Source organism: Buteo buteo, chromosome 19 (genome assembly GCF_964188355.1).
Source record: "Buteo buteo chromosome 19, bButBut1.hap1.1, whole genome shotgun sequence".
NCBI classification, from domain to species: domain Eukaryota; kingdom Metazoa; phylum Chordata; class Aves; order Accipitriformes; family Accipitridae; genus Buteo; species Buteo buteo.
This window is the reverse complement of record NC_134189.1, coordinates 1,166,529-1,288,424: the sequence shown is the minus strand read 5'-3', so window position 1 is coordinate 1,288,424 and position 121,896 is coordinate 1,166,529. Positions and strand designations below refer to the sequence as shown.

Here is a 121,896-nt window from a genome sequence, read left to right as displayed (position 1 = left end):
CAGCTGTGAGGCATTGGACCTGTTTTCCTGGAAAGTTTAAAAAGAGTAACAGCGGCATGGGGAAAACATCACCCTCCTAGAAAACTGTGGCACGGTACGCAAATCCTTCCGGAGACTTCTCTTTGGAAGAGCTTGATTTGGGACCTCGTACTCTTTCCTCCAGTGGAGTTGGCGGAGGCACCAGCCAGAGATGTAGTTCCCCCATCTCCTTGGCGGTTGGGAGCAGGTCGCCAAGACGCTCTTCGGAAGTGGCTCTTGACTAACTGGCGAGGCCGGATCGCTCTTCCGGTACGCATCCCTGCGACGGATGCCACCAGTAAAAGCGGCGGTGGGTCAGCGCCCCGCTCGGAGGAGAAATTCACCTAGACCTTGAACGACGGAAAAGAACCGGGCGGCTTCTCAGCGTCTCGCCGAGCAGAACAGGTTCGTTTCCCGGCCGCTGGCGCTTCACCCGCCGCAACGGCGAGGGTGGCGGACGGGACCGCCGCTGCCTCCTGCCAGGCCGGTGCAGAAGCTATCCCCGCCGCCCTTCTCGCAGCCTCCTGCCCCCTCTTCTGCGTCTGGGGGCTCAGCGCCCGCCACCGCGGCCGAGAAGCCCCTTCGCGCCGTGCGTCCCCCCCGGCCCCGCCGCGGCCTACAACCCCCGGCGGGCTCCGCGCCGCCGCCCGGATGCCGCGCGTGCGCAGCCGCTCCGCCCTCCGGAGCGGCGTGTGGGGGCCGCCGGGTCGGGGTCGGGCGCCCGCCCGCCCTGTGGGGAACGGGGACGGCGCCGAGGAGAGCAGGTGAGGGCGCCGCGGCGGGATGGAGGGGGCTGCCGCGGGGGGTCCTGCCCGCCGGCAGGAGGGCTCGGCGGGGCCGCCCCTCGCCCTCCGGGGCTGTCAGCCCTTCGCCCCCCCCCCCCCGCGCCGCGCCGGTGGGGCTCCTCAGGAACGGTCGCGCCGGCTGTGAGGGGACACGCGCACACACCACACGCACACGCACCTCGCCCAGCGCTCCGCTGCGGTGCCCCTCGGGCGAGGAGGAGGAGGAGGAGGGGGGGGAACTGAGGTACTAAAGCCGCTGGGGTGTCGGGCTGTGGGGGGGGCCGGCGGGGTGCGCGGCCCCCTCTCGGCTCCCCGGCCCCTTCCCGGGCAGGGTTGGAGGGCGGGAAGGAAGAGGACCCCCCCCCCAGACAGACAGACAGACAGACACCCTGCCCAGCCCCCGGGCAGGCTCCCGCTCACCTGCTGCGCTGACGCAGGGTCTGGGCTCCGGCGAGTGACTCACGTCGTGCAGAGCTTCCTCACCGGGCTGGGTCGGGTCGGTTGGGGCACCTTCAGCGTACCGGCTCCCCCCCCCCCCCCCCCCCCCCAGGTTTTGCTCCCTCTTCCCCTTACCCGCCGCTGCTCCCTCCCGCTCCCCGGGATATCCCTCTCCCCTCACCTGCCGCTTCTCCGTGGCTCTGACTCTCGGGGGGGGGGGGTCTCGTCCACCGCGGGGTCTCCCGTCCTCGTTTGCTCTCCGCGCCTGCATCTTTTCGGAGGAGCCCCGGGGGAGAGACGGTCTGTCTCCTGTCTGGCTGGGAGGGGAAGGAACAGTCACGAAACAGAGGTGGAAATATGGCAGTATCCTGTCATAAATAGGCGCGCTGCAGGCCCTGTGATTGTCAGCTGTAGTAAACCTTGGAAGGAAGGCAGTAGACAAATAAAATTCCTCATACCTGGCGTTGCGAGCTCAAGGGAGTGAAGAACCGCCGTGACACGGATTTAAATCCCTTCGCAGGCCGCGGCTGTGGGATCCGGGACAGCTGGTGTCTCTTCACAGAGCTGGTAAGGGTGGGACACAAAATTTCTTCTCAGTGTCTGCTTTGCTGCCCTCCTAATCTTTTGAGGGATGTCTGAATTTAGGCAGGTACTTTCCTTCTAAACAAGTCGATTTCAGTGTTGGTGTGGGGTGGGTTTTTTTATGTGATGTCATAGCTTCCTACTTCATGATGTCTCAGCCTTACTTGCTGTGGTGTTTGGAGGGGGGGAGCAGTGGGAATAGAGTAGTAAAAGTGCCTTGAGGAAATGGAGGATCCTTTAGCACTAATAGAGAAGCAGTCTTGCTGGAATTAAGGACAGTAGGTGTTCAGCAGTGAGAAGCTGGATCTTAAAATCACTCAAGAAGGAACTGCCAGCCTAGCAGGAGTGGGGCACTGCTGTGCTTTTGCCGAGATGTTGATCGGAGTGCAGTTAGTTGCTGAATAATCCGAATTCTAGAGTAGTTTTTCAGCTGCTACAGAGTCTGGAGTGGTGTCCTGGAAAGAAACAGTCACTAGGAAAAAGGTCTGTTTTGTTATGTATTTCCGGATCCACACGCTGTGTGTGTGGCTTTCCCTCTGCAGAAACAAAGGTTGGATTCCTACCCTGGAGAATTCACAAAGTAAAAGGGAAGGAAGGGTGTGAGAAGAGGCATGACGTGTAATTAAAGAGGTCAGGGTGGAGACTGGTTGTGTCATATTAATATAAAGTTATGTTAATTCTGTATTTAACAGGTTAAAATGACAGTTGCTACCTTTCTTAATTCCCGTTTAGGATAATGTTTTGATAGTGTGTGATAGGTAATCTCAGGGAGATGTCACTAGTGTGTCTAGTGACACTTCCTCAGAAGAAGGACAAAGGGAATCCATGAGGGGCAGCAGAGAGGAGGGGCATATTTCTGGAGGAAGTGCACTGGTCAGGAGATGATAGAGTTAACATCAGCTGATGAGATGAGGGAAGTACTGCACACCTGCTCAGGACTGAAATGATTCTCTAATTGTGGGGTCTCTGCTAATGTCCTTCAGGTTTTTCTTCTTTGCTGTGCTTTTAACCTGTTACTTGCTTTCCTGCAAGATGCTATCTTTTGCAAATATCAGTGTTCCTGATGATCTTAAAAGATAGGTAATAATCAAAATATTTAGCTTTTAAAAATCAACCTCTCTTACCTGAGGTGGCATGGTAACAGTAGAGATTATTGGTTAAGGGATCTGTATGAAATGAGCTGCCAGTCTCAGCCCCATTCTTAGTGAATTGGTTTGTGTGTTGCAAAATTGCTTACCATGTTTGGTATTCGGGATGCTTTAATAAAGGAATCAGTGAGTTCACCCCTCCCAAGCAATACCGCATTTGAGGTTGTAACTGTTTTGGAAGTGAGTGGGATGATGTCTGTCTTCCTGGCTGTTAATTGCAAACTTCTCACCAAAACATAAGAAGGAAAGAAAACTTTAAAAAAATAAATCCTAAGGAGTATTGTAACTTGTATCTTCGGTGATAAAGGTAAGTCACCTTATATTTTGGTGTATGTGGTCCTACAGCTCTTCTAGCTAAATCAGTGGTGATCCTAGTTGGTAATCTGTATCACACTGGTTATCCTAGATCCTGTCCTGTCTCAAATGGATAGGATATAGAGATTTTGCAGTTGTCAAGCAGGATGAGGTAGACAAATAGCTTCATTATATGTCAGGAGTGCAATGTCCCAAATGTCTCTCAAGAGATAGAGAGGTGTTGATTGGCACTTCAGGTTTGTATCCTCAGAAACACTAAGACTTGTTTAAACGTCTTTCTGTGCCAACTTCCGTTGCACGGTCAAGATTTTAGGTACGTAAAGCTTCCACAGGGTAAGTATCTGGGAGCATTGGGGAAAATCTCACTTGTCAGCTGCATTACTGTTGACACCAGGTAGCAGGAGGGGGATGTTTTCCTGCCACATTTGTTTTGTCTGAGGAAATCTCAGCTGTTTTTTAAACTGGAGTGCAACAAGTTATATTGGTAACAGAGCAATTCTGTTTCTGGCTTAAGGAAAAAAAACAAACCCCAGGAGAAATGAAAACACACTTGTTTTATGAGATAGGAGAAAAGAAGATAGCATATTGGTATGACTATGAGAACTGTTGTCACTGCCCAGTCAGTGCAGTATTTCTTGGCTGGGAAGTACGCGATGATTCAGAGATGAGAGAAAATGTCCATAACTGACAGCCCTTTTGTTCTGGAGAAGAAATCTTCCTGATCCCCAGAAACAGAAAATATTGGGAGTTTTGTCTTGTTTTGTTACAAATGTTAATGATCATTGTATGTTTTGCTTTTTTTTCTTCCGAGTTATCTGTGCCTGTGAATTTCTGCAGGAGCAAGATCCAAGTAGTCTAACATGACATGCTAGATAAGAGCTTTGCAAACAGTCCTGAGAGGTGTTTTGGGTGTTACTAGCCTCTTCAGAAAGTTGAGTTCTGGAAAGACAGAGCCCTGAAGGAGAAAAATCTTGAGTGCTGTGGGATATATTTTCCCTAAAAAGCCATTTTCTGGAGCCAAGTGAAGGGAGACCTGCTTAGAGTCCTGCTAGATGAATCTGACAGTTTTTTTGCTAATACTAGAGCAAATGGTAATACAGCAGAGCTACAGGAGTGTGACCTGAATCTAGCCTTCCTTGGGCCTCACCAAGAGAATGGCAAACTGTGACAGTTAAAGCTTTGCAGATCCGTCAGAGGCCGTATCAAGGAAAAGCCATTCTTCAGGCTGTTGTTCCTTTGTCAGTGGGAACAGCAGGCTGAGACCAGCTTGAGAATCAAACGTTCACCTGGGGTTGCCTGCAGGGCTGGCCCTGGAGGTGATGGACGGCACCGCTGTCACTGCTCAGGGTAGGAGTGTCATATAAAAGACATCATAATACCTGTCTTTAAATAACTGTCGGTAGTGTCTTTCAACCTTTCTTTGATTGGTATAACACTGCATCTCTAACAGAAATATTTTCTTTCAAACTTCTGTACAGCAAATTAAACTGGTCAGCTGCCATTATCTTCCAAAGTTATTGTATAAATAGTTTGCAGACTTGCAGAAGTTCATGGACCAGAAGGTAGAAATCACTTCCTGAGAGTTTTGGGGATAATGAGTTTCTGCACCTGTACCATGCTTATTTGGGTGAAAGTGTCCCTTTATTGTGCACAAACTGACTCTTATGGAAGAGACGTTTGGAGCCCCCTTAGATGCTAATCAGAAACCTTTGGGTTATATTTGCGTAGCAGCATTTAATGTGGAATTGTCTTACCCTAAGCCTTGAAGACTAGGACGATTGCGGACCTGGCTTTTGGCGCGCATAGGTTTTCTTCCCTGTGTGTTGGAAGCAAGAAGAATTTTGCTGTACAGTGAGAGTGGACACCTTGCTAGTTTGTATCCTGGCCTTTTTTTCCCATCCTCATTCAATGCAGATTAAAAAAAACCAACAACTGCTGTTCCAGTGCTCGATCTATTGTAATCCTCCTGTGTGAGATGGGAGGAGCACTCTATATTCCCATCACATAACCTCTCACCACTCAAGTAATGGGAGCACAGAGAAAGGGGAAACTCCTCCTTGTCTGATCCCAAGAGTCTTGGCAAACAAGAGGTTCTCCACAGCAGTGCAGTTCATGCTTAGCAGGCACCAAGTGTCTGCTGTGTAAGGATAGACACCCTCTGCTTTCCAGGGCTAAAAGTGTGGTAGCTTGTGTTAGCAACACAGGGCACCAGCAGAGCTGTACGTAAGTTTGGTTCTGGGTTGTTGTTCTTTTTTCTCATGAGCCACATGGGGGAAGCCTTTTGTTATCTCCAGATTTTAGAAGTAAGAGCTTCAGACTTTTCAAGTTGTATCCTGCATAAAGGATCAGCTGTCTGCTTTGGAGCCAGATAAATAAAAGGCAGTTCTGCTCTGAAAAGAAAATACATGCTGATATGTAGGATATCTGCATTCTAGATAAGTAGGTGTTGTGTAGGGGATTTTTAGAGGTAAGCTTGACATGTTGAGCTACGATCAGGAAGTCCATCTGTGGTCTGTCCAATGTGTAAGCGGTAGGAAACAGGATTTTGCTTTTTCACATCCTCATTTTCAAAATGGAGATGAAGCAGATAGGAAACTGGAATTTACCTGTTCTGTTCCTGTTGTATAAACTGAAAATTGTTCAGCACCTTCAGCTCTATGGGCGCTCTCTGCCATGACAGCAGGCAGACTTGCTGAACACTGATCAGTGCACGGAGCAGATCTGTTGCATGGAAATAGCTTTTAGTTACATTTCTGCACGGAATTACATTTCCAGCGTGGCCAGAGGCCTACAAGGTGCTTTGTGGTAGGAGACACAGATTTCCATTTTGCTTTTTGTTGTCTCTGTTATGTGTCACTCCAGTAGTGCCCCAGGGCAGTTGGGAGGAGGCACTTTGCCCAGTTATGCTCCTGCAGTCAGTATGTGATCCCAGTCGGTGACTGGGCAGAACTGGAGTCCTGAGCGATGCCTCTGCAGTCAGTGACATAACGCTGTCAGCAGCCTGCCATCCCTCCTGTCTCTGCAAGGCCGTCACCTTCGATGCTTTCCCGATCTCATGTCCCCCTTTCTAGGCCTGCCGTAGGCTTTTATCTCTGGTGCACTTTCTCTGCTATGAGCAAGTGGGCTGAGGGCAGTTAAAGTCCCCAGCTTTTCATTCCAGGTCATGCGGTAGAAAGCAAGCACGAAGGCTACCGCCTCAGCACCTCCCTCCTGCGTCTGCAGCATGTTGCTCAACGCCCAAAGCGTTGTGAGGCTGGTCGTGGTTTGTAAGCCTGAGCGGATAGTTCCTGGAAAGACCCAGGTTCACCAACACCATCTTGGCTCCTTAACCAGGAGTTGGCGCGTGTCGGTGTCCGCATGGGATTCTGCATCGCTTAAAAAGCCAGGGTGTCAGTGTACGAGGGGCAGAAATGGTCTGCATCTTGTCCGCTCCTTGGTCAGGCGTGTGGCTGTGCGTTGTTCGCTTACCTACTTGTTTGTGGAGCTGGAGTTTTCTTCTGACTGTATACGTGCAAAGCAAATATTGACTCATGGGACTAATGGCATTTGCAGCTCCAGGATATGCCTTTCCCTGACCCGAAGGAGAAACCGATGGGGGAAGGGAAGGCAAAGGACTTCTTGCTGAGATCTCCCCTTGTGCATCTCATTGGGCAAGTCAGGATTGTAATTAGGAAAACAATGCTTTCCAGGTGTGAGGGGACAGAAAGGAACTACCTGATTCAGTGCAGGGTCTGACTGGTGTCTGGTTTCTGAGAGAGGAAGAGTTGGTCCAAATGTTAAATTGGATGCAATCTACGTGGGATTTGAAAAGCTGAGCTGGAAGAGGCTTCTAGAACTACACCTGAGTGCGTGGCCTCCAGATGAGTACTGTGGCTTTGCAATCATTTTTCTCTCTTCCAAAATGTTTGGTTGTGTTTTTTGGTTGTTTTTTTTCAAATAAAGGAAGAGAATAGAGAGCAGTGGAAACCAGCTGACAGCCCAGAGGCGGCAGTGGGATTTACTGCGTGCAATGCTGCTTCATGTTCAAATTAAGCATAATGGAAAGCAGAGTTTTTCCCCACGCTAGCTTACTGTCAGAGGAAGTGTTGTATATGCTGTTCCTATGACAGTGGATGAAAATCATTCTAGAAAGAATTGTTACGCTGCTTCTGGTCCTTCTGATGATGTTCACTGACAGCTCCTGCATGGTTACTAGTTGTAATGTTTTCAGCATACAAAAAAATTGGTTTGCACAGTGTTTGTCTTCTGCACAGTCTGTCTGCTAGAGGTGTGTTGCTTTTTTGGTGGCTTTTTGGTGGATTCTTACTTTTTTTGTTGCTAAAATCAGCAGGGGAAGAACACTTCTAGGAAGGAGTTTCTGTCCCAAAATAAAGATCCTACTGAAAGGCTCCGGACAGCGTCATTTCATGCCTAGCACATCCAGGCACTACCACGCTGGGCTTAAAGGGAGATCACATGGCAAAAGAGGCCAAGCAAGTAAAACATAGGCAGCAGGAGATTGTTATCTGGTGTTTGCAAGAAGCCAGGTAATTGAAATCTCTCCTGTCACAGCTGTGTGGAAGAGCAAGTGTGTCCAGAGGAGGCTTGATATTGCCAAGTGGAAGTAAATTTGCGGGCCTCCTTCGTGAGCATCAATTTCTAAAGGACACCTACACTGGAAAAGAAACTAATTGGATATAATCCTGCACGGTGTGTATTTGCAACTCCAGCAAAGGTGTTGCAGCTGGAGTGCTTCAAGTAGCTGTACCTGATGCTGACTGCATCCTTTGCAGCCTTCTTTTTCAGGTACACACACTGTCATTATAGCTGTCTTCTAGCAGGCTGGAATTGGTGGTGGTGTGATTTGGTTTAGAGTCTGAACTCAAAAAGTAAAGCTGCAAATAGCAGGTACCATTTGCATTTTAACAAAAAATACATTTCTTTCAAAGTGTGAAGACTTTTGCCTGTTGTGTGACCAAAATTGCTTTGTATAGGAAACTTATATTGCCTTTAAACACTGGACATGCTTCTTAACGCATTGGTGAAAACAGGTTTTAATTTTAGAGTTCTAAGGGTTTGGGAGTTGCCATTAATATTTGTTGGATCGGGTGGTTTTTTTCCTTTGTATCCCTTACTGTTGCTAGTTTTCAGAAGTGTGTACTGTGCAAATAACACAGCTAAGTTAGCTGTAGCAATTTCACACTTGCAATTTCACAGGCTTCATGGGAGCCCCTTTTGTTACTTGCCGTCCCCTGGCTAGGAGAGTTTGAGAGTTGCTTTAGGTTTATATCCTTCAGTCCAAGGAAAGAACTTACTATATCAATCCCATATGCCAGACATCCTCCTCCTGGCTTGCACTGGCGTGTGCCTGGCTGTGTCAGGGAACCTTCCTCCCAGTTCCTGTGATGCTCTACTGGAGGCAGAGCTGGAGGGGGCACAAAGCAGGGTGATGAAGACCTACCAGGCTGGCGTGGTGGCCTCAGCACCTTCTCTTGGAGACACTTGGCTCCCTGGGCAGTCCCCAGCACACCAGGACCTTGTGCCACAGCAGGAACCTTCTCTCCCCACCCTGCCCTTCCGCACAGCCCAGAGCCAGCAGCAGGGTGAGCCTCTCCTGTCCCAGATGGGTGCTTGCAGGAAGGTTTCTATAGGAACCAGGGGCAGGAAAAACCTGCCCACCGAGTTCAGTGCTCTCCTGGCAGGGACCGGAGGGCAGGCAGCAGAGGCCAGCGTGTGATGACGTGGGCAAGGGAAGGTGTTCCCCTCTGGTACACCTCTCCTGGGACAAGGAGGGACCTTCAGCCTCAGCACTCCCCTGCCCTGCTTCCCGAGCACCATGGTTAACTCTCTTGTTTTGGGGTCTTTTCTCATCTATGTGCCTAACACACTGGCCCGGCTCCTCCGTAGCAGGTTGGTTCAGCCGTGATTGTGCAAGTGATGAAGATTAATAACGACACTCACGTGCTTGAGGCACTGAGCAGGGATTCAGAGCACAGGTAACGAGAAGCATGGCAGAAGTACCACGTGGCTGAAACAGTGACTGCATTCCTAATAAAAGTTACTGGAAACAGGGTTAACTGGGCTGAAAGAGGGCAGGGGAGAAGGACATATTGCAGGCTCAGGAACAGAGCAGTTGTGGTACCAGGGCAATGATAAGCCTGGAAAAAAAAGCATCAAAACACATTCACAGTGATGTTGAAAGGGGAATAAGTATTGTCAGCAGATTTACCTGCTTGGTGTGCATGCTGTGCATGTTCCCATCTAAAATGAGTGCTCAGGTGCTCATTTTGTAATTCTTCTTATATCTTCAGCTACTGAGGGAAAAGTTGGTGCTAAGAGAACAAGTGGGGCAAGAGTGATGAGAAGGGTAGAAAAGTGTTTACAGAACTCAAGGGTAAGCGACTAGCCATTGTGTGGACAACGTTACTTCTCAGAAACAAAAGCTCAACTTTTTCTTGTTTGGTTTTTTGGTTTGTTTTGTTTTTGCCCTGAGAGTTGGTGTCAGAAGATCAGAGTGTCTGTTCATCCATGCTGGCCTTTCTCATGCAGAGAGCTGTTTAAATCTGGAAGGATGAAGCCTTATCATTTGCGTTCTCAGACCCAGATGCTTCGTATGCTTTTGCAGTGTTTTACAGCTGTTTATCTTGGAGTGCTGTAGCAAGCCAATTCCAGGCTGTAAGTGCTCAGTGGAAAGCTTGCTGAGATGCAAAGAGGATATAACCTTGTACCATTGAGCACTATGAACAACTTGGACAGGGCCTGCTCATTGAATCCCTGGGGTTCCTTTTTTAGTGGTTTGCAGTCATAAGTAGCTTTACTGAAAAGGGGAAGCTGGAAAACCCATCCCAAATGTGCAAATGTTAGTTTCTCCCAGGTTCTTTCCCAAGTAAGTGCGAGTGACTGATATATCCCAGCACTAGCTTTATCTGCTTGATGGAGGTGGCTCTTGCTGTCTCCCACACACAGTTATAAGGTTGATCTTAAAGTCCGAAATATCTCTGATTACTGAACTATTCCATTGTTGTCCTGGAAAACCCCTATAAAAATCTGCTGTGAGCTGATATCGGGAAAGTGAGGAGGGGAGCTGTGCGAGCTGTTTCATCATCTGAGCTCAATCACCAGATTTAGTTTAGAGGAGCCTGACTCATTGCAGAGGTACTCGATTGCATATTGATCATATCCTAGTCCCGTTCATCACAGAAGACCCTTGTCAGAAGCTTTCCCAGCTCCCTTCAGGGAGCTGTATTCCACAGCCCAATACACTTTGCTCTTCTGATGCTACCCCTAAAATCTCTTTCAGGCTTATTGCATCTAATGATACCACCTTATACCATTTTCACCATTCCAGTCCCTTCTCCATGGGAAGTCTGGCCAGAGAATGATGATGTATGGTGTGATTTTTTTAGTATTCATAATTAAATATGGGACTCACAATATGTGATGGAAAAGGTGATGAAATTTGACTTGATTTTTGACATTTTTCCGGTCAGCAATGATGTTACCGTCACAAGGAATTTGGTAAATGACAGTGTGCTCTTTCTAGCTCATGGGTAGGTATGAAACCAAGAGGAAATTCCAGTTTCTGGAATTTAATTTTCCTGCAGGGAACTTAAATACCAAGGGACTTGATTTTCCTGTGGGGAAGTTGTGTGAGGGGTCTGTCTGTCCCCCACCATGTTCTTAGATGCTAACTGAATTCTCACCAATTTTTTTGTTTGTTTGGGTTTTGTTTTTATAACAGGATAGTGACCTCTCACCTCTGAGAAGAGCATTTCTGGACCTTCTGACAGCCTCTGCTACTCAGCCTTACCTAGCGCAATGTCAGGTGAGCAGACAAAAATGGACATGGTACCTTCTCGTTGGTTGCTTGTTCTTTCTTCAGCTGCAATGTAGTAAAAGAAAGCTACTAGTTCCAAGAGCTATTCTTTACATTAATGTGCTGTCTGGTCAAATTAGGGGAGAAAAGATCACCCCACCCTTTGTGACCCAGCTGCCTTTTCACTTTCAGTGAACTCAGTTCCTTTTACCCTGTGCTGAAGCCTGCAGAACCGCTTCAGCCATTGAACACAGAAGGAGGAGGTTGAAATGTAGTCTGCTTTCCCCATTTTTCATAAGATTTGCTCAGTTCTGTCCTCCTCCCAAGACTTGCCCCAAAGTAGGTGGCTTGCTTATGATCTGAGAGATATTTGTTGTAAAATGGTAGCTCTAGGGCAGGCAGAAGGCTAAAGACTTACTGGAGTTCAACTGTGAGCTACTGATATACAAGCTTTACTAAAACTAGGGCTCCTCCAGCATGTCCACTCTTACAGTGGCCCACTCTCCCACCCCATATTTTTGTGTACACCTTCCTTCCCAGTCTAGCTGGTTATTTCAGGGTATATAACCCTGAGGGAGACGGTACTTCGAAGCCAAGTAAACCTTTTTGCAGCGGAAGGGCTGGGACATGCTTATCTGCTTCAATTGCAAAACTTGACATCTGCCATTATTACAGAGGAAGCTGTTCAAGGGAGCACTACCTGAGACTGGGAAGGTGCTTACCTTGAACACAAAAGACCATGCTGACAGGCATACTTTCATTGCTGCAGCTCTTTATGCATGGTCTGACAATCTTGCAGGGAGGGGCAGAAATGTCCCGGTCCTTCTGCAGCAAAGGGAGGATCCTGCTGAGGGTTCTGATTTCCCATTTTGGTGCCTGGGTGAGAAAGTTTCAGGGAACTCTGGAGTGCTGCCGGTGCTGGAGTCAGTGCCTCTGTAGGAGGGGGTTTACTTCTCCGTACTAATTTTTTTTTTTTAATGGTTCCCCTGGTGTGGCACTGACCACACAGCTTTTCCAAGCAGAAGAAAGATCACATGTTGCCATGGAACTATTTCTCTTCCCTAAAAGTCTCTTTCTTAAAGAGAACTCCAATTGCCCTTTCTGCTTCTTTTGCTTGATGATAAGGGAGAAAACCATCTGAAATGACTTGCCTCCTTGGTGAAGTGGGAGCTGTCTCAATGTCTAGAGTGGCAGTAGTGACAAACTGCTGATATAGTCCTTCTCTTGCTGGAACAGTCTGTATGGAGTGTGCATCTTCCAAGGGAGTCCTTCCAGGTTGTCACTGCTGTATGTTGATCTCTTTCTGTTTAGGCCATCACACTCCCTCTGCTGGGGGTCCCTTCTCAGCACTCACTCCCAGCATTTGGCCTCAGGAGATCCTGGCAAAATACACACAGGTATGTGTGGGGCAGGGAGGGGGTGTTCTCTGGCTCTGCACAGAAGTAAAGGGACCCTGGTGACTTCTGGTGGTCTCTGAAAGCCACAGGGAAAAGGAGGGAGAGACGCACTCTTCCTCTGGTGGTTTGGTTGTGGATGCTTGTTTGCTACTTAAACTTCATGTGTTTTGTGGCTGCATCCTGGCTCTTGCAAGAGGATCTTGCAGAGCACGAAGAAACTTCTGTGAATTATTGCCCTGCTGTTTTGCAACTATTGCTCCACTGTAAAAATGTTGACATCCTGAGGGAGTCTCTGTCACCATCAAGCTACTCTGGATGGCTTGTGCACGGCAGGAAATGCTAGCCTCAAGACTTGTCACCAGGTGGGCAGAGCAGGAAGGAAGGAAGCAGCCATGGAATTTCATAAGTTACCCGCAGTGTTTGTTGCTGAAGGCAGCTGAGCCCAGTGAAGGTTAAAGCTTATTGTGGGGCTATGCTAGAAGCATGCTCCTTGGGTGCTGCCTGGGTGCGATGCTTGCAAGAGACCCCACGGGAAGGGCAGGTGGGCTTGCAGGAAAGGGGAGGTGTCTGTAGGTTTTCACTCCTTAAAAAAGCCTGGTTGTAACCTGCAGTGCCTACACCCCAATGCCAACCATGAGCACAGATGAGGCAAGTTGAGATTTGGGTTGTGGACCTTAATTTCCTTTGCCGTATAATTCAGGCTTGCTTGACAGGTGCAAATTCCAGTTTGGCCTGCTGTCTTGCAGAGAAAATCTGGAAGCAACAGGCAGGAGATGAAGCAATGCAGGGAGCTGAATTTGCAGTGTGTGTGGAGAGGTAACAGAGGACTGCTGTGTATTAGAGATGCAGACAGCAGAGACCACTTCAGCTGGCGTGTGTGGATTCCTCAGTCCATAAGGAGGGCTCCGTGCCCTTCCAAGTGGGAAGTTCTGATCTTGATATGATGCTGTGCTCAAGCCCTGCTGGAAAATGGATTGCTGGGAAAATCTGTACAGGTGTGAAGGCAGGGCTTCACAACTTCCATGGAGAAGTCAAAATGGGAATGGCATGCCACACCTCCCCACCTGGGAACTGTGGTGGGAGGCATTGAAAATAAAAGGGCAAGGAGTCTAGTTGCTCAGAGGGCACAGTGTGGGCAGTGGTGGGATAGGGCAATATCCACATGTGTCTGTTCAGTTGTTCAGTGCTAAACTGGTGAAAGTGTCTGTTCTCCTTCCTCACATCTCCCAGAAAGAAGAATCCATCGAGCAGCCAGAGTTCCACTATGACGAATTTGGTTTCCGAGTTGATAAGGAAGGTAAAGCCAGTCCCATCCTTACCCCTTCCATTGTGTCTTGTGTCCAGCCCTTCCCATGCTTCTAAGTATGGCAGGGTGATTTTGCAACTGTTCTGTGCTAGGTCTCGTCTGCCCAACTGTCATCATCTTTCTGTATCCTACCATTGTAATCAAGTGCATTAGATGTGCTGGCCTTATGGGATTCTGGAGCACAGACTATGCAGCAGAGTAATTTCCATCCCCTTATGCTTGTGCCATGGGTAAGGGAGAGAAAAGTTAAGAGGAAGTTACATTTCCTTCAGCAACTGCATGCTGGGGAAGGGCACCTTTCCCGGTTCACAGTGGGGTCTCTGTCGTGTTCAGTAGCACTGTAAGCACTGATAGCAAGCACAGGGACACGTTCTGTCTGTTGAAAAACTTGTAGCCAAGGTGAGTGCCAGCAGTATGTGTTCTACCCATCCCAGCAGCTTGTCAAAGTGTAGGGCAAATTTTAGGGGCAAAACCCACATCCTAGTTTTTTCTGCAAGATATAGAGGCAGATGACCAAATAGAAGGAGGTGTGGAGAGCTATTGCAGCTGGGCATTGAACTACAACAACTGTCTGCCGTTGCAAAGAGGAAGAGAAGGGAGTGGGGGATGCAGGAATTGCTTTGTGTGCTCTGAGAGAATGTTTCCAGGGCGCAGGCCATACAGTGCAAGAGCAGAAGTTGTTTGCATGTGTGCCCTGAGACACCTTGAGTCACAGAGGATCCTCTTTGAAGCAATGACCCGGAGATGAGGACAGGACACAGTGATTTTCTTCAGCCAGGACATTTGATAGACTTGTGCATTATAAAAATCAGCAGAAAGATTTGGATTGCATTGTTGGGATGCATGATATGATGAAAGACAGAGTGTCTTACGTCAAACCTGTACTTGTGCTAAAGTATCTATTTTAGAAAGCCAGCCTCAGGTTAAGGTGCTCTTTCATTATGAATTTGGAAGTGTCCTTACTAAAGCTTTTTTGGTGATTAAATATCCCCAAAGTTAACATTTTGCACCTCATTACTTGCATGAGCATATAGCTTCTGCTTGCCACCTCTGAGGCTTGCTACGCTTTTGTCAGCCTGATTTACAGATCCTTACAAAACCCAGCAGGATGACTGCTGCCAGGGTCTTGTTTAATTCCAGCCACACTCTGCTCTAAATCATGACTAAGTAGAGACTAGAAGCCTGTCGACAGCTTCTTAGTTCTCAAGGCCCCAGTGCCTTTTGCTTATGACCATAAAATTTGCTGTATGGAGAAGACAGTTAGAAACAAAGCTTTGCCTTTCCGTGCTCTGGCTGGAAGACGTGTATGTTTTTAATGTGCTTTCTTCAGATGGCCTTCCTACTCCCCACTCTGCCCTATATTTGTTCCCTCTCTCACTTGTCTTCATGTCGTTCTCCTCCCTTTGCTGAGGCAGATGGTGCTGAGCCAAACTCCAGCAAGCTTCTGGGGGTCCCACTGGCGGAGGAGCCACAGCAGAGGCTCAAGTGGCAGGCTCATCTGGAATTCACACACAACCATGACGTGGGCGACCTCACCTGGGACAAAATTGAGGTCACCCTACCGCATTCGGACAAGCTGCGCTCCCTGGTGCTAGCTGGCATCCCACACAGCATGAGGCCACAGGTGAGAGTGCTACCTGTTGTGGGCAGGCTCTCCTGCCTGGACTAAGAAACAGTGGAGTGAGACTCCTTTCTCTTGGTTGAGAGGGTGCCAGATTATGGTTTTCTGTGGCTGTTTTAGTGACTCTTCCTATCTCTGTTCACCCTGTCCCCTCAGCTGTGGATGCGTCTGTCAGGGGCCTTGCAGAAGAAGAGGAATTCAGAGATGTCGTATCGTGATATCGTGAAAAACAGCTCTAACGATGAAACCATTGCTGCCAAACAGGTAGGAGATGCTGCCTGGTGCTGACTGGGCACAAGGGAGTGGGGAGAAGGGCAAGATTTGCTGCATGATGAGGAAGGGGTGTCTGCCTAACACCTGCAGCAGGGACAGTTGAGAGGACATGTGTGGCTGAATCCTGCTAAAGCTTAATCCTGTTGGGCGTATTTCTCCTTTGTTTTGTTGGAATAGCAACTGTGCAGCTGCCTGCCTTCCTAGGACAGCAGGGAAGGGTTGGACCTGTGCTGCCTGCAGGCTAGAAAACAGTGCTGCAGCTGCATCTCAGCAAACATCCTGATAGTCGTTGAGGGAAGTGAAGGGTGAAAGGCTGACAGATGCACCTCTGTTGAGGCAGCGGCAGCTGCTTCCAGGGACTGTCTTTGTTCCCTCAAACACAAAGTCTCTGAACACCAGCAAGACTGTTACAGGGTGTTTTCCCTTTTCCTCTGACCTCTGCTTTTGTGGGAGGAGGCAAAGGCCATGGCAAAAGAAACTGAGCTCTGCACAGGTTCACCTCTCACTAAGAAGCTAGATTCAAGTGGTTGGAAGGAGGAACACCACCACCCAAGGGAGATCTGTGGGCTGTTCACCTCCAAGTTCCCTGTCACAGATGTGGCCAGGTTGTTGGTTTCTTTCTGGGGGAGGTTTGTTGAGAAGCCTTGCTTGAAATCCAAGCAGATGAAATTCCCAAGCAGTATGCCTACTATTCTCAGTGGTGAAGCTAGAGGCTGAGTGTAGGCAAGTATTTCTTGGGAGGCATTAAATCACCGTCTGCACTGACATTTTCCCACATGTCAGTGAAGGCTGTTAAAGGGACCCCAGGTGCTTGGACAGGGACATCTTCTTTGGTGCCTAAGGACTTACGCATGAGTGTGGGGAAGCAGAGTTCCCTGAGGCAGCAGGCCATGGGGAAGTGCAGAGAGCAGAAGGCAATTGTTCAGATGCTGCTAGCTGACCCTGTCCTTGCTTATGGCTGTCTCGCAGATTGAAAAGGACTTGCTCCGCACGATGCCCAGCAACGCCTGCTTCTCCAACATGAACAGTATCGGGGTGCCGCGGCTACGCAGGATACTACGGGGACTTGCCTGGCTCTACCCAGAGATTGGATATTGCCAAGGCACTGGCATGGTAACCTGCTTTCAGAGTGTCTTTATGATAGGGATCGTTTTGTCTGTGGTGGCTGTGCTGGGGCAAGTGATTTGAGGCAGCGCTACCAGACGCTGTGGCCTCCAGATGAGCTGAAGGGAAGTCCCTTCTACCTGGAACATTTTTTCTAGGGGAGAGCAGAGTAGCACCACGTGTCCAAAGATGTGGAAGAATTCAGTCCGTCTGTTGGGGAGGGACAGGCATTACACTGAGGAGAAATCATTTCAGTGGGAGACTGCAGGAGGGCTGCTGCAGGGGAAGGAAGATGTTGGTCACCTAGATACTGGTCCATCTCTCCATGTGAGGAAGTGATGAAAGAGATCTGCTCCTCTTAGGACACACAGTTCTTCTTCCTTCAAAATCCTAGGTGGCTGCCTCTCTGCTGCTCTTCTTGGAGGAGGAAGATGCCTTCTGGATGATGTGCGCTATCATCGAGGAACTGGTTCCTGCCTCCTACTTCAGCACCACCCTGATGGGCGTGCAGACTGACCAGCGTGTCCTGCGACAGCTCATTGTGCAGTACTTGCCCCGCCTGGATAAGCTGCTCCAGGAGCATGACATAGGTAAAAGCGTGCCCTAGAAACCATAGCTTTTCTTGCCAGGGTGACCTGCAGATGAAAATTATTGTTCTTGTTACACAAAGGGAGAGCAGCAGGGCTAGGTGCAAACCTCCTGGCCCTGGAGGCAGTGCATGCGTGGTCATCTTTGAGCTGGGAGGAGAACATTTAGGAGAGTCCATCTTCACTGATTGGTTGACTTCCCTTGTCATGTTTCTTTTCTGTGTCTTTGTTCACAGAGCTCTCCTTGATCACCTTGCACTGGTTCCTCACCTCTTTCGCTAGTGTTGTCCACATCAAGCTGCTGCTACGTATTTGGGACCTCTTCTTCTACCAGGGCTCCCTGGTGCTGTTCCAGCTCACTTTGGGCATGCTCAGTATGAAGGTAATTCCTGCTTTATAGTACTTTGATGTTTAACTTTGAGTTTTAGGGGCAAGAAGCTTTTGTATCCACTTCCTGTATGTGGTTTGGCAATGTGCTCAGGAAGACGACTTCCTGTCTTCCTCAGAACTGGGGGCTGTGAAGAACTTCCAAGGCGCTTCACGGGATTCGGGGATTGCTGTTTCCCCTGCCTGCCTCATTTGTTCCCTCATAATTAAACCCCATCAGCTGCCCACCTCTATTCAGTCTAGATCCCAGCCTGGGAGTCCGTCTTACCTAAACCAAGATAATTCTTGATTCTGCACCATCTCTGAGCAGAGACATTGTCGTGGTTTAACCCCAGCCAGCAACTAAGCATCACGCAGCCGCTCACTCACTCCCCTCCCACCCAGTGGGATGGAGGAGAAAATCGAGAAAAGAAGTAAAACTCGTGGGTTGAGATAAGAACGGTTTAAGAGAATAGAAAAGAAGAAACTAATGATGATAATGATAACACTAATAAAATGACAACAGTAATAATAAAAGGATTGGAATATACAAATGATGCACAGTGCATTTGCTCACCACCCACCGATTGATGCCCAGTTAGTCGCTGAGCAGCGATCCCCCTGCCCCCACTCCCCCCAGTTTATATACTAGATGTGACATCACATGTTATGGAATACCCCCTTGACCACTTTGGGTCAGCTGCTGTGGCTGTGTCCCATGCCAACTTCTTGTGCCCCTCCAGCTTTCTCGCTGGCTGGGCATGAGAAGCTGAAAATCCTTGACTTTAGACTAAACATTACTTAGCAACAACTGAAAACATCAGTGCATTATCAACATTCTTCTCATACTGAATCCAAAACATAGCACTGTACCAGCTGCTAGGAAGACAATTAACTCTATCCCAGCTGAAACCATGACAAGGTTGTGGTCATCTGGGTAGCTTTTGATGGCACTGTTGAATGTTCCAAGAGATTAGGCATTGTCCTGACAACATTTGATTTGGCTGGCTTACATTTAACCACCTGATCTTTTCCTTTTCATGCAAAATATAATTTTGTGGTTCAGCTTGCTGTGTGAAGGGCAAGGGTGAGTCTGCTGGGAGTAAGGTGAAGGTGGAGCATGGTTTGACATGGTAGGCACTCTGTAGTGTGTGAGACTGATCAGTTTCCATTCCCTTGTTCCCAGCAAGATCCCTGCTGTGCCCAGGCCTGGCAGTGGGTGCAGAAGAGCTTCTGTTTTGTCCTTCCTTGCTGATTTGACTTCATTTCAGTGATGGATGCTGTGATTCAAAAACACACCAGCTAGAATTTTGGGGGCAGATCTCAGTGCAGTAGAGTAGTAAAAGATGCTGGTCCCCTCCCATAAGTAGCTTGCGCTCTTCATACTGAAGTTTTTATGGAATTATGTAGTTGTACCTGCATTGTTTCTGGCCCAGGCTGTACGCCAAATGTATAATTGCATCTAGTAGCCCTAAGAGCATAGCTCTCGTCTTTACTGTTCTGAGTGGCAAAATGACTGCATCGTTGCAGGAGGATGAGCTAATCCAGTCCGAGAACTCTGCCTCAATCTTCAACACGCTCTCGGACATCCCAAGTCAGATTGAAGATGCAGATGTGTTGCTGCGGGAGGCCATGCGCGTGGCTGGCTCGCTGACAGATGTGGCGGTGGAGACCCAGCGTCGCAAACACTTGGCCTACCTCATTGCTGATCAAGGGCAGCTGCTCAACTCCAGCACCACTGTCAACAATTTATCCAAAGTGAGTGCACAGAGTCCCATCTGCCTCTGCTGCTCCATTTTTACCATTCCCTTATGTGTTCCCTCCAAATTGCTCTTTGTGAGCAAGAGGTCCTCTTGTCTGAGAGGGTTTTGGCTCCAGGATGACTGTGTCATCCAGTGGAGAGAAGGTATTGGGAAGTGAAGGGAAGGTCTGTACTAATGAAATGCTGCCAGATCTGTCCTGGTTGATAAATCCCAGGTGAAAGGGATATTGACATTGATTGTAATTATCGTTAATGAGAGTTATGTTGGAGAGTGATGCATTTTATTAATGGAAGCGAAAAGAAACAACATATGCTTCTGGCAGAATTTGCTTGGAGCATGCAGAGTAGGAACTGGAGTTAATCCATTAGTGAGAAACTGATACACTAAAATAACTCTGGAAGGTAGAGTTAGGAAACAGCGTCAGCCTTTGAGAAGCTGAATAAAAAATGCACCTGTGTTTAATCTTGGACTACAGTCTGCAGTTGTGGATGTAGTAGCTACTGTTTGTTGAGCCTGCGTGGAAGGTATATTCTTGATGCTCGTCTAATCACAAGACAGTCCTGCAATTCTAGAATGTAATAGGCATCCATTTAGAAATTTATATATAATTACGTGTACAACTGGTTTTGGCAACAAGTAGATTAGAACTAAAATTATTCACTTGAATCATGGTTGATTCTTGAACTTCAGTTATGCTTTCGTAATAATTGAGCTATAAATAACCCGTTGCACATGGAGCAGATCAAGCAGTAGAGCTGATTCATTGTGTTAGAACTAGAACAATTCCTGTCTAAAAATTGCTGGTTCACTTGCCTGCCCTTTCCAGTGGTAGCTGTCAGGACCCTTTGCCCAGAGCTGACCTGTGTGGAGGGTTGCTTTGCTTTATTTCTGAAATCTGTCCTGATATGTGCACTTTGCTCTCTCTCTTCCCTCTCCCTCAGATTGTGCGGCGCAGGACTCAGCGCAGGAAATCTGGCATCACCTCTTTGCTTTTCGGTAAGGACAATCCTGTACCTTTCATGTGGTGCTGATGGATATACCAGCCTACGAGAGAGGGGAGTGAGCAAAGCAGGGAAGCACTGGGACAGAGAAAGAGTAGAGAAGGGAGGCAGAACTGAAGGATGAGGGGGAAGAAGTGCAGTCTTCTACTTGCTTGCTTTGGTCTAAGCTCAGAAAGTGAATTTTAGGTTGGATGGTTAGTCCTTAAATGGTGACTAACAGCAGGCTGCAGCTCAGCCCAGCTGTAATGTCCTTCTTGCACTGACCAACAGGTCAAACACGTTTTCGGGCAGACCACATGCAGTCCACGAGCTGGATGTTGTACTCTCCTGATCTTACCCTGCTCAGTTCAGGAGCATCTCTGAAGATCTGCGACAGGGCAGGATGGTCCAGTGTGTCACTCATCAAAATTTATAAATGCAAACATCACTGCTCTTCCCCCTCACTCTGAGAGTTTGATGCTGTGAACTCTTTTGAGTCTTAATTTTCTTTGCTTATGAGCTAAGCCTGTGTATGTTCAGAAAGTACAGGGCCAGAATGGGTTTTGCATGGGTTTGGCCGTAACTTGCTTCTGTGACTCCATAATAAACCTTTCTATTGTAAGTCTCACTGTCATCACCTTCCTTGTGACTGGTTAGCTTTCTTGAAATTGCCACATCTCACCACAGAAATTGTTTTTCTGGCAGAAGACAACATACTGAATTTACAGGGTTCAAATAGTGTTCCTGTTGTGGTTGAAATGGCCTGAATAAATCTAAAACTGGGTTTTACTGGTCTTTTCAGAGAAGAGCTTTTCTGGTGTTCTCCAGGAAGCGGATATATTGTCACAGGCTTGCTACAAGCGCATACAGCATTACATATAGAAGTTATGGTAGAAGACCAATGAAGCTGTAAAGTCAAGCATGCAGAAGTGAAGAAATGCAGGAAAGTTGCTTGTGCAACCTAAACTCAGACCTCTTGTATGTAATGTTACCATGCACTCAGTACAAACCAAACTGGCAGGGAACTTAGCTGCCAAATGCATCTTTCTTGTGTCTCAGTCTCCTTGACCAAGTTTGAGTAGCTTTATGAAAGTGATAGCAAGTTATACCCACGCACAAAGACAAATTTAAAGTTCAAGCTTCAAAATGTATCAATGGTAGAACTGAGATGATAGTGTTTTCTCATTTTAGTGGGATTTCTTTGCAGTGACTGTCATGGGTTTTACCTAGTATCTTAAAACATTGGTTAAAATAGAGAAGTTATCATCCCGCAGCAGATGACCAGAATGGAAAACTTCAGCCCAAGTGAGGGGAAGGAAAGTTTGGATGTGATAAATTCACCTTATACTGGGAACTGTCAAACAACCTTAACTGTAAAGTCTGCTTCCTGTGATAGTTACTGTGTAGAGCTGGTACATAACCCTTGTCTGGGTGGGAGTAAGAACTTATCCAGGACTTAATTCTTTTTCCTTAGAGTGAATGCAGATTTAGTAGTGACTTGGACAGGAGTCACAGGCGCACTGTTTGGAAGGGACCTCTAGATGTCTGTAGCGCAACCTCACCTGCTCAAAGCCAGGCTCTTGCTGGATCAAGTCGGCCAAGGCTTTCTCTAGCTGAGATTTGAGGAGTTGGACCAGATTTCTAATGAAGGAAGAAACAGCAAAAGGTAGTTTGGCAGAGAATGAGATACGCGTGTTGCCTTTTTCCTGTTGGATGGGCACTGCAACAAGGAGAGGCAGGAGAGCTAGTCCTCCTCTGCGCAACCGTGCAGCTAGTCAGTCTTGGCAGACCCAAAACAGAGCCTCCTCACGTGTGGCCGATCCTGCACCGGTTCCCTGTTTTGGAATGTCCATGCAGGCATGTTGGGTGCAGTGAGGTGAATCTGGTGGGAACCCCAGTTGCTTTCTGCTGTATGGTGTATATTCTAAGGTGGGAGGGTGTGGAACTTGCTTCCCATACCTCCTGCTTGTGTTTGGGTGGGATTGATCTGAGTACAGAGGGAGGAGCATGGTATTTTGGCCAGAAGGGACTGAATTGATGACAGAGGGAATCAGTGATCTATGTAAATGAGGGCAGCCCATGGAGCTAGCATGGCTGTGGTTGAGTAGTTTCTTCTTTAGTCACGTTCTGTTTTAGCAACGTGAATTTTCTGGGAATCCCCGCCATCTGCGTGACCACCTATCTATTTACAATCTTTGTATCTCTGAATCTGTAGTGAGACTTCTTACATGCTCTATTTCCTACCCCTGGCCAGTGAGGAGGAGGTTTTGTTAATTTTCATTGCTTGGACTGGGAATAAGTATGCCCTACCATTTTTTCTAGTCCAGAAGCAAAGTTCAGTTTTCTCTTAAGCTCTGTGTGTCTGATTCTCTAATTGTTTAATTTAGCAAATAGAAAACAATTATAAAAATAATTTTAAATCTAATTTTGTGCTTCTATTATGTTCTTAAAGTGTTGGTCTTTTTAATTAGGGTCACTTATGATTAAAAGATACTGTTAATCACTTCAATAAGTGGAAACTTCATATGTATATAGCTGTTGCAGCAGCTGTATAGCTCAGGCCACACTTTATTCATATTGGTTTCTGTAATGCTGTTAGAAGATAAGCAGAGTACTATTTGCTAGCGAATGATTTACTTGGGTCGTGCATAAAAGCTGTGTCTGTATAAAAATTGGAGTTGAGTGAAAAATACGTTGTTTTAAATGTTGATTTTGCTAATCAAGCTACCACATCTTCAGTATATTACAGAGAGAGCAAAAACAGATGTATGAAAATACACTTTGAATTTAAAACAAACTGAATTTTTTTAGAAAAAGCAGCAAATGGTTCATTGTTCCCAAACATCATGTACCCAATTTTTAAGGCATTCAGATACATTAACTGCCTAAAGAATCCATCCCACTAGGTATCTTTCTGCATAAATTAATAGAGATAGGCTGTCAAAACTCCTGGGGGAATTGGTGACAGTTGAAAGATGCTTTGGTAACTTTTACTTTGTACTTATGACCATATCTACACACCCAAAACCTTTGAAATCTGGCTCTTAGGGAGGTCGAGGTCTTAAGTAGAAGGCAGCTTTTGTCTCATGGCTCTGACTTCTAGACTGACAGAGGAAAGTGGGCTGTCTTGCTTTTTCAAGTCTTTTATAAGACTCAGTGAAGAAGATGCTCTCAGCCTGTGAGGTATGCAAAAATCAGAAGTAGTTCAACCAAAAGCTGTTTCAGTTTCAAGAGAATTTCAGTTGAAGAGAATTTTTGAAAGTTCCCTAGTTTTGTGTCCCACCATTCAGCCATCTATATGCTGCGTAGACACTTCTCTAAAGCAGTATGCAGTATTTTGGTATACTGAGTTGTCCAGACAGATCAAAGATGGCATCTTCCAGTTCCATATGTGGTAAGAAATACCAGCTCCTTAAAATTTGAGACAGTCAAATTGATATTGGTTATTTACATTATTGAATAGATTAGCAGTAAGTACCTGCTTTAGTGTAGGCACTTCTAATGTCAGGCTTTTCTGATTTCTGCAGAATCAATGATTTCTAATGTTAACAAAAATTAATACCTTATACTTGTTTTCCTTTCCTCACCTTCCTTCTGGCTGTGTGGGCTCCCCCAGGGGATGACGATCTCGAGGCGCTGAAGGCCAAGAATATCAAGCAGACGGAGCTGGTGGCTGACCTGCGTGAGGCCATTCTCCAGGTGGCACGGCACTTCCAGTGTGTGGATCCCAAGAACTGCAGCATTGTGAGTGGGAACAGCTGGATCTGCACTGCTGTGTGCTCCAGGCATGAGTGTTGAGTGTCCACCGCAGGACAGGGCTGTTCAAATGCTCCTGGAGTGTGGACTTGAGAAAGAACACACCAGATGTAATGGGTGGAGGATGAAGGTTGCTCAACCCATCCCTGGTGGAGGAGGCTGGGAGGTTGTCCGCCTGCTAGGTGCAGGAATAGGGTTGGGAACAGGGGCATGCAAGCTTTGGCAGGTCAGCTGGGAGTCATCTGTTGCTTGTCATTGCTCTCTGCTCTTCATCCACATGCATGCTAGGATCTGACTCCAGACTACAGCATGGAGAGCCACCAGCGGGACCACGAGAACTATGTGGCCTGTTCCCGCAACCGACGACGACGAGCAAAGGCACTACTGGACTTTGAGCGCCACGATGACGATGAGCTGGGCTTCCGCAAGAATGACATCATTACGGTGCGTCAGCCCATGAGATGGGGACCGGGGCAACCCACACACAGGGCACACCCAACTTGTTTGGGACGCTGCACTGCCTCTTCTCCAGGGAAAGAAGGGAGATCAGCTCAGAGCCCAGTTAGGAGTCTAAGGGAAGCAGTTGGTGTTTCTCAGGGCTGCCTGGGGATGAGGCAGTGTGTTCCTGTGAGTGTTGTCTTGTGGGTCATTCTCAGTGCAACCACCAAGTCCCTTTCCTGGCTGCCATACAGCTGAGCAAAAGGTTGATTTGGTCCAGCCTGGGTCCCGTGTTTTAGCTGTGGGGATTCCATCTGAAGTTGGGGGGAAAACAGGGGTAACATTGTGTTTGCAGTAGCTTTTTGCCCTTGAAGGCCCTGGGCTGTGTGAGAAGAGAACGTTGGCAAAACAGCTGAGGAGAAAGCAGTTCCTCATTGTGTACACACAGCTGGGCAGCTGTAGCCCTCCTGGTGCTGCACTCTTTTCAACCAGTGTTTTCCAATCCCTGTTTTACAGATCATTTCCCAGAAGGACGAGCACTGTTGGGTGGGAGAGCTGAATGGACTGAGAGGTGAGAGCAGGATGGGTTGCACTGGGGAGAGTGGGGCCAGATGCAGAGCATCTATTCATCCACAGCAACTGCTCTCCCACATTTGCAGCAAAGGCTCTGCCGATTTCCCACAGCATCTGCCAGGGAAATGTTAAAGCAGGGTATGAGAGCAGTGATGTAGCTACCTGGTTACTTCTTGCAAACAGCAAGTTCAGGCTCCATCCTCCTGGCACACGGTGGTTGGGTGCATGTCATCTCTGCTGCTTGTGGGCAGTGTCCTGTAATTGGCTTCCTCTTGCAGTTGCCCTAATTCTTGTGATTTTGAGGCTGCTCACTTCCTTCTTTGGGGTTGGACCCTATGAATGCTGATTTATTCTCAGCTTCCACTGGGTGCTGGTCTTGTCTGTGTTGTTTCTCAGTATCTACATCAGGCTCACCTCTTTGTCCACTCTTTGTAGGTTGGTTTCCTGCAAAATTTGTGGAGATCTTGGATGAGCGGAGTAAAGAGGTAATTAAAAAAACCCCACCACAACAACAACAACAACAACAAAAAACAAGATTAAAAAAAGTCGTGTCATAACTGAAAAAACATAGTTGAAGAGAGCCATGTATTTCCCCCTCTGAGTCTGTTTGCTCTCTCTGGCTATTGAGCGCTTAGTGATGTGATCAGGCAGCTTATCTTCCTAAGCCTGTTTACTCTGCTTCCTCATGGTGACCGAGTGGAGAATGAGGGTCCCAGAGGGCTGCAGGGGGTAGCTGAGTGTGATGCCTGGGCTCGCAAGGACCCTAGAGATGAACCTAGGGAAAACTGAGAAAGCAGCAGGCAGGTACATGGCAGGATCCTGTGGGCAGTGTTTCTGCCGGCTCCCTGCCCTGCTCTTCCTCCTTTGAGGTTGTGTTGCCTGTGGATCCCGCTCATGCTTTGTGGTCACCACAGTGGATTCTCCCTGAGCAGCTGTGCTCAAGGGAGCACTCTCTCAGTTCCTCTCACAACCGGCAGTGGCGAGATGCCATCTCGCAGATACCTCGATATGGCCCCAAGGCTGGGGTAGCGGGTAGGAGACAAACATCAGCAGCTGTTGGCCTAGGCAGTTTGCAGAGGAAGTGGAGAAGGCCCTGTTTTTCCTCTCCACCTCAGCATTTGGAGAGTAAGGAAGGGCTCAAAGGCTGATCTGAGACCCCCCAAGAGAAGCCCCTAGAGAGATGTCACTATTGACATCTCGCTTGCTTCCTCACCCTCTTCTCAGGGCTGTGCCTTAGATGCAGATCACCTCTCTGAGTGTAAACGCACCCTGTACTGCTGAGCAGTTCTCCTCCCAACTGTGGGAGTAGAGAGGATCCCACTCATCCTGATTTTGGACCATCCTTCATGCTAACAGTGTGTCAGGGTGATACCTTGAAGTGGTGTACCAGCTGACCTGGGAATTCCTATCTATCCCCCTTTGTTTTGACTTTTAGCAGCTTACAGAGTCCCAGAGACCCTCAGTGCAAGTCCCTCTCCTTAGCTCAGTCAGCATCACACCAAACTGCAACAGTTCCTACGTGCCGAGCTCAGCCAGGATGGTGCTGGGGTCACCCGTGTTGTCTCCTGGGCACCACCTAGGCGCAAAGGTCCTGGTGTCCCACCAAATCCCTGGAGAGTAGCACTGAACATGGTGCCTTATGCAAGAGCCAGCAAGAGTGTAAGGGGTTTAGGGAGGGGGGACTGGTGGGCACCTGGGAGTAGAAGAGGTCTGTGCAGAGAAGCTGTAGGTGAGTGGAACACCTCCATGCTCTGCCACCTCGGCAGTATGCTGAGAGCTGGCTCTTCATGTTCCTCAGTACTCTATCGCTGGAGATGACTCAGTCACAGAAGGGGTGACGGACTTGGTGCGAGGGACACTCTGTCCAGCCTTGAAGTCCATATTTGAACATGGACTGAAGAAGCCATCTCTGCTGGGGGGGCCCTGCCATCCCTGGCTGTTCATTGAAGAGGTGAGATGTCTCGGTTCCCTTTGTGGGGCAGCGTTACCGGAGGGCTGGGCTGAGGGGGCTGTAGGGCAGAGTATGCTGACTGTCCCTCTGCCCTACTAGGCTGCAAGCCGGGAGGTGGAACGGGACTTTGACTCTGTGTATTCTCGCCTTGTGCTCTGCAAGACTTACAGGTAAGGCCGCTTTAGTCACACCAAGCGGCTGGGTCTGTGCCCTGCTCCTGCGTGCTCATCAAACTGCTGCTGCTGCTGCTCTCCACCTTGGGAAGGGACACAGTCTGCCCCATCCTCCTGTGGGTGTGCTGTCAGCATGCTGCTGTGCCCATGCTGACTTGGGGCTGGCAGTGGCTCTTGTCCCCTTCCCCAGGCTCCCGTGTTTGCTTCTGGGTCTGTGTCTTCCTCTCTCACGGCTGCAGGATGACCTGTGGGCTCAGCAGTAGCGAGAGAGCTGTTGGGGTATGGAGGGGGAGAGGCCTGCATGTGCCCGTGGTGGCCTCAGAGCTAGCTATGTCTCTGCTGTGATCTTTGCAGGCTTGATGAAGATGGCAAAGTCCTCACTCCGGAGGAGCTGCTTTACCGGGTGAGTGCTGCCCCCAGCCCAGCCAGAGCCCAGCTCCTAATGTCGGGAAGTTTCCCATGGAGGCTGCTGGAGAGTGAGATCTCTAGGGAGATGCTTGAGAGTCTCCCAGACCTTCCCTGATGGGAAGGACTACAGACACCAGGTGCCTGGGGAAAGGCAGAAAGTGAAGCCATCAGGAAGGCTTGGCCCCCCTGATGCTAGCAGGTGGCACTGGGTGAGGGTGGGGAGCTCCACTCCGGGGAGGGCAGGATTTGGCTGTGTTGCCGAAACAGCTGCCCAGCCGTGCCTAAGGCTAAGCTGAGAAGGCGGTAACCCCATCTTCCCTCCCTGCAGGCGGTTCAGGCTGTGAACATGACACACAACGCTGCACATGCGCAGATGGACGTGAAGCTTCGTTCCCTCATCTGCGTTGGACTCAAGTGAGTCATCTGGTCCTGATACCCCTGGCATTGCGGGTGCGAGGAGCTTGGGAGGGAGCAGAGCAGGCTCAAGGACAGCAGTTGTTTCAGTCTGCCTTAGGCCACAGGGTCTTTTTGCCCTCCCACTGCAGCCACTGAGTGCGACCTGCTCCTTTCTTGTTCATCATGCTGGCCTGGCTCCCAGCTGGAAGAAGTAGCTCTTATTGCATGGAGTGGGTCACACAAGTTTACTGAGTTATCCTGTTCCTATGGGGGACAGGACTGGGGGTTGGGGTCAAGGCTTGGGCTGAAAATAGACTATCCCAAAGGGACGGGGTTTCTTTCCCTGGCTTCAGCCAAATAACATGCCTCTACCCCATCGCTGCAGCGAGCAGGTGCTGCATTTGTGGCTGGAGGTGCTGTGCTCAAGCCTGCAGACCGTGGAGAAGTGGTTCCACCCCTGGTCGTTCCTGCGCAGTCCTGGCTGGGTACAGATCAAATGTGAGCTGAGGTGAGTGTCCCCATGGGCCTCGCAAGGGTCTGGAATGGATTTCCTCCTCCTCTGCAGGAGGTGGCCCTCCCTAAGGCTGGCCTTGGGCCCTCTCCAGTGAGGAGCAGTGTGGGCTGCCCAGACATCCCCGCTGCAGAGACTTCTGTGTGCTGAGGCAGCAGCAGCAACTGTCTAGACTGCTTAATGTGATGCACTGCGCCTGCCTGATCCAAGAGCAGAGCTTGGCTCCTGGGGAGCTGTTGTGACAAGCAGGCAACCTCTGCCTGCCAGCAACCTCCTGCTGTGCCCTGCACCTACTCTGATGGAGAGGCTGCCTTTTCCACCCCCATGTTCTCCAGGTCCTCTGCCAGCCACCATGAGGCCAAGCAGGGAACAGGGAATGTGCTAGAGAGACAGTCTGACTGTCCCTGGCTGGGAAGGAGTCGGTCGCTGGCTGACTCCAGGTTAAGTGAGGGAGCGATGTCAGAGGCTGAACGCGGCTTTAGTGCCTGAGCTCGCACAAAGCACATCGCTTGGAGCCCAGGGCACACATCCACGCTGCGTGCTCCTGGCCCTCCTGCACTCCGCAAAGCCACATCCAGTCCCAGGGAGCTGTAGAGCAAACCTCCCGCCACCACCACCACCACTCCAGCCCTGTTGCTGCTGCCGTTCTGCGGGAACTGGTTTTTCTCCATGCCACCAGGTTGCCTCTGGCCCCAGTGCGGAGTCTGGGAGTATCCCTAGCCAGGAGCAGGCCTGTGTGTACACACCTCGGGGTGCCCTGTTCTCCTTGTGCTGCTGCGGAAAGGGAGGAAGGGAGTCCCTTCCACCTCTCTGCTGCCGTGTCCTGTGGGGCAGCGCTAGTTCAGCACAGCCGAAGGACCAAGCGGGACTGGTTCATGGCTGGGGCCAGGTTTATGTGGAGCAGGAGTGGAGGCTTATGCCGTATTTCTCCTAGCCAGCTTCCTGTGGAGGGCCTCAGCTCCCTCACTGCAGCAGGAGTCAGAGGAGATACCCACACAGGAGTTTCCCCTGAGCCTGAAAGGTTGACGAGCTTGTCGCCAGGAGGTCTGAGCTGTGTGTCTCTGTCCTAGGGACAGGATTGAGGCTGTGCCTGCAGCCCCAGCTTAGAGCCGGGTCTGACGAGGGAGCTCCAAGTGCCATCCCCATGTGGCACTTGTCCATGGGGGTCAGGACCCTTCTCTTACTCCAGGGAGAGAGAGAGGGGAATGCAGAAACTCTGAGGTGCTACTGGCAGGGGTCTGCTTTCTGGAGGGGAACCTGCAACTCCCCCCATTGCCGCTGCTTGCAGTCCTCAGCCATGTGTGTCTGCCGTCTGGCCGTGCCTCCCTGCGCTGCTGTGTCAGGCTCTGTAGGGGTTGCACTTGAGTCACATCTTCAGGCTTCTCTTTCCAGCCTGAGCCTGGCAGGGTGTGAAGCCCAAAGAGGAGGGGGAAACGGGATGAGTGGCTGGTGCTGCCCTTTCAACACCAACAAACAAGGAATTTCATCCTTGTAAGCTTTGTGGCGTGCCGGGCCAAGCTGAGGAGCCGCTGCAATTGTGTGCCTGGGGTGCAGCAGTTGTGGGCACAGGCTGGGAGTTGTGATCTGGGGGGGTGTGCTACCATCGCTCTCTTCCATTGCAGAGTCCTCTGCAAATTTGCCTTCAGCCTCTCTCAGGACTGGGAGCTGCCAATAAAGAGGGAGGTGAGTAGGTGGCATCTCTCGTTCCCTCCCTCAGCCGGGGGCTTCCCTCTCCCATCTTTGTGCTCCAGCCCATCCTCTGCCTCCTCTTAAGCCGGCACCGGAGGCTGTGGATGGGGCTGCTTTCCCTGCCAGGGCAGGCCGTGCCCAGGAGCTGCGTGCCAGTGCTGGCAGGGGCTGCTGCCTGCCCCTGCCCAGCTGGGGCAGAGGGAAATGGCGGGCCCATCCCTTCCCCGGTGCTCTCCAAACCACAGGGCTTTCAGCTGCGCGGAGGTGGGAAGCGCAGAGGGCTGCTCTGTCCGGGCGCCGGAGACCTCGGTGCGCTTTGGGGCTCTGCCCGCAGACGCGACCTCCCCTTTTCTGGGTGCGGTGCACTGACCCGGCTCTCTGTGTCGTCCTGCAGGAGAAGGAGAAGAAGCCGCTGAAGGAAGGGGTGCAGGACATGCTGGTGAAGCACCATCTCTTCAGCTGGGACATAGATGGGTGACCCCCACCCCGCCCCATCCTTGGGGAACCTTCTCAGTGGCGCACACTCCTCTCCCCCACCCCTGTCATGTCTCACCCCCTGCCCTTCCCCCCCTTCCCCACGCGTATCTGTGACAAAATCCCCCTCGGGGGGGGCTGCCAGGCCACCCGGGACAGACGGCGGCAGGTCCGAGAGGCCGAGCTGCAGACCTGCGAGGGAGGTGATGGTGGAGGGTGATGCTGCAAAAGGGACAAGCGTGTTCTGGCCACAAAAACAAGTTGCCCCCTCCCAGCCTTCCCCAGCTCTGCCACCCCCATCTCCTGCCTGCCTCTACCCTGTCTCCCCCCTCCCTGTGCCTGGGGGAGCTGCCTGGCCCGCAGCCCCTCGCACACAGCCCCACGGGCCAGCGGATGCGTGGGCACGTGAGCGTGTCTGCTGCCGTCGCTGTGCGGAAGAAGCAGCCCGTGTGGGGTGGCTTCGATCCGCAAAAGCTGGTGCCATTGGCGGGTGGCACCGCGGGTGCGAGTGGAATCGGGCTGGTGAGAGGCTTGTAGGGATCTCCCCGCCCCGGGCCAGCCAAGGGCTCGCCTCTGCCTGGGAGAGGGATGGCAAAACCTGAAGCACTTGGGCAAGTTCCTCTGACCTGGAGCGGGGACTGAGAAGAGGGAACTGGCATCGGCCTCATCCCCCCTCCCTGGCACTGGTGTGTGGGGTGTTGACAAGAGGTGCCCGACCGCACGGCCCGTTACCACTGTAACGGCCCTAGGGGATGGGCCTTGTCTCCTCTGGGAGCAGACAAAAAGCCCTTCTCCCCTAAACAAGAGCGTTTCATGCTGTCATTTTAGTCTCTAGATGATTTTTACTGTTAACCAAAAAGCTGTAAATTAACTCCAGGAACGTGTATATTTTGGCACTGTTGTAGCTCAGGACGGGGTTCAGGTTGGAGCTGGCTCAGGGAGACTAACTCGTCCTCCTCACCCTGCGGCGGCGGCAGGGACGCAGGTCAGGAGTGGAGAATTGCTGCTTTGTGGTGGTGGCTCTGGATATGGAGTCTGTGACTTTCTACTGAAAGCGCTTGTCTGTGAGCACAAACTACTCATGAAATGACACTAGATTCTTACTTTCCTTTATTCGGTGGGTTTGTAAATAAACTGGATCTTGGGAGAGTGCCGGGCTTTGGCTTTGGTTTTTTGACAGGGCCAGGTCTAGATTTAATTCTTAATTTCTGCTGGTTGATTATTACGATCCCATTTCTCCGCTGGCATCAAGCTGAGGTCTCCTCACCGGGGCAGGAGCAGTTGCACCGCCAGCACTGGCAGCCCTGCCTTGCCTCTCTGCTGCCAGCCCTCCCCCAAGTGCAGCTCCGCAGCAGAGCCCCAGAAAAGCAAGAAATACTCAAAAACGAGGGGGTGTGGGGACACTGCAGGAGGAGGGCCCTTAGCAAAGGGAGCAGGGCTGGCAGAAAGCAGGGCTGGGCGGTGGTGGATAGCGGCGTTGTCCGTACAACAAGCAGCTTTTCCAGAAAAAAGCAGGTGGAGTCTTGGCTGCAAAGTGGGACAGGAACAGGGCACAGGCCTGGGAAGAACCCTGTTCAGAAGCCCAAGGTCATGGGAGGGTGGGAGTTACAGCGTGTTTACTGATGTGAAAAATGAGTGGTTTCAGTCAAAGTAATTCCAGTTTGGCATCTGGCTGGGGAAGGCTGCAGTGGCACCTCACCACCATAACGGCTGCGGTCCAGAGCAGCCTGCGGGGCTGGGGGAGGCTGTAAAAGCTGCCTGTGCTTCTCCCACTGTAAGACCTACTTCTGGTTGCAGGGTAGGTAATTTCCATACACAGAGGGAATCTCCCTGCAGCTGAGAAGAGATGAGGCACCACCACTCAAGCTTCTTTTTTTTCTGGTTTGAGAAAGACCCAGAGGGATCACCCACCCTTAGCTGGAAAAGGCAGAGTGGCCCCAAGCCCTCCCACCAGCATAGCAGAGAAGTTTTTGAGCACGTAGCTGTTTGTTTGGAATTTTTTTAATAAAATGGATTTTTTTTTTTTCAAATATTTGTAACTGAAAAAATAATTCAATTTAAAGATCCATTCTCTCCCCCGTTAACTTGTCACTTTTATCCTTTTCCAGTTGAATACTCACTCTGGATCCGATGCCCCAACACCATCTGTCTCCGATGGTGCTGATCACCCCTCACTGTTTGCTGCATAGTGGAAGGGAGAGTGCGTACTAGTCAAATACACATTACAAACAAGTAGTGGTTACAGCAGAAAGATTCAGGATTACATTCAAGGTAGAGGCAGAACATCAGACTTCGTTTTTCCCAGTGGGTGCAAAAATGTACGTCCAGGGGAATACCTCTTCCGACAAAGAACTATTGAACTATTATTCAAACAAATAATAGTAAGAAAGCAGAGAACTGGGCTAGCCTGCTCTGGGCACTGCTTGGGGAAAAGACTTCCTACTATTTCCTGGGATGAGGCACCATCTTCCCCTCTGCCCACGGGCGCCGGGTTATCGCTCGCTCTCCTGGCAGAGGGGCTCTGGCAGGTTAGCTGCTTTCCTCAGGAGGTGAGGCTCGTGGTTCTGTATCGTCTGGACTCCTTGAGGGCTCTTGAGCCCATCAGCCAATCTCAAGTATGTTGTTGGGCAAATATAACATACTTAAATTAATTCCTACAAAGTTTCACAAATGAAGGTGGGTGGGTAAAGGTGAAAGGGAGCAGCTGTGAGCTCAGCCTTTCACCCTCAACCCTGGGGAAGGGCTATATTGGTAATGGGCATTGGCAGCTCTCTGCCAGCAAAGACGGGGGTGCCTGGCCCAGCGTGAGGAACCGTGGCTGGGTCAGGCCGGGAGTGCTCCCACCTTCCTCGAGGAGCTCATTGCACTTCGGTAATTTCATTCTTTATTTACTGTTTGCAGCTTTGTAATTATTTGTATAAAAGATATCACACAGCTGGTTTTCGTGGGGGCTACTGCTCACTGTGGGCTAAAAGCAGCTGATTTTGCTTCAGTTTGACAAATAGGTACCCTCACTTTTTCCCCTTAGCAGTTGAAAGATCCTCCCCTTACCCCCCCGTCCTTTCCTTCTAAGAAAGCACTTGCCTCCTGCACCCACCTGGTCCCATGGCTGGGCAGCTGCCCCGGGGGAGCTCTGTAAGGCAATTAATTACTAATGCACTCTCTGCTCCCAGTGAGCACCAGGGCTGCACCAGGAGAGAACTAGGGAGGGGCAGGGGGTCAAAGAGGGTGTCCATCAGTCCCAGTTATTCTGATTTTTAGGACATGACACTGTAGTTTGGGCAACAGAAAGTGGGTGCCAGGGGGGAAGGGGGTATCCCTCTCCAACCCAGACACTGAAGGAAGCAGATAAGAGGCTCTGACTTGCTTACAACTGGGGGGGAAGAAGGGGGCAGAAAGGAAGGAAGCTGCCAGCAGGCTTCACCTCCAAATGATTAAGAAAGTGGCTCCCCATGCAGTTAACAAGCAAATAGGGCTCAGGAAAGCAGGATTTTCTCCCAGCTGCAAAACAGGCATAACCCCCCCCCCAGCTGCCAGTTCGGTGGCTGACGGCAAGCACAGTGTGCAGGGCTGGCAGTCACCTGCCCCGGAGCAGGGGTACCTGCCCCCCCCGCAGCAAGGCCCCCCCCAAGAAGAGCGCCGGGTACCAAAGGGGAAGGGGAGCAGCGTGTGCCCCTCCCCAGCAGGCAGCACTGCAGCCCGGCGTGGGGCAAAGGTGAGGACAGCATCCTCGAGGAGATACTAAAAAGGATGGCAGGTTTTTTCCTTCCAGTGCCTGAGCAGGGTCAGCACCTCAGCCCGTACGATTTCAAAAGCCGCTGCCTCCAGCCCTGCCCTTGGGAACTGCTGCCCCGCAGCCTGGACCCAGCTCAAGGCCAAAGCAGGGACAGCTGTGCGGCCAGGCGGTTGCGTGGAGCACAGCAAGGCTACGGCTCACCAGGTAAATAATATGGCGGTGAGTTACTACTAACAAATACAGGAATTTAAAAGTGACGGGAGTAACAGCACAGGAGAGACCCACAGGCCTGGGTTTCCAACGCAAAACCCTGCCTACGGAATAGCATCATCATGGCTCGGGGGGGCTTGGGGTACTCATCCGCCCGCTCATCAGCCAGCAGCCCCAGGCCCTACGTGGCCACAGCTGGCTGGACATGGGGCGGCAGCTCCCAGTAAGCAGCCATTTGCTTTTACCTTTTACCCCGTGGGCCTGGAGGGAAGGAAGAGTGGAGGTCAGCTGCCCGTTACTTGCTTTCAGGCTCCCACTTTTCCCAGAAAGCAGCCCTCACAGTCGCACTCCTGAGCTAGGACCTGCGTTGAGCCTCACAACACCCTTTTTGCAGTGCCACTTCCACTTCCTTGCTTTCCGCTGGGACACCTGCTACAGGGAGGCAATAGCACAGCTGAAGGCAAGAGACAGATTGCACATGGCCCCTAATGATATGTTGCTCATCGCTAGCTGTGCCCCCCCCACGCTCCCCAGGACACATGGACCATTTCTTGTCCCTAACCCCCACCACAGACTGACTGCCCTGCTCACCTGGGGATGTCACCAGCGCTGTGGCAGCTGGGGGGGACAGGGGTGTGCCTGAAGGCTAGCTTCCAGGCACAGCCAGAGGTCTGGGGCAGCGAAGGACAGATTTTAACATATAAGGACCTGGATTTTAGCACCTTAAAAATCTGTTTTGCAGCCCAAAGCAAGTGAAGCAAGCAGGCAGGCCTCTGCCAAGCTCAGCAATATTTGGGAAACCAGCTGAGACATTACCAGGTTGGGGTGGGGGGAACCCTGGTTCCCTTTGGCTACCTTTGGAAAAGGTGCCTGTTCTGCCCAGCTCCTCGCAGCCCTGCAGCAGAACAGGCCCTCCCCTGACAGACGGGAGGGGGTACAGAGGGCAGCTGTGCCCCCAGCCGGCACTCCCGCCTTTTGTGTCCTGCTCCGGAGGTAGAATCCCCTTCTGCAACCGTTAAACCTCCTTTATTTGCCAATCCCAGCGAGGCACGGGGTGCCGCTTCTGGAAACGGCTCGGGCCCGGTCACGCTATGCCCCTCTGTGAGGCGTGAGGGAACTCGTGCCTGCCTCCCATGCGCCGCCATCGCTGTTCCCGCCTGGAGGAAGAAGAGGGGCATCCGGCTCCGCTCACACCCGAGCTGGGTCAGGCTGCACTGAGGGGGCAGAAGACCACCAGCCCCGGAGCTCCTGCAGCCGCTTCTTCCCCCAGCAGCCGTTCTCCCTGCCCTGGCCCGGCCCAGGCAGCAGCGACTCGAGCTGCGGGTCTGCCTTTGCTACCACTGCCGGCTTCGTGCAGGAAGGACACTGTTGGGGGAGGAGTACAAATACCAGGAGCTCGTCTCTTTTTTTTCTTTTCCTTTTTTTTTTTTTTTTTTTTTTTTGGTTGACTGGCCTCTCCCCCCTGCATGCCTGTGCCCTCCCACTCCCATTCCCTTCAGTCTCTGCTCACAGAGTTACAAGCAAGAATCCCAGTGCAGCTGCAGATCGTGTCCATCAAGGAAGTCTGTGGAAAAGAGGCTGGGAGCCGCAGTGCTGAGGGGAGCCAGGCTCATGACGGGCCCCCCCGGCAGCTCCAGCCAGTCCATGCTGTCCAAGTTAGCCTCAGCCAGATCCAGGGCTATGCCCCCAGACGGCTCATGAGCAAAGTGCAATTCCGAGGTGTCCATAGGTGAAGGCGGGTGGTCCAGGATGGCCGAGCTGCTCAGCATCTCACTGTGGAGGTCATCAATCAGGGACAGGGGCTCCGGCCCGTCGTGGCCTGCCGTCAGCAGCGGGAGGCCGGTGCTGCTCTCCAGGAAGTCCTCCAGCCGGCCCACGGGCACCGGCTGCCCCAAGGACACCGGCACCGCCAGCTCTGAGGAATGGTGGCTGCTGGGCGGTGGGGAGCAGGCTGGGGCCACGGGTGGTTCTTTCCCAGCTGGGGACGACTGATCCTTGAAGTCAGCAGAAATCTCTGTACAGGGAACAAACAGGCAGGCCAGGGTGAGGAAAAGCTTGGCCGAACACCAGAAGGACCCACCACTGACCAGCCAGACCGAGCCACCACCAACCACCAACTGGGATAAGGAAACTCATCTGCTGCCTGCACTTGGCTTGCTATGGGGAGTTTTCAGCCCACCTCCGGGGAATTCCAGCTCTGTCCAGTATCACAGAAGAGATGTGCCCAGGTTTGATGCAGCAGAGCCACCGAGAAGCTTTCTGTCATACTAATGCCTGACTGACATCTCCCTCGGTGCCTTAATGACTCCTGCCAATGCTAAAGGCACTGGCAGGGCCGCAGGAGCAAAGACCTGAGCCATGACACTCTCCACTCAGTGCCCTATAAATCCCCAGGCTCAAACGTAGAATGGGAAATGCTTTGTCTCCTTACCTCCACTTTCGATGAGAATGTCAAACAGGTCGTCCATCTGCTGGCTGGAACAGCCATTCTCCTGGGGAGAGCGAGCACAGGATTAGCTTCCTATTTACCAGGGGAGCTTCCACCTCCAGCAACACCCTTGGCCGCTGGCTCTCCTCCCTCGCCCCAGGGATGGGGCTGTCATCTAAGCAAGAATGAGCACACGGAGGCATGGCACCAGAATCCTCCATAACCCTCGGCTGTTACTGAAGGGGAAGGTATAGTCAGCAACTGCTGTACCAACAGTCACCAGGCAGCGACTGGCTTGGGATCTCTACCTGTGGTTTGGGGTCTGCCCCAAACCCCCAGAAGGAATTCAACTAGGAAAGCACAGTTGTGTCTCCATTCTCTATTAGGGGCCCAGATCAGGAATGTAAGCAATTTTACAATGGCAACATTTCACCTGCTCTCCAAGGAAACCTGGGAGAAGAACTGCTCTCACCTGGGCCTTTGGCTGTTGCTTCATGGCCTCTTCATAGCCTGGTGGCTCTTTCATTGGGACCGAGGGAACAGGGAGAGGAGGTGGAGGAGTTCCAAAAAGCGACGTGTGCTGTTGCTGCTCCAGGTCCATCTGGGATGGGGAAGGGGCAGCAGGAGAGCCGGGCTGCGATGAGGGCTGTTTAGAATGAAGGCAGAAGGTGTGACTGGGGAGTCCACATCAACTCTTGTCTGACAACTGCTTTGAGACACCATCACCCCTCCCTTGGTGAGCACTGCACAGAGGTCTGCACTGCTCTGCTCCCAGCAGCCTGGCTTCTTCCGTGTACTCTGTGCACTATGCCCGGGATGCAGGGGAGGAAGACAGATTTCCCCTCCAACTCAGAGCTGGAAATCTTTTGCTGATTTTTCTAACGCTAAAGCAACCATGCCACAAACCGCCACCGGGCTGCTCGTGGATGGGGAGAGCCTCATCTGTCCAAGTGGGGGATTCCTCTAGTGCTTTGGAGAGAGAGGGCACTTCCCTTGTTGCATTCAGCCTACTCTGCGCAATATATCCAGGATCTCTCTTTTACCCACCTCCCTCTGCAGTGCCTGCTTTGGGGACACAATCAAGCTTCACTAGCAGCAAGTTTCACAGCCTGATGGTGGGCGGAGAGCACCAGAGCATTCAGCAGCACCAGAGACCTCCAAAGGAAACCCCAAGTGTTGCAGGAAGTAGTGCTCGTGACTCAGCTTTACCAGATGAATCAGCACTGAAACTGCCCATAAGAAAAGTTAAAACATGGATCAGGTCTTCGCCTCTACAGCAGTTATGCATGATCCACACTGAAGCTTGCTGCCCTGGAGCAGTGATCCCCGGGAAGTAGCTGAATGCCAGTTCCAACACTTGTACGTGTTGATGCTCTTCCCCATCCTGTTTTCCCTGGAAAGCTGTTTGTCTGTTCTGTGACCTGCAGGTAGAGGAGCGACCCCGGGCCCCGGCCAGCAGAGCCGCTCTGGGGTCCACTCTCTTCCTGAGAGGGGCTGGAAACTGGCGTTGTGGCACAGGCCACTGGGATGTGCTGGGAGGGTACCTTTTTTGATAAACTGGGTGAGCCAGCTTTGCCAGGAGCACCAATATTCAGGGACCTGTTGTGGAAACCGTTGGGGAAGAAGGGCTGCAGGTTTGGAGGTGCTGAGAGAGACAATATGATGTGAGGCAGCTGCCCCTTGACCACCTGCAGACCTGGCTTCTGACCCTACAGGGAGGCAAAAGGATTAGGAGAGTCACTACAGTTGCCTCCACAGCACATGAGCTAAGGGAGTCTGAGGGAAAATGTGCCTTCGTTTAACTTCCGCATTTCCTCAGAGGTCTCCAAGCAAACTAAGGCACTGACCCTTTGCAAAGTGGATATCCCACTGCGACTACACTAGAAATGACTCCTGTCTTCACATCCTTTCCAGGATCTGACTTGGAAGTGATCCTCCAAGCTCTAAAAACTCTTCATAATCTTTCTGTATCTTAATTACAAGTTAGAGAGAGAGCTAAGTGGGCTAGAAAGGGAGGAGATGCACAGCAGAGCCTCTTTACAGCCATCACCTGGAGAACGGGTAAAGCCAGAGGTGCTCTCTTTCCTGAACAGGCATTGCACTTCACAAAGAGATGATTAACAGGTATGCTCAAAGGCATGGGAATGGAAATCACAGCATGTTCATCGGTACCAGAGAGTAAAAGGTTACATCCTTTTGCCCCTCTCAGAGCTTATATGCCACCTTCAGTAGCAGACATACTGCCTACACCACCCTCTCTCCATGCAGTAGCCACCTTTTCAGTTCAGCAGCACTCCTTCAAGAATCAGGGACACCACTGTGAACCAAGGCTGCCCACTCTGGCCTCTCATCTTTTTTAACTGATAGACAATGCTTTTTCAAAACACCAGCTGGTATTCTGCCCAGAAGCTAGTAGGCAGAAGGGCAGAAGAAACAGAAGGGCAGAAGCTAGCAAATTGTCAGGGTTTAGCCCGAGCTCTTTGCTGTAAAGCTTCCACATTACTTCCAAGCGTGCCCATAGGGGAAGACCTCATGAACACTTAGCACTCCTGAAACCTCATGCCTGATGGGCTCTCCATCACAGCTAGTTCATCAGGAGGCAGGGGAATGGAGAGGCTATGCCAGGCACCCCTTCTGCTGCCACATTCAAGCTGAAAACCAAACACTCCGTGCAGCTGCAAGCTGTGGCAGAAGCTGCTGTGAGATCTCACTTGCTGCGATGATGGTCCCTGACCAGAATTGTGCGTGTGTCCCCCTCCCATCGCTGCTACAAACCCCCGCAGCAGGCAAAGACAAACAAGGAAGAAAAGTGAGCAGGCAGTAAGCTACCTTTCTGACAGATTGGTTTAGTCCTCTGGGCTGCTGCTGCTGCAGGGGCTGCTGCTGCTGCTGCTTCTGCGTGGGCTGCTGCTTCTGCTGTTGCGTGGGCTGCTGAGGGGTACTTGCAGGTAGCTGACACGGTGGTTGGCTGGAAGTTTTAGCGGGCGATGATTGTACTCTCTGGAAAGAAAAGGCTATCCATGAGAAGTTATTCCCCAGACACAACATGGAGAAATGCTTGTGTTTCTTAAAGGATTTATGAAGTTTGTTCTTCCCCACTCTTTATTCTTTAGGAAATTGAGTCAATCATTCTGTTTCACCAAGCAGAGAAACCAGACTGGGGTGGGATTCAGAGTCCTAAAAGAGGAGGTAGTACCAATCTAAATCCCTGGGCTACCCATGACATCCTTTGAGGGCTGGCAGACCTGACACAGGATTTATCCCCTTCTGGAGCAGCGGCTGGAGCTCAGGTAAGGTACCCTGCAGTATCAAGGGTGACACTGGATGCTGATACTTAGACAGCTGCCTAGCATCTCACCTGCTACACAGCAAATGCAGCCTGCTCGGTGCCTGTCCCTGATGGTAGGCACTGCCACTTGCTCTGCAGAAGGTGCAAGAAATGTAGCAGCAGAGAATGAAAATCTTCTCTGATACCATGGAAGATGCTGGGGTTTGACTTATGCTATAAAACCTGGGGATTATTTATCCCTTCCTGGAAGAAACACTCAGAACACTTCGGTTAAGTGCTGAGCTCATGCCAACAGGGGAATAGTAGATCATCTCCGATGAAAGACTCTGTTAACACTGAAATAGTGACATGCATTAAAACAAAGAGCAGTCAAAAAGCAAAAAGCCTCCTCCCAGAGTCTGATTTCAGCTCTTGGTAGATAAGGTGACCTATCTATCACTCTGACTATGCTTTCTCCAGTAAAGTACAAGAGGTGAAATATACTCTGCTTTTTTACTACCACAGGCATAGTTGTTCTTTCAAAAACTAGTGAAATGTGGCAGCAAACCCTCGTTCTCCAAGCCCGAGATCCTGCCTGACAAAAGGCAGAACCATGGGTTTGGAAGAATGCTGAACAGCCTGTGATGCACACAGTCAATCATGCATTGCTGTACGCAGTTCATCATTGTCAAATTCCAGTCTTTTTGCTGAAGATCTGCTTACACTGCTCTGTTTTACAAAGCCATGATCTACCAGCCATCATAGCAAGCAACTCAGCCATTTTAGTATTTACTGCGCTGAATTTCCACCGTGTTAAGTCATCCTACGGTAACCTGAACCACAGGAGCGGGAAGAGGGAGAGAGGAACCCAACTGCCTGCAGCAGGGATGTGATCTAACCCTTGCCTACCTGCAAGGCCGGGCAGCTACTCCCTGCCTTCCCGTGGGGCGAGAGGCCCTGCCTCTCGGCACTCTGCTTGGTCACGGTGAGGACGATGTGGGTCCCTGTGGAGTCGGTGATGAGGGTGGGGGGAGGGCTGCCCTTGATGAGGTCGCTCAGGGCGCTCCCTTGCTGGCCAAGGAAAAGCCGCGGGCTGTGGGACTGGCACGGTGGCTCTGCTTCCGCGGCTGGCACCTCCTGCTTCACCATCACGGCTTTCTTTGGCACTGGGCTTGGATTCGAAGTGTCCATTTGGCTAGCGGTTGGTGCAGGGCTGAATTGGTCTGTTTGGCCACTGGATTGCTTTGCAGACTGGCAGCTCAGGAAACCTTTTTCACTCTTGACCTGGGTGCCAAATGCTACTGGGTTAGAGGCAAGGGCTGTTCCTTCTCCTGCAGCCGCTGGGGCCGGTAGTGACTGCTGAGAGCGCTTCTCCTGCTCTAGCTGTAGCCTAAGCATCTCAACCAGCTGCTGCTTCTGCTTCAGCATGCGGGTGAGTTCCTCGATCTGCTTGTCCTTCTCCTGCAGCATCTGGTCTTTGTCCCTAACTTCTGCATCTCTGCTGTTACCAGTGCTACACCGCTCTGACCTGGGTGCTGCATTTACGCTGCAGGAGGCAGACTTGGAGTTTTCTTCCTTCACCAGGAACTGCACTGGAGATGCCTGCAAGGTGAGCTGGGTCAGGGGTGAAGTCACCATCTCTCCAAAGGTGTCTCCGGTGGCCGAGTTCTCGTCCCCTGTGCTCATTTGTGAGCGCTCAGAAGGAGTTGGAGAAACAGGAGGAGTCGAGCCTGTGCTGCCAAACTTCATCACGCCGCCACCAGTGACTGTGGCCACAACTACTTCTGCTGGTGCAATGCCAGTGGTGACCAGGGCTGGCCCTGTGCTCAGCCTGGCAGCTGGGAAGGCTACCACCACTTCGGCAGCTTTTGGAAGGATGGCTGCTGTGCTGGGCTTGGGAGTGGGGGTTGTTTGGCCAGCTGCACCGTTCTGCTCTTGGTAAACTCGGAGACGCTCAATCAGGTCGGTCTTTGTGCCCGAGACAGGCAAGGCCCTCAACTTCAGCTCTTGCTTCAGCTCGGCTACCTGGTATGTGGAAAAACAGAGGGCAGCATTAAGAGAACATACACTATAACCACAACAACTATTAACAGCTACCAGAGCCACGGGGCAAAGGACTAAACTGACGCCCCTGCAGGCCAACAAACCTGCACCTCAGGTACGGACTGCAGGGTAGCAATACCAGCTGCTATCACTAACTCCTGTCGGTCCACCTCAGCCCTGCTCTGGGGCAGCAACATTGTTCAGTAGTGCCCTCTGAGAATGGCAAAAAAGGGGCTGTGCAGCTTCACAGGACATTTACCTTCATCTCATCTAGGTTGGCAGGGAGAGGGCCAGGCTTGCCCACTGCAGCATTACTGTTTTGTCGCATCAGCCCACTGGAACCAGAGGATACCGAAGATGTACTGCTGACTGTGGCGGAGAGATTGCGTACAGCAGGGGCACTGGCACCACTCTGCTGCTCTCCTGGAGGCCTGCAGGGAATGAAAAAACACAGGCATCAAAACCAAGGTGGAAAGGCACCGGAGGCCCTCAGTGTCAACAATCATATACGTTCAGAAACGTCTGGGTCACTAGCGTCACCGTAGACATTGAAGCACACCAATGCCTTTGACTATATCCATGCCCCTTACTCTGCCAACCAACTCACTTCAGCTGCTTTTGTCTGATCCATCTGACACCGGCCCTTTCTGAGGCCCGCTGTAATCTAACAAGATTGAGTGTGTTACACCCAGTCACCACACCTCACAACCAGAACACAATCTCTCTGATAACAGTAGTGGGGAAGCAAATGCTTCCTAAGAGAGAGCTGCCATTTAGGACCCATACTTTGGTGGGGCTGGCAGGATGGTCTGATAGTTGTAGTGCTGCTGCTGCTGGTTGAGGATCTGAAGCTGGAGAAAGAGCTGCTGCTGCTGCAGTATTTTGGCATAGGATGAATCCATGGGAGGAGCTCCCTTGTCCTGCTTTTGGTCCGGGGGAATATACTGATGATATTTAAGCTTCTTGACTTTCGGCTTCAACTCCTTGGCTTTTTTACTGCGCTGAGACTTCTCACTAGCAGACTTGGGCTGGCTTTGCTATTTAGAAGAAAAGGAGGAAGCGAGTGAGAATGGAAACACTGAAATAACGTAACACCTCATGTAAACCAGAACACACACTGGGATTTTCATTTCAAAATTCTCCAGATTTGACCTCAGGGTCTTTCCATGCTTCTCTAACTCAGGCAACAGTATAGTCACAGCACCCGCAGCAGCTTACACTGCACCATAATGCAGGTCACCTTTCCCAGCACACCAGATCACTTGCTCATCCAGTGCAGACTCACTGAGTCTAATTATGGATAACGCTGATTGTTTCAAAACATTTTGCATTCAGGATCCATTTTACAGAAGATGAATACATCATGGGACAGAAAAACCTATTAAATATGTTACAGCTAGTGTCAGAGGAAGACACTAGTGAGAAATAAGCTTTCCTTCCTTTGCATCTGTTAACACAATACTTCCAACTCGAAACCTTCTTCAGGGTAACCATCTTATCTTCCTTCAGACTACAACGACAAAGAAATTACCCAAAAAAGTACCTTAATGAGTGTTGGTGGGGGCTTGGCAGCAGTAAGAGCCGCTCCATTGGTAAGACTAGGGGGCAGAAGAGGAGGAGGTGGCAGAGGCGGGGGTGGCTGTTCAGGTAGGAAAAGTGTTTCACTGGAGTCTGCACTAATCTGCAGTTGGGATGTACCCTGCAGGGACAGAAAACGGCATAATGAATACACATAGGAGGAGGGAACAGTTTAACAGAGTGCAGGAAGTGTCCACTTAGAGGGAAGCAGCACAGGTTTCGAGTCATTAATTAGACTCATTTAACCCACTGCTTCAGTTGTCCCTGAGAAGCAGCACTTCTCAGGGCAGAAAAAGAATCAAAATCCCACACCTGTATCACCCAGCTTTGCCTGCCAGAATCAGTCACACACAGGCTGTATCACCAAGTAATGACTGCCCCCTTCCCCACATGGCACCACTATGGGGGCTTCTGAATAACCAGAGGACTTCACCAACACCACACAGAGCTAAGACCCCTTGTGAAATCTCACAGACTATACCTTTTAAGGATCCCTCGGTCTCACTTTTTAGGATCCTTTGCCACAAATCAGCAGTAGCTGTGAAGCTCCAAGGCACTGCAGGAGGCCACCACATCCTCACCTGAGCTAGTGATGTGCCAGTGGTGCTAGGGAGAGGCTCACAAATCCGGGAGTCCATCGGTGATGGGACAGACCCCTGGGACTCATGGCTGGCTGGCTGTTCTGGGGAGAGGGCATCACTGCTGTCCTCATCAAAGGAGGAATTGTCTGCAACCTTTGGGTAGTTCACCTGTCCAACTGAAAACACAAAACATCAACTGTGGTCTTTAAAGTGGAATAAGAAATTATTTCACTTGACACTAGATGTTTCACAAAGATAATGAAGGCATGGAGATAGCTGTGTCTGAGTTGTGCTTAAAACACCAACTAAAAATGAGAGAACAGAGCCCAAACTGGATCAGTTTTAAGTGTTTACATTCATCTCTGCTGTCAGTAGAATAAAATGATGCAGACTGGGGTGAGCCATTTCCCTTGCTTCTTAGCCAGACAGGATCAGGAAGTATAACAATTGCTACTTAACTCTCCCCAAACCCAGATCTGTGGCATGGCTTATTTGATTATCATCTGGCACCGAGGAAGAAGGTGGTTAGACAGTGTAAGGTTGAGTCATGGTTCCTTTGGTGTTCATCCTGTGTGGTGGAAGGTAGATCCCTCTTCAAGACAGAATCCCAGATTGTCCTCTGGTCTTACAAGCAACGAGGGCTATGAATTAAGTGGTGGTCCTGACTGCTATTAGCATTTCTGTCTGTCTACATGTCCAGTAGATGAATTCACGTGAGTGTATATTTGTAATGTACTAATGTTTTTTAGATTACATTATCTCAAATTAATCCTGGTAAGCAGGAAAATACTATCATTTGCACCTAACATAAAAGCCACAGAAGTCCAGAGAGATGTACTTCGCTCAGTCAGAAGGCAGCCACATCTCTAATGCTCCAGTTCACAAGTTCACTCTTTCTCTTCCTCAACCACTTCTTGTGCAATAGTGAAGCCAGGCTCTCCCACAACACTGTCCTTTTCCTTTTTCTTGAAAGTATTCTGTCTTGCTCACAGTTGTGTCCCATTTGTCTTTAAAGTAGCTGTGTGTGTTTCAGGGGATGAATAACCACAGACGCACACAGACAGCTCAGTCTGGGGAGATGGGAAAAGAGCACTGCTGAGGCAGTGGGAAGGCTATTCCTCAGCATTCCTTTCAGCCCTTGGAATGGCACTGGCATGATTTACATCTGTTCTGGTTTATTTTTAAAGGGGTTGAATCCTCTGGAGTTTTTAAGTTCACAGACAGCTTTTGTTTCATCACACCTGTTTATATTCTGTCTCCTCTCCCTGATCTGAGTAAGTCAGTGGGTTCTCCCTGACCAAGGCTGCTGACATGTTATACCGAGAGAGGGATTTTTAAGGAGAGAATCTAGGGAATGCAATCTTCAACAGTCTTTCAAGTCTTTAGGGTATGCAATTGCTTTCACATTATTCTGGGATGTCCATACTCCCTAGAATTTAATGTCTCCGTAGCAATATCTGGGCCAGAGGGAGTTCTGCTTTTCAGAATCCTTGGGGCTGAAAGCTTGTGATTCTGAGACAGGAAAACAAGACCGGCCGGGGGATTGCACTCTCTTAGACAGGCAGGTGAATTGATATGAAATCACAGCCACCTGTGGGAATGCCCTCAACATTAGATCCTCCTCTGGCCTTACCAATAATGGCTTCCTTCAGGCTCGATTCCACAGGCAAGATGTTCTTCTCCACCAGCTCCATGGGACCTGGCCTCTGTGCTATCTTCTCATTGAGGTCATCTGCCAGTCTGGCTCTCTTTAGCTTCAGCTGCTTAGCCTGCAAGGAGGGTTCAGCTGAGGTCTCTGTTTGGGGGGAAGTAAATAATATGGCATCAATCCAGCAGTGGTCAACCTATGCACTTCAGCAGTATTTTACTTCTATTCAGAAAGGTAACTGTACATAACAGTAGGTAACTGTACAGAAAAATAGTTGCGGATAACAATAGGTAACTATGCACTATAAAGATATTATTTATATTTAAGTTATAAAGATAACTACAGTAGCCCTTGTGACTCTAGAATAGGACAAATTCACTGTTCTCAAACTGATGTCACCCAATTCTCCTTCACCTTTTCCCTTTCAGTTGTGTCCAAAGATGCGGTGCTCAGCAGCAGCGCAGTATTCCCTCTCTGAAACTGAGGTGCTTACTAATTAGATCAAATCTGCCTCACTCCCTCCTGGATATTTTACAGTGTCTTCCCTTAGTAGAAGAGCAATCCATGGTCACCCTGTTTCATTGTTGCTCAGCTACACAAAACTGTACAATTTGAGTTCACGTAACAGATTCTTCTGAGAATCTCCATGCATGCAGTTGAATCCCTCCCACAAAATCATGCAACAGGCATGATCTTCTGCCCACTCCAACTGAAAGAAAGACTTAGGGTTCAGAGGCAAAATAGAAAGCTGTTAAGTAAGTAATTACGATAAAGTTTATTATTGATGTTTTCCTGTTTAGCATGTGCCATACCTTCCAGAATGTGCATCCTAACCAGCTCTGATCTCTCTGGCCGGGACCGGATTTTCCGTTTCAGATAGTCCTCTGTCTGCAGCAAAAATAGACAAGCAAGAACCAATTTCAGTTGATCAGACACAGGAGCAAGGTAATCTTGCACAGCACAAATAAGAGAAACAACCATCTTTGGTTGTTACTGAGATCTAAATAAACACAGAGCAGAGAAGGGGCATATCTTCTGTCCCAGAGCACCCAGAGAATGAGCTTATGCTAAAGATGACCTTCTACTGTAATTGCCTCAGTCTAACTGTGCACTGCTGCCCCACAGAACAGAAACTGGAAAGGACTTCCTCAAGAGCTGAAGCCCTCTCTTCTCCTTTTATGCAACACCACTAACTTGTGTCATGGTGAAATTCAAGACATTTCTTTTTACATTGAAGATAAATGCACTGGTTCCATTGTTAACAGCAAATACTTTCATATACTGCTGGCATTCAGGGCTGACTTGTGGTCTGGGCATATTTTATTTGTTTAAAGTTATGTTATTTGTTAAGCTAAAGACCCCATGTAGTCCCTTGGCAGGCAGAATCTAAATGCTATGACAAGACTCATTTCATTTCCAGAGCTGCTTTTAGCTCTGTCTTTGAAGAATGCACTACAGACCAATGTAGAGAGATGACCCTGTCGGGGCTGAGCACATTACCCTTTACACAGCCCAGGAATGGGAATGTGGGAACAGTGGCTAACAGACTGGTAAGTATTGGTCATCAGGATGGGCCTTCAGAGAAAATAAAGTCAATCAGAAAACTGCACCTTACTTGCTCAATTGCCCACACTAGAATATTAACTTAATAATAAGGTTTAAAAAAAAAAAAGAGGAGGAAAAAGCAAAAGCCTTTAGGACATCGGTCTTAATGCAAAGTCCACTGTTCCAATCCTTCCACAGTTTAAAATGCTAACACTCCCTTACAGGTTTTAATCACAGCTGTTATTTTTTTACTTATGTTGCTTTCACTTTTAAAACAAAACTTAGCCCAGCAGTCATAACAGATTTTATTCCCCTGTAGGCTAATCAGAAAAAAAAAATATCCCCAGAGACCTTTTGAGGAACAGAAATCATCAAGAAACCCCCCAGTTAGCAAAGGTGCTGCAAGAATTGTGATGCTTGGCTTCCTCTTTCTATAGAGCCAGAAGTCTGTGTGATTTCAGTGTTACAAGATTTGGGGGAGGATCCTCTATTAAATTTTCAATTTCTAATGTACTGGATAATCGAGTGCACGTGCAGGTAACAGAGAAACCATACACTTTCCTCAAAGGTGGCATGAGCTCCACATGTGTCCTGGTTTCAGCTGGGACAGAGTTAATTTTCTTTCTAGTAGCTGGTATAGTGTTGCGTTTTGGATTCAGTATGAGAAGAATGTTGAGAACACACTGATGTTTTCAGTTGTTGCTAAGTAGTGTTTAGACTAAGTCAAGGATTTTTCAGCTTCTCATGCCCAGCCAGCAAGAAGGCTGGAGGGGCACAAGAAGCTGGGAGGGAGCATGGCCAGGACAGCTGACCCCAACTGGCCAAAGGGATATTCCATACCATGTGACGTCATGCCCAGTATATAAACTGGGGGGAGTTGGCCTGGGAGGGGATTGCTGCTCGGGAACTAACTGGGCATCGGTCGGCGAGTGGTGAGCAACTGCATTGTGCATCACTTGTTTTGTATATTCCAATCCTATTATTATTATTGTCATTTTATTATTGTTATTATTATCATTATTAGTTTCTTCCTTACTGTTCTATTAAACTGTTCATATCTCAACACACGAGTTTTGTTGGGGTTTTTTTCCCGATTCTCTCCCCCATCCCACTGGGTGGGGGGGAAGTCAGCGAGCGGCTGCATGGTGCTTAGTTGCTGGCTGGGGTTAAACCACAACAACATGATAGGAGCATTTAAGGGCAAAACAGACACCACAAAAAATAAAAATGTAAAGTATATGGACAGTGGGGAAGAAGAATATCAGTGACTTTAAGAAATAAGTTTCCAGGGGAAATCCAGGCACCGTATTCAATAGTTTTTAGGTACAACTACTTCACTCAGGGTTAACTACCACCACATACAAGCTAAACAACACCCCATCCAGTATATCTCTGACTACACAGCGCTGTATGACATCCAGAATCTGAACTATTCCCTTCTGCATCTCATTAACAGCTACAGGATGCCCAGAACATAAGACATACTACTCCTGACTTCCCCAAAACATTAAAGACAATATTGCATCTTACCCTGGCCCGCTCCAAACTCCTTCTTTGTTCATGAAATGCAGCTGGACTTTTCAGAGCTGTTGAGAGGAAAACATGTAGAGAATGAATTAGAATGATGAAGTTCTCTCGCTGCACGTCCCTTCAGGCCAACTAAGTTAACAGCAACTGCCTCCTGCATCTTTCAGCACACTGGACCAGATCTCCAGCTGGTGTAAAGCCATGTGAATTGCCATACTCCATTTGACAGCACAGGAGCTACAGGAACTGACCTGGACTTTTTGTGGGCCACTGGGAAGACTAATATGGGTACAATTCTAGTGGAACTTACCACTATTCACAAAGTTGGGTCCAAGAACTTGAGTCAAAAACAGCCCCCCAACAAATGTCTTTTACAAGCTTCAACATAGAGTAAGATATCCAGGACCCTTAATTAAGGGAATGGCACTGAAACATTGAAGAGATACATTAAATGGTTGGAAGGATGGGGGAGGATCCTAATGAACTGTAAATCCTCTTTACTACCTTTTAATGTCAAAGGAAGCTGCAAGTCTTTCCTTAATCTGCACCTGTGTTTTGTGTATATGCAAGGGCTGGTTGCAAATTCTGCAGGTCCACAGGATGTATATATTGCTCCATGTAAGAGAAACTATCATAAGAACAGGAAAGTACATCTGTCTGTTGACAGAAAACCAAGACTTGCGGAATTAACAGCAGTTCTCCATATAACAGACCTCCTCGCCCCCTCGGGCCCAGTCTAAAACCAGAGCCAAAACGGATCGTGTTTTAAGAAACTGATCCTCTGCTGTCCAGGACCGTACTAACCCTGGAGGAATCTCTCACTCTGCCTGGCTCCTCTGGAGCACACAAAGCTCACGTCCCACAGTAAAACTGGAGAAAGAGGGTGACAACGGTAAGTGTCACTAGCTCCTCACAGTTTTCCCGAATCCACAAGTAGCTTGTTTTTTAAAACAATCACATTGTGGCTTGTATTCAGAAGGGAAGGGAACATGATAATTTCTGTTCGTATTTCTGAAATACTCATATTTAAAACTGCCTGGTAAGTTTCTGAATTACCATCAAGCTAAACGGCAAAGTTAAAAAACTTCAGCTTTAAAGATAAGTTGCAAGTCTTTTGAAGACAGAAAGCTAAACTTGTACAGTTAGTAACTGCAACGTATTGCATCTAGGTCCTATGAAATATAGTCTCCTCATATTATTTTTCACTTAAGGCCAATGATTAAATATTTCTCAAATGTAACTTCACAATGAAATCTCAAAAGACCGTTAAAAAATAAAAGCCCTTGCGTAAATGCAATGTGAGAAACCACTTCTAATGCATGTGTAGACTTCTAAACTCTTTCCTACAGAATAAAACGGAGTAGCCAAAGACAAAGTGTCAAGGCAGATACATGTTCCACAAAATATAGATGGAGTCCCTCTAGGTTCACATCAATGAGGTAAAAAGTAGAATTTAGTCTGTATGCCAGGAATTCTGAACGCACCAGGGCATCATAGATGGGATTCAGACTATGGAAGTGAATGAAGAATGATTGTAGAATAAATTAACAATAATTGAAAACTAACCATAGAGAGTGAGTATACAGACCCCTGCAACGATGGGGCAAATAGTTCCCATTGAGATTAAAAATAGTTTTATACAATCTGGTTATGGAGAGAAATCACCAGAGAAAGTTACGTAAGCTGTGAAATGGGAGTGCACTGATTGCACTTTGGAATATGCCAAAGTAAGGGTAGAGAGATATGGTTTTGCAGTAACTGCAAAAACAATACAAAAAACTTCACTGGCTAGCTGAGACATCAACTCCTGGTCAGTCTGACCATCACACATTGATGAAGAGCAAGCAACAAATAATACTGGGAAATACTCTTTTCAAGCCACATGAACTGCTTGTGAAATATGCACATGTCTGAACTTAAACATGCATTTCTTTCATTGTAGGCATATCACAGAAAAGTAAAATAAAAGTTCAGGTACACTTGGGCAAAGCTACCGTGCAATATATAAGTCAGTATAAAAATCTACCCTGGAGACAAGCGAAGCAGGCCTCACTTGAGTGTTCAAAAGCTCTCTTCCACTGGAATGTGCAGGCACAGCAGTAATTCTTTACTCTCCCCTTCCTGCCTACCTCTGCTGTCAGTAAGAGGCAGCACATGAACTTTAAGTGACATTTCCCTGACCATAGCAAATGGTCAGGAAAGTCAACTGCAGGAGTTCAGTTGATGTCACAGGTAGTCCAGGAAAATTCTTGCATACAGAAGAACAAAGCAAGAAAAGAATCCCTGAGCAAAAAAAAAATAAAAACCCTCCCCTCAAACACATAGACATTAAATAGTAAGTAATGCAAAACTGCTACAGGAAGAATCTTATAAAGAACAATTTCAGACTCTCATGACTAGTCCTCTGGAAACAAGCACCGGGTTGTAGCTCTCTGGGCTGGCAACATGACAGAGAACTTCATATTCGACCTCTGAAAATGTCAAGAGGGCACAAATCCTTCACTGCTTCCCTCAGCAATCTAGGATGGGGCTGACATGTCAGAGGAGAGTATCCATTGTAAAATCATACTGCATTCAAAGCTAACTAAGCCTTGCACATTTTTCTGGCTTTGAAATGACTACATAGCCCAGAGCTGTGGAGAAACTCTGTTAACCTACTATAGCAAATGAAAAAAAAAAAAAAATCCTGTGAAGAACTCTGAAGCAGTAAGGCTCTGGGCGAGCTCTATAGGAGACCCACAGTGCAGATATGCTTTTTCCAGCTCCTACCATTGCCCTTCCCAGCCACTTGGCACTGACCCCTGCAAAACTATTCCTGCCCCCATACCCTTCTGGCTTGCTCACCCAAGTGCTGCTTTATCCATTCCACTCAAAATTACCCCTATTGACAAAGCTCTACTGTTCTCAGCCATATCAGCTATTCTGGCTCATTCTGACGATGCACACAAATGAACAGCTTGGCTGGTGGAGCAGAAGCAGTGGTAACCAGGTAGGCATGGGGCAGCACTTCTATCACTGACACAGGATTCATGTCCGCAGCCCTTTGTACCTGAAGTAGCAGATATAACCACAGAAAACAGGGATGAAGGAACTCCAATCACCTAATGCTTTCTGACTGCTCCGGCTGGATAAAATATACTAAACTATTCCTTACAGTAGTTTGTCTAACCTGTTCTTGAAGACCTCTCATGAAAAAATGCAGTATTATTGCAGAGAAATTATCCCAGTGCATAGAAGTCCTTACTGTTTAAAAAACTTTCTGAATGTCTAACTTACATTTCCCTTCCTATAATTTATACTCATTATTCCCTGCCTTACCTGCAGTCACGACAGAGAACAAATTATTCTCTTCCTCTTTGCATCTATCCCCATATATTTGAAAACTTCGGTTTTCCTCCAGTCTTCTGTTATATAAAATGACCAAAGCCAGTTGGTTCAACCTTCCTTTATAGATAACATTTTCCAGACCTTTGCTTTTTTACTCTCTTTTGGACTCCTTCCATTTGATCTGCATTTTTCTTTAAGTATAGTGTCTGAAATTGGGTATATATTCCAGCCTAGGCTTTATCAGCTTTTAAAGAGCTAAATGATTATTAAATAACACTTCTCAGTTTTATGTCCCAGCCGCTTCGCCTTTTTTGTGTACATAAAATGCATAACATGTTCACTTGTGCTTGGCTCACAAACCATGAAAGGCCTCCAGTTCTCTTCTGCAGAGCTGCTATATAGCCAGCCATTCTCCATCCCCAATTCATGCCACTGACTAGACATACCAAAATGTAGAAACTCTGCATTTTCCTTTGGTTTTGTCCTGTACTTCTCAGGTTCTCCAAATACTGTCAGTTCCAATCCTGTCCTTCTCCCAGCCTACTAACCTGCAAGCTTAATAAATATGCACAGTTCCCTTGTTTACATCAAATTACTGAAAATACTGAATAGTATCAGACACTGACATTCTCCGTCCCCACCCCACCCAAAAGCCCTGCTCAACACAGCCTCCCAATCTGACACCAAGCCTTTATTCCAATACTGTTCTCTCACCAGTTGCATATGCAGCTTCAAGTAGTCCCAGCTTGCTTACAAAAATGTCAGGCGAGCACATGACAAGCACCTTACTAAACCCAGTAAGTGCAAAAAGGCATTTAACATCCTGACTTCCTGGGGAGGCAGTTCAACAATTATTTAGTCTGGTGGTAGGTCCAGCTTAAGTAATGACCTCTTTCTCCCCCTTCCCCACGTCCCACACATTTCTGCCTTGCCATTGATGCTCCAATTGTATTTGTACTGCACAGGGAGCTGTACTAGGGAACTGTCACCATAAAGTAACTCCAGCACCTCCCCATGGCACTTGACCCTCCCCAAAAAGAGGTACTAGTTAACTCAGTTCAAATCCTTGATCTAGCTAACTGTGTGGCCAGCTTCGCTAGCTTTGCCAGCAAAACTTTGGGTAAGCTCCATGATGAGAATAGAGTGTTGCCAGAGGAAAAAAAAAAAAAAACAAAAAAAACTTGCCAAATACAACAGTAGTATTAGCTGTTGAGAGTTTTTGTTTTCCACTGTATGCAGAAAAAAAAATCCTTTATATTTCTGTTCTACTGAGATATTTGAGAATGCAGCAGTAACTTCTGCAATGCCCAATTTCAGTTAGGTACACCTTTTGCCTACCTTTCTGATTTTGTTTCTACATGATATGTGCATGTATTTTCATCATCAATAAAGTGCAGTTACACTTTCTGCCCTCATTCTTGTACCTAGGCCTGGGACAAAGCACGTTAGCCCTCAGTTATGCTGACAAAACTGTTTGTGGATTCAGATCACAGTTGTTTTGAAAGAGTTATTTTAACCTGGATTGGTATGCTGGTTTACAGCACGGCCTCACAAATAATAGTGTCAGCAAAACTGAGCAAAAACTGCCCTGCCAGACAAAGTCAGAAACGAGAGGCTGGGTTTAAGGCCAGCACTGCAGCAGGAGCCCCCACGCTGCTGAACCACTGCCCCTGTGTCTTCAGATTGCCCCATCCACCTTGGGAAAACAGCCTGATGTTACAAATGGCCAAACGAGCACTAAAAATGGCTTAGTGATAGAAGGGACAACGGCATCACCAGCAAGGTTTGGGACAGCACAGTCCAGCAGGTGCCCTTCACTGGGCTGTACGTCCTCTTGTCCCACTCGGACAACCACCTCAACCATCTGGCAATTTGCAACATCTACCCTTAGGAGGATGAGCTTTACCCCTCACCTTTAGATGACTGACAGCAGGATGTGATTTTCCTACCACAGATGGGCTGGCTAGCAAGGATCTCATGAAATTCCTACCACATACATCCTAGTTTTTTAGTCTCTCTGCTACTTGTTGTGGAGAATTTTGATGTTTCATCACCAGAATTCCTGAAGCATTAGTATCTTTGTGGCCACACCCTTAGCTACCACAAGAAATCTCTCTGGAGATCAATGATGCAACCACTTTGTGCCTCCACCCTGCTTCAAAAATGTTTGCAGCTATACATTGCAACTACTGTCCTTCCATCTGACCCACCAAAGCTAAGCAGCAGCACACAGGCCCATCTACAATGATGCACACCTTTCCATACAAAGCACAGACATGGAAGTTACTAATCTTCGCTTCAAAGCAATGTATTAATTCCTATGAAACAGGGTCCAAAACTGCAATGCACGAGTTCAGTGTTCCCTCAGTCCAAGCCACATTTTGAAGACAGCAATGTGTGAAGGAAGGGAGATATTGCTGCAAAGCATCAAACTGGTGCTGCTATAAACAGACTGAATCAAGGCCCAAAAACCAAGCCCAAATCTCCAATACAACAGCAGAGACAAAAAGCTGGGCAAAATGGTTCAAACATTTCTGTTCAGGTTTTACCCTGCAGTGTACAAAAGCAAATTTTAGCCTTCCAAAGCTTTCAAAGATAGTCATATGCAGATCTTCAAGTTCCTGTTACCTAATGTGAGAAGTAAGTGGAATCAGAACCAAATTCAGTCACTCTAAGAATGAAACATAGCAGGGGAAGGGGACTGACCCAACTGCTGAGAAAAAGAGATCAAAATATCTGTACACCCTGCTTTTGCTTATGCAGCTGACAGAAGACACCAAGGTTTGCAAGGAACCAAATAAAGGGAAGAAAGAAAGGCAAAAGAGTCTTCACAGGTCCTCACAGCTCAAGTGTCTAGGGGGGAGGAGAGGCTGCAAAACCTTCTGCAGTTGGTAAGATTGGAGGCTATCAGACACGTAGGCTGACAGAGGAGAGATGGCACATGAGCTTTCCTTGGCCCTAGTATCTAGCTCATCGTAGACACAAGGTGACATTTGAACTGCACATCAGCTGGTCAGACAACATGCAACGTTTGTAGGAAGGCTACAGCTAAATTAAAAAAACTGAGTCAAGTATTCTGCTCTTCAGTTAGATCGGTTCCTGAGGGAAAGGTAAAATCTTCCTTTGCTATGACAGAGAGAAGCTCATGTCATGTCCAAACCTGACCTCAGACATGCTGACTTAATGCAGAACGGCAGAAGGCCTTCTGCTGCAGCTATTCACCCCTGCTCGCTACCAAATTCTAGTTTCTCTCTCTTGTTTACTATGCTTTCGTAAAAAGATGAGATAAAGTGCTGCAAATAGGCTCGATGACTTCCTCTGTCAGTTCAGGGTGGGGCTGCCACCCCATAGCATTTGGTGTGTAGCATCTGGTAAGAAACATAAAACTTGAACCACAGAGCAAGGCAGCTGGCAATTTCTTCCTCCCTTCATCTTCACCCCACTTCCAAAAAATATTTCTCACAGCATGGAAGAAAAAAGTATTCCAAAACTGGGTTCCTCCCCACGTTGTTACTGTTGTCAGCACTGCCAAAGCATGGCATTACAGTTACAGTGCTGCAGCTTTACCGCGTCTTCCGTATTACCGAGCTATTCCAATCAATAGAGAAACGGCATGGAAGGTGGCAGCCGAATAAAGGCCATGTTAGCTAGACTATTTGGTGAGACTCAAGCTGTTATGGAAGCCAGAGCTGAAGAAGTCCTGCCTCCCTGACACCCTACCTCACAGAGCCACCCCTTCTCCTGCATCAACACTCAGGAGCCTGCACAGCTCACGGAGCTGCTGCTCCCCCAAAAAGCCACTTTCCATCTCCCTGAACTGGGCGTCTCTACAGGCGGGACTGCGGTACCCTGCCTCAGATCAGCTCAGCTCACCCCAGAGCCACGCACCAGCCGAGCTGCTTCCAACGCCTGAACCAAGCAAGCACCTCTCCAGAGCCCAAATCCACAACTCAGCAAAACCGTCAGTAACTTTATTACAGCAGTACCTCCCTTACAAAACAGCTAAAGTTTAAGATTTTCGCTAGTTTTAACTGTGCAAAAACCTGAAGAATAGGTTTGTCACAGCAAACAGGCAAAATTATTGACAGAAAGGGCTAAGATTTTTCAACTGAGTTAATTTAAACTCTAACAGATATGTGTAATTTCTCAGAAAGTTCATCCTCTTGAGGAGTAAAATGGAAATTGTCACCCATGGTAACAGTTATCAGATCTATGGGTGACTATGGCTACAGCTTTGTGTCAAAGAACATCTATAGCAAATACAGATAATGTATAACCAACTCCGTCCATTGCCATTAACTCCTGGCATTCAAAAGACATTGCCTAAATCCTGAAATGAAAAATAAAGAAGACAAAGCTTCATTACAAGTAGGATTATGCCACCTCCAAACTGAAGAGGAAAAGGGAGACAAGGAACTTCTACTGGGAACCCTTCGATCTGTGCATTCCTACACCAGACTTCATGCCTGCTTCTTGGATGGATAATCGCCCTTTGCAAAGTCTTCTGACAACTTTATGGAGTGCCCAGGCTGGGGGAGGCGTGGGGCCATGAGAAGAAAAAGGAGAGACCATTCCCAGCCAACAAGTAAGAATGAACCCAAGACGAACATGTTTTACGCTCCTGAATTATCACATTTCTCTTGCAACTGGCAGAGTTAGATCTTTTATCATTGCAGGGATCAAGGACTAAACGCAACCTATAAAACCCCTGAGCAGGGCCTTTTCTTTCTACAACCTCAGAAAGGGCAAACAGCACATTTCCATTACGAACACAATGAACTTTCCTACTCCAACCATGTCTTATTAATCACGGATGATATAAACACATGGAAAACAAACACAGACAGCTATCTAAAAATATAAACAAACCAGGTGCAGCTATTAGGCCCCTGACAATGAGGCTCTCAGCTTAAATGTACAGACTCCTTCTCCACACAAAGCCTCAAGGCTTTGAAATTGTGCTGCAAGAGAAGAGATCAAAGTCACAAGAACCAGCAAATAATTCCTGGGAGACAAGTTACAGGTAGATGATCAAATTAAAATAAAACCAGTTACAGATTTCTATGTTACATGCCACAAACAGAAACACAGCTGCAAGTGTCCTCTAAAGTTTTATTTGTTTTATGATACCTGCTTAGTGCTCCAGCCTTACTCTCAGAGCATGACATCGAGTCTATCAAAAGTCTCACTGCAGCCTCTGTATTTGAGGTCCTATTCTGTACACAATGAACCAGGAAATAGCAAGGTTTCAGAGGTTAAATCGAGTGTTAAAAAACATTGTTATTATTTTCAGATCTTAAAGACTTTACAGGTTTGAACATTTTATTAAACAAGTCTGGGAGTAACAATATTTACAGTCCATATGTTTGTTTTTAACTCCTTATCCTAAATGAAAGTACAGTTTCAGCTTGTTTTGTGGAAAAAAGCTATGAAAGTAAAGCAGTCACCAAAGGGCAGAACAGCAGACACTAGATGGCAGGGAAGTAAAAATTTGTATTTTTGTTTTGTTACTATAAATATATTCCAAAAACTATAGGGAACGTCACTACAAAGACCTGATGTGTAAAGCAGTGAGAGAATGACAGGAACACATTACGCAGCAGAGATAGGTAAAGCAGGAAGAGCTCTTTTGGGGTGTTAAAGCAATTGGTTTAATCTGCAGTTCAAACATAACACACAACAATCCTGAAATGTCGACTGTGCAGCTACACTGCAACACTTCCAAATCAGTAAAACTCCACATAGGCACAGCAGTTCATCTTCTACCCTAGCCTTAAAATACTGTTGAGGCATTAAGAATTGCACCTGAAGTCATCAGCATGATTGCAGAACAGTTCCTGCCATGAAAAATACTACACATGTAGATAACTGTGTATGTTCCAACAGCTTACTGTCTCTCCTTTCTTTGACATACATCAAAAGATGCTCCTATTTCACAATCAACAGTTAAACAATTCATAAAGCTAGGGTTTTTGTTTTCTTTTGTTTCTGACAACACTTAATATATTTTGCTGTAGCTATTGCTTCTAACAGGAACCCGAAGTTGACTATATCCTCAAAGGACAGGTCTCCTTCAACTACTGCCCCATATACTATATTGGCAAGTTTCAGATTTAAAACTGGCAGCTTCATAAGAAAATATGAACATGAATAAAATATTAAACATACAGCTATGCAATAAAGTTGGAAGTGCATAATTTTCATCAACCAAATTACATTTTTTAAAATTGAGAAGTGGTTAGACTATCAGGTAAAGACTAAAGCAGCAGTATCATTTTTAGCTACCCTACACAAACACAAGTGTGGATGTATGGCCAAATTTGGGGGTTGAGATGTTAAAGTCTAGAGAGATGGTTTAACTTTAGAATTTCACAGGTGGCAAGCATTTTGCCTCCTGAAATCAATACCTCAAAGATCCTTGTTTTCTTGTGATGGTAGCTGTGCTGGATACGGAAGACCAGTTACAAGCTTTGCCTCAATGATGATCAACACTGATATGCCAAAGCATAACCTGTGCTCTGTATCCTCAAATCACTAAGTGTCCCCAGTAAATGGCAATTCCTTTAGAATTAATTCTAAGCAATGCCTCACAGCTCCCTAAAAAGCAAATACTCTATTTTAGTTTTACAACAAATATTAAATTTTCTCCATTAACCTTATGGGTACAAAAAAAATGCAGCTAGTGATATGAGAGGCCTAATGAGATTATAATCATTAGACCGCCTGCTGTATTACAATCATTCCTAATCACGTGACATGTTGCGACTGAACTATGGCACGCTCTCCATGTGTAGTCTGGAGATAAAATACACTCTCCTCAGGAGAGTTTGAAACCCAGCAGCACAAGATTCACAAATCTTGCATCCTAAAATATGCTCAAGCAACTAACAGGCTGTAAGTCCAAGCAGAAAACTGCATCAGAGCATTGGTAATGCAGACTTACAGCATGGAAACACCTCAGCACCTGTAAAAACAGTCCCATTAGAAAAACAGCACAAATTCCATCATTTTTGGATTCTACATACATTCATGCGTTCTGCATATACTGCATCCTGGAATACAGTCAGAGTAGTTGGATGTGGGCACAAAAACTAGCAAACATCAGATACACAGAAATGAAAAAGAAGCTCCTGGAAATTCTCTGCCTGTACTACAGCCACCCTCCTTCTAAGCTCTCAGTCCAGACGATGCCCTTTTCAAAGGCTGCCTGTGTCATCTTTCAGATATTCACAAAGCAGTGCTATAGAGCAACACAAGGCACATTCCCAGAAACTATCCTCTACTTCTGTTTCGCCTGCTTAGGTGAATCTGATGGTCGCAACAGCTTTCCTGCAGGATTGTGCCACATGACAACCTTGCATGCTCGCCTGTATTTTGTGTTTGCAGCCAGAAGCCAAACATCACAATCCTGATGGGTAAAACAATGGGCATGTGAAGCTTTAAACCTTGCAAAAGAGAAAAAATGTGACATATTTTGCAAAGCAGAGTATAGCTACATTTGGCAAACGTCTTTCCCCTAAAATTTTTTGCTGGTTTAGTTGAAGATACTTTCCACATGTCTTTCTACTCAGATGCACATTATCTACTCTTTTAAACATTCTTTTCAAGGGTGGAAAACTGGGTGTTTAATACTCCCCCAAAAAACCTTACAATAGCTGTAACCTTTGAATTCAATACTGTAGAAACTGACAGCATCTGACTGTTCTTCTACAGCATGACAGAGTTCAAAGTGTTGAGCACAGACAGCAGATTTTGTTTAGTTTGCATTTTATGAGGACGAGCAGATGAAAATCACTTCTGCATAGCTACAAAAAAATGCAAATAGCAAAACAGCTTGTCCATTTGCACTATCAGTAAATAGGCCAAAACCTGAATAAATACAAACACTCAGCTCTCCTTATTTCTAGATACAGTCCTTCTGGCTCAAATAACAGGTGTGTCAGATGCAGATGAAGACTTGCTTCCCACCTCTTTTCTATGGGCAATTGAGAATTTTAATCTTCAACTAATGAATCCTGCTACTAGTAAAAGGTTACACAAAGTCATAACAGAAAAGCAAGAAGAATTAATGAAGCATAATACCCAATTATTTTGAATCCTCTGTCACTGCTTATAAATGCTTTATTTCTTACTGCAATACACTAATCTTTTAGTGAAGTGTAGCCCTACTGTAGGTGGCTGGTGGGTTGGAAAGGTTATTCAAGCGAGATTAAGTGTACTTGGTAAAAAAATGTTGAAACATTTGCCTTTCCTCTCTACCATATAAACAAAATTCCACATGGGAACAAAGTAAGCAATTCCCAGCTCTGTTCTGAACAAGCAAGCAGGAATGGTGTAACTCTCACTTCAATGTGACACAAACGTGTTTGCTCCCACTTCCCAGGTTTTACAGTGTCCAAAAACCTTGTGTTGATGGAAGCCTTGAAATAAAACTTCTCTTTTAGGGCACCAAGCTGAATCTAAACACCACATAAGACTTAATATTGCAGTCAAGAGAACCAAAGGTACCAAAGTGAGTTTGCACAGTAGATAGCTTTTAATGTAAGACAAAAACTTTTAACTTCTCCCACACTTGGTTCATGGATTTTTGCACATCTGTTTGGCTACAAGTTCCAGGAACTGATCTGTATTAAAGGCTAATCTAAATTAACATATAGGATAGCCTAGTAAGACCAAATCTGCACAGAAAAACAGTTGATGCTGAGGAACTGACATCCACAGTCTATACATAAAGGTGAAATGGGAGGTGTGATGCCAGACAAGTTACAGCCTGGTCCCATGGATTGAACGCATATTAGCTGTAGGCAGAATATTTTTCCAGTTCACTTTCAACCCAATTTAATCCAACTCTCAAACTTCATTTCATGGTGCAAAGCAAGGTACAGTAGGCAGGTGCAATCAGGGGCTTCGCTTCAAAAGCACCTTCCTGACACAATGCTAATGTAGATACAACCGCAACTACCACAATTCTTTCAAGAGTGTTAAGGCTCTCCAGATGGAAAATAAAGGCTGGAAACCAAGCAGTATTTCACATGGAAAGAGTGCTCCAGCGCATTTAATTCAGCACCAAACCATCCTCTGGATTCCAACTTTTATATTTTTGTTAAATCATCACAAAGGGCTATGTCGGGCTTGGTTCCTGACTAACGAACTCAAGAGGGAGACATGGGGCCCAGTATAGCCATGTTCAGTAGCAGATTGACAGAGGAACAAGATTAAGTTCCTAATGTTTTCACAGACGGGGGCAGAGAGATGAAAGAATACAGGATACCTGCACATTCCCAGTAGTAAGTAAAAGTGTCTGTTCTGAACTGCTGAAAGTAGAAGCAAAGCTGTCATGGCTCTGAGATGCCTTCAGGAGGAACATGGCCCCTAGTCATCCTCTGTATTTCTCGGGTTAAAAATGGGACTTCTGCTTGAAGTATCACAATTTATGTCACATCTGATCTTCTCATTAAAAATGGCCCAGGCAAATAATGTTTTAAACATTTCCCTATGTGTGATTATTTCCAGTTGGCGGGTATGGGTAAATGATACCATGACTTGGAGGGAACTAGTTTCAAATCATGTTTAGAACGGATCTGCTAAAGTGGTTTTTCTCCATTGCAGAAAGGACCTTTTCATGTGTTGCCAATATTTTCACAGTGATATTTCACCAACATTCTTCTTTGGTCCGTCATAAAACTCACATGTAAGAGACATAAATGAAGCAACAAAGAGCACAAGTCTACAAAGACTACTTATTTAGGCTGTATTTTAAGCAAATTTTAGACTCACTAATTACCCTGGGTGCCTTACTTGAATTACTTGCAAGGGCCTCATTTTCAAAGGGCCCATAAAACAGACCCTCTCAGGAATCACAAGTTTGGCCAGCCACACTTTGAAGAAAGCCCGTACTGAACGTAAGTTAATACAGTATTTGCATACATATCCACCTAAAGCAGGAGACCACAAAGAAGTCAGGAACATTTTCTTCTGGGAAGCATTAGCAAAAGGCCACGGTCACTGGGACGCTCATCTTTCATCCAAAAGCAAGTAAGTGTATTCTGTAGAAGCACGTATATGAGTTTCCCAGGTAAAAATAAGAGGACAGGCATGATGTACTATATCCAGACAGGACAATCTTTTCTTTTTGATTTGGTAATAGAATTTTAAGTAGGTGTCCCAAGAAACATCTTGAGCATGTCACTGCCTTCCAGTGAGCCACTTCAGCTGACAGAGTGCTGCTGACAGGTTCTCTTCATTCAGAGAGAGAGCTGACAGCCTAACCTTAACACCCTTAGCAAAGTCTACGTCACATCACTGTGTTGTATTACAGTGTGCACCCCAGAAATAGAAGGAATGAGAAACTCCTCATTACTACACTGCCTTCCAGTAAGGCTTATGAAACGGGGAAGAGGGAAAGTTTTTGAAAGAAGAAAACATATACCTGATCCATTGCCTTTTACTAAAGCTGTTAAGTAAAACTGAGAGGACCTCAAAAATAAAACATTTGCTCTTTGGTCTTGCTTCAGGTTGTTACCTAGTTACCTAGTTTGGAGGTACCAAAGCATGACAAAACTATTTGTCAGGTATCTTTTTGCATTTTGTGGGGAAGGAAGGGAAAATATACCTTCTCCAACACTAGCTTGACAGTGAATTTACTAAAGCTTGGCATTAGGCTATATCCTACGTGTCCACCCAGAAAAGTAAAAGTTCTCCGGCTCTGCAGATTGTGCCTTCCCTTGCAGGAAGGGGAATGGCTGATGCCCATACGGCTCTTTCTAGCTATGTTTTCTAGCTACAAACATAAAACAGGGCCCCTTGTTGGTGAACACCTTGTTTGCGCTGCTTGTTTTTCATGGGTTTATGGAATATGTGCATACAAAGTTACAACTGCCTCAGAGGTCGGAGGAGCTGACAAACAAGAACAGAAACTGCAGCAGCAGGAAGCCTGTTAGAAGAGTGATTACCAGCATGCGTCCAGTATACAAGGCACTTCTAACATAGTATGTTCTCCAGAAGACTCTTATGCACTGTGATCAAATACAAACATTGTTTTGGAGTACAGTTACACTTGGAGCCATTACTCTCTTCCTCAGTACCGGAGGTGGCTCCGTACCTAGTGTACCAACACTTCAGAAGGACCAAGTTGGGTGGGACAGGGTGGGGCTCTTATATATGATGTTTTTCATGCAGAAACAGAGAATCTGATCTTTCGAATCATAGGTGAAACCATTCTCCACTCAAAAACATGCATAAAAATACCAAGACAAAGAGTTTAAGTGATACTTACGCGGCATGATCCCTTGGCTCACCAGCTCCTCCCGCGTGCGTCGCTGCTGGAGCTTCAACTGCAGCACTGCACGACAGCAAAGAGAGGAAAGAGAAGGAAACCCATCAGTGCAAGAAACAACTGAAGAGACATTTTCAAACGCATCTTGTTTTCTTCTTTGGATGCCAAGGCACTAGCGAGCAGCAGAACAAAAAGACCCCCCTCCCACCCTGCTCCCCTGCCCCACTGCAATTGCAGAAGTGGCCTCCAGCAGTCAGGTTTCCGTATTCTGCTGCGGGCAACAAGGAGAGGAAGTTGCGCAGGGTCTTGGCAGGGTGATAAAAATCCGCAAAGCCAGCCCTGTTTCTCAATTCTTTCTAGAGCACCAACTTCTTTCCAAACCATTAATATTAAAAAACAAACAAAGAGAAACAGCAGCTGACAGTCCTCCAATAAACAGAGTGACACCCAGGTGCTAATGACTAATGAAGATTCTAATTACCATGTGCAGATTAAACTGATATGACAAAATTATTGGTCATTACTCTAAATTACAAGGCTGATTTCCTTCCTCAGCTCAGAAATTCACCTTCAGAAACATCTCACAAAGTGAAATATCATGGATTTGTCTAGATGTGTCCTTGCTCCATGGCAAAAGGAATCCCTTATCGCTAGAATTTTTCATATTTATTTCAGCATAAGAGAACATACATATGACCTGTGTGAAATGCAATTATCTATTTTTTTTCTAATGCAAATCTCTGGAATAGCCATAATTTCAACACTTAGCTTATAACAGCAGTTTCTCTTTAAACTACACAATCAAAGCAACATTCTAGAGATTGTTCTTATGGTCAAAGACAGCTTCCATATGAAAGGGACCTTTCAAAACTGAAGGAAAAAAAATCACATGCATGTGTGCACACACACACACGTGTCAATTTAGGACAACCTGAGTGAGCATCAATACATAGATACTGAATCCCATTTGCAATCAAGCCTAAGCTCCTAAGAATACTCAACATAAAATATTACAAATGGCATGGCATCTTCCCTGTTTTAATTTCTATTTCTATGTCAAGCTTATATATGTTGTGTAGTCCATGTAAGAGAAATCCACACAAATGCAGTGGAACCACCAGAGAGCAAAACTGCTCTAGTGTCTAACTATGCAATCTCATTATAACCCTTATGCTTCCTTTCTCAAGTACTTCGTTTGTCCCATACATTCATTTCATACATTATATCCAAATTTATACTGTACACTCCCTAAAGTAGGGATCAAAAATTTTGAGGAGAATATGCCACTTCGTCTGCTTACACACATCATCCCATTTTACCTGTTTCTTTCAACCTCCTATTTGCAGATTGCATTTGACTAAGATACATCTTCCAGTAAGGGTTCTGGTCTTCATATGAAGTTAACAAGAGATCCATCTCTTCCTTGGTTGTTTGCACAGCAGCTAATCACCCTCACTTAAATGCACACTTAAATTTTCACCTGGATTTGTCTAGCTTCCACTTCCACCAGCTCTTGATGTACCTTTCTTTGAAAGGTTTATGACAGTAAGAATATATCTCCTACCTGTGAAGGTACTTCCGTGCGCAGCGTGCAACCAAGTTACCTCTCTTCTGTTTCTTAAGCCAAACCAGGATTTCTTAATATATGCATCCTGGGCAGGAAACAACTTCCTTCAGTATGGGGAAGGGACAGACGGAGGGAGGGTGTACAGAGCACCATGCTAATTCTGTGTGGGATCAGCCCAGAGCCAGAGCGAGGAGGAGGGAACGCAGAGGGGAAGGAACAGGACCTTCGTTTGGCCGTGAAACTGCAAACAGAAGTGGTAGTCCCAGACTCTTCCTCCCACCCAGCATGCGATCACACTCCTACTTCTGTGCTAGCGTGAGGGCTAACACAGTCTCACAGCCGGCCTGTTCACAGAGCCCTTCATTTGCTGGATTCGTCCTGAGGTGATCAAAACCCGAATCAGGTTGATGACACATCTACACGAGCACTCGATCTACACAGCTTGCTGCGACAGAGGCAACTCTCTCACTTCCCACATCATCTCTCATGTTCCCCTGACTGGTGGCTGGACTCACTGACATGACAGAGACCACAGCCCTGTCAAAACAGGGAATAGTTTTCTGTCTCATTAGTGAGTTGAAGAGGACGACTCTATAGCCAGGTATTTGCTAACACTAACATAAGGTGGGAGGGAGACTTCATCCTTCCAGCAGCAGTGTGCCACTAAGTGATTTCAGCCCTATTAGGTAACGGCACATTAAAACTCTTACTGTATGGCTTTATTTCCACTAGTGAGGCATTTCAGGGACTCATTTCCATACCCTAAATTAGCACATCTCACTAAATGTATATAGACAAGGCACAGACCTATAGCATCAGGTCCACCTCCCCAGCTTTACGTGCAGATAATCTCATTATTACTCATGTCTTCCCATTTACACATCTAGCAATGTATGTTAGCCCTTTTTGCCACTTTGCTATTTACTTGCTAGGACCATCTACTTTCCCTCCCATATCCAACTACACCTACCATTCACCTTTCACCTCCCAGAGACAGGGATTTTCAGTGAAAAACTCCCCCACACAGGTGTGGCTGGCATTTTTTGCTCCTTGGTGCATAACTCTGCCCTCACCTGTATTTATGCACATTTTGCCCACCTGTCTCAGTTTGCCTAAATGATCTAAACCATTTTTTTAATGTCATTATTTATGCCTCCAGTAATCTTTGTTCCATCCACACCGTTACCATCTTGCATTTGTTTCCAGACCACACCAGGCTGATCCCAACTAGAAATGCCTTTCCTGATTTCTTTGATTACAGTCAGTTCTTAATCCACTTAAGCAGTACTTCATTAAATTCAAAGATACTTTTTAAAACCAAAATATACCACACTACTAAGTTAAAGATGTTATAAAAGTCTATTACACCCAGACAAAATCCCTAGCAACCAAATTTCATGTATCCAAACAACAAAATCGTATTTAAGCAGACCTGTTTTCACAAATTGAAAAGCTGAATAGTGTGATTATGCTGCTATTCTTATACCATCTAAATTCTTTATCAAATTTTCCATAGTTTTTTTTCCTGGAACTGATGGCAGATTAGCCACTCTTTACTCAGTCACCCTTTTTCAGTAGTGATGCAAAATGTTACTGGTCTTTCACTCTTCTGAAGTCTCCCGGTGGTTCCCAGATTTATTAGAAATCAGCCAGACAGCTAGAGACTTCATCAAATGACTTAAAATTCCCTTCCTGACTTCAGCTTCCCTTATGAATTTTATAAATGTAACTTATTTCTGTATCAGTTACCATCTACTACCCTTTTTCTCTACCCATTATACGCACCTTTTATTTTTAAACACTATGTCCCTTCACAGCAAGAAACCAGCAACTGTCAAGAGGACTAAACTGGAGAATAGGAAAAAGGTCATTTTCGGAATACTTTTAATAAGCACTAATTCATTCCTGGGATTTATGAATGTATATACATACATATAAAGCACAAGTTATAATCAGCACATAATGCACTTTTTTTCCATTACAGCTTATTTTTGTGGCAGGGAAGAAGGCAAAAAGGATTACTTCAGTTCACTCCTGAATTCATTTTGGCTTAAATAAGTACTTGGAGTTCCCAATGCCATTTCATATATTTAGGAGATCACCTGTTTACGTATGCAAGTGTGTGAATCCTATATATAGATTAACAGATGTCCCAAGAGCCAATCCAAGGCTGTTGTACATGGAGCTCAGCCAAAGGTCTAGAATGACCAGAGAAATTCAAAGTTACTCAAAGACAGACTGGAGTGTCTGTCTTTCAATCACAAACCAACAATCTTCTGTTTCCTTTAACCCTGTACTTAACCTTTAAATTAATTTTCAACTTAAGAATAAATCAGGTCATATAAAGGAGAGTATATATCTGCTGGCTAGACAATAAGTTCCATCCTGGTACCCTTCTACTCACCTCTTTCATTCAACTTGTGTCACAGTCTGTGCAACATTTTGTGGGCTTTGTATGTTTGTCTGGTTTTCCCACTCGAAATTGGGCATAATTTATTTCACAAGCATGAAAAATTCTGAAATATAGTTAAAGTTTGAACAAGGTTTTTGTATTTCTAATGAACTGTTCCAAGAATTAGTAAAACATTCCAGAGAAATCTGGGAGCTGGTATAGAGGACTGCTGCCAGCAGTTTAAGAGGAAGGGTAGAGAAGAATTGAGGGGGGATTCTAAGAGACAAATAACGTTGTGATACAGCTACTATCAACAGAGTTACACTGTTAGTGAAATACAGCAAGTCATGATTATTTTTTGTTTGTCTTATCATAAAACTGCCTTAACAGGGAACCCACAGGCATATTCGAAGACCAGAGCTTACTTCTGCCTACTCATGGCTGGTGGCAGCTCAGAGCAGTATTTGCTTAATATACAGAGGCTGCAGCCATATGGATGCTTTCAGGACACTTACAACTCTAGTTGTAGTACAGGGGTGCATTAGTAGTAAGCAGTAGCAAGACCAAGCATTTACGATGAGCTAAGTTGTTTTTTGCAGCTCGTCCTCTAAATCTGCAAGAGCGTGCCTGCCCTTACACACATATATCTGAAAGCCCTTCTATTTCTAAACCACACTTCATGTTTAATAGTGTGACTAGAACTACTACAGAAACTAGACTGCTGCCTCTGCATCTCAGCATCTCAAGAGAAAAAAAAATCTCATCTTAGAGACTATGTCACATATCAGGAGAGGTTTATGACAACAAATTGAAAAAATATCCTGCATTTCCTGTTTTTTGAAAACTAGAAGAGAAGCACACAGCTCTGAACTGCAGCTTGTGGTGAGGCCCTGTGCATGTTATATTGAATACAGACTTACTGCCAAAGGGAGCCTGTGTTCATATTTCTACAAAAATCTTTTCTTCTAAGGAATCCCAAGTGATACTCAAGGTCGCCCAACCAAGGTAATGATTAAGCACAGCCATATGGTGGATTATAACAGAGACGGCATGAGCAGCAGTGCAGAACAGGAAGGGAGGAAGGCTGCTGTCGCCAAATGAAACGGTGTAGAGGTGCTGAGGGTGGCAGAACTCCCTAGAACTCGGGCTGGGATACCCATGCAAAAAGGGAGAGTGCAAGACATAAATTGCATATTAACTAGATAGGCTGTATGCTCACAGACATGATTTATCAATTTTGTAAATTCAGTTAAAGCAGTCTGCCTGATAGCAAAATTCATCCTTGCAACCCAATCAATAAGCCATGTGATTAGAAAGAGAAACTACCAAAGAACAAGTGAAATTAGCCTAACTTCATTATCTAAGCTGAGGAAAGTGCAAGCCTAAGTAAAAGCAGTAAAAAGCAAACTATGCACTTCAGTGCTCGTAAGGGTTCACATCATTTATTTGTATGCTGTTCAGCACCTCTGCACACCCCATCTGAAAGCCTTGTGCTACAGCATCCACTTAACTCACAAGAAAACATTAATACAGCACAAGCTGGGATAGAAACCTGCCAGTTAGTTCATCAACACCTCTACCTTTCAGTAGCGACAAAGATTTTTTTAGAATTTTCACTGGCCTAACACTGGGTAGGTCTGACCGGGTTTACTTTGTGAAGGTCAAAGACCACAGCCTAAGGAAACGTGGCACAAGGCCACCATTTGCAGCCCACACATATTTTTCAATTTTTCAGTACAATGTGTATAACACCGTTAGATTAAACCAACAGCCAATATCCAACCAACTTAACTATAATATGCGACCATAAAAGACAACTTTGGCAACATGGGATATTTGCTGAACAAAATCATCACAGCTGTTTGTGCAGAACTGGGGCCTCTAACTTAAATATCACAGTGTCATGTAACTACTGCTTTGAAGGGTGAAACCACCTTTCCACTTTACCACTCAGCCAGTAGCAGCCTTTCTAATTACATTGAGAAGTGAACTTTTCTCCTAGTTTCTGGTTAGTTGCATTTGACCAGTAGCCAATGCCAAATTCAGCTTTGGAATATGCAGCGCATCAGCCGTTGTTTTCAGTGGAGGTTATATCCTACATGTATGACTGAATTCAGTCCCTTGGAGATGTGGTGAGAAAACCTTTCCCTCACACCGAAAATGGTCTCTGAGCATTTTTCAGCTGTGCCTGCTTACAAAACAAATGTTGACTCGCATTAGCCCTTTCATGCTTCAACGGGAAGCCAGATTAGATTCTGGTTCATACACCAGCAAGAGCAGCATCTGCTAAGCTCCAGTTGCAACACCTTTCTGTACAGAAGCAGCAAAGGGAGGTTAGTATTACCAAATTTTTTGTCGTGTCCACAAGAAGCTATAAGAAAAATTCAGCTATGATAGTTTGTGATCAGTGAGTGAGTATACAATACTCAAAATTAATTTTGAAAATAACTCAAATTGCTGAGGTGGACGACTTTTTTTTTTTTTTCAGAGCTGCGTTTTTCTGGCGCTGTTGACAACCCCCCCACATCACACAGAATGTGCTAGAATGAGTGTTACCAACAAAGAAAAGCCAACTTTTCGGGCCTTTTTTAAAGGCAATTTTCTGAGCCTAACAGCATTTTAATCCACTAACTGCTGATGGGGAATACATGCTGGCTTTGCATTTAAGCAGACTGTGCAGTTAACAGAGAAGCATTTAAGTGAAGCAGACTGTAAATGACACCCAAACTGCAGAGATTATATGACAGTTTGCTACCCTGGGAAGGGGATGCCAAAAATTCATGTCCCTCTGTGGGGTGAAGGAGAAGCAGCAGATACACCACTGATCCTCACAATTTGCAAGCATCCACTGTTGTTGGGAATAGCAGCCATACAGTTCTATTCATCAAAATGCATTTTAAAGAATAGCTTGGAGCAAGCCTGGGCAAAGGGACAGTTAAGCAGAAGTTTATTTCTTTATTATTTGAGACTATCTCACATTCCACTACCTCTTTTCTCTCCTGCAGCAACAACGGCTGCTATTAAAATGCAGGCAGTTTCCTCATCTCTTCCTTAGCAACCATACTACAGAGAAAATGGAGTTTGGGAGCGTAAAGAATAGAAAGAGGATTTGTTTTGGTCTCTTAAACTGTTACAAGAACCTTTCACACTAGAGGCAAAAGCCACTTATTAATATTCATGCTGTGGTCTTCCCTTTGTGAGAAGTAAGATTGGGATCTCTCTCCCTACACCCAAAGAGGAGGTCTGTGAAGCAGATCCTGAACAAGAAACAAAACCAGGATCAGGACTGGTTCCCTACTGCAGGTCACATGAATGATGAAAGTGGATATCTTAGCAGCACTGCAGAAATCAGCATGTTCTACCGCAATACGCTTAGATGGGCAGGTGTCTCATATCAGTTTGGGGAACACTGATAAACTCCTTACCCAGCTGTGCTTGTCCAACAGAGACGATTGTAGGCACAAAGCCAAACAGGAGCTTTAACCAAGAAAGCCATACAGCTGCTTCAAAGGCCAATCTAGTATAGAGGACTTGAAACTTTTTCACAACCACCTCTTCTTTCTTATCCTCTTAGTAAGCTTCTGAGAACAGGAGTACTCTTGTGCCTGATGTAGACCTAAAGCCTCTATCAAGAGATTCTTAAAAAACAGAACAGATCCTTCACCTCCAAAGCAACAACTTACAAAATATTTTATGGTAGTAATAATCCAAGGATGTAATATGGGTCACATAATACTAGGGTTGCTTTTTTCCACCCAGCAATTCTAAAAGCCTTCAGGCTCTCAAATGCCCAGAAGCTTTTAAAAGCAGCTGAAAAGTACTGAAAAAGGAGACACTGGTCATTTAAGAACAGAAAAAGAGGAGGAAGAGGGAAAATTAACTGACTCTCACCCTCAGGACAAGAAAGGCTTGTTTCTTGATAAAATCACACTCTTCAAAGCTTCTACAGCTCAAAATGTTCTCGAGTCACATAAAATCATTCACATGACAAGCAGCTTATACATGCCTGTTGTTATATTTGATGCATTGTCTATATGACTGTGTTCCAGAAGACTACTTTTGGCTACTAGGAACAAAAAAACAGGTACAGGGCAGTAGTCTCTTTTTGTTGTGAGGATGCTGTTGAAAGAGAAATATGAAATGAGAATAATTAAAAAAAAAGTCTTCAAAGGATGATGAAATAGTTGCATGTAGTATCTTTTAATGAGTCAATGTTATGAGGCATTAAATAGCTCTCTTAGCGGAGACAGACAAATACAGATTCTTTGATATGGTTAATTTAGCAGAATCAAAGATCCCAACCTACAGAAGAAACTGGTCCCCAAAGAACATGGAATCTGAAGCATATACACAATCAAAAGCAAAAAGATCTATTTCCATCCTCACATATTACCACAAGGAAGCTGACTCACACTGTGAGCACAAAACAACAAGCCACCTCAGCAGGTCATTTTTGAGGCTTCATACCAAATTTGATACAATGTGGAAATCAAAGTAACGTTAAGTAAAAACTGTGTTTAGAAGATAAAGCCACCATTTACAACAATTTTAGCTTTGTTAGGACATAGCATTACAAAACAAACAAAAGCAGTAGCATGGTCCAAGTATCACGATATAGCATGATCTAACCTCCAGACAGGACAGAATAGTTACTCCTGTCAGTAGTTCTCAAAGGCTCAAGTCAGCACTGGCATTCTGGGGTGGTAAAATGTGCAGACAGAAAAGGAAGAACCAGGTCATAGTCTTAAAAGTTAACAGTCTCAGTCCTCAATATTGCACACAATTGAACATGTTTATTTCACGGGTGCTACTTAGGTATATTACTCTAAATATATGCAGATTTGATTATTACTGTGAAAGTTATGCTGAATTTTGCAGGGGTTTTTTATCTTTATTTAAAATAAATACTAGCAGTTGCTGTGTATTTTACAGCATTTGCCTTTACAGTCTTCCTTCGTGATTTAACTTCTGCCATTTCCATTAAACACGTAAAATTTAGGGGGGTTTACTGCCATTTTAATCGTTGTTACTTTTCAATGCAATGCCAGCTCTGTTTTCTTTAATACTAAAATTTTAAAATCAGATAAATGTATTACTATCAGTACATAAGTCTTTCTATTGCACGCATAGAAGCCCACTCTTGCATAAAATGTTGGTACACCTAATAGTCCATTTCAGCACTCGCTGAAACTGTTAAAATAGGACTTTAAGAAATTAACCTGAAATACATGTAACCTGGTATATTTAGCAAGATATGCAACATGTAATAATGTGCAACAAGCTTGCCAACAGGAAAAGTTGGTTTGCTTTCTGTGCAGGATACTGATTCTTATAAAATCATTTCATCCCAGTAATACTGGTTAGGTGAAAACTAAGTGTGTGAATAACTAGGCACATATCCATATCTATGGAATCTGGCTACCATGCATGATTCAACAAGATGACCTGTAACAAAATACCTAGGTGGAAAGGTCTACCTAAAATTGACACACCAGTATCATAAGACAGTAAATATTATCTGTAATCAGTGCTTGTTGATGCCATCTATATATCTATTGTTACTATTTATAGCTGGAAGAGAAGCCTTGAGGGAGGAAAAAACAGAGAATTTCCCAAAACCCCGTGTAAACTTGAGTCACGGTCTATACTGATTTACATGTTTCCATGAAACAACGAACAAGGAGGAACTAACATTGCCCTTAACCACCTTGCAAAGAAGACCCTAGAAAGAAATTCTCCAAGATAATTTGACGTGGCAGATGGGGACAAATGAAGGAAAAAGAAGGAATGGGTAGATATATCCTGACAATCAGATCTACAGCTGTCTGCTAATGTGACAGCACAAAAGGCAAGCTATGCAAGGGAAAAACAAGTTTGAACCCTTTTCATTTTTTTATTGTAAAGATAGAGGTATCTGCTTATAAAAGCTACAACCTTTTTATTTTCCTCAAAGATGAGACATGAGAGTTGTTAATATTTTTCCTGAAAAATTATACAGAAGAAAAGCAAAAAAACATGTTGTTTGGAGATACATCAGAATCTGAACAATTTTTCATTTTATTTAAAACTCTGGGTTCAAGGGATAATATGTTTTTGTGTGTTTCTAATAAGAAGAAAAAAAATCAAGTCTTGAGACAGTGCCAAGACACACCCATAAAACACAAGATTGACTAGACATGTACTAAAATTGATGATGAAATCCTTCCATGCCACTTTCAGCAATAAGAGGCATGATCTAATATTTTTCCTTCATAGCTCACCTCCCATACTGCAATTTCTGTTACAGCATAGCACTCCAGTGTACTAATAGAGTCTCAGATCAAGGCCAAAAACTTCCTCAAACATTTCTCGGAGACTGTGGTGTTGGCCCAATGATTCACCCTTCCTTCTGCCTCAGGGCACCCTCTACAGATAGAAGTTAAAAGCTCCCTTCACAGAAATCATCTAATGGTCAAGATACCACAGAACTTCTGTGGCAACAGCTGGGACACCTTGACATTATGAGCTGTGGTGTTGGGTTTTCCACTTAAACATGGAATAATTATGTATTTCCTAGACATTTCAGATTCTTAACTACCTAAAGATGTTTGGTTTACTGAAACCAAATACAAATGAGAGCAAATGTGTTTTTCCACAAGTGGTAGAAAAAAGGACTTAAAAGTATGCAAATTTAAATACAAACCCAGCAGTTCTTTAGAAGAAGTAATTAACTGGTTATATAGGAAACTCAGAAAGCTGGCCCTTCTAATTTTAAATTAGCTAGCTTGAGCATCTCCCAGCTTCAGTTGGTTGATTATGCTGACAGTTATTTCACAGGACATGGAACAAAAGTGGGTTTTGCCCAACATGCATATTCCACGCAAAATGAAGACTCGGAGCGTTCGCTATCTGGTTAGCATTCCTGCCACCAGCTTTTGTCCAAGCCCCAGCATCCTCTCTTAGCAAGAATTTCAGGTGGATGCTACAAGGAATTACCGTATCTCTTTAATTCACAGTAGTGAGAAACATCTTTGCTGTTTTCTCAAAGACTGCAAAGAACACAGGCCACAATCATGGGATCTGAGGTTCAAATAAAGATCCCAGCCTTTGTACTGCAACAGCCTGACTCCTTCTTCATATTTTAAGTACAAATTCTATTACAGTTCTGTTTCTACTTGTAAAAAAGTTACAAGATTCAGCTATGGCCATCATATCCCTCCACATCAGCAATCAGTTCCTTCATAGCAGCCCAGTATGGAAGCTGATCCCCAGAATTTGCATTACACATAAAAAGCACATCAAATTCCCTCAAACTCTTTAAACTGCAATCATGTAACATCTATCTACTACTTTTTACTTCCCCTCTCTTTGGATATTTACTTTCTTTCAAAACTCTGGACTACAGATCTCCAGGACAGACTTTCTTGAGTTTTTTCAAGAGGGAAGATCCACAGCATTGAAAACAAATCCAGCTATGAGGCTTAATGTGGTTCTTAAGTGCTATCATAGCTATAAATATCTAAATAATATAATTCTGTGTAACAGGTCAATCAGCAAACTAAAAAAACCCAGCAGTCCAGAACGGCCTGCATGACCACTGACTTCAGACTGGTGGACAAATTCTGCAGATGTTTAAAGTGTTACTGCTGGCTCAGTCCCCTCCTGAAGGGCAGAGAGGAGACTGCTGGCAGCAGCAGGTACTCCCACACTCGTTACACACAGTGGAAGATTCTCTCCAACTGCTAATTGAGGTGGGCTTTCGCTAATATACTGAACAAAAGCAAGTGAAGGGCAGACACGTTTCCTTTCTGTTGCTCCCTCCAGCAAAGAGGCAGGAGAGATAGCTCCGTGGTGACAGTGTTTGCAACCGCTGTAGTTAAGATTCACAGTCACATGTCAGTCCTGAAGATACAATCCTCATTCTGAACTGCCTGCAGTCAATGTGACACCTATTATTAGCAGCAGTAAAACAGACTCTCAGTGAGGCACAAAGGTACTACTAGTTTACCATCTACTTCTAAAACGTTGCCTTCCACTTCCGAAAGGGGAGAATTTGACATCGGAGCATGGAAAAGGGTGCAAGCTGCAAGCAGGCTTAGAAGGACTTTCACACGTAAGTATAATACAGAAAGAGGTATGAAAGCTTAGGAAAGTGAAAGTGAAGAAAAAAGCATCAAAAAAGCATCAGACAGAGCGTTCACCAAAATAAGAAAGAAGGCCCACAACTGTTTGCAGGGACAGGTTACACGCTGCTTGTCATACTGACCAAATTATGCAAAAAGAGCTTGTACAACCTGGATTCCAGCTGTGAAATTTGCAGAGATGAGTAACCGAAGAACATAGCTACTGCCACATTCAATTCCTACAAAAAACACAGCTATAGTCTCCATGCATTTAATACTAGAGAAACATGTAGCAGCACGAAGCTAGGGAAACTTCACGCAGAGAAAAGTCAAAAGTGGATCTCTTCCTTCTGTCACCCAGAGAGCATCACTCAGATCCCCCCCCCTCCCCCCAACAATCCTGCTGGGCAGCACAACGTTTGTGCCCTGACAAGTGTTTCAGTGAGGAAGGCTACCAAAAAGATGTTAAATATGTCAGCTGGTAGGGTGCAGCTGAGATGTTACAGGAAATACCCTCAGAATGGTGACAGGCCCACAAGCTGTCTTTGGGGATGGAGACCACAGAATGAGGTCTTTATAAGCATGGCTGCAACAGATGATACCTGTCCCTACCCTGGAGAAAAATCCATTATGGGCACTTCTGTTGAAAACTTTCAAATAGCTATTTTTTTACAAAATATTTTCTTTACAGCTGCTTACTTCTGAAAGGCTGTATTAAAATGGGATTGTCCTGAAAGCCTGAATTTCACCAATTTTCACTGTCAATTTTGGAAAGAATCCATGTCCCAAAGCAATATATCCTCTTCCTTATTATTGACCTTCCTTCACATTTCTTGTTAGCTTCATCAGACTAAGCCTAACTTCAGATGGTAGAACTGCAGATTGGAAAGTTCAAATCTTTGTTTTCTTGGAAGACTGCTTACTATATTATATACAGAATAAACTTTGACAGTAGGTCACCTGCACAGTTCTTCTACCCATCTCACTGAACACCAGGAAAAATCCTGAATACACTGATGAGCAAAAACCATTCCGTAGTTCTTACTAGTAATCACCATATTGCAATGTACTTCAGCTACTGCAGGTCTGCTCTTAGTTTGGAGAGGTATCACCTTTTTTTTACATACTGCCAGGGGAAACCATTGTATCTTCTTCCACTAGCCCAAGTAAGAGAAAGAAAACCATGAGTTCTGCTCCGTGTTATGGCATTGAGATGATGATGCATCTACTTACAGGGCTCCTGTGAGAAAAAGGAGCACAATTTGCCCCATAGGCTCACTGTGTGTTTTCATTTGATAAACCTAAGATATGTCAGGGGCCATATCCCATTTTCTACCATAGGCTGCAGAGGTTCTTGCCAAGAAATGTGCTGCTTTAACATTTTGGATCAAAATTTATTGATGCAGCAGGTGACAAGATCAGTAATTCAATGCTCAGGAAAGACTGGATATACGGGAGTTAGGGCACGAAAGGAAAGATCTAAGCAGGCACTTATTTTTGGTATAGATATTCGTTAAGTTGTTGATCAATGACTTGCAGGTGTGACAGAATGCTGAAAAATCTGAGGTGACTAGTGACAGATCTTATCGATGATAAAAGTACTGAGATAAGATTTACACAGGCAGCCTGATGTGGATCCAAAAACACAAGCAGAAACCACAACTGTCACTGACCCTTATCTTCTTTGGGCAGGAGAGTCACAGTGACATCTGTCTGGCAAGGACTCTGAACAAGCATGTTAACTGCAGAAGTTGTTTCTGGATGCAAAACAGGCAATCCGAGCTTAAGTATCATAGTTCTGTTTTCAAAAAAGCATCTGCTTTTCAACAGCTCCTGGGAAGTCCAAGCATCAGTCATTTGCTGTTTAAAAGTACAAATACAGATATTTTCTTAAAAAAATAATAATAAAAAAGCAATAGATAGTTATCAAATAATGAATAATTCCAGAGCCACCCAAGTTTTTTTCAAGCTTTATTAACATGTTTCCCAGTTGCTGTTATCAATGCCCCAGCACCACTGCTGTTGAACATGAAGCTCAGTTCAGCTTTGAAGAAAATTCAGTTGATAGGGCAGGAAAGTACTTACTGCAAATTTTACTTGCAGTTCAAAGCATTGTCTGCATAACTGCTATTGACAGCTGTACTCAGCACACCACACCCAGTTTCTATTCTTTCTGTTTTCTGCATGTACTGAATCCTTACATCTTCTTGCTCTTGCAGGTATGAGTCTACAACTCTTTCCTTTTAGTATTACTTTGTGCTAAAGAAAGTACTATAGTAGCCATTTTTTGACAAATGAAGTAGATCACTGTGTGGTAAACAAGCTAGCCTCTGTCCGTCTCCTCCTCCTCCTCCTCCCATTCCCAGCATGAAAATAGCTAGGGCTAAAGCAACAGCTGGGGATCATTACACTGACAGGAATAGTTCAGTAAACTCCAAGAGGGGAAAACATGTCATATCCAAAAAAACCAAAAACACATTAGGGCAGCAGGACTGAAAAAATATGTGAATTCAACTCCAGGGATAATGCTATGACTCTCCTTCCACTGATAACGACTGACTTACAAAAACCCTGGTCATTCAGTGTTAACCCTTTCCCTAAGCTTCCCACTTGTGTCATAAAGTTAACAAATACCCTGCAACACCTCTAGTCTTCACAGTCAAACGAGGCACATTGGGAGTTAAGCAAAAAATAAATTTAAATTGCCATCTTACTGCCAACTTTGAGCCACCTCACATTAATATGTCATTATCTCACCTTCACTGCACCTCTTACCTTTTAAGCATAATCACAGTCACTGTGCTACACATTTGCAAGGAGTAGCTGCAGCATGAGGCTACAAGGAGTCTAACTACATACGTTTGGTGTGCCTCTGGATTTGCCATAAAAAATGACAGCAGGTTAACTCTCCATAGGTTCAACACATTTTCTACGTTCTTCTGTGTTAGAGCACTATTTGCAAAAATAATTCTGAATGGTAGGACATATCTGGCCATAATTCAGAGATGCACCTGTTACATTTTGTGACTGGTTTCTGATGTTCCTTACCCATGCCTTTGCATGAGGCATCGCTTTCGCATCTCCCACAGCATCTTCGGGTCCACTCTGAACTAGGAAGACACAGATCAACCTTTACAGAAAAATGTCACCCTGCATTCCTGTGAGATGCCTCAGACGCAGGGGCTGCCCTCTTGCTGGGGATCTCCTTGGCGTCAAGAGCTTCCAAGTCTACACGTGCAGGTTCTTCTGCCCTCTACGGGATGAAGGACAGCCACCTCACAGCTTTACCTTCAGGTTCCCGGAGATGTTACAACAATAAGGTCTAGATCACTTGTGAAGAAAGATGTATGTTAACAAGCACTTGCATGACTCCTGATCTCTTCAAAGTACTGAACAGATATTAATAGTTTAATCAAAGGCTAAGCTAACTCAAATTACCTCACATTTGCTGCGGACCAAGAATGTGCACACAGTTACTGCAGATCAGATGGCATGCAGGAACTTGTTCATGTGTCTGGGCCCTGAGACACAAATCTTGGAAAAAGACAGGTGAGTTTTACTGTCAGCCCCAAGTCACACTGAACATTTTTGAAGGAAGGACTTGAAAAGAAAAAAAAAGAAGGAAAAAAAAAAAAGTGTTTTGTTTAAGAGCAACAAAGAAAGAAATTGCACAGAGGTGGAAAAGTTGGAATTTACTTTTGGAAGTACTTAAAGCTAAAGCTTGCAATTCCCTCTTCATATCTTTCATGAGGGGCTACAATACTGCTGTGTTAACTGGTCTAGGAACTGCAAACTAGGCTCTGGTATTTGAAAACTAAATCATTCCAAGGCATTCTTGAATAGAAAACATGTTTATGGATTCCTGAATTCTAGGAATTTTACAAATAACTGCCCCAACGCATACTTTGAAAAATACAAGCATATGTTCCTTGACTTCCCCATGTCAAACCCATTTCTGTATGGAAAGGATCAGCAGTTCCCAAACTTCAATGTCAAGTCCCAATTAAAAAAAAAAAAAAAAAAATCAAATTTAGGAGACCATCTGTTTTCCAGAGGCAAGGAAACAAGATGAAGTCTTTTCCAGATAGCTGCTTCTCATGAGATTCATTAAGAGAATAGGTATGAGCATTGTCAGCACAACACAGACACCCCTTGTTTGCCCAGCTTTACTAAGAGGAGAAAGCAGACTGGTACCCATTCACCTCTGTGTGGTGAAGAGAGAGGAAGAGAAGTGGATGAATTTTCTGTCCTGGGCAATAACAAAACTAAGTTGTTCCATTTTTAGGTGGACCAAAACTAAGGTACAACAGTCATTATAGTTTCAGGTCAATGCTAATTTTGGACTTCCAGAGCTTCCATAAGGGTTTACACGTGAGTGCATCTGCTTCTCCACAGTGTGTAAGATTTGGCTCTACAAAATACAGTGCATGCTACGGCATAAATACAACAGGCATCCTGAGACTGCAGGAGACCTGAATGGAGCAGCAGCAAAGCTAAGGGGTTATTCTTTTCTCTTCTGACATGAAAGAAGCTGGCAGCATCTATTTCTCTTCCCTACCTTTCCTGTTTGGTAGCTGGTAGAAAGTAGCTTTCCTCATCACATATGATATTAAGAGTCATGAATTAGACATGGGGTAGGCTGATAATATTACTAGACTTTGCAGAGTCAACACTGCTCTTTCAATAATCAGAATTATACAAGAATTCAATGACCTTAATTCACTTCTACTTGAGACAGCAGCAAACATTTTTATATTGATTAAAGTACTACAGAATTTTACTCTCCTCATCCTACATGTTATCCTACTGTAGAGCTTGTGGTATTTAATGACTGGATGAAAGATGTATCCTGCCACATCCAAATGAAGAGTGCTCACTTTCTGTGAAAATCAATGCCTTGCAAGTAGAAGACAGCTGCAAGTTCTGGCTTTTTTACTTTGGTTTGTTTTTTTCCTCTGAAGATTGATGTGCTGCAGTTCTTTGCCTCCAGAGCAAAGTAATCTGGGAATACTGCCTATACTAATGGATTTATTACTCCCAAACTTGAATTTGAGGACTGTGACTTCAGTTTTCTTTTCCTTTTCCATATTTGTTCGACTAAGAGTATTCCAATGAAAACAAGCAACAAAAATAGTAATATTTTAAAAATCTGATAACAAGCTAACCCTTGATATATGTTAAAGACGCTTGGTAGGGGGAGTGACAATAGGGGGTAGAAACTTAACAGTTTTGTTTGGCAGCCTCAGCAGGCCTAGAGCTGCATATGAGAGAAAAATCCTCTAAATGCAACCACTAAAATCGTCTTCCACACACGGGCCCTCTTTCCGCAAACATGGTCTTATTCTATCTGGCTTTTTGTCCTCAGCTCCTACCACCCTTTACTTTACTTTTCTGTCCAAAATATCACTCAAAGTCATTTTCCGCTCCTCTCAGATCACATTACTCGCTCTTGAAATCAGTCATCATCTTATTTCTGAGGCCACTGTGCTCAAGATCTTTGTTCACTCCTGCAAGTTCCTATTAAAATTTCACCTGTAGCTAGACAGATCCAGTATTTCTGATAAAACACAAATCTTGTTATGTTTGCCACTGGCATTTTGTTATGTTCTGCCATTCTTGCCTGTAATCTTTTCCCAGTTCCTGTTTGTTGCTATTTATTATGCTGCGCACTATGAATGGATCACTGTTTTCATCTTCTCAATCTTTTTAAATCCCTCCAGATCTTCTTCCTTCCTCATAGATACAACTCCCTAAAATCTGACCTCTGTCTGTCTACATAATCTTTCACAATTGGCAAATGCCCGTAAAAAAAACCAGCACATATATTTGCAGGAGAATACTATTATCTAAAACAGAATCACATTTAGATATGCACACCCCACTCCTTTCACACTCTCCAAACAACAACATACTGAAACTTAAAACATGACACTACCTCCTTCAAGGTAGAGTTGCCACTCAAGAACAAGCCCTACACCTTTAATAAAACAGCCTTAAAACATGGCTTACAAGAGCCCTACACACATAGAGGAGAGGAAGAAATTTAAACTCTGAAATTAAAATTTCCAAACGCAAGTGAAATTGCCCCAAGGTCCAGGCACTGCAAGTCACTACATACAGAGCTCCAGCCTTGTTCTGTGACATGCTTATGAGCGCCCTCAGGGACAACAGGTCACAGGAGTCAGTGGGAAACCCAAAATCTGGACTACTGCCCAGAAAAGAAAAAGCAGGCAGACTCAATATGCAAGAGAAAAAAAAAAGAGAAAAAAAAAAGAAAAAACCGAACCCACAAACCAATTACACAGTGCCTACAACAAAGAAAGCAGAGCCTGCTAACCTTCTCGTAAGCTGTGGTATGAATCCTGATATGTGCTTGAATAGCTCTTCCCTTGCTTTGACACAGTCTCTGCAAGCGGCACAATCCCGACATAGGCAGGCTGGAGTGTCTTGGCTTTATCCAACATATTAGAGGAAATCCCTGGACCTGAAGGCAGATTCTGTAACACAGGAGGCGTCCCAGGCTACTGGAAGGGGTGCTTAATCCTCACAAGAGACCCAACCGCAATCCCTCTCTACCAGGTTTCAGTCACTGCACCAAGCGGTAGAGTGGAAAAAAAAAACTAGTTTACTGCTAGATTCCAACGCTGTGCTTGCATAGGAACAGAGAGGTACTTGAGGCACAGACAAATCCTGACAGCCAACATCTAAAGATCAAAATCAGCAAGGCTTTTGGCAAAACTTTTCTTCCTATTATCTTAAAGCTCAGACAGAAACTTCACTGTTTCAGCAAGCAGCTATAAGCATTCAGGATCCCAGTATGCAGAGCGTTGCTTATCAACAGATGCGTGGACTTCTTCGTGGGGCCACTTGCAGTAACAGCCAACCTCATTCACCCAAAATAGTGAACAGTTGGTTTCTCTACTCACACTACAGACACCTGCCAGACAGGCAATATCATGTGTTTGAGCACTACCCTCTCTGCCCCTGCACCTCCCGACTGTAAGCTCGCCGTGCACACAGCTAGCAGAACACCACCGCTCTGAGTGCAGAAGCATGCTGTCTTTTTTCCCTTCCTGTTCAAACTATTTGAAATGGAATTCTAGCTGTGGAGAAAACTAAACTGATAAGCTGGGAAACAAAGTTCTTATATGCATTTGCTCTGAGACCACATACAGGTAACAGCAGGCTTCTGTACAAGCACACGTCCTTGCCTCTTCTTCCCTTATATCTTTCCTCCCAACTTGCAGAAACACCTACCTGAAGATAACCTGCAGCCTCCAACCAATAACCCTCTATGCAAGCACTAAAACTTCAGCATCTGTGCTTGTATGGAGGCAGTCATCTCACCTGGAGCTTATTTAATGCACATCATGAACAGATGCCGTATGGCTGACAAACTTTGGTTATACATACTGCCCAGCACGGTAATGGAATTGGAAGTGGCCAGGGAAAAGCACGCTCCAACTGAGTAACAGCCAGGAGGAAGTCTGAGGGGAAGAAAATAAAAAAAGAGAGAGAAAGGGGAAAAAAAAAAAACCACACAACAACAACAACAACAAAAAAAACCAAAACCAAACCTTGTCCAGTGAATACACATACCTGAAAAAAACTATTCTGGTGTCTTTCCAGGGAAATAAAAAAAAAAAAAAAAAAAAGATGAATAGCAGTCAGTGTCATCCCACAAGCCTGAAGCAAAGATAGCTATATGGACATTACAAAAATAAGAGGGTGAACACTCTAAACCATACTGAAAGTCTCCATTTCATATTCTGCACACACACCCTCAATCAAGACAAAAATTTCTCATCTCCAAATAGTTTGAGAGGCATCCAAGCCATTTCACAGAGCAAGGCTGCAGCAACAACAAGGGGAAAAAGTCTCTAATAATGAAGCTCATATCTGAGAAAAGTGGTGTTCAATCAGATTCAGAAAACATGACTGTAACTCTGACATAAGCTGCACTAGAGGAAGGAAACAAACTAACATTTTTAAGTTACAAACTAAAAACTAATATACAGATTTTTACATGTTTACTAAATAATGATGCTAGATGGCATCAGTGACATTTCTGAGCACCTTCAACGGTACACGTCTTACTCTGAAATGTTCAACCTTCACTCAGAGAAGAATCCAAATTCTAAAGTTCCTGTGGGTAAAAAAATACCTTTGGTGATAATATAAAAGATCTGTAACAGCATTATTCTTAAATTACCCATGTATACTCAACACCAACTCTTAAGTTTAGGATTTGTAAAAGTCAAGTAAAGGTTCAGTTTCACAATGAACTGTGGCCAGCAAGGTCAAATTACTGCATAAATAAATGAGCCCGCTTTTGCATAAGCATTAGCAGTCATGAAGCTGCAGAGAGCTGCCTGGGGAAGCTGACCTGGCAGACCACAAGAGCGCTAAAGCCAGGATGAAGGACAAGAGAACGAAACACGCTGTCCACATCTCCCCTTGCAGCAGCAACGCAGAACTGCACATTGAATCAGGCCTGATACTCTGTGCAGACGGGTCCTACAATTACTGTAATAACTAAAGAACAACTACCCTGTGCCAGACTGAATCCCACTTCTTCCGGCAAACAATACACCATCTGGATGGTGGAAATGACAAGATTCAGCTACTACTTTGCCAACCAGGGCCTCTGAGCTAGCAGCTCACTACAGTCTCCGAGGCCTGGGAAACGCGAGCCAATTGCTCCATCCAGCTGACTCACCAATACCCCGGTATTGCCGAAACAGCCCTAAGACGTTGCCCAAGTTCTGATGAAGAAAACTTTTAAGAACTGAAAGAAGAGAGGCACCAAGGAGCTAATAATACATGAAATCCACTGCCAGTTTTGGCAATCTGGTGATATAACCAATCCTCTATAACTGACAACTCCAACTTGATGAAGATTTGATCTTCTCGATGTATTATTGCAGAGCTGCACATATGTATGCAGACATACCTTTCTTTCTTCCTATGCAGAAAACAGCTTGGAAAGAAAAATACCCAAGTGGCTCAATAGTAGGTAGATAAATCTTTTCTTTGCTGAGCAAGTGTTTTGGGTTTGTGTGGTGGGGTTTTTGGTAGCAAGGGAGGGGCCGCAGGGCCGGCTCCTGTGAGAAGCTGCTTGAAGCTCGTACAGATTCTGATAGATGAGTAAACACCAAGAGCAACCTGTCTGGTATGAAACACTGACACTACTGCTAGATGTTGATGAGCATCAAAAAGTTAAACAAAAGTTTAATTTGTTTTGTTGGATCTTGAGGTACTCATACAAGATCTGAAAGTCTGACCAATGATCACATGGGCAGAAATATCAATGCACTGTAAGAACACGTAAGGCCTGATAAGTAATTTTTACAGTTACTTTGGAAATCAGCAGGGTAGATGGGAAGGTCTGTTTCACAGTATAGGTAGGATTTCCAACAACAGTTTAAGTTGCTTAACCACTGCAGAAAAGTAGTATCAACCCATGCCAACATACATCCAACATTCAGTATCTTGCACAACCTTCAGCCTGGAATTGGCACCAGTGCTGTTGGCAGAAAGATCACCTTTGCCAACAGGACCTAGGTATTTGCCACAGATTTCTGGTCTGGAAAACATCAGGCCTAATTTTCATAATCTGTCCATGAGACATCTATTGAGCCTTACATCACCTGACTTTCAAGTGTGAAATGAGATACAGACTGTGGGGATGCATTCTTCCTCAAGATGCTGCCTAACTATTTATAACCTCACACAGAAATAAAAAGAAACATCAGGTGCACATACAGCTTGCACAGATACTGCTGCTAGTTCTGAGGCCTGGTGGGCACAGAATGCAATACTTGTGTTTGCATGTCAGTTATCATTACTTACTCTCTATTTTGAATGAATTTGAATGACTTCATTAGCTTTCTCTTCTTTTATTTTTCTATCCTCAAAAGCCAAGGCAGCATATAAGCAGTAGCTTTTTCAAATTCCCATTCTGTGCTAGAAGAGAAATATGGAAGAGTGAACCACCTCCAGGTTAACTTCTAACCCTGCTGTAGATATTTGATCTTTAAATTCCAGGAAGACACAAAAAATTGCCTGTGCAAAGTTAGCATCAGAACTGCAAGGTACCACAGCTTAAAGCTTGCTACCACCAAAAGGATCACTCCCAGTTCACCTTCTCCTGCTCTTCTTGCAGCCATGCCCTCTCTTAGCCTCCTTAATACCAGTTCTGACATTCATCTGGTATCTTAATGAGCCAATTCAACCTACTAAACATCATTACCATCAGGTGGGATGAGCACCACAGCTGGTGGCTGGTGAACACAGCTAGGAAGGGAGAGAGGGGCTACAGTCTTGACACAGGCTAGACTTTGGATCGGCTCAGCTGTAACACAAAACCGCATCATTAGTTTTATCCCCAAAAATGAATGTATTCTTTAAATTCAAACTAATGAGCAGATAGAAAATGCGCCTACAACCCCCACCGACAACAACTTAAAATGTGCATTTTTTTTCCTCCTTTCACCTCCAGTCCTCTTCACAGCTCAGTGAAGGTTCTCTGTCTTTCTTTCCCCAGTAGTAATGTTCTCAGATGACACCATGCATGCAAAGATCTGCATGCACACAATTTAGTGATGAAATATAAACGACGTACTGCTAAAAACTGGGAAACAGCTGCAATATATGCTCACTCAGGCAATATGAGAAAGATCTCAGTCGAGGTCTAAGCCAGATGGACCTTCAGAAAGAAGTATGAGCCCACTATATTTGAAGACCTGTCTCTGATATTTCTAGCAAGCGACAAAAGCTGGAAAAATAACAGAATGCTGCACCTACATCACTGTAAAGCTGTGATGTCTTATGACTCTATTCATTTTATACTTCAAAATAAATACAGACTTCACACTGACACTTGTGTTCCTCACTTTTTCTCAGCTAAGGATCAGATTTATGTAATGTGAGTTTGCTTTGGATATTCCCAGGATCCTGCCTCCCACCAACAGTGACCTTCAGGAAGAGGTAGAAACGCCAAGCTGAGAGCACTGTACATTCTTGCTTCTCCAGTTCTCAGGAAGAGCCTGAAGTTTACATACTCTTACCCTTTCAACTAGCTGGTGACAGCTAGTGCTGCCACTCAGCATTCAGAAAACTCCTAGACATGACAGGTAGCCAAAGGTAAACCACCGTTCAGATGTAAAAAAAGGCAACAGCAGCCAGCATGCCTGGGAACCTGGACCTTTGCCGTAGCTTTTGAGCGGCTCTTCAGTCCCCCAACCCACTCTGGGATATACCACCACCCCCACTTTTGGCAAGTTGGCTGTCATTGAGCTGTAAATACTGTGAGTTGAAAGCATAAAAATAGCTGCTGCACAGGCTGGAAAACCTATCAGATGATGTCAAGGCGCATTTTGAGCCCTCCCCTCCCCCCCACCACTTCCTTTCCTATGTCACTTTCTCATTACCTCACTGTCTCTAATTCTGAAAGTGCTTCTCTCTGCATCTTTCAGCTGCCAAAGTGAACTTTACACAGCAGCTAGAGCCAAATCAACCCCCAGCACATATATAAACTCTGCCACCCACCCCATTCCTTGAGTTTCAGCCAAGATGTGAGTTTGCCTTTCCCTGAAAACACACACATGAAATCCACGATCCCTATCTGCAAAACACAGGGGCGAGAAGAATCAGTTCAGCCCAAGGAATGCAATGCTGATCTGCATTTGATTAAGTCCGTAGATAAGCAGTTTCCAACCAGCAAGGCAAATCAACATTGTTAAGTGAGGTGTGGAGGGACAGCAGCAGCGATGCCACATCGCCCTGCCTCTCTCCCTGGCTCTGCAGACCTGAGGAGGAAGGAGAGGCAGAAGAAGGAAGCCAAAACCTTTGCTTTTCCCACCTCTGCCCTCCCCAGACCAAGAACACACTTGGTCAGTGTTGCTGACCAAAGGTCATCTGCAAAGAGACTATAGCAATGTTGCTACAAGGGCAAAGAGGGGAAGGATTGAGGGGAAGCAGAGATGGTGGTTCACTTATGGTCCATGCTTCTCCTCCTCCCTCCCTCCCTCCAGGACCACTTGGTTACTGAGGAAGCCAGGGGTGATAAAGAGAAGGAAATGGTCCAGAAGTCTACTCTACTCTAGATCATAACAAAACAAAAGCATTATGCAGCACATGCTCCTAATGTTACTACATGGGAGTGTTACACCTGCTCAGAATGTGTCATCTACACAGCCAAAGAAAGCAGTGCAACTTTTAAAGACAAGTTGGTTAAATTCACCTTTTTTTTTTGAGTTGGATTTTCTTTTGCAAACCACTAGCAACAGTTCTGTCAATGCTGACCTCTAGAAAGCTGCAAATAAACTCCTTGACTACACAGCAGTGTTGCCTATGTAGAGATTTCTAGCCAAAAGAAATGCAACTAGTAGGTAGATTTCTCTGGCTAATGTGGAAGGATGCTGTCCACAACAGAAAACTTCACAGTAGAGGGCAGGAGGAAAGCGGGGGGATTAAGAGAAAGAAGTTTTATAGCTAGTTCCCAAACAACTGCTGTCCACTGTGCATACGAGCCCAACAAAAACAAGCAAGTAAATTAAAAGCACATATCCAAACACATTTTATTTGTTATTTTTACCATTTGGGTTGATAAATTCTGGTTATATGCAAAGACTGTCGCATACCTCTTTATAGTTCAAAATTACTAGCCCTTCTCCAAGTTACCACCCCCTGCTGAGCCCCCAGAACCAGTTGTATGAATGCTCTCGCTCTGTTCCAGTGCAAAGTTGGAAAGATTAGCTCAAGTTACTTTTGCTAAGCCAACGGACTTCACAGTGAGAGCTCACACATCAAGCACCGCATCACAAATGTGGTGTGGGTATCTTCAGTGGAGGGACTTAACGGAGAGCTGGTCCAGTTGGAATTGCAACAGAATTCCCATATATTCCTTTAGTTCAGCTATTACCCATCTTGCTCTCAAATAATTGCTTAAGACCAAAGAAAGTAAGAGTAACAGTTGCCTGCTCTTACCTAAGAGCAATAGTTTACCAGCTATAAAGGAGTCAAAGGTTTCAAGCCAGAGACAGTTACCCAAGATTCAACAAACTTAAAATTGTGCTCACACACATGCAGATGTGCATTTCTCCACTACCACCACCATACACAGGCAGGAACATCAAGAGATTGCAGGAAGACTGACATGTGAGTAAGTATATACCGTGCCCAGTGAAGAACACTGAGCACAAAGAGACCAGACTTTTCAAAACATTTCCTCTTGCAGATATTCTAGACTTTAAACCACTATGAACAAGTGAAAACAGAAAAACCCAAAACATTTGGTTTTGCTCTTGAGAGCAGAAAAAAAGAGGAAGTTCTGTCTGCCAGACCAAGGGGGGTAGTGAGCAGACAGAACGGAAAAGGAGGCAGTTTGAATTTGTCTTAAAACAGCAATTTCTTTTTAGGAGGGAGTAACTGGGAAAGGACAGGAGAAAGATACCCTTTCCCTCATGTTAAGGCATGCCTAAGAGTTTGAGAAGTATGTCACTAATTCCTGTGGTTGTTGAATAGAAGATAGCCCGCGCTTCTCCCTCCCACATCCTTTCTGGCAATAAAAGGTTTCTTCTCTATCAAACCCTCCTGCAGCGCAAAGGGGCTACCTGCAAACACTTGGAAAATGCAGTCTATTTTTAAACTACCCAAGCAAGAGAGGAAACAGCCAGGCTGCACTCAATGTTCATGCACTGCTTGTGAAAGGATTAGCAAATGCTTCGTTTTCTTCTTAGTTTACACTAGCAGAATAGCTGCTAGGTAAACCCTCACTACAGGATTGTGACTTTTGCCCAGAAAGCTGCTGTTCCTTCTCCAAACATATCAGTTACATGGGCAATAACAACATTGTTGAGGCTCAATATGACAATTATCCTTGGTTAATCTGATACAGAATTGCAATCCCAGAATCCAGATTTTTATTAAAATGTCTGTTTACCCCTTATGGTTGCAGAAGACTGCTTCCTAACTTGAAACAACTATGCACTAATGTAGGTACAATTCTAAAAAGACCATAAACCATCCCATTCATTTAATACATTAGTAGACAACATTAATAATTTTAGACGTGGGGGTTTTTTTCAACAGTTAACTTTTTCTCTAAAAATGGTTCGAGTGCTTTGCCACAGTCAGATAGTAGTGAGGCTTGGATGAGGTCAAGTAGGAGAGGAAGCTTTATGGTACTTCTAAGCCAATTCAGTGGTGAGCTGCCACTGAAAGTAGTGGTCTCCTCTTCCATTGTCACGGATGCTCATCTCACCCCACAGTAAAAAAGAGCTATTCTCAGGATTATTTGAGACAGGAAATAATATTGTCCTTAGAATGTAAAATTCAGTTCTTGCATTGCCGAAGATCTATAAATCACCTCCAATGACAAATGCTCAAATTCCTCTTTTAGTGCCGAAACTCAGCTATTCCCTGGACAGACGCCAATCTCAAGCTTTTGTGAAGGCTTCGACAACTGAATTTATGTTTGCAGTATAAAAATGTACAGCATGTTTGAGTCTTAATCTTTACCTACAACATAAAATAAGTCTGAAACAATGTCAAGGCATGCAACCATTTAATCTCATAGAATGGACTGCACTGATGCTGGAAAGGGCTTCCAGGTCTGGTATTGACTCATTCTCCCTCCACACGTGCAGACATTTCAGACCTTAAGTACAACATAAAGCATGAATCGCAAGAGGTAGATAGCATGAGACTGGATTTGGGATAGTTTTTACCTGCACGCGACTAAATTATTCAGCTTTTGATTAGCGGGAAAAATATCCTGGTTATGCTATGGTGGAAGGAGTCCTTTAATGCCTTCATGGGATTCACTTGCCTCATGGGATTCACTTGCCTGCCACTTCAGGAAGATGCGGTTTTGACAATGCTACTATTCCTTCTCCATAGACTGCATTAAGTAAATCATGTTATGCATTAACCAAACCAAAGGTTTATTTTCCTTGAAGCTGTTCAAGTCTATAACAGAAGACAGACTCTTGGTATGAAATGTACAACTTCTCCCAGTTCATACATCATTTGTACCTCTCCCCAGTGATTTGGTCACAATACTCACAGGTACCAGACCAAAACATAGTATTTTCCCAAAACAACCTGAACTGACCTAAAATATTCATGCGGTTCACCATAAATCCCATTTTCCAAGCATTTGAAAACAACCATGTCTGGATGGAAAAAAAGCTCACCAAAAATGAGGCTTGAGCAAGAAACAGTAATTTGCACAGACAGAGCCATAAAGACAAGAGCTCCCTTCAGTGAAAACCAGGGTGAGCTACCTTGCTTTTACTGCTCAGTACCTCAGTGTAAGTTCACATGTACAGGGAATTGCCACAAAACATAACACCATAGCTTTATATCCTAAATTTTGCCTGCACATATCCATGTTCCAAACTTCTGCCCCAAAGACCTTTCCACATACATGAGACTGCAATTTTTTAAGCACCCATGGTACTACCATTGCTGGCAAAAATTTAAAGCAGAAAAGATTTTAGAGAGGTAGGGAAAGCCCAATAAAATACGGCATATGGTTTGATCTGACCTATGTGGTTATGGAGCATGATTACTTTTAAAACAAATTTTATCGCATATCCAAGAGTTCTGGTAATCCTTGCCATGAAAGCAAAGAGAAAAGGGAAGTAACCGGGAAGGTGTATCCTATTCTGTTGCCCCAGCAAAACCTGCCAAAACTTGAGTTTTAATCCCCAACTGGCTTAAAAGCATTGAAAGGCATGCAGCCTAAGTGCCTGTAACTGTAAAGATGACTATGCTTGGAACATTATGTTCTGATTCGGGCCTCAGCTTTCTGTTCTGCTTTCCTCATAAATCTGTGAGCTCACCCGAAACAATATGCAGAGAATCTCGTCGGTCACTATCTTTCATCAGCTGCCTGGTATCCCTTTAAGATCTTCTTTTGTTGCTTTGGTATGAGTTAGCAGAACTCATCAGTCAGAACCTCACATTTATGGATTCTAAACAATTCAGTTCTATTAAAAACCCTTTGGTTTGATAAACTGGGTTAAAACAAGTAGAGAGATTTACATGTAACACAGAGCCTGTGTCAGAACTGGAATTAGAAACCCTAGCATCCTTCCTTGGCTACCAAATCTATTTTATGAATCCAGACACAAGAGACGGACCATTAAAGTGGGACCGCATAAAAGCAAACAGGTTGATGATCTATTTGAATAGACAAACATGGAACTGAAAAAGATACGGGTTTTATATGCCTGCCAGTTCTTATGATCTGACAGGACTTGGCTGCTCGCTCCCAATACATCTAACAGCTGGCTTAACAGAAGTCACTTACAAACAAACTCTTTAGAGCAAAAACAATTTTAACATTATAGACATTGCCATATGCCTACTTTTGGCAACTATGCTATAGTAAGTCCAGAATTTACTACAAACTCACAATTGTCTCCGATCAGAAAATATTTTTGCCTGAGCAAGACGGCTATTGGTCAAAACTGTCTTTAGGTTTGAGCTACAATGTGGAAAGACAGACGTGGTAGAAGAGAGGAGAGCAGTGGATATTGTCTGTCCTGATTTAGTGAGGCTTTTGACACTGTCTCCTGTAAGATTCTCATAGAGAAGCTGATGAAGTATGAGCTGGATGAGGAGACAGTGGGGCGGACTGAAAACTGGCTCAAATAGCTGGGCCCAAAGAGTGCACCAGAACACGTTGGGGGCCGAGTGGCTGGAAAGCAGCTTGGCAGAAAAGGGCCTGGGGATCCTGGTGGACACCAAGTTGAACAGGAGCCAGCAACGTGCCCTTGGCACAAAGAAGGCTAATGGTAACCTGGGCTGCATTAGGAGGAGTGTTCCCAGCAGATCAAGAGATCCTTCCCCTCTACTCAGCACTGGTGAGGCCACACCTAGCATGCTGTGTCCAGTTCTGGGCTCCCCAGTACAGGAGAGACATGGACATACTGGAGAGAGTCCAGCAAAGGGCCATGAAGATGACGAAGGGACTGGAGCACCTCTCCTACGAAGAAAGGCTGAGAGAGCTGGGACTGTTCAGCCTGGAGAAGAGAAGGCTCAGGGGGATCTTATCAGTGTGTATAAATGCCTGAAGGGAGGGTACAAAGAAGATGGAGCCAGGCTCTTCTCAGTGGTGCCCATGGACAGGACCAGAGGCAACGGGCACAGGCTGAAACACAGGAGGTTGGTTCCCTCTGAACATCGGGAAACACTGTTTACTGTGAGGGAGACTGAGCACTGGCACAGGTTGCCCAGGGAGGTTGCGGAGCCTCCATCCTTGGAGATATTCAGAAGTTGCCTGGACATGGTCCTGGACAACCTGCTATAGGTGACCCTGACTGAGCAGGGGGTTGGAGAAAATGACCTCCAGAGATCCATTCCAGTCTCAACTATTCCGTGATAGATGTGTAACCACCTTTTTTCCAGCAGCTTGCTTGTCCATTCATAGATACATAACAACCTCAGAGTAAACACAAACAAAATTCTAACATGACAAACCACATACTGGGGAAATGCACATATTTTTAATATTCTCCTAAAAAAATCACCCACTTCTAATTTCATACATTTTTTAATTATTTGAGTCTATCATGCACTGTATATTCTTCCTTGCTTCCTGATCTTTTCTCTCTTACTGCCCAGCCACTGCCACTGTTTACTGGTTGCACGATCTAGTGTTCAGCAGTTTTCTCATCCTATTGATGACTTCAGAGTTGAAACTGTTTCTCTTCTACCTTACTCAGTTTCACTATTCAGTACAGACCCAAGCCAGATGAAATAATCTAGCACCTTGCTCCACTTCTCATCATTCCTTCTTTTTGATGGCTCTAGGTTTCATAAGAAAGTTCAGCAAGTTAACTCAGCCCACTGATCCAGCAGAAAACTTTTTTTTTTTTAATGGCTTTGTTTTCAGAAGTGAATTAGACTGCTCACAAAAAAGTCCAATCATCCAATTTACATCCAAGCTAGCTAGGGCTAAGCAGCAGGTGCACTGAGCTCCTAATGATGAAAAACAGAGGAGTGCAGAAAAGTACAGCCCCTTCCCCTCCCTTCCATTGGTCATGACAAATCATTGGGTCAGTTCAAACCACTTCTTCTTATTTCACCCTTGAGTCAAGCTTCTTCATTTTAGTTTCAATTTCTTTACTGTAAAGAGATTGGATCCCAAGAGGCAGAGCTGCCACATTTCTGTTTGGAATACCCTGAAGATAAACATACAAGCATGTGCTATGTAGATTGCCAAAGCATGTACAATAGATCCAAAATTCTGTGGATGCATCAGGATTACTCTTTGTACTACCAGCACACTATATACTTAATTTGGAAAAGCACGACATTCTCAAGATATGTCAGATTTATTATTATGATTATGCTGCAGAAATGTCTGGGATTTCTGAATGTCTTCTGCCCTCTCAGTTAATGGAGTGTAGTTCCAGCAAGGCAGCCAGACATCTGGAAATTCTACACAAGTCTTAGAAGAACCCCCATGGTCCAGATGGGGATGGGGGGGGAGGAAAAAAAGTGGACAGTCTGGGAAAATCAGACATATAGCAGTCATACGAAAGTTTACAGGGAGAGGCAGTATTTGTTGTTAGATCAAACCTCTGCAAAGAAGAGCTCCCACCACAATTTAGGACCCTAGCTCTCCACAACCAACTCACACTTCAAGATTAAGTCTGAAAGCTCCTGTTTCACAATGCTTTTCAGGATGTGCTTCTGCTATCAGCATCCTGAAACCACCGTCTTATATGAATAAAATTATGCACAGCCAGCCTCCTTACACAAATTAGAGAGAACTACTTAAGCATTTGACAAAGCCAGAATTATGATCTTAGGACAGCCTTTCCCCACACAGTCCTCCCACACTTTTCCGTCTTCTGCCCCCAACAATTCTGTCCTCTTCCCCTAAACCAGTTACTCACCATTCTTCACTAAAGAACTAATTTTTCCCTCTTGCTCACTCTCCAAATTATTAGCTACTCAAAACTCTAAATCACGGTCTGCAATCTCCTGTCCTAATTAAATCAAAGGAAAGAGTAGTTCGCATAAATAACATTTTCAAGATCTAGTTTTAGCTTCCAGATTTTGCAGCAAAGTTTCCAGTCCTGCTTCAGGGCCAGAAGGTTAAACATTTCTCAATGACGCAGGCTCCCTTAGCGAGAGAGTGACGAGGAAGTGGTCCAAAAAACCTCATTCTTCCCAGGCACTACATCAACAACCACAGCAAACAGTGAGTGCCTCTCTCTGAGGAAAACTGGGAGGAGTGGAGCAGTCTCTTATTATAAGCAGTCACTTAGTCTGCCACCATAATGCAAAAGCCCAGTACAAGGAGGAGAAGAAAACAAAGCCTAACAAAAGAAAAGAAGAAAAAAACAACCCAGAAATGAGATTGTGTGTAGTACCTTTAAAGTTATATGAAAATCAAAATAAAATTTAAAAAAATCCAACAAAAAACCCAAACCAACCAAGAAAAAAACCTCACCCCAAAACAAAAGTCAAACCAACTGAAACTTCAGTAGAATACTGCATTTCTGTTTAAAATTGTTAGTCTTTTCTGGTCCATTTAGGTTGCTAGTAACTTTCTAGCTTAAACTTAAAGAAGCTTTGACTTTTAAATGGGCTGAAATTTTCCTGCCTGAGAGACCACTTTTCATATACTACACTGTTCTAGACACTCACATTAGTCTCTGGATTTTCAAGATAAGATCAGCAATAGAGGTTTCTTCATAAGGAGCCTACTAGTCTGGATCTTGTTCTTGCTTAGTCTGAGGTAAAACGGGGTCAGCAAAGGCATACTGCAAAGTGTTTTCTGTTTATTTCAGCTTTTAGTGGAAGAATGTTGAAGGCTCTAAGCCTTGGGAGTGTTTTGCAATAAAGTCAAGCTCAAGGTACTTTCTGAAGAGCTTAACCAAAAGTTTTGAGAGTTGTACTTTTTAACTGGTGGTACCTCAGTGTCAGTAACTTCAATAAATCAAAACTACTCAATTTATTTTTAAAAGGCATATATTTAACTTGAGTTCACATCAATGAATGCAAAATCCAAATCTCAAATATTGAAAGGCATAAACAAGGAAAACCAGCCTCAGCCAGAGTATCTCCAGCAGGGGGGGGAAAAAAAAAAAAAAAAAAAATCTCATCAAGGTCACTTATCATTACAGGCTGAAGAAGCCGGCTTGTGCTGCACTGAAAACTGCAACTTCTTTATTTGGGATATGCTCTTTTCTGAGAAAAAACAATCAGGGCAAAGAAAATGGAAAAGACTACAAAGAACCATAAATACATTTCTCAACCTACTTCTCAAACTGGATAGTTAAATAGGTTCCTAACCTGTTGGGATTCCAATGCTGTGCATAATGCCTAGGAAATATCATTAACATTACTTAGAGGATCTGATTTAAAATAAGCATCACGATAGAAAGATACAAAAAAGTACTCAGCAGGTCACATTAGCAGACACTACTTTAGCACTTGACTACTTAAGAATACTGTAAGTCGATGCAGCTTCTTCTAGTGAAAATATTTCACCTGCATTAAGGTTTGCATCAGTTCAACTACAAAAAGCTATTTGGACTAAAAGACACTGACAGAGATGCTCATTTAGTATTGAAAACTGAAAGACTTTTAATCAAAGAGAGATATTCTAGGACGGCTTTCCAGTATGAGTTGCTGGCAAGTGAGAAATCTAAATTTTTAAACTGGTGTTCAATCAAATTATGAAGGGGAGTATAGGACCTGATTACTTGCAACAGCAGGGGAGTGGGCTCTGTGACCCTGAAGGGTAGTTCCAGGTCTGTTTCTTTATGACTCCTCACCTACTTAAACTATTGCTAAGTTACCACACTAAGATTAATCACAAAAGGGATCTGTGCCAATGTAATTAAACTACTTTCCTATATTGATTCTGTTAGTATAATTCTCTTGACAAAGAAATTGAGGGAAGAGGGGGCCAATATTTCTTCCATTAAGATAAAGATTCTAGTTTCACCTCCATGAAGCAGGGCTCATGTTTCCTTAGCGACAAATGAAAAAAACAGTTCAGACCACCCCAAGATAACAAGCTGAATGGAGGTTTCTCCATTTGAAAGACAATTTGAAGTAAGTGTCAGTCTCTTCTCGGAAGAGCCCTGAGGTCAGAACAGCAGAGGGTGCTGTAAGTCTGAACTGAGGTGCATCAGCTCAGCAACAAGGAGCATCCAGATGCAACACGAAGCTGTAGGTTACCTGGGGGTTTGGGGGTTGGTTTTTTGTTTGGGTTTTGTTTGGGTTTTAGGGGTTTTTTTTGTGCTGCAGGAATCATTTGAGACTGGTAACAGCAGATGGCAAACAGTTAAATATTAAAATTTTTCTATGTCAGTTTCCACATAACATCAAAACACAACAACAGAGACATTCCAAAAACCTCAACAGTTACTTATAATCCCCACCACTAATCTATACAGCTCTGGGCATACATTAGAGACTGATTCATATTGAAGCTTAGATATAAAAAAAATTTAATACCTGTAATCAAAATGTAGACTGGACATGAATCCCATTATTACAAAAAAAAAAAAAAATCCTGAATCTAAACCCTTATTTGAATTTCTGCAATCACACAGGAATGGAATGCTTTGTTAAACATTAGCCATCTCTTCAATGTGGCAAACACTGGATAGCAAGGAGTAACCAGGTAACTGGAAGACAGAACGGATGTGTGTCTGCACTGTATCCCTTTAGGCAAAGCATGCATGGTGTAATCATCATACCAGTTTAGAGAGACTCAGCATAACACAGGTTCAGATATTAATCCAGAACCTAAATTAGTGGCAGGCCACAAAGATGACTATGATCAGTTTGAGCCACAAAGATAACAATGATCAGTCTGAGCCTATTTAAATAATCATTAAGTAATTTTTATACAATCATGCCTAAAGACCCCAAATAAGAAGCTGATTTAAATAATTCTTCTTTACTTCCTTTTGCTCATGCACTTGAACTATGTTCCTAAAGAAAGGCTGATTCATATTCATCATGTAAATGAACAGGTAACTTACAGAATATGATGACAGCAATTAAATAGGGCCCATTATACATAATGCATTAATTTCGCAGCAAGGAAGACTATGCTTTGATTAAAGTTCCAGCATATAAAACCTGACATGAGTTTACATGCATTTTAAACTTCCATTTAGTTTTTAATAGCAATTGGTGAATGATACAAAAAAATTCAATATGATGATGACAATCTTAGTACATAGATTGGAAACTGGTTAAAATGCACACACACACCCCCCTCCCTTAAAGTTATTTCTCAATAGTTACATTTTAAAGTAAGCTGGAGCCATAAGAAAGGTTAGGAAACAAAGCAGTTGGTGAATAATTGTCTTGTGTCTACCACATCTTTGCTGTTTTAGAACAAATGCAGCCTGTGTGTGCCCTTGTGAGTTCATCTTAGTTCATAGAACGGATAAAGACGAAAAGCTGCCTGTGTGTTTTTTCCTACTCCCTCTTTCTCAACCTGTAGTGTAACACTCACTGCATAAAATGAATGGACAGAGTATTTTCAAAGCAGATAGAGAAAAAAATTACTATTTTTAAAAGGTAGTTTAAGACTTCAACAAATACTTCCTCCAGGTTTTAATAGACTTCCAGCAGTTTCTTGTTTAAATTTGTCAGTAGAAATAGGTACTGCTCAACTAAGTGATTTTAATGAGTAGTCTTTATTGTAGACTCTCATTCTTGACCAAAAAAAAAAAAAAAAAAAAAAAAAAAGCATCCTTTATATATTTAGTTTCAGTACAATCCTTTAGTTTGGCTAACACAACACCACAGTGATTTGATTACTCAATAGTTAATCACAGGGATAAAAGGCAGCAAAAGGTTCTGTTCAAATCTTTCATGAATGGAATAACTCACTAATGTGCAGCTTACAGTTGTGCACTCCTCACTCCATGTCTTATAACAGCCAACTCAGAACTTCATGCAGTTAGTAGCTCTGGCATAAAAATTTCCATATTTAAAGCTGACTTCAGGAACATCCCATTTGCTGCTTCGGAAAGAATTCCCACTGCATGATGATGATGAAGCTCACATAACTTTGTTCAGTCTTTGGATCACATGCAGGATTCTGGTTAAAAGCCAGTGAATAGTCATTTTATCACGACTGAGAATACACACATCTTGGGGAACTGTACCAGCAACCAGGGAACTCTCTACACTCCCCAGGAACTTGCTACCTAGATACAGAAGGTTACATTTCCAAATGCCATAGATTCCAAACTGAAATCAAAAGTTCTACTTTTAAAATGGTGATGATGCAAACTATAAAGCTAGGAGTGTTTTCCCTTCATCTCCACCCTCCATCCAAAACCAAAATCCTGATTGTGTTGATTCAAGAACTCATTGCAATCTTGAAATTCTAAGTTGGGCAGGGGAATAAAAAAAAATTTAAAAATCAGTATTTTAAGTTCTACTAGTCAAACAAAATGAAATGTCAAAAACTAGAGGAAAAAACTCACAACTAGAAAAATCTCTTACTAGGAAATGAAAAGAACAGTACAAAAAAAAATCCTACTAACAGGTGCTTGAAAAAAACAAGATGAAGTTAGAAGGCATTTTAGTGCATGAATGAGAGGTTATTCTTACGAGTACCAAAAGCCAGCACTGAATTTAAACTTTATTTAAAACAGGGAAGAGAGAAAACCAACCACAGAAACTGCAGCTCTAACATTTGTCAGTCCTAAAAGAGCTGAAGAGGGGGACACCTCCTTTCTATGAATACACAGACATGCTGTCCCCTTTCTTCCCATTAAAAGAAGTTTAGGAGCTGACATCCTAAAGCACTTCAACTAAATACTTTAAAGAAGGAAGAGAAAGAGCTTGGGAGCTGTGTTTTAAAAGAAAGAATGAATGGGATCAGCATCAGTTTGTCCTAAACTGAGTTTAATTTATCCCTAATCAGCTAAAGTAGCTCAGAAATGCAACTTTTCCCCTGAAAATGAGTGAAGTTTTACATTTGATTCAAGATGACACTAATTTTCAGCTGAAATGATGGTTCCCTTTTCAGAACCAGTTGGATACAAAGCAAATTAGACCAGAGAAGTCAAGTTTTATCCACCATGGAGAACTGAATTATTTCTATGTTCATTTACAATGCTGACTTCAAAACAACACTTCTTTTGTTCTCTAAATATGCATGGAAAAAACCCTCCTGTTCATCTAAACCGCACTTCTAACAATTTAGAACAACCTGCTTCTGGTTTGCATACCTGGCTTGATCTCTAATAAAGTCTAAGATCTTTTTTCAGCAGGTCAATGGAACAACATATCAAAACCCAAAGATGCTATCCAATAGATCACACTCTGTTGAAGAGATCTTCATTTTTTTTGGTATACTCACAGAAAGAAATTAAGATTACACAGAGACAATTATTAACATGCAACATATACCGAGACAGCACAAACCACAGTATAGTGCACAGAAGCAAACCAATGCTACCCAGAACAGTAAATGAAGAAGATTCTAAGTAGAGCAAATTTAGGAGAAATGGAATTCATTAACAAAAGTAGCCATTTGGCCAAGTGCCAACGTCCATTAATTCTGGCAATGCATTGTTAGACTCTAAGTGACCCTTAGTGGCAATAACTCTTACCTATCCATGCAAAACATCTGCAAAAAGTGATCTGAATTTTAGAGTTTATCTGTCTGGCTGAATGCACCTCTGTATGTGTACTGCACACACATTTCTGCCCAGCCACCTACTAGAAGTCAGAAAAAGAAACGTGAACAATAATAACTAAAAGAAATGAAGTTATATTATCTTTGAAAGTTTATGTTTGCCATTTAAGCACAAAATTTGCATATAGAGACCAGCAGCACACAAAACTCCTGAGATTTCCCTAATTTGCATGAGTGCCTCATATAAGTGTTCAAAAACACTTTTAAGTGTTACTGGATTGTAGATTGTGTCAAAAAAACCCTATTCTTCTAGCACTCTTCCCTCTTCATATTAAAAAAAAAAAAAAAAAACAAACAAAAAAACAAACAAACAAAAACATTCATGACTCATTTTTTCAGTGGGTCAAACAGCCTGTTACAGAACGAAGCCAAGTCATATCAACAAACTATTCAGTCCGTATCTTGACCGAACAGTGACCAACAGCAAAAGAATTTGCAAGATCTCCACATGGGATAATTAGGTAGTGACATGAAAAACACAAAGGCTTCGGGGGAACAAAAAAAGAGGCTACATAGGGAGATTAGGTTGAAGTAGATGATGGGAAGGAAACAGCAAGCTTTTGGAATCAGCAAATAAAGAAAACAAATGAGTCAGATGCTGAGAGTCAAGGCAGCAACAAGGACCAAGTGACTCTTAGAAGAGAAAAACGCTAATGAGGGAGCTCCCACTGCTAAGAGCTTGGTATAGACCTGCACATCACCTTCACTTTCAACAGAATGAAAACACGCAAACTGACACAGGGCTGTTTCCAAAACTATATTCCTGAATATGAATGTAGAATTTTGCCTTACTGTGCAGGACCGCTTTTTGAATGACTGGGTCAGTAATACCATAGTTCTTCAAACAAGTTCAGTAGTCCAATGAGATGTCAAATGCAGCAGTTAAGTTTCTGCTCTTTTTTTGGGAATTTTTTCTGGGTCCACTGCCTTTTTGAAATGTCTTTTCAGCCTGATTTTCACTTTTATTTTTCCTTCCTCAGGTGTCATCACTTGTATTGATTTTTTCACTCTTCCCTTTTTTGGTTTGACAGGTGTGTTTAATTTTTTCTGGTTAATACAACGTGCACTTCACCAGTCATATTGTTTGTGCTTCATTTATGTTTTGTTCTGAAGAAATAGTCCCTTCCTGCTTAAGCTATTCTGCTCCCAGAATAGTAAAGTTGTATTCTACCCCTCAGTTCTTTCTCTAAAATATTAAGAATGTTTTCTCCTCTTTAGTATCAAATCTGTTACTTTTTATGTGTCCACCAACATGGAATACAAACTTTTCTTCCTATGTCAGCTATGGCTTCAGATACTGTTACTTCTGGAGTGGACTCCTATTAGTACCCAAGCATTAAATAAGCACAGTCTTATGACATGCACTCTTTAAGAAGGTTTGGTCTATGGAGTGCAAGCTGTGTAAGGTCTATCAGGATAATTTATTTACCCAGCTTAGGCCATGATTCTCCTACTTCTTCAATGGCTGTTCAGAAACCTGGATGAGTTGACTGGGACAACTGTTTCCAGCTTCCATCTTTCCAGTAGGGCTTCTGGAAATGAACATCAGGACCAAGAAGCCTTGAGAAGTTAAGTCTTTCCTCATTAGAAGATTCTAGCTCCCAGCAGAAAGGAGATCCAATTTCAGTCTCTAAAAAGTCTCAAGTAGTTTGCCCAACAAACAACTTAATTACCTCACTAAGCCAAATAACAGTAGCAACCAACAGCAGCTGAAGTCACTAAATATGAAATTTTTTTAGAAAAAAAAGTTGAACAATTTGGTCTCAGCATCAAGTAGCCATTTTCCTTACCTAGAAGCTTGTAATACACTTTCAGTATTCACGACTGATCTTTAAAACTTACTATGCACATGGTTCCATCCTGTTGTCATACTTAATTTCCCCAACAATCCTGTGAATTCATTTACGTGAACATTTGCCTGCTTCTTGCTTAGTATTTTTCCAGCAGTGGTTGATCCAGGAGAAAATAGAGCTGCCACTGATGGAAGAGGTGCAATAAATCTGTATCCCTCATTAGGTAAGCTAGGCTTGCCAGGAAATTGCCTCAACATTGCAGAACGCCACTGCATAATCTAGGACTAGGGTTAGCTGACTTAAGCGAAAGCTACATACAAGTACTCTTTAGTGGGAGAAACTCTCACCATAAGAATTAAATGCAAGCCTCAGGAGTTTTCATAATTTGGAAGAAACAAGAAACACAGCCACAAATACAGTTTTGAAAAAAGTAATACTAATATGAAGGCTCTTTCCCTAATTTTAACAAGTCTGACTTTATTCTGTGAGTTTCCCCATAATATCATGCACAAATTCAGTGACAAGAACCCTGAAATGTAAATTCCATGGCTCTTCCTTGTCTGCAAAAAAATTACCATAATTAGGAAACCTATTAGAAATAAAGCACATCGAGGTAAACATGTTTTTCAGGCCTTTACATAACAACTGTCCTACCAAGAAAAAAAAATAATTTCTTTACAACAAAGACAGATTAGGTACTGTCTTGCTACGCACACTCTGTTCAATACCAAACACCTTGCTAATGTCTAAATCCTACCTCTAAAATTCACACAGACTGCAAGAGTATGACTAGAGGAATGATGTATTGTGTCCAAACACCCTTCTGAATTGAGACAAAACCTACGTATTCCACATAAAATGTAGCCCTGCCCTAACACCTCTCTTGCTTTTCCTATCTACAACAGGAGGTGAAAAAAACATACTTAGGTTCTCTAAACAACAAAGAATACAACCATATATCAGAACTATAAAATAAAGGTCATACAGGATCTTTATAGACATACACAATCTTCACAAATATTTTACAGAACATAAGACTCTAAGTTACGGAAATCAATGCCACAAATTCAGGAATAAAACAGCAATTTCTGAAAAAAAAACCTATATTAAACTATGAAGTTATTGTTTTACTTGTCTGTTTCCAAGTCACTACCTGAGGAAAAGAAAAAGCATTTAACTTTCAGAAACAAGTCTGTCTTGACACTTTTGGCATTATGTACGCGCTGCTTTTCAGGCAACACCATACAAGAGATTAAGAGTACACAAACGCAAACCCAAACTCCTAGGCTACTACTATTTTGCAGTTGGATCTTACCAAGGTTACAGTCAGTCTCTGTTCCCATCCATAGAACAGAGGTCATTCATATCTATACATATTTAAGTTTCATGATTACAGAATGTTCTAAAGCCTTAGATAAAAATGCCCTACAGAAGTACACCATACTGCCATTAACAGATAATTCTCACTCTAGCATGTCTTACACGTCAGAAATGCAACTTTATACATATCTAACAGGTAAGCGCGGAATCACAAAAAGACCATAGTATTTAGGACAAAATTATATAAACACAATACCATTTTCATTCTCAAGGAAACAGTCTCTCAAGATACAAAACAAGCATTGGGAAGTTTCAAAGCAGAAGCATTTTTCCCAAAATACACAATTTTAAATCTCTCCAAAGTACCAAGAATATGTTTCATCGAAAAATAACTAACAGTAAAACTGCATAAATCAGCCAAAAGCTAAACAGAGGAAATTTCATTAGAACAAGTCCTAGATTTGACGGGGATTTTCTAATCTTCACGAGGCACTTAAATTTAACACTGGGGACCAACAAATGAAGAACAGAAAGATAATTTTATCTCTGATGAAGCTCTAAAGTGATCAGTATTTAACATCCAACTAGTATCCATCTGCAACCTGCACATGAAGTTACCACAACTCTCTAATTTGTCTTTACTCAAAGTCATGTAGCCTCCTGGCACTCCCTATATAGTTCAGCGACCATGATTCACCAGCAAAATTTACCCATGGGATCTGTTTGGGGTGATACCTGATTGGAGTGTTGTCATCTGCATTTCTGGTTCCAGCAGTGTCATGCTGATCCTTTTCTCAACAGTTACAATCCCTTAAAGACCTCTCTTTATATATAGATAGATATGTTAAAAAAAAAAAAAAATCCAAGAGGACCTCTCAACTTTAATCTCACTCAAAACTTGCAAGAAATTCTCATATGATGAAAACTGTGCCTACTGAGAAAACGCAGTCTTTCAACATGCAGTTCTCTGCTTATTCACTACAGGCAAGTTGGAACAGCCCAGAATCAAATTACTGCTAGAAGAAAAATGAATACTCAAAGGGGAACGCAAGATGTGTAGTTTGCAGAAGTAAGGTCCGCCCCTGATGCTCTGTAAGTAAAAGGGACGGGGGAGGAAGGGGTCAGAGACACTAGAACTGGCAGTTTTTCCCCCTTTTAAAAGAGAAGGATGACGTCTTGGGTAGACTTTCAATCCCCTAAGGGGCTCTGCTGATGGGGCAATTTCATTCCAAGGACAAGGAGACCCAGTGTTAACATAAACATGCAGACATCCTCTGCTTTGTAACAACATGGCCAAAAACATACACATCCTGCTGATAGATCAGTCACTTTCCTTCAATCTTTACCAGTCCTTTTTCTTAATAATTGCACTATTCCCCTATCCCTATCAACTCCCCTTGCTGACCACTAAACCTGAGCTACTGTAACAAAGGACTGGAACTTCTTCCAAATAGATGGTAGTGTCTGTTTCTTAAAAACAAACAAACAAAACACCCTTTCTCCTTCAGACTTCTCCCATTGTGGACCACACCCTCCATCCAACCTGTCCAGGGGTTAAAAAAAAAATTAAGCCATGTTTCCCACCTCCAGATGATTAGTTTCAAGTTATTTCGAATGGTGGACAAAACTTTTATAGTCAAATATTTCTTGAGTAAAAGACAAAAATAGAATTAAATCTTTCTTCACTAGATGATTCTAGCTCCCAACAGAAAGGAAATTCAATTTCAGTCTCTAAAGAGTCTCAAGTAATTTGCCCAACAGATAATTTAATTATCTTAACAAACTAATTCCAACACTTCTGTCCCCAGAGCAGCTTTCCCTTATTCCTCATCTTTCCCCAAGGCTCATTGTCATTTCTCATTAGGTCATCTAAGTAACTGCATATATCTGCACCAAGCCCAAAAATACACTGAGCTCTGCATCAAAGATATAGACCAATTTTTAGATTTAAAATCCCTTTGTAGCAAGTCAGAATCCCTCTCCTGCCACAATAGTATTCACAAAGATGAGTAACTGGGTGTGCAAAACTGCTTTAGTGCTGTTTTCTGACCCCTTCAATGTTAAATAACTTCGGGGCTTCTCTAGCACCGAGATGCAAGAACTCCCCAACAGCTGCTCAACAGCTGAGAGAAGAGCATGGCAGGTTTTAGCAACATATCTTCCTTCCCCCACACAACACATCTGGGGCTTCAAAGGAGGCAGCAGAAACTCATTTGGCAGCTTTAAACAATACAGGAAAATCCCTTACAGTGATGATACTATAGTATTTATCTGATTTCCATTCTCCTTACATCAGTAGCATGTTGTAAAAGGCCAAGAATCAGCTCATTTGGGCTTCTCATATTCAAATGCCACACTTATGCAGTCCTAGCTTCGCAGCCAGACTACACAAAAATTGCAGGCCTAAATGTTCATTGTTGCTCTGCATCCTTATGGAAAGGAATTGCAGTGGTGCACTGTATACCGAGAATTTAGAGACACTAGTGACAGAAATAAGTCACTTCAACACCTACCCTGAATATCCATATTAAATAAAGGAAACCATCAATTTTCAGCAGAATGTATGCTTCTTTTTTGTGGTGATACATGGAAATATAAGGGAAAGCAGTATGATCAAAGCAGAAAGGAAATCTTTCCTACAGTGTCCAGGAACATCACTTAACTCCCTGAAGTATCTACACATGCACTGTCAGTGACCATGAACAGACAGATGAAATTTAAAGCATTAACCAGGATGTTGCTTCTTTGACCGGCAAGGAAGATGAAGATTGCACTACCGAATCCCTTCAGACAGAGGTTCCTTCATTATACTTTGTGGTAATGTACTGACTGTGGCAGAGGGAGACTTACAGGCTGCAGAAGTGGCTGATGGTATCCCAATATCAATGAATTATAGAAAACTTGAAATTTTCATGACAAAAGCCACAGATTACAGAAGCAGGCTACCACGCAAAGCTAGGATTCAGTTTGCTAAGTACTAGCAGCAATTGACTACTGTGAAATGGTGCAATTTTTCTTGCGTGAAGCAGCCATTCGCTGTTTCAGTAGAACAGACTGAGGATCCTGCTGAATGGCGTTCTCCCTTTAAATAACCAGACTTCCTTTCCCCATTACTACCCTTAATACTTAAAACAGCAAAACCAGCAACAGAAGTCCTTACTCACATAGACAAAACAGCTGCCCAGACCTCAGCCTGACTTGTTTAGCAAGCAGTTTAAATTCATGAAAAAGGAATTATTTTTTTTAAATAGCTATCAAATTATATGTCTAATGTTCATCGATCAGCCCTGAACCTTGAAACCTCAAAGGCAAACGAAATAAGAGAGAAACTGGAACAGAGAAGCAGAAGGGAGAGGAATATTACAAACCAGTGACTGGAGAAGGGCATTAATCTTGTTAACTTGATCAGGAACGAACAAAAACTGTGTTGAGAGCTAACTTGTTAAAGCCACCACATTAAAGCTGCCTTTGGCATTACTCCTTCCAGCTCAACTATTCCCCCATCACTATTTAAAAGTTTGTTCTAAATATTTCAAGAGATTACTGCTTCTCAGCTGTTTAGTAGCTCCCATCAGTAACAGGCCAGTCATTTCTATCATGCTCTGAATCTCATAGCTCTATCAGAAACTTTCAGACAGCATGCTAAATTTATAGTCTCCTGGGACATAAAGTCTCTCAACACAAACCTATCCAACATAGACTGGTTGTTTTTATTCTAACAACCATTCCCCTTACTCACACACAAGAGAAGACAGCAAGCCTCATTGGAATGTGTGTGAAGAACAGATCAGAGAAAGCTATATATTTCCTGTCTTGATCCTTTTGTTACAATACAGACTTAATCTTCTTCACATGTAAGTTCTGGATGAGGCAGTAACCACCACTTGGTAATTAAATGTAACTTTGAGTCACACTATTCCAGAAATCGGATATACACTAGAACAAAAAAAACTCAAAAAAACCTGAGGAAATAACTTCAGAATAATCCTGTCTCTTTAAACCCCTTTCTTGGGAATAAAATACCACCCTTGTTAATAAACAAACACGCCTAACTTCTTAAATGAGTTCACAAGTCACAATATTCACTTTTTAAAAGGACAGTTTAATGACATGATTTTAAGAAAACATTATCAATGTTTTTAAAGTCACAGTAGCAGGAAGATAGCTATAAAATCTCAAAAAACACCATAATAAGTTATATTTTAAATAAATCCTGAATCTGACTGCATTCAATGTAATGACAATCCAGGATGGGAAAGGGAAAGAAGGAGAGGGAGACAGGAACATATAACCTAATAAAAGAATTATAGGAGCAATCACCTATAGAATTCTTTAAAATAAAACCAGGTGGCCTAATAAACATTTCAAATATTACTCCTGCCTTTTAACAGTAATCAGGCATAGGCACACAAGCACTAAATTAGCTCCTTAAAACCATTTAAAAAGTTCAACTCTCCATTTTGTAGGTGAGTATAATCACCAACAGCTTATGTGGCAACAATTAATCCCATGCTTTGTACAGCACTCTGTCTTTACAGTAAACAGGAGTACCTTCTGATACCTAAAGCACATGCCTGTTACATGACTTCGAGTCATACTGAAATTCCACACATTCCAACTAGTCTCCTTCCCCCCAGCACATATGGTATTTTCTAGAAGGCAAGCATCCCAGATCAAGTAAACCCCAAAAACTGACAAGCTGGTACAAGTTTTGTCCAAACCTGTAATCATAAAATGCAGCAGTTTGTTTGAAAGACTATTACCTCATCTTTAATGAGCCTACAGAGAGAAGAAACCAGGACTGTCCTAGGCTTTTAACACAATGTTTTTCATGACCTCTGGACAAAGATAACTATGAATTCATCTGGGAAAAACGGGTCAAGAGAGAGGGTCAATAAGCTACTGGAGCAATTATAATAATCTCAAATGAAAGTTAAATAGAAGGACAATTTTGACCAGAAATTATCAAACTGCGTAAGATTTGTATATTCATCACCTGTTTTTTCTCTTTTTTGTAACCACATTCATCGGGGACTTGCTCTAACCCTGCCCCAAGGGTTGGGAAAAGTTATCTTGGTATCTTAGTACAGCTGACTGAGAAAAATCAAGATATACTTAAGAGCTTCAGATGACTCTGTAATGACCTTTTTTTGGCTTGTGTGGCAACGAATGAGTCAGTCACAGGTAATCTCTCATAAAGAAAGTCAAGGCCTTGATGAACATGGGTAAAAAAGGAGAAGGAATGTGAATTTTGGATAGAAAATTCACTGTGAAGCACAAAGAAATATTAAATAACTACACCTTAAATGTTCCATTAAGCTTGATGTCTGAATAGAACCTAATAATTGTGTGAAAATATTTTACTAACATCATACCACATCACTTCCACTGAAGTGACAAGAAATTGTTTCCTGTCTATCTGTTATGTTCCAATACTTCACACATATCCTTAATAGCTTTTATTGCATTTTAATGTAGTGTAACTTAATAACAACTGTTCAGTCAAGATGTTTAAGGTCTTTACACTCATCTGTCTAGCTGTACCTATCCTTGTAGGAACACACACCTACAAGGATAACGTGTAGCTGTGATAAGGGAGAAGAATATGAAGAGGAGCCTGGGTCTGAAACAAAACCAGACCAACAAGAAAGCCCCTAGAAACTGTCTCTTGCTGCTCTTCAGTTCTCCAAGAGCAGAAAAAAAAACCAAAGGGAATCCGATGTCCTAGGACATATGGCACCATGTGCATACAGGACTGCACTCCCAGTTCTCCCATGGGATACATAATTCCATGATGCTTCACATGCCAAAGAAATTTCTATTTTAACTCAGCTAGTAGTTTATGTTCCAGAACCATGGCCTGAAGTAACAGATTCAGTACAAATCCATGCAATATTTTTCTACAGACATCTACAGATAAACAGTCTTCTGTAAGCAAAAGGTGCGCAAAGGGTTAACCTGTTAGAAGCGCTCAGCATAAGTAGTTAGTTCAGCTGTGAGTCAGCAATGCCTGTCTAGAACTGCAAACAGGAGACCCTTTGACACAGATAGGCAGCTTCCAGCAAGTCTCTTATTTACCATCTCCTCCCCTCCCACTGCCACTCAGCTTGAATCTTCCTCATACCTTGAATTTGGCAAGTTGTCACAGAAGCAGTTTCACTGCACAAGATATGCTTCTACAACCACTTCGGATCGCTCAAATGTTTAAACAGATTGCCATCTCGACTGGCAGATCATCTCTAAAGGTTTTTTAACAGGTTTGAAGCAAAAGGCACAACAACAAAGTTACACCATCTTTAAAAAACGAGCTTTAACAAGCTCAACAGCTGTGCAACCTCTACCCCAAGATAACTGAAAAGTTCCCATTTGAGGGAACAAGTTTATTAATTCAAAATGCATCAGCTATGTTTCTCAACAGCTCACTAAGCCAAGTCTCCTTCTATGCTGTGACAGTTTGCAGATAACCATATTTCAACAGCACTTTTCAGTCCCACAATGCTTTAATGAATGGGAACACAAACAACACATAACAACATACTGCAGCCTAGGAGAAAAGAGCATTGTATACCTCTGAAGATAAGGAATATTCAGGTAGTCTAGATCAGGGACTTTGGACTTTATGCCCTGTCTGAAAAGCTGCACCTCCAGCAGTAAAATTTCCACTATTGTGCTGAGCCCTGATAAAGAATCAGTTCTGAAGAGACCCACCTAATGAGTCATTTCCGGGAATATCCTAATTTTCTTTGGCAAAAGGTATGGGCAGAGGTGTTCCTTTTCAAATACTTTTTAAACCCAACTCTATTTTACCTGTTCCAGTCAAGCAGATTTGCAGCCCACAATGATATAGATTCAAGGTTGAGTCCATAAAAATAACATTATTCTGATAGAGGAAAACCAACTATTTCTGTAAAATATTCCCAAGATACCAATTTTTAAACCTATCCAAACAACTGAATCGTATAAAGACTCTTTCATTTCTGTAACAGAATATCCTTTCCTTTCACCACAACAAATGCTGCTGTGTCCTGCTTGTATCCATTCAAAGCTGCTCTAAGTTTCATTTTCCTAAAAAGGTACTCTTATCTGTTCCCAACACTAGTAGCCCTTTCCCTGTGGCATCAAGAATAAACTGCATCTTCCCAATTCAGGACCCTTAATCATGTCTTATCCACTAAGAAAAAAAAGAACCCTGCCTCCAGTAAATTCACAATGTCACCTTCAAGTGGTCAGCTGTCAGGTTTTGGAAACAAAGGCTCATATGCTCTTCCCATGCTGTTTTCGAGCCCTCTACCAGTTTCAAAACTACCTCAGTTAGATGTGTTTGAAATCTCTCTTTGCCTTCATAACTACAAAATGCCCAGATCTACCACTAGTTGAGATGTGTTGAGACCACAGCCTACCATGCTGACAAATATTCCAAATTCTTCTCTTTTATTTACCACCACCACCTTTATCTCTATCTGTTGTCTTTGATACTTAGAGGACTGCAAACATCAAGGATTAGAAGCTTTTTGTTCTGTTTTTGCAGTTTCTAGCTCCTCCATTTTTAAGGCCTGTAAACATGACTGTAATCACATAATGATGCTATAATGTGCAGGAATGAGGAAACTCTTTTTATCCTCTTAAAAACCAATATTTTGGATTGAAGTTAATTAATTCTTCCAGCTAGCAAAACACTGATACGCTGTTCAGAGAAGGGCATGCTCAGTTTCTGGAGGTAAAGAACTAGGCATGCCAAGTGAGGTATCCCTCCAATTCAAATTACTGTCGTACAGTTTTACCATAAGCATTATGTTTTGGCTATAAAGCCACTCCAAAGCTCCCCAGCATCTCCAATGTGCTCTGTCATGCAACTCTGTGTAATTTATATAATGCCCAACACTGTAAGGCACCCAGGACTCAACTATGCTCAAATCCATAGTATCTTGCAGGTGAAGTTGATAGCAAGAATTCAGACTCTAGAAAGACCTTCATATTGCCAAGAGCCACCAGCATATACCCCAGAGGGCAGAGTGAAGGGAGATCACCAAGAGGAATTCACGAACAGAAAGAACCAGTTATCAAATGGTTTCATCAGCCTGACACAGGATGGAGCTGAACATGCAAAGGCTTCCATGGCAGCCTGGTGATCCTCAGCTTCAGACAGTTCACATTCTTCCAAAACCAGGAATTCTGGTCACCAAGCGACCCTATATTTTGCCACTCCACTGTCACCCACCAAACAGTCAGAGGGATTCATGCCATAGTTGTCCATAAGCTACCCGCAACTTGAGAAACATAGGCAGGTCATTCTCACTCTAGGATTAGAAGGCCTGCTAGGGTATTTCATTTTTAACTCTAGGTCTTGTTCCTCCTTCTAACAAGTCTGACAGAACCTTTCAGACATTTGCAGTGAGAAAGTTACTCACCCTTGGTAAGTGCAGACCAAGGTGGCAAAGAAACCTCTACAGATGGCTAGTCTGAAGAGGAGCTAACACTTCCTCTGACTGATGGTCTCAGCTTTGCACAACTTTTAGTCACCACAAAGCACATGGAAGTGTTTCTGGTATTCACCTAAAACAATAACCTAAAGCATTTATCACTGGAGCTCTCTGGAACTTCCACAGCCAGTAATGTCAATCCTTCCCATCGAACAATGTAAATCAGTTTTATCAACTCCAGATTATTAGTTCTCTGTACAAAGAAAACATTGTAAGAAGCAATAAGAAGCAGCAGTGTCATCAGAACACGTACCATGACACCACCACAGTACTTCTGTGGTGAGGATACACTACATGAGACATGAGTGCACTGTACCACTTACCATTCTTCCTTTCGCTGAGTGGAGGAAGGTTGGGGTTTCGGCCATGATGGAGGCTGAGGGTCAGCTCGGGCTGCAAGGAGAGCTCCTGCAGCTCATTGGCAACAGCTTCGCTCTGAGGGCTGGGGGCCGCCGAAAGTGACACCAGCACCGGCTCATCATCATTTTCGCCAGCCCCTCCTCCGTCCAGCCCATTTCCAGCAATGACGGAAGGGGGCAGGCACACCACACCGGAGAAATCCACTTTGGCTTTCGTGATGGCAACCTGCAAGACAAACCAGAAAAAAACAAACCATAAATCTCACATGATGGTCTTAACCCACATGTTCAGTTCATCATGGCACCTCCATATTCTGGAGCAACATGTTCCTTAGCACAGTGTTTGTTATCATCATCAATTCAAATCCAACTAGTGATTGAAACTTGCTCAACTTTAAAGTTTAAAAGCTTGCATAAACCTCCAACAGTGTCACCGCAGAAACTACAGATTATTATAATTTTCTTAAAAAGTATGAGAACATTCTCAACTTTTGGTACTTTAGGAACCCAATCGTGAGAAGACACAGATTGAGTTGTTCCAGTGAAAGCAGTCTATCTAGAACCTTGCTGAACTCTTGATTTCTGTCCTTTTATACCAACAATAGTGTTTTAACTATTTCAGTGTCAATCTGAAATCGAGTCAGGTAAAGTATCCTTCAAATAAACCTGGAGAGAGAGCCGAATACAACAAATTGAGGATTTTCAAATAAAATCAACTGCATTTCAAAAAACAATTCTCTTTCTTGCTCCATTCTCTCTTCCCCATTCACTATCAGTGAAAATGAATGCAAGAAAAATATTCCACATGAAGTAAACAAAAAAGCTTTCCTGTCTAAAACATCAACTACAGTAACCGAAATGTGCAATATATAAAGGACTTTAATGAAATAAGCAATTTTTAAATGTTTCATGGTATTTCCATAATTCCTTAAATAAGTATTTAAAAGCCATCACTATGCTAAAATTAAAATTCTGTTATGTTCAGTAATTTAAACAGAAACAAACTAGCGAGAAGTCTCCAGTGAAATCGTTACTGTGCCAACATTTAAACACTAACGGACATCATACAAGGGCAATCATATTTGGTTTTGATTAATGAAGATGGAAGCCTCCTGCTTCTTAGTATGCTGCTGTTTCAACCCGTCTAAACTCAGAAGACTACCACTACATAACTCTGCTGCACTGTACTAATTTATCAAGCAAAAGGTATTTCCAGAGGCTAACCTTCAGCTTCAAAAAGACACAAGTAAAGCAAGCTGCAAATAAGTAAAGTAGAAACCATCAGGATAGGACAATCTTCCAGAAATCAATCTGAAAGCATAAACGTGCAGCAACGTTAGGAGCAACGTTTTTAACAATACAGTTTTTTATTAAGTATTCCCCACTTAACACTCATAATTAACCTGAATGAGTGTGACAACATCAACACATTGATAACTGTTAAAGTAGCTCAAACAGTCTTTTTCCCCACTTCCATTTCAGTTTTGTACTTCAGTTGATTAGTAACATTTGTTCTGTAATACCCAGAACAAAGTCATAAGCGGTAGTACATTTGTTTCAAAAATTTCTTCAGTGTATATTCAAGGCAGCAATTAGAATTTATTGGTAATGAATAAACGCTATTTCATCCATGTTGTCATACATTCATTCCCAGGACCCTATGTCATGATTTGAAGAGAAGCAAGGGAAAGAAGGGTGGAGGGAAAAAAAGAAAACAACAAAAACCACCAACAGAAGCTGGTGCTTGTTACAACAAAACAAATGAGACTGAGCCAAACCTTACTACCATGTGAAGTATTTGCTTTTACTTCAGTTACAATTTGGCTAGAAAGAGCCTGCCCCCTCCTTGATACATTTCCTGTCCAAAGCAAACATTGCTAATATCCATTTGAGAGCAAATCGTAACAATCTGCAAAGAGAAAAAAATGGGATTGTGCCCTTCTTCTCTTTACAATGGATACAGAAAGCCTGGAAACACACACCCTTAAACCGCAGACTAGGAATAACAGTTTGGTAAGCTATCACAACCCTTGCAAAGGCTGGAAAGAGTTAAATCATGACCAATATAATTGGCCTCAGGCCCTGTCCCTGTAGGATGGGAGGCCTGTGGAAAGGGGCTAAAAGGAAGAGTAATTGCTCAGTTAGGAGGCTGGCTGGAAAGGACTGCTGTCACCATCTTAGAGGAGCCAAAGCCAATTTGCCTTATCGAAGGAGATATTACACTTTGCCTCGTACCACATGATGGTTAGGTCAGATCATGGCAGAGGACAAGCACAGTCAGGCCTGAATCCATGAACAGGGGATAGACATATCTAACACCCACCCAGCAAGGATTTGGAATGGGGGGAGACTCAACCTTCCCTCCTCAATCTACCCCAGAAAAGAAGAGTTCCTTCCTCTTCCCAAAAGGGGAAAAAAAGCTTGACGTGTCTCAAATACGTAAGATCTGCTTCAACTAGGTAAACAGCAAATGTACTTGGGAACTTCTGACATACCGGATTTTCTTTTAAACAGGAGTGTGTAACCTGCCTAAACTAGGAAAATCACATTTCAAACACTATTTTAACAAGTGTTGTAATCTATTGTTGAATCTTGTTCCCTGATCTAGGTATATTCACATCAGCCAGTCCACTGAAACTCTATCCTTTATGTACAAGCACAGCACCCAGCTACAGTAAAAGCAGTGTAGCCTAGCCAGCTACAGCACAAAGCAGAGCAAGAAATCAGTGCTTGTGCACCAGTTTGCTATGTAACCCTGAGCAATAACATACCAAGTAGTGTTAATTGGTACTGGGATTATAAACCAGAGTTTCTCCAGTAAATTGTCCAATGGAACTTCAGCACAGCAGCTGAATTATGTAGAGTTGTACCTGGACCTGCAGGTTTCCTAACTCGTGCAGAAGACTACAGAGATGGAAAGCATCTTCTTAATCCTAGTTGGCACGTCACTCAATGTTTGTCCCACATCAAAGGTAACACAGCTTAAGCAAACCTTGCCTTGCCTTGACATTCATTCTTGGCCTGCCACTATGTCCTGTGTTGTGCCAGCAGTGCTGCTTGTACAGCCACACTGTGAACCATATCAGAAAGCTGATTCAGCTGAAATGCAATTTTTCCTAGGTTATTTTTCAGCTGGATCAATTCCTCCATATAAGCCACAGTTGAACCAGCACAGTACAGGGGAACACTGACACAAAACGCAAAAAATCACAGTCTGACTCTGTGCATCTCAAAAAGCCTGGACAAAATTCTATTACTCCAAGTAGGGTTGCAGCTCAAATGAAACTAAACTGGGATGAACCATTAAATGCATTAGGAAATCCTGCCTTCTCCTTCCACCACATCCCCTACCATTTCAGGCCAGCACAAGAATCTGCAGTGACACATGATAAACCAATGAGAAAACTGACCCAGGTGTAAAAGCTAGTCTTCTGGATCACACTCCAGCTAAATCAGGACCCTGGTACAGTTTGCCATGCAGCCACACCAACACTTGTGCCAGCACAGCACAGGGGAGAGAACCTGCTTGCACCATTAGTACATCCAAACATCTAGCCACTACCTAAAGGAAAGAGAACTTTTTTCAGAGCAACGCCAAGTCTTAGTATGCAACACATCCTCACTTTCAAAAAAAAAAAAAAAAAAAAGCAGCATTCAGTCCAGAAGACTACAGGAAAATCTGTAATTGTGTGAGTTTGATTTTGATTTTAATGTTTTCAATTAGAAGTCTGATGAGGGCATACAGGGATTTGGAAGATGCTTTCAGGATTTATAATCATCCATGCTGCATTATTTGGAAGTCCTGTGAAAGGCATGGAATCCTTTTCTGTAACCAACAGTAAGACTGTTTTTAGACTTCCCAGACAGTTATACCACTCTATAACTGTCATTGTAGAATGATCAATCCATTAGTTACACACATTAATATGTAGGACCTAGTTAAAATTTCAAAATGTTTGTTTTCCTGTCATTTCTGAACAGACTAGAAACTTTCCCACAAAGAAATGGGCCATACCATGGTCTTTAACTGAGTCATCCAGCAGCTGATGGACAGTATTAAGAGCAAGTATTTCTTATCCTCAGTAAGTGTTTCAGGGTGAGTGCCCTCAAGAATTTGTATCTGTTGCCTAACCAGACAAAAGCTTTCTATCACGGCATTTTTCTACTTCTGGGCCAGCTGCTTCCAGGACAAGAGTGGCTGTGATCCCACAGATGTTCTACAGCAGCAACACCAGCTTAAGCAACCCTAAAGTCCTCCACTGTCCAGCTGTTCATTTCTGTCCTTACACTGCCCCTTCTTCAACTGGGGAATTAATTTAGCTGAAAAACATACATTTTTCCTGGGTATTCAGCAAAATCAGTTCCTCAATCTAGTCCACTGCCAACTACACACACAGCTGCGTCACCATAATGCAGGGGCAACAGTGAGCTCTCAGGAGCCAGGAGTGCCCAAATTACATTGCTATAAAGCACAAAACCACTGCCACAACAATACAAGCATGGACCACAACACTAGGGAGAAGATGGAGCTGCTCAAAAGAAACATTAGACACTACTCAAATATATAAATAATCTTCATCCCTTTCTGACTTCTGGAGGCATCTAAGAAACTTCAATTTCAGATAGACAAACAAGGCAGAGTCAATTTTGCACAAAGTATAAGATTAAGAACCATAGCCAATAAGAATTTTCAGAAAAAATATTATCTTCATCAAACCTGCAAACTACAAAGACTAAATTGCTCTGCAGCTTCTACATGGTAGCTTTTTAGGTGCATCCTTCTGCCATCGCAACACGGTATCACAACAAACACACAGTAAACCTGATTAGCTTACTCCTTGGTGAAAAAAGTTTTCTACTTTGCATTTACCATATGACAAAATTACTCATAGGAACTTCTCGTAAAGCTGCTCATCCAGAATCACTGAAGGGTAGCTCAAAGCCCAAGACGTGAAAGGGAAGCAAAACAGACAGACACGTGCAGTACTGAAACCTGTCTGACCCACAGTAAACTAGTTCACGGAGCTAGGTGAAAAGAAAACTGGGAGGGGGAGAAGGGATTAGGATTAGTTTCCTGCCATTTTAGCTCCATTAATCATCCCATCATAAGGCCAGACAAGCACCAATGTTGGCACAAGGAAGCAACAGAGGCATGCATCCAAGACCGCCCCTTTTGGCAAGAGCTGGCTTAGATCAACTTAGCTGTATCATAAGACCACATCCTCTGGTTAGACACTAAACTGGCATTGCCAACAAAAGGAACAGTCCAGCCTGCTCATTCCTCACCTCCTGTGGGCCAGCACAGGCTGAACCAGATCAAGGAACTGATCTGTGTTAAATTTGACCTGGCCGTGCACACACAAACTACTAGTTTTAATCTGTATCAGTTCCTGATCCGGCCTGCCACCCAGCCACACAAAAAACTTGGGCTAGCATGAGGGAGAATGAGGCACAAGAAAATAAAAAAAAGAAATCAGGGTGGTTATTTTTGGTAGCAGTGTCACCTTAAGGTGTTATACAGTTTAATCTATCCAACATTCATGTTGGATACATGGACACATGAACTAGGTCTTCATGCACTAGAATTCTCTCAATTTTGGCAATACTCACATACTTGTGGCATAATCAAGATCTTGACAGTCAGTTATTTAAATGAACCAAAGAACAGTACCACCTTCCCCAACATGAAACCTCAATAACCAGAAAAAAAATATGGAACAAAAGGAATTAAAAAATAAGTAACTAAAAATCAGGGAGGCAGGGGTGAGAGGGGAAGCGCACAATTCCCAAATCAAGCAAGGGCACCTCTAGAAACAGCTTTCCCTTGTTTGCATTTTGGGGCTGAGTTGCCAGGGTAATAGCAATTTCCTACCAATTTAAGAATTGCTAAGCAACCTCCAGCACCTAACAGCAACAGCATGTGTGTGCAGCCAGGCTATTTTGAGAAGACAGGTTTTTTTATTTTAAACTTAAGAGCAGCCTTCTGTTAAATGATTATGCCAGCTGAGATCATCCAGCCAAGAGAAGAGGCAATCTTGGGGCAAAGTGGCTTTAAGCGGATGAATCTTTGAAATGAGTGAGAAGAGAGGAAGAGAATGCCATGACATGCCCAAAGGCATCTATACCCCCCAGGTCATCACAAATCAAAAGAATAACCCAGGAGAAGTGAAGTTTGCAGCAGATGGAAACCAAAGCATCACATTAGCTTGAGGAGCTATAATGATCAGAGTGAGAAATATTCCCTTTATCTTTAGAGATCAGAAAAAGTCACCAACAGGAAGACCTCCAAGATTGTATTAAAAAAAAATAAATCAGTTTCCTGTCAGTCAGCTTAACCCAGGCACAAAACTGTTGGCAGAATTACTTCTCAAGTTAAACTAATGGCACTGCCCATAAAGTATATACAATACAGCAAGCAAGAAGGCAAGCATCACAAAGACTGTACCCTGACAATGTAATAGCTTGTTCTTAAGGAACCACCTTAAGTTAAGAAACCAAACTATGCAGACCACTAAAGAGAGACCTTCTTAGATTACAGAATTTTATCTTAACACACATATTCCACATGAATTTGCCTTCTGCAAAATGAACCAGTCATCACCTTCCTTCACTTTCACAGTAATTGGGCGGGGGGGGGGCAAAAGCAGTCAAAAAATAACCAAATTCTTTCTGGATTAGAACGAGTTATTTGAAGGTGTAAACTGTCCATCTTACCATGACCACACGCCACTACCCTACAAAGCCGCTATTAAAAATGCAAAGATTGCAACACGTGAACAAAGATGCTGGTAAAGCATGGATGAGCACAACTTTATCAGAGCTAAAGAATCTGAATCTGTATGTATACTGTGCCAGTAAGATTACAGTAACAGAGGACATCTTTGAATCATCACCAGAAGTCTCTTCACTACCACCTCCAGCAAATCTATCAGTACAAGAGTCAAAAAACCTGCTCGGGCCAGCAAGAAAATGGCAAGAAATGTTATCACACAGAAGGCATGAACAGCTGTGTAGAGATGTTAGGACTTGAGGGGGAAAAGATGCAAAGAACACATCTAGCATAAAGCAATCAACCATATAATTTCTGCTGTAGACAAACACAGCCTTGCACAGGGTTTTAACAACCACTCATCAGGAACCATATTTCTCAAGCCCTAAGTACTTCCTTCATAAGACACTAGCATTTGTTTCACTCAGTCCAGCAGTGACAGAAAGTCTTTAAGAGATCTTGAAAAATCATCATTAAACATCCATTTCTTAAAACCACAAATAGCAGGCTCAGAAATGTAGTTTGGCATTCCAGATGTTTTTTAAGAAATACTTTTCATGATTCAATATGTATTAGGAGGAATTTTGTGGCTTTCAAGCTCATGGAACTCTGGGTACACAGAAGAACTGATAATACCAAAGTTAGTTTTGAGAATCACAATGATATTTATAATAAACAATCCTTGCTCAAAAAGAACGAACTCCTCACCGATTTCTGAAGTTCTTATTTAAGCTCAAAGCATGAATGAGGAAAACAGCCTTCTAATTTCAGAGGACGTTGAGCCTTAAACTGGTGAAGCAGTTTATAGACACATAATTCTATCATACCTCTCGGTGTGCTGAATTAATCACCTAGTTTGTGAGACTAAAGATGATAGCTAATGAAGAAATAACAATTTCTACTGAAGTTCAAAGAACAAAAGAGAAAAAAAGACACGATGTTCAGATCTCACGTATCAATGGGTACACTTGTGTATTTTAGGCCTTGGTCATGATATAGCTCAACACCATAATTAAAAGAGGAATCCAGCCTTCTGCTACCAGGCTGTTGGTTCCTGCTGCTTCCCTTTTGTCTGATCTAATGAGTGTGCACCCATGGGGTGACTCAGGTCAGCTGAACCAGCAGACGATTAACTCTGCAAAAGATTAGAAACCATTTTCTACAGGATCAGTCAGCTAGCTGGACATGCCCTGTGGCTGCACAATCACTAGCTCTGATGCAGAGGAAGAAGCACGAGTGCACAGCTGCGTAGAGGTTTGACCAGCCTTTGCAACAGCAGCTCACTGAAAGATCAACTTAACTGTCATGTCAAAGAGCACACTTAAACATCTAGCAGCGGTGCCAACTTAAGCAGTCTGCTACACATTCCCACTCTCATACCTTCCTCATTGTGAAACTAGCATAAATCTTACAGAGACAACATGTACTGGACCAGATGAAAAATAATCTAGAAAAAACCACTTCTTTCCAGGAGGATCTGTTCCCCAGAGTGGCTCACCATGGCCACAAAAACAGCTATGCCAGCAAAACAGAGGGAGCTGTGAAAGGGAGCAAGCTGTGTAAGCCTGCACTGGTGCCAAAGAAATGCATGATGAACTAGTGTTTAGAACAGGATTGCCTGTTTTCCACCACCTTCTGACTGACTTCTTGCAATTGCTGTCTGATGCATTTTTTAAAGTTTCCTTCATGTCGGTGGCAAAGCATTCCCCCCCGCCCCATAGGGGCAAGCAGATGAAGCAAAGGCATGTGGCAACAGATGCCAACAACCAATGGAAACAGGGAGGCTGCAGCAAACTAGAAAAGGGAATGCTGATCTGCAGCCAGATGTGAGCTTTGACTTGAGAATCCATGGCAGGAAAACTAAGTGGCTGAGAAAGTATGAAGGAACTCATGTTGAATGTGGATTTAGGGCAGATTGGGACGAGAAAGTCATTGGACAAGAGGAGAGTGGAAATAAGACCGCAAAAGAAACAATACACTTTCAAACGCAGAAGATTTGAACTTTGGGACAAGAACTGGATGACCCTAGGGCAAAACAAAGTGGGGACTTGGGCAAGGACGGAAAGATAGCTCAGGGAACCAATCTAGACTAAAATAAAAGAAAATAAATTTTAAGAAGGAAACAAAGGAAATAAAACAAAGGTAAAGTAGATTTTAGTCAGTTCAGTTTCCAGCACAAGCATTCATGTCAGCACCAAGTGGCAGGCAAAACTGCAGAATTTAAGAATCTGAAGGATTTTATGGCAAGGTTTTTTGGCAACTTCTTTTGTGTGTGTCAGGAAGTAGTTTTACATTTTATCTAACTCGGTCTGATTATGGGCTCTGACAGAGCATGTAGGTCCATATTGTATCGCCTCACCTCAGTTTGAAATTCGCACCTTCTCTCCTT

At 44.2% G+C, this 121,896-nt stretch overlaps 2 protein-coding genes across 6 annotated transcripts; one reads left to right on the top strand and one right to left on the bottom strand.

Moving 5' to 3' along the window:
• Positions 1-225: 225 nt before the first annotated feature.
• On the top strand, positions 226-31,994 carry SGSM3 (small G protein signaling modulator 3). Of its 4 annotated transcripts, none has more exons than XM_075050865.1 (23): positions 699-782; positions 1,762-1,808; positions 11,007-11,090; positions 12,393-12,478; positions 13,709-13,775; positions 15,200-15,408; positions 15,562-15,669; positions 16,648-16,791; positions 17,177-17,372; positions 17,606-17,751; positions 19,266-19,493; positions 20,440-20,494; positions 24,095-24,222; positions 24,523-24,678; positions 25,189-25,243; positions 25,681-25,730; positions 27,044-27,196; positions 27,296-27,366; positions 27,724-27,772; positions 28,106-28,191; positions 28,559-28,681; positions 30,307-30,367; positions 30,768-31,994. In XM_075050865.1, exons 3-23 carry the CDS (start codon positions 11,084-11,086, stop codon positions 30,849-30,851), a joined length of 2,262 nt encoding a protein of 753 aa, XP_074906966.1. In that variant the 5' UTR covers positions 699-782; positions 1,762-1,808; positions 11,007-11,083; the 3' UTR covers positions 30,852-31,994. The 4 variants fall into 4 exon arrangements, with proteins under 4 accessions (XP_074906969.1, XP_074906966.1, XP_074906967.1 ...); XM_075050867.1 differs by having other exon boundaries at positions 743-782; positions 1,623-1,808; XM_075050868.1 differs by lacking the exons at positions 699-782; positions 1,762-1,808 and adding an exon at positions 226-423.
• A 4,200-nt stretch (positions 31,995-36,194) lies between these two features.
• MRTFA (myocardin related transcription factor A) lies at positions 36,195-112,768 on the bottom strand. 2 transcript variants are annotated; one of them, XM_075050864.1, is made up of 14 exons: positions 112,703-112,768; positions 64,014-64,079; positions 49,415-49,470; positions 47,152-47,227; positions 46,325-46,486; positions 44,692-44,867; positions 44,076-44,231; positions 43,319-43,569; positions 42,792-42,963; positions 41,399-42,514; positions 40,051-40,221; positions 37,694-37,867; positions 37,225-37,285; positions 36,195-36,807 (listed from the first exon to the last, which is right to left on the bottom strand). In XM_075050864.1, the coding sequence occupies exons 2-14, from the start codon at positions 64,018-64,020 to the stop codon at positions 36,308-36,310; spliced, it is 3,078 nt and encodes a 1,025-aa protein (XP_074906965.1). In that variant the 5' UTR covers positions 64,021-64,079; positions 112,703-112,768; the 3' UTR covers positions 36,195-36,307. The 2 variants fall into 2 exon arrangements, with proteins under 2 accessions (XP_074906965.1, XP_074906964.1); XM_075050863.1 differs by lacking the exon at positions 112,703-112,768 and adding an exon at positions 82,412-82,802.
• Between the last annotated feature and the right edge of the window lie 9,128 nt (positions 112,769-121,896).

Bases quoted from the DNA above. Each gene is read 5' to 3' on its own strand.
- SGSM3 (XM_075050868.1), top strand. The intron at 12,479-13,708 runs GTATGTGTGGGG...CACATCTCCCAG, and splicing joins TCCTGGCAAAATACACACAG to AAAGAAGAATCCATCGAGCA. The intron at 28,192-28,558 runs GTGAGTCATCTG...CCATCGCTGCAG, and splicing joins CTCATCTGCGTTGGACTCAA to CGAGCAGGTGCTGCATTTGT.
- MRTFA (XM_075050863.1), bottom strand. From the start codon at position 82,538: ATGTTGGATAAAGCCAAGACACTCCAGCCTGCCTATGTCGGGATTGTG. The intron at 37,868-40,050 runs GTAGCTTACTGC...CATTCTAAACAG, and splicing joins TAAACCAATCTGTCAGAAAG to CCCTCATCGCAGCCCGGCTC. The intron at 37,286-37,693 runs GTGAGAGCAGTT...CGCTCTCCCCAG, and splicing joins AGCAACAGCCAAAGGCCCAG to GAGAATGGCTGTTCCAGCCA.